At 44.8% G+C, this 144,179-nt stretch overlaps 1 protein-coding gene across 2 annotated transcripts; it reads left to right on the forward strand.

Moving 5' to 3' along the window:
* Positions 1 to 14,366: 14,366 nt before the first annotated feature.
* On the forward strand, positions 14,367 to 91,496 carry SLC35F2 (solute carrier family 35 member F2). Of its 2 annotated transcripts, none has more exons than XM_040426267.1 (8): positions 14,367 to 14,466; positions 66,911 to 67,086; positions 79,233 to 79,360; positions 80,514 to 80,673; positions 81,826 to 81,982; positions 85,331 to 85,383; positions 86,673 to 86,827; positions 89,720 to 91,496. In XM_040426267.1, exons 1-8 carry the CDS (start codon positions 14,426 to 14,428, stop codon positions 89,750 to 89,752), a joined length of 903 nt encoding a protein of 300 aa, XP_040282201.1. In that variant the 5' UTR covers positions 14,367 to 14,425; the 3' UTR covers positions 89,753 to 91,496. The 2 variants fall into 2 exon arrangements, with proteins under 2 accessions (XP_040282201.1, XP_040282200.1); XM_040426266.1 differs by lacking the exon at positions 14,367 to 14,466 and adding an exon at positions 61,537 to 61,781.
* The last annotated feature ends 52,683 nt before the right edge of the window (positions 91,497 to 144,179 follow it).

The following is a 144,179-nucleotide window of genomic DNA, read 5'->3' on the forward strand; positions in this document are numbered from 1 at the left end:
TATTTTGCCAGTGTAGGAGAGGTTGCTGTGTGGAGCAGGGACAGGCTGTTAGGGACACTAAACACTAGCTAATAGGGCCACAAAGTACTTTTAAGGACTTGTATAGGAGTGCTATTGATAGGTGTGATATATGTGGGGTGTGACATACTTATAATATACTTTCTAACATAGAAAGTATATTATAGTGCATTTGTATTGTGCAGCAGTGGTGAGCAGTTCTCCTGCGATACTGCAGCTACACAGAGTGCCAAACGCTGTTGGACAAATAATTTCTACTGGCGTGATATACCAGTTGCCACCCCAAAAAACTGATTGAAGCAGGGGTGTTATATACCAATAATATACTTTCTATATAGTGCATTTGGGTAGTGCAGCATTTGTTTGCGGTTTAGCTGCGCTTCTGCAGCTACAGATAAGGACAAACGACATTGGAACAAATAATTTCTACTGGTGTGATATACCAGTTGCCCCCCCCCCCCCCCCAAAAAAAAGTGAGTGAAGCAGGGGTGTTATATACCAATAATATACTTTCTATATAGTGCATTTAGGTAGTGAAGCATTGGTTTGCGGTTTTGCTGCGTTACCTCAGCTACAGATAGGGACAAACGACATTGGAACAAATAATTTCTACTGGTGTGATTAACCAGTTCCGCCCCCCCCCCCCCCCCCCCTAAAAGAAGTGATTGAAGCAGGGGTGTGATATACCTTCTTCCACTAATACTGCTCTTTTATAGGGACTTTTGGCACAGGGTCATTTCGAAAATGACAGGCAGAGGAAGAGGCAGGTCATTCAGTAGGGATGGTAGGGGTCGATCAGGTGCACCAGGCCGGAGCCTAAGTGGGAAGTTGCAGAAGGTGCATGCGATTACGTCAAAGGACACACCAGACTTAGTTGAGTGGCTCACTCAGCCTTCCGCTTCTGCACCCTCCTCATCCTCTCTATCTGCACCATCTTCATCCTCTCTATCTGCACCCTCTTCACTCTCTGCTTTGTGTGCCCCCAAAGACACCACTACCACCATACTCACTCCGCTCGAGTCAGAGGAATTATTTTCCCATCCATTACAAGACCTTACCGATGCGCAGCCAGACCAAGGAGGTTGGTCCTCTCTGTTGCTGCCTACTCCGAGGTCTCTAATGTCAGTGGTGGTGAAGAGGACGATAATGATGTGTCTATGGACGTCACGTGGGTGCCCACAAGAGAGGAAGAGGAGAGGAGTTCAGAGGGAGAGACGGAGCAGCAGATAGGGAGGAGAAGCAGGCATTACACACAGTGCACAGGAGGCAAAAAGCAGACTGCTAATGTATCTGGAACGAGCCATCCACCATGCACGGTCACATCTGGCGCTCCCAGGACGCCGGCACATGGCTCCACAGTGTTGGCTCATTTTAACGTGTCAGATGCTGACAATAGTGTTGCCATCTGCAGCCTGTGCTGTCAACGCATAAGTCACGGTAAGCCCAACACTCACCTAGGTACGATCGCCTTAAGAAGGACCCTGGCCTCCCATCACCGAGCCCAGTGGGAGCAACACGTCAGAACCCACAAAGACACACTCCTGGTGCTCCACGTCCTGCCTCTTCCCCTTCTCCTCTCTCCTCCAATTTGTCCTCCACTCCACCTTCCACCATGCCGTCGTCGCGTTCATCTGGCAAAAGGCAGCCTTCCGTGGCCCAAATGTTCGAGCGAAAAAAGATGATGACGCCGGATAACCCTCTTGCCCAACGGCTGACCGCCGGCTTGTCGGAACTGCTAGCCCGCCAACTACTGCCATATAAATTGGTGGACTCGGATGCCTTTAGAAAATTTGTGCCCATTTGCACACCGCAATGGAAGGTGCCCGGAAGGAAATATTTCTCCCAGAAGGACATCCCGGAGCTATATGGCTACGTTCAGCAGCAAGTAAATGTATCTCTGGCACACAGACACGTGGTCTTGCAAACACGGGCAGGGAAGGTACATAACTTTTACTGCGTCAAGCATGCATCCCGTGGCACCCATGTGGATTTGGTGTTACCGCCACGGATTGCATGCAGGCCTGCCTCTTCTTCTCCTACTCCATCCTCCATCTCCTCCTCGGCTGACTCATCCTTTTTCACTGCTACCGCCTCTTCCGCTGCACCCCCAAGAACCTATTCGACGTGCCAGGTGAGACGTTGCCATGCTGTACTGCGGCTGTTGTGCCTGGAAGCCAAGAGCCACACTGGTCCTGCACTCCTTTCAGCTCTGCAGTCACAGACTGATCAGTGACTAACCCCACTCAATTTGACAGTTGGTAAAGTGGTGTGGGAAAACGGTACCATTCTGCTGAGCGCACTGAAACAAGGCAAAATGGCACACGTCCTGAACTTAGTCGTGAAGCGATTAGATGCCAAATACCCCGGGGTCCAGGACGTCTTGCGGCAGGCCAGGAAAATCTCTGGCCATTTTAGAAGATCTTACACGGCCATGGCTCGCCTTGCTGACGTTCAACGGCGACACCACCTGCCTGTCAGATGTCTGATTTGTAACTGCCCGAAGCTATGGAACTCCACCTTGTATATGCTTGATAGGCTGCTCCAGCAGAAACGTGCAGTTAACGACTACCTGTACGACCTCTGCGGCTGGACAGGTTCTGGGAGCTTGGTTTCTGTTCACCGCGACAGTGGCTGCTCATGCACGACGCATGCAGACTTCTGCAACCATTTGATGAGATCACCAAACTGGTCAGTCGCAGCCAGGGCGCCATCAGTGACATCGTACCTTACACCTTCTTTCTGGAGCGTGCATTGCGACGTGTCATTGATGAAGCCATCGAGGAGCAGGAAGATGAGGAAGTCGCAATGCTGGATGAATTCCCAGGGGGGGCTACTCCATCTGAGACAACCAAACCAAAATAACCATAAACAAAGGCATATATATTATGTGTGGAACCATGCCAACTAACTATACCCACTAAATAGAACCACACATGTAATGTAGAAAAATATCTTTATTACACATAATAATGTCCACTAAATATTGCACAGAAAGTATACAATGTAAAATCAGCGGGTGAGAGCTATAAAGCAAGAATCACCCCCCACAAGTATAATGGGTCTATTATACATATACAGATGATAAATGCACATCAATGAATAACACATAATAAAGTGCTTAAACTATAAGATATAGTGCAATCATCTATGGCCGGTTCAGCAAACGAGCGTCCAATACTCATCTCACATGGCCAGGACACATCCAGGTTCCCCCGTAAAAATGGTCCAAACTCCGTGGCTCCAACTTAGGGAAATCCCAGTAAGTGTAACTAGCAGTCAGAGTGATATGGACAATCACTAGCCAATACAGACAGACAATATACTGACCCTGGTATCCGTGGGGAGGGAGAAGGGGGACGACTCCCTGATGTACGTTTCGCCTTAGCTTTATCCAAGGGATAAACACAAAATGGCTGACATGTTACCAGCATCACAGAGGGCTGTCAGAATGTAGCACTTCCAGGCCTTGCTTCGAGAAATGCTGCATTCTGCTTTTGCAGGCGCTGGCAGAGGAATTTCCACTCACAGAGAAACAGTTGCCGGTACCAATCCAACAGCGCATGCAAGAAGAGGGCGGTTTGAAGATGTGTTGGTCACTTTGGATATGAAATCATTCTTGCAGCCAAGCCATCGACAGCCGCCCTCCAGATCCAGCCTCAGGGAAGGCCTAGACTGACAGGTGTCCGACTTCATTGGGTTAACGGCCGATGTGGACGCTCTGAGAAGCGAGGAACCCCTGGACTACTGGGTGTGCAGGCTTGACCTGTGGCCAGAGCTGGCACAATTTGCCATGGAACTGTTGGCTTGCCCCTCGTCCAGTGTCCTGTCCGACAGGACGTTCAGCGCAGCAGGGGGGATCGTGACCGATAAGCGCACTCGCCTAGCTCACAACAGTGGGGACTACCTCACATTTCTAAAAATGAATGAGACATGGATCTCGGAGGAATTCAACACCTGTGATGACCACGTTTAATTGAATTTCCTCATGCCAGCCTACAAATATCCGCCACCACCCAGAACAAATATTGGTCCCTGTCTTAGGTAAATACAGCGTCATAAAAGGCCTTTTCTGTCCGTTGAATGCCTAATGTTTTGGGCCTTGGAGGAATTCAACACCAGTGACGACCACTTGTTTCAACTATTATCATTAGGGTTTTTTTTCAAGAGGGGGGATTTCATTAGCCATGTTTTTAATCCAATTTTATATTTTTAGTTCTTTGTATTTGACCTGTATTTGTAGTGGCCTTCAGTAAAATTGATATCCAATGACCATGTAATCTACCTTCAGCCACTTACTTGTTCTTTTATGTACGCTGAATGCATAATTTTTGGGACCTGTAATACATTGGCTGGCTGGAAAATTGATATCCAATGACCATGTAATCTACCTTCAACCACTTAATTACTTGATCTTTTATGTCCGCTGAATGCATAATTTTTGGGGCCTGTAATACATTGGCCGGCTGGAAAATTGATATCCAATGACCATGTAATCTACCTTCAGCCACTTACTTACTTGATCTTTTATGTCCGCTGATTGCATAATTTTTGGGGCCTGTAGTACATTGGCCTGCTGTAAAATTGATATCAAATGACTGTGTAATCTACCTCCAGCCACATACTTACTTGTTGTTTTATGTACGCTGAATGCATCATTTTTGCTGCCTGTAGTACACTGGCCTGCTGGAAAATTGATATCTGAGCGTGTAATCTACCTTCAGCCACTTACTTACTTGTCCTTTTATGTATGCTGAATGCATAATTTTTGGGGCCTGTAGTACACTGGCCTGCTGTAAAACTGATATCCAATGACCGTGTAATCTACCTCCAGCCACATACTTGTTCTTTTATGTACGCTGAATGAATAATTGTTGCGGCCTTGGAGGAATTCAACACCAGTGACGACCACGTGTTATCGAATTTTAGCTATTATAATTAGGTTTTTTTTCAAGAGGGGGGATTTCATTAGCCATGTTTTAAATCCAATTTTATATTTTTAGTTCTTTTAAACATATGGATTTGACCTGTATTTGTACTGGCCTGCAGTAAAATTGATATCCATTGACCGTGTAATATACCTCCGGCCACATAATCACTTGATCTTTTCTGTCATGTGAATGCCTAATGTTTGGGGCCTGTAGTCCAGTGGCCTACAGTAAAATGTTTATCCATTGACTGCATAATGTACCTCGAGCCACATAATCAGAATTTCTTTTATGTCAGGTGAATGCCTAATTTTTAAGGCCCGTACTCCCATGGCTTTAAAATAAAAAAATTCTAGGCTCCAACAGGGCACATTTCAGAGAATTTCCCTTTAAGACGCATAAAAATGTCCCCTGATTAAGATACATATTTTTTGTTAGAATTTTTGTCATTAATCCAACTCTTGTATGTCACTGTACATGTTGTGGGACTATTTGTACACTTCTACTAAGAATTTGGTGGCTGCAAATATAAGCTTTGGTTTTTCAGGTTCGCCTGCTATTAAAGTGAATGGGCCCGCCGCGAACTTGCGGTTCGCGAACATTTGATCGCGTTTGCGAACCGTCCCGACCGATGTTCGTCCATACCTGTTCTGATATCTCTGACTTTTTAGTCTAACCAGATTGTCTGTTACTCCGTAATTCCTCTAGCGCCGTTCTTTGGAAACAGTAGGTTTAAAGATCACACCAAATGCTTGAAATAACTTCTTTATTAACTTCAACTTTTCTTCATATATAACACTGCCGCCTCCACAGCAGATAGGCCATGTACATAACACGTGTTGAAAAGATATCGCAAAATGGCAGTATGCATAAGATGGTGGTTCAACTGTTCAATCTTGTCATTCAACATAAAATTGTGGATATATTTCTCTCTTCAGTATCTGTACTCTCATTTTAAGTTATTTAAGCACTTTATGATCTCTCTTAGAGATATATCTGAGGTCTAACTAATAGTTCTACTTGCTGAATTTGGTCGCAATTTGCAAGTTAGCAGTAACTATTTGCAGATTGGTTGAGTATGATCTGGTATGGTTGTATGCAATTTGGATTGTGAACTTTGTAGTTTGCAATTGAATTTGGTGGAACTGTAAGTAAATACGCATATAACTGGTTCAGTATACAGTTCTAATCACTATAATAACTGTTTTAAATACCTATTTTGGCCTCTGCTTCCATAAAACACAGCTCTTAGTGGAGTGAATGTCTGTTCAGTTTCTCTCTCTGGTGAATAATGATTCCAGCAGCTCCTGCTAGGGGAATTTCCCACACAGGCAGTGTGTGAGGCTGGCTGTGATTGGTCAAGACTCCTGCCCAGCAACAACAGTTTAACTCTATTCTTTCTGTTGTTTCTGCTGTGTCATTGAGCTTACCTTACATCATATAATGACTCTTAAAGGCATATTATCTTTTCTGCTTCTGTGAACACAATATATAACAGTTTTATGACATCCAAACATGAAATCACTGTAAATAACTCTGCTTTTGTCTTTAACACACAAACATAGGAACTGTATTAAGGTTATTGGCAGGTTTAGCTGTATACACATATAAGCTATGTTAGCAACCTAGGACAGGTCTTAGCTGGCTAGCTACAGGTACTCAAATTGTTCTTTCATTAATTTTGCCACATACTCAAATTGCTCATTGCTCGTGCAATTTCTTTTATGCGTCGGAATTGACCCACTGGTATGTTGAGGAGCCATCTGGGTAGATGGCAGATGCAGTATAAAATATACGTTTCTTGCTGTGGGTTTCTGATAGGGTTAGAAGACAGGTAAGCCACTATATTACTTTAATTCTATATATTAAAAATTTTCACCCAAATTTAGTTGTGCTCTCTGACTGCAGACCATGGACATCTGGAACCACGTAGAGAGCAAACGTTTAAAGGTGGATACCTTCACATTTGAGGCTGTAGAAACATCAGATGTTAACATAACAAAAGATAGAACAATGTCAGAGATCTTTAGAGCATTAGAAACACTCTTGCATAAACAATTGAAACAGAGGTGGGAGATAGGGTCTTTAAATCAATATGTAGAAAACGGTAAAATCCCAAAAGAGCTGCGATTATCCAAAATTCCAGCACAGGACCTTTGTGGCCCAGATTTTAACAAGGAATGGGATTCCTTCTTTATGACACAGTCTACAGCATTGGTCCGACTGATCATTAAAAGGAGGACACAAATTTTGGATGAAACAACAGACAAAATAAACCAGATGAAAAAGACAATAGAGATGCTCCCAAAGAACGAAGAATTTAATATTTGGCAAGAAAGATTATGTAATAGTCTAGACAAATTAGAACAGGAAATTATGGATAAAAAAATGTAAAAAATTCAAGAATAACTTGAAAAATGCACAACAGAGAAAAGAACAGAAAAATCAATACCATAATGCACGAGAAGATGTTAGACAAATGAAGGAAAGCATGCATGTCCTAGAGCTTTAAAATTCTTGTTCTCCGAATATATTGCTATATTGGAGGACTAGTGGCCTTTACTACTTGAACACATCTTTTACAAACATAAAAAAATCACTCCTATTCTACAAACATAAAGTACAGTATGTTCTTACGGCCTCAAATCCAGAATTGGCTTTAGAAATTGCAGCTGCCTTGTATAAAGGTATGGGTGTTTCTTGGGCCCACCATCCTCACTGCGGCCATGTGCAGAAGCCAGTTCCCTTCGAAATTGGTCCCTGCAAGATTGCCATCTGGTTTTGACTTTACGGACTGTGAAAATACAACAGAAAGAATACCCATAAATATTCCATACACATTTTATATTTGTTGGTATATAAAATTAGTGATTACATTTACCAGGCCAAAGTGTTTATGTGAATTTTAATGCAAAATCAAATCACTTTCAGATGTAGAGGTCACAAAATGGTTTATAGACATTTGTGTCCATGAGCCCACAATAGGCGTGACCCTGCCATATAAGATAATTCTGCTGTCCCCTGCACCCGTTTCACTCCAAATCCGGCGACGAAGGACACTGCATCTCCCTGTTGTGACTAAAACAACTTCCATACAGTGGGTTGTACAGGCTTTATTGCGCCACAAAAAAGCCTTGCATCGTGTGTGACATCAACAATTATGAAAGGCTGCTTTTTGCCCATGTGGTGTGATAATGGCTGTACATCCCCTTGTCTGGAAGTTTTTGTAGCCACAACAGGGCGATACAATGCCCTTCGTCGACGGATTATTATAGGACAGACACGGGTGCAGGGGACAGCAGAAGTATTTTATATGGCAGGGACATGCCCATTGTGGGCTCATAGACACAAATGGCTAATCCATATCACCATGTGTTGGCTATTATTCCCCTATAGCTATGCAAATGCAGACTGTGCACAAATACATTAAGTAAAACATATGTGGTAATGAATTCAAATGGTCTACAACAGAACTGCCTTACTTGACCATAGCAAACAATCCGATGAAAAACCTTTTAAGTTCAAACTGAGCTAACAACACATACATTTTTAGTTTGATTGTAAGCTAGGGGCAACTTTGCAAGTTTCTACTATACACATGTTTACATTATTAACACAGTAAAATATTGGTCATGGGAGGTCTTACCTAAATCTGCCCGCTTCTTGGAGTTCGCCTTCTCCCATTCTTGTGGCAGCATGGTATGTGCCGCCTCCTCCCAGGACCGCTCCTTTGCTACCCGGTCATGGTAGCTGTTGCACCTTGTGTCCCATATTTCTGGGTGTCCTTGGATGACGGTGATAAGCTTTCCTACATCCATGTCTGGCAGTGAATTAACTAACCAACTCACTTTAGTTAGGCTTGCACATGTGCTTGGCTAATGTTGATAAACACAGAGCACATAGCAAAAGTGGGTTGGGCATATACTTTGAAAATCGCGGATCCGCAAAAAAACTGATGACATACGAAAGCGGTCCATATGCCTTCTGTTTTTTTGCGGACCCATTGACTTGAATGGAGCCACGGAACGTGATTTGTGGACAATATTAGGACATGACTCAAAATGTTGCGGAATGGAAATATGGAAACGGAATGCACACGGAGTAACTTCCGTTGCTTTTGCGGACCCACTGAAATGAATGGTTCCGTATACGGAACGCAAAAAACGTTCGTGTGCATGAGCCCTAAGTCTGTTGAGCTGAAATTTACTGAGGAATTACTCTTATATTTTTGTTTTTTGGATTTCTTCTAAATAGACCTTGGTGTAAAAGGTTTACGGCCAATTATAAACCAAGCCGGTCTTGTAATCCTCCAAATCTCGTAAGAATTTGCTGCGTTTGATTTGACCCTTTATTTTGGTTAAAGTGTTTTTAATTTTCTGATCCAAATCCTCATAAAGATGTATATGATCAAAGACTCGTTTCTCTTCATTAACAATTAAAGTCATTAACTTAAAGGAGCATTCAGAGACAACACTGATTCCCATTGTTTCTTAAACTCATCAGTGTAAACTTCTGTCAGGAACTTTCCGTTTGTTTGTTTTAAAATAGTTTTTATTGTTTTTACGAAGCATAACAGAGAAAACACCAAAGCGCCCAAATATACCATAGGCTGATATTAGATGCAATAACAGATCCGGTATGTATGTATGAAAAGAATCTGATTTATTCATGGCTGAGAACATTTGAGATCTAATATACTTTTGCATCTGTGAGAGTATCTTCATATAAATAGAAACAAATTAAGAGAGAAAAGAAGATGAGAAAGGAGGGGGGGGGGGAGTCAGAGGGTAAAATGAGTAAGGGGAGGGAAGGAGTATTTTGCAGCTTAAATCATATTACTTCATGAGTAATCTCACCGAAACAGGATAATATTGTATAGAGTCTGACTGAATGTGTTAACCTGTCCTATAGGATAATGTTATCGAATGTAGCATACAGGAACTAACCCCGTCACTCTGATAACATTAGTACTAGGTTACTCTATACTAACAGTGTTAACTTAGCTATCTGAGAAATTCCTGAAGGTTTTCCAAGGCTTCCATATATCTTCGAACTGGAGAGGTGTTCGGGAGTCCCAATGTGTGGTATAGTTGATCACACCTTTGGATCCAATTTTGAACAGTAGGTGGATCTGGTTGTTTCCAACATACTGCTATCAGCAGACGCCAATAGGATGCTGCACAGCGTTCATGCATATTTGGGGCATTTGAGACTCCCGGTCATCCCAAAAAGGCACAGTTTCGAAGAGATGCAAACGTGAATCCTGCAAACCTTCTGCCAATAAGGAGTTATCTTAGGGCAGTTCCACCAGATGTGGCTATGTGTGCCTATTTCAGATCCACATCTTGTCGGGAACTTTCTAATACGTACCCCTAGTAGGGTCATGCAAAGAAGTAAGATCCCAACATGCACAAAGTTCCTGGTCCATAGGTTTTAACAAATGAGATACAGTATGCACATTAAAGTCAATTAAAGATTGTGCGTCAACAACCACATTGTTAAAAATATCAGCCGCTCTGGCAATTCTATCATTACAATTCCCAACTCCTCCTGTAATAGTAGAATTCGGTGCGGTACCTTGTGGATTAGAATCCCTCGTGGGATCCATATCTGGTCTCCAGGTGCATAGCTAAGTTCACAGCATACAGCCAGTGTGATTAGGAATAATGCAGATGTTTTTTAGTTCGATCACTTGATCATCTTTGATATTGCAGATATTTCCATTTTTAATATATATTTTTGCCTTGTGGGTATAACATGCCGTTATCTAAGGCGGCCACTAATAAAGAGGTTAAACACAGAAACGTAGTGGGATGTGCAATATAGATTAGAATAAGGGCTCATGCACACAAACGTTTTTTGTTTTTTTGCGGACTGTATGCGGAACCATTAATTTCAATGGGTCCGCAAAAAAGCATAAGTTACTCCGTGTGCATTCCGTTTCCGTATTTCCGTTCTGCCAAAAATTAGAACATGTCCTATTATTGTCCGCAATACGGTCAAGCATAGGACTGTTCTATTAAGGGCCAGCTGTTCCGTTCCGCAAAATATGGAATGCACACGGATGTCATCCGTATTTTTTGCGGACCGCAAAATACATACGGTCGTGTGCATGAGCCCTAAGTGTGCAACCACGACCACCGCTGCTGGATTGCAGATGATCATAACTCCTGGATACGAGCAGTGTATAATGTGATGGAAAAATGAATCCAGCCGGCAATGGAAGCAATATGGACAATCACAATACATTAGTAAGGGTCTGGTATTAACTTTCTCTACATGATAAATACCATTTGCTGAAGTGAGACAACCCCTAATGATGTATAATTATGCAAGTTGACTATGCTAAGTATTTAAAGCAGTTGATCCCCACTTTTATTACAGGGCTAGAGGCTCTGCTCTCTCTGCAACTGCCGCGCCCTCTGTACTTTCACAGGACCAGGCAGTGAAAACATGATCACACCTGGCCCTGTCAATCAAAGTGCAGAGGGTGCGGCAGTTGCAGAGAGAGCAGAGCCTCTAGGTGTAATGGCAACGCCCTCGTTGCTCCTAGAGGCTCATTTGCATATATTAAAACATATTTTTTCTCAGCAATGCGGGCACATATGAGCATGGGGCCAACACAGATGCCTTCAGCTGCTAAGCGCACATGTAACAGGTCAGACAGTTTCATCGGTACAAATCTGCTGACAAATGCCCTTTAAGGCCTCATGCACACGACCGTATTTTTTCACGGTCCGTGATCCGTGACCGTTTTTTCGTCCGTGGGTCTTCCTTGATTTTTGGAGGATCCACGGACATAAAAAAACAGTCGTTTTGGTGTCCGCCTGGCCGTGCGAAGCCAAACGGATCTGTCCTGAATTACAATGCAAGTCATTGGGGACGGATCCGTTTCCCTCCCCTGTAGTTAACTCATTGGTGGCCAGTGGGCCCCCCCTCCCTCCCCTGTAATTAACTCGTTGGTGGCCAGTGGGCCCTCCCCCTCCTAAATAAAATATCCCCCCCTATCATTAGTGGCAGCGGAGAGTACCGATCGGAGTCCCAGTTTAATCGCTGGGGCTCCGATCGGTAACCATGGCAACCAGGACGCTACTGCAGTCCCGGTTGCCATGGTTACTTAGCAATTTGTAGAAGCATTATACTTACCTGCGAGGCTGCGATGTCTGTGTCCGGCCGGGAGCTCCTCCTACTGGTAAGTGACAGGTCTGTGCGGCGCATTGCTTAATGATCTGTCACTTACCAGTAGGAGGAGCTCCCGGCCGGACACAGACAACGCAGTCTCGCAGGTAAGTATAATGCTTCTACAAATTGCTAAGTAACCATGGCAACCAGGACTGCAGTAGCGTCCTGGTTGCCATGGTTACCGATCGGAGCCCCAGCGATTAAACTGGGACTCCGATCGGTACTCTCCGCTGCCACCAATGATAGGGGGGGAGATTTTAATTAGGAGGGAGGGGGGAGGCCCCACTGGCCACCAACGAGTTAACTACAGGGGGGGGGGGCGGCCGCACTGGACAACAAAGAGTTAACTACAGGGGAGGGAGGGGGGCCCACTGGCCACCAACAAGTTAACTACAGGGGAGGGAGGGGGGGCCGGCCGCACTGGACAACAAAGAGTTAACTACAGGGGAGGGAGGGGGGGCCGGCCGCACTGGACAACAAAGAGTTAACTACAGGGGAGGGAGGAGGGCCCACTGGCCACCAATGAGTTAACTACAGGGGAGGGGGGGGCCTGCCCCCTGCTGCCAGGCAGCAGGGGGCAGTCATGTACACAGTTCTCAGTATATTCTAACTAGAAGCGTCCCCATCACTATGGGAACACCTCTGTGTTAGAATATACTGTCGGATTTGAGTTTTCACGAAGTGAAAACTCATCTCTGAAAAAGCTTTTATGCAGACGGATCTTCGGATCCGTTTGTATAAAAAGTAACCTACGGACGCGGATGCTAATCTTGTGTGCATCCGTGTTCTTTCACGGACCCATTGACTTGAATGGGTCCGTGAACCGTTGTCCGTCAAAAAAATAGGACAGGTCATATTTTTTTGACGGACAGGAAACACGGATGCGGCTGCAAAACGGTGCATTTTCCGATTTTTCCACGCACCCATTGAAAGTCAATAGGTCCGTGAAAAAAAAAGGAAAACGGCACAGCGGCCACGGATGCACACAACGGTAGTGTGCATTAGGCCTAAGCCTGAGAAAGGCTCGCACTGAGCTGAGACATTGCAGTGGGTACCATAAAGGATTTCACATAGAGTGCTGTCTGGATCATATACAGTATATTTAATGAACCACGTAGAGATGTATAGCATGCCAACTGCACCCAAGAAAAGACTGTAGAACAAGATACCAACCTACAATAACCTCAACCCCCCCTACAAAAAGGGAGCATAACTAATACATTCATTAATCCCCCTTGGGGTAACCAGAGCGGTAACTAGATTAAAAATCCATCTAACCTCCCTCTGGGCCAGTATTTTCCTCCAATTGCTTCTCCATATGGACAAAAGAATTTGATCAATGCCTCTGTACTTAGGCTACTTTCACACTAGCGTTAATATTTTCCGGTATTGAGATCCGTCATAGGGTCTCAATACCGGAGGGAAAAAAAGCTTCAGTTTTGTCCCCATTTATTGGCAATGAGGACAAAACTGAACAGAACGGAGTGCTCCAAAATGCATTCTGTTCCGTTTAGTTGCGTTCCTATACCAGAGAGCAAACCGCAACATGTTGTAGTTTGCTTTCTGTCCTGGGATGCGGAGAAAACGGATCCGTTCCCCATTGACTTTCAATGGAGTTCATGACGGATCCGTCTTGGCTATGTTACAGATAATACAACCGGATCCGTTCATAATGGATGCAGACGGTTGTATTATCAGTAACTGAAGCGTTTTTGCTGAACCCGCTAGTGTGAAAGTAGCCTTAGAGAGTTATCACTGTGTTATCTGTGGTGTTACATATGACTGTAGGTAAAACTTTCATGGCATATCTACCTGTGCATTCCTGCAGACAAATACTAAAACTTTGACCTATAATATAAACTACTGACTACAGCAAAGATAAAACAGATCTTTCATATAGATGTGGTGTCGTCTGACTAATCAGTGGATCTTAATTTAGTGACCGTCAGGAAACATTCCCTCGCCCTGTGCTGCGTGAAGCTATTGTTGTGGTACAAGTGTGAATAATTACACCATTATTTGCTAATGCTAACTAAAAAGACTTTCCTGTGGGAGTACCTAATCACATCTCATATCTTGGACTAGTTATATAACCTGCCTGAACCTTGTTAGGACAGTTAATGATTCAGCAGCTCACTATAAAGTTTACGTTCTGCTTCTCAGCACTTTTAGCCTTTGACACGTTGTTATACTGCATCCGTCCCTTCAGCCGCAACCTGCAAAGAAGATCTGACACCAGTATGGACGTAATAAGCACTCATGAGAGTTCTGTAGAGCTTCAGCCTAGGAGAAGCCGTTTCATGGAGGCTGTTGTAAAGGTTAAAGAGAAGGTTTTCAATTGGTATGTAGAATATTTACTTGTATGTAATATCTAATATGCAGAGTTAAGCTAAAGAAAATAATAGTACGCAGAAAATCAGAGACGTGGTCCACTGGGAAGAGGCAGAAATATTTTCTAATGGCCATCAACTATATGCATATGAAAAGCTGAATGCTGTTGTTGTAGAAGGCTTGGAGCTGATGGTTCAGAGGGCAACAAGAAGTTGGTCTTTTTATCCTTCAGGATTGGCTGGGTAATAACGTTAGAGAGATAGTCCAGTCCACAGACTATGCCATAACTATCTGATAGATGAAGGTCCTCTGACCCCGTCCCACCTAATGTAATGGCAGCTGCATCCAGGCGGGGAATGAAGAGATGGTTGCCTGTGCTGGACTCTCTCTGTTCTTTCTGGCGCAGAAACAGCCAACCAGGCTTGCTCAGTTACTCCCATAGAAGTGAAAGTTGAAATCTGTGCACATATGTGGCCACCTCTCCATTTATTCTCCACCTGGATGAGGTGGCTACCTCACCATGTGGGATGGAGGTCCGGAGATAGGTGCAGGTAGAGGTGGGATCCATGTCTTTTAGACTTTTATGGCATATCCTGGGTCGATGCCTTAAAAGTCTGCGATAGGAATAACCCTTTAATATCATATCATGCAGCCAAATGTAGAGGTATAAAGTAAGGACTTGTGCAGACTGAGGTCTCAATCACATTTCCATGAACATTTCACATCTATGGAAAATCCATCCGTGCTTCATCCGTTAAAATGCCCATGAAGGATCCGTGTTTGGTATTCCACGGACACTGCTCATCATCTCCTATCAGTGGTCAGTGAAAAAATGGGCCAAGCACGAATGCCATACATGTTGTGTAGCTGGTTTTTCACAAACTCATAGACTTCAGCGGGTGTTTGGTTTCCATCAGGGACCAAAGTAGTGAATGTCTCTATGACGGAAACTTTGTTTTCAGTCTTGCATAACGGGACCCAGACGGATCTGTTTTGATTCCCATAGACTTCTATTAGGACGGAGAGCAAATGGAATGCCTTTTAAAGGCTTCCGATTTGTATTCCGTCATAATACAAGTCTATGGGCAGAAGAATGGATCCGTCCTTCCGTCTTATGGATTTCGTTATTTTCCGTTATAACCATGTTATAACGGAAAGCCATAATGGAATCCCTAAGGCTAGTGTGAACCCACCCTAAGACAGTTTCATCACCACACAGTGCAGTTAATAATTTCAGTTCCAAATGAACTCTGCAACTACTCGTCCTAGCCCTCCTATGTAAAATATAATGTGGCCAGGGAGCTTTCATGGTGTTTCCAAATTTTTTCATATCTAATTTGCAAGTTACGTTCACTAATGTTAAATGAGTAATCCACAGGATATACCATAAATGTCTGATAGATGTGTACAACCTTTATTGGTCTGAGGGCCGCATTGTCACATCGCTCTATTTTAAGGGGCCGCAAATAAATAAAAAAATGTTGATTGTCGCTCACTTGCATTGCCCTATTACACAGGCCAATGTAAACTGACTGGGAAGGAATGATCGCTACCACAGTCATTCCTCCTTCATTTAGTTATATTGATTATTGCTAGTCCATCCCTGATTACACAGAGATGTGCTGCCGATTATTGTACATCTTTCATCCTGATAAAATATGCAACTCTGCCGACAAACGAGTGATTCCTTGTTTATCAGCTGATCGGTGGCACGATTATACAGGCCAGTTATCAGAAGTGAGCGTTTATATGAACTCTTGTTCCCAGTACACAGTGTATTAGGAGCTTAAAAGGATTTCCCAGTAAAAATGAATTTTTAACATGTTCCTGCCCCTGAAAGCAAAGAGTTAAACTTGCCTGCTCCCCACCGTTTCGGTCCTCCGCACTGCCCCCGCTGCCTCCATCTTCCAAGCCCCGCACTGTTTTCACCTGGCAGTGCATGGTCATGGTCACATGCACTTCTCAAGACAATGACTCAGCAGTAATGTGGCCACAAGCAGCATGTCACTGCTGAAGCCAGTCATTTGCTGAAGCGGTGTATGTGACCATGGCCATGCACTGCCAGGTGTAAACAGCGCAGGAACCAGAAGATGGAGGCAGAGCACCGCAAAGGACCAGGGCGGCATGGAGCAGGTAAGTATAAATCTTCTGTTTCAGGGGCTATGCTGCAGGAACTTGTTAAAAAAAATCATTTTTACAGGGAAAAAAACATCCTTCCATCCTGCCTCCTATTCTTAACCCCTTAAGGACTCAGCCCTATTTCACCTTATAGAGGACCTTTCACTGATCCTGACATTGTGAACTAAGTATCATGACATATACAGCGGCGCCCAGGGATTTCACTGCACTCACTATTATCCCTGGGCGCTGCTCCGTTCTCCCGTTATGTCCTCCAGTATGTTCGGGGACTTGGTTATAATAGGCGGAGTCTGCCCTTGTTCTGCTGGGCGTCTCCTTCTCCTAGGCTGTAGCGCTGGCCAATCGCATCGCAGAGCTCACAGCCTGGAAAAAAAAAACTCCCAGGCTGTGAGCTCTGCGCTGCGATTGGCCAGCGCTAAAGCCTAGGATAAGGAGACGCCCAGCAGAACAAGGGCAGACTCCGCCTACTATAACTAAGTCTCCGCCTACTATAACCAAGTCCCCGAACATACCGGAGGACATAACGGTAGAACGGAGCGGCGCCCAGGGATAATAGTAAGTGCAGTGAGATCCCTGGGCGCCACTGTATATGTCATGATACTTAGTTCACAATGTCGGGATCGGTGAAAGGTCCTCTTTAAACCCTTCAGATGCTGTGATCAAAAGTGTCCATGGCATCTGAGAGGGGAAAATGCGGGAGCAAATTGCGGTCCCAATGCACGGAATGGCCGAGTGAATGAGCCCTAAAACTGAGAGAGGGAGATTTTTTGCTGGCTAAAGGGTGACAGCTGCTATAATGTAGGAGACTGTTAAATTTGTTACTCTTCGGTAAACAAATGAGTGGAAAGGGTTTCCTGTTGATCTCCTATCATGATGACCTCAAGACATCAAATTGATTGTGTGTAAATCATACACGATGCAGAACTGTAGCTCTGGCCAAATGGTATTGAGAATCCATCTAAGGCCTCACGACACAACAGTATTTTTTCACGGTCCGCAAAACGGGGTTCCGTTGTTCCGTTTCCGTTTTTGTTTGCCTTGCAAATGATAGGAAAAAAACAGACGCTGATGACAATCTTGTGTGCCTCCGTGTTTTTTCACGGACCCAGTGACTTGAATGGGTCCGCGAACCGTTGTCCGTGAAAAAAATAGGACAGGTCATATATTTTTGACGGACTGGAAACACGGACGCGGATGACAAACGGTGCATTATCCGAGTTTTCAACGGACCCATTGAAAATCAATGGGTCCGCAGAAAATCATGGAAAACGGAACAACGGACACGGAACACAACAACGGTGGAGTGCATGAGGCCTAAAGCAATGTATTCAAATGAAGGCATCTTCATACAAAGAAGGGCATTAGACTGCATAGTAGTACCTAGTTTCAACCAAGGTATAAGGAGGGAATATGGATTTTAGAAGAGGAGTAAGACTCAGATTACTACACCTTTTCATAAGGATTAATGTCATTTACCTTTAAGAATTCATCTACAGTTGTATCATCGTTAGCGCTCCCTGCAGACTTGCATCAGCGCGTAACGATCACGAATTTCATTTGTAAACCCGAAGAGCTTGGTTGTGCAATTTTGATGAGTGAACACCAAATGGCGCTTGAAACTACCCGGGACCGCTTGGAACTACAGTACATGGGAGAGTAGGCTGTAAACTGCAGCAGCCAGCGCTGCCCTAATGCCTTAATTTTTCCCCTTTTCTGCAATAGAGGTACTAGAATATTACATTATATTGTGGCCACGGTCAGTAAGGTGACAGGAGGGGGCCCTAACAGTGGCTAGTGTGTGCCTGGAGCCACGGGACGTGGGCCTGCCTAAAAGAGGGCCAACCCTAGGGAGAGTAGAAAGAAAGGGGGGGGGGAGTGCGAGTCGGCGGGCGCGGTGAGGTGAGCTGGACGAGGGGGTTTAAGAAGGGGGACCTGGCCCCTCCCACAATTACAGGCTGCACGCAGCCTTAACTATTTGTGGCCGCGGCCACGGTCAGTAAGGTGACAGGAAGGGGCCCTAACAGTGGCTGGTGTGTGCCTGGAGCCACGGGACGTGGGCCTGCCTAAAAGAGAGCCAAAAGACACCGGGTAGGAGAAGTGCTGCTGTTTAATGCATGTAGGAACAGTATTACAAAACCAAGGAAAGGAATACCTGACGGGTTTCAGTCAGCGGATCCGGGATGTACCGGGAAAAACAGGCAGATCTCCACCTACCCATGTGACGAATGACGTGCGGAGGCGTCCCGTGCTTGGAAGCCGCTGAGGCAGCTCCGATGCGGAATGAATGTCCCGATATAGTTTTGGGGTCCACCCCCAACCCTGCGACCAGGGATCTGATGTGTGAGACGAACTGTGGCGTGGATAGGGGTTTCCCTTGGAATGGAAGCAAAGGAGACTCTGGATCTGGAGATGGTTGGAATCAAGGAGACGTTGGAGTACCACCACCGGACACCAGGCGTTTTCGGACTTGAAGAAGCAGATCTGTATGGGAGGACCGGTTTGGGACGTCTTGGTGGAAGGAAGGCTTAACACCAGATGATCCTGGCTCCAGGACAGCTGCTTCTTCTTCAGAAAGATCGTCTTCTGGGAAGAAACTGAGAATTCTCCTGGACGTAGGAAGCCGTAGAAGCTTAGATACATTGCGGCCTTGATGACCAGACTAACGGAAGGGCCAAAAGGATTGCCATCTAGGGATGCAGACAGCTGCCTGAATAGCTCGCCGGAGACCGGCCGACGGGACGGGTTTGAGTCTTTACTGCTTTTCTCAATGCCCCTGAGTGTGGCCTTGACGGCTTGGGATGTGAACGCCGAGCGAACCTCTGGATTCTGTAGGACTAAGAAATGTTGTGCCCCGGCTAGTTACAAACGGATGGTGCTGGGTGCCAGCTTGAGGTTGACATGGCAATGGGCCATGAAAGCCATGATGTAAGAAACGAAGGCCGTATCCTGCTGAGGATGGTCCCTGGAAAATTTTTGAAAGAGGTTCCAACCTGTGCTGTAATTGCGAGCCGTGTTGACAGAGAGGGATCGGTGCATGAGGTCCTTGGCGGTTGCCAGCAGAGACCTCAATCCAACATCAGGTCGCTGAAGCCGGGAATCCGGGCCCCGGTCCGGTCTGCTTCTGGACATGCCTGAAAGAAGGTTTGAAAATTGAATCTAGATAAGGCATCGGCCGCCGTGTTGCTGGCACCTGGAATATGGGAACATGAGAAATGAAAGTTATTGATCATGGCCAGCCAGACCAGTTTGCGCAAAAGGGACATGACCCTGGCAGACTTAACTCGGCCTTTGGAGATGATGTCCACCAGGTCCTGACTGTCAGAGATGAACATGACGCTGGAATTAGCCCAGAGGTGACCCCAGACGGATGCGGCCGCCACGATGGGATAACATTCCAGAAACGGTGACGAACTGAGGGACTGAGGGTCAGAGCTGACCTGAGGAGGCCATGGACCAGCTAACCACTGGGACCCGAAGATGGCAGCGAAACCCCGGGATGCCGCGGCATCGGAAAACACCCTGGTAGATGACTGGGACCATGAGGGGACGAACAGGCTGACCCCGTTCCAGGATAAAAGAAAGCTGTCCCACATGCGCAAGTCTGCCATGGCAGCCCTGTCCAAGTGGACAATGCTGCTGGGTTCGGAGGCTGTAGGAAGGAGCGAGAGCAGGCGGGAAATGAAGGCCCTGCCCTGGGGCATCACCCTCAAGGCAAAGTTCAGCCGACCCAGGATGGACTGTAGCTCGACCTTGGTCACCTGGGAAGAGGTGATGGCCCCGGCCACGACTTCCCGGATTTGGGACAGCTTTGCCTCTGGAAGCCTGGCCTCCATCCTGTCTGAGTCCAGGACAATACCCAGGAAGGTGATGGAAGTGACCGGCCCCGAGGTCTTCCCCTGCGATATTGGGATGTAAAGGGCGGCAAAGAGCTCCAGGAGGGAGTGCAGCCCGGATGGCTGACATAGCGGAGGTTCTATGAGGAGAAAGTCGTCCAGGTAGTGGATGACCGCTGGGGCGCTGCCGTGGCGGATCAGGATCCAGTGTAGAGCCTGCCCCAGTTGGTCGAATAACCACGGGCTGCTTTTAGAGCCTAAAGTCAACCTGTTGGCAAAATAGAACCTGCCCTCCCACCGGATACCATAGAACTGCCATAGGTGAGGGGCGATAGGCAGCAGTTTGAAGGCGTCCGCTATGTCAGTTTTAGACAACCAGGCGCCTTTCCCGGCGCTAAGGATGAGGGCAATGGCTTCGTCGATGGATGCATACTTCATGGCAAATTCTTCGGAAGGATTGAGTGAATTGATGCTGGGGATGACGGAATCATGGGGGGCGGAGAGATCGTAAATCAAACGTTTTTTATTTGAATCTTTTTTGGACACTATTCCTATGGGGCTGATCCGCCAGCGAGAGAAAGGAACCTGGTTGAAAGGGCCCAGGAGGAACCCTTTCTCCACCTCCGAATTCAGGAGTTCCTGCACAGTGGCGGAATCTGACCTGGCTGACTGCAGATTGTCGCACTCCCAGTTGGAATGGGGGAGTGCCACCAACCCTGTGTCAAAGCCGAAGCAGAGGCCAGCGATCAGGAAGTCCACGAATCCCGGAACCGGATGTTCCCGTAACAGGAGGGCCAGGAGGTCAATGTCGCAATCGGCCAGTCATAGGCGCTTGGACGCCTTCTTGGGACATGTGGACCTGGGGTGAGCCCTGAAGCAGATGGAGCAGATGTGCAGGGCCCTGCAACCGCTGAAGAGACAGGAACCAAAGTTAAAGTTGTTGCATACTTGGCTGTTGCCAAGGTAAACAATGGGTCTGCCCAACTTATCAGTGGAGGAGGGACTGCGGGGGACCCCGGAGGGGCCTGGAATGACCTTGTCTGGTTGGGCCGTGGCAGTTTGAGGACACCACTCTGTGGAATGAAAAATCGACTGACAAGTCGAACAAGTGGGGGCCCGGAGACCGGCGAAATGCCGGCAGAACAACTCCATGTCCAGCGTAGCCCAGTTGACGGAGAACTTAAACTGGGTCAGCGCGGCGGCGGCCTTGGCTGAAAAGGAGCGGTGGTAATCGTAAAAAGCCGTGCCGCCGTACTTGTGCCCAAGATCAGTAACCCTGTGTAGATACGTGTCCAGCTCCTCCCGGCGAGCCGGATAGGCGGAGCAGATCACGTCTCTATACAGGCCAAAGGCCAAAACAAACTCAGGTACAGAGAGCTTGCGATTGAGACGGCCATCCTTGGCCCGAAGGACCACCGAGATTTCTCCGCAGTCAAAGGTCTTATTATCTGCGGCATCGTGGGACGCAATCAGGATGGACGCGAGATTCACGTCCTTGCCCGCCAAGATGTCCCTCCTGATGTTGTCCGGCACAAAGTGCGCAGGAGCCACCACGGGAGCAGTCAGGGACGTACCTGGAGCCGGAAGCTGATATAGAGGGGGATCGGTGATGGGGACCACCGCCTGGGATGACGGCGGTGTTCTGGACTCCAAGTCCACCACCCTGGTCCTGATGTCGGCAACGGATGAGATGAGTGAATCCAAGGAGGCCTGTAACTGTACCAAGGACTGCTGGATGGCTGGGGGTGGATCTTCTCTTTCAGGAGGGCTGGGTTCGGTCATCAATAGCCTGTATAGCTCGGCCTTTCTGGCTGACGCTGGGTGCCTGATACCCCTTCTGCCCAACTCCGCAATGAGCCTTGGCACGGTCCATCTTCGGAGGGCTACTGGGCCGCCTTGGCCGGAGACTGAAGTACCCGGGAGGGACAATGCGTCGTCGACGTCTGATACCTGCGACATGGCTCCGAAGATAGCAGAGACCTTGCGAGACCTGGAATTAGAGACAACAATATGGCAGCTGGAGAGGTGATAGGGACGTGTACCATGACTACTGAGGTCGTGGGCGAACGTATTTGAGGACGTACCTGAGAGCGTGGAATAAACACCCTTGCCTTACCGTCTGAGGATCGACGGGAACGACCCGGCTGGCCCTGAGGACTGGAAAAGTTAGGAGCGACGTGAGAAAATTGCAGCGCGGGACCTGAAAACCAATGCTGATGCGTGCGGCTACTAGCGGAAACAGGGAGGCGTGGATGAAACATGAAACCAGGAAGAAGGGGTATCTGGGGAGCCAGGAGGCGGAGTCGAAGGACTGCGGTAAGAAGGAGGCCTGGAAGTTCCAGGACGAGCGGCGAGGAGTGACCTGAACGTTTCAGGTTGGGGACGTGAGCAGGGTTGCCTGGGTGCCGCAAGATACGTAGGAACTGGGAGACACCTGACGCACCGGCTGACTACCGTAAAGGTGGCTGCATCCGTGAGCTAAAGAGACCAGGAACGACCCTGATGCTACAGGCAACAGTGGACGGGGGAGACACCTGAACGCTTCAGGGTACCCGGCAGGGAAGACACCTGAACGTCTCAGGCTAAGATAGACAGAGGAGACACCTGAACGCTTCAGGGTGCTTGGACAGAGAAGACACCTGAACGCCTCAGGCTAAGATGGACAGAGAAGACACCTGAACGCTTCAGGGTACCTGGACAGAGAAGACACCTGAACGCCTCAGGCCAAGATGGACAGAGAAGACACCTGAACGCTTCAGGGTACCTGGACAGAGAAGACACCTGAACGCCTCAGGCCAAGATGGACAGAGAAGACACCTGAACGCTTCAGGGTACCTGGACAGAGAAGACACCTGACTGTCTCAGGCCGAGATGTACAGAGAAGACACCTGAACGCTTCAGGGTACCTGGACAGAGAAGACACCTGACTGTCTTAGGCCGAGATGGACAGAGAAAACACCTGAACGCTTCAGGGTACCTGGGCAGAGAAGACACCAGAACGCCTCAGGCTAAGAAGGACAGAGAAGACACCTGAACGTCTCAGGTTAAGTGAGAGAGAAAACATCCTTTGCGTGCCTCCGGGGAGGCAACCCGGGATGTAGGTAAGAGGAACTGCGGGGAGCAGCCCAGAATTACCTACCTGAAAACCCTCAAGCTTGAGAATTCCCGCGAGTGGTCGGCAGCGACCTTCTGCAGGACCTAAACCTGACGTCAGGAAGTCGAGACAAGACACGTCGGGGACCACGAACGCCACTGGCACCTGGGAAAGGAACACACATGTGAAAATTGGGAGCAACAAGGGCCGGAGCCCCTGTGGGCCAGGCTGGAAGGCCGTGGGTTGGCAGGGGCGTGAGCGGGCCTGGAGGGCCATGGGTCCAACCTGAGTGGGCGTGGAGGAGCCTGTGGCACGTGCCATGCTGGCAGGAGCGGGTGACCTGGAGGTAGAAACACAGGAGCCAGGAACGGGCGAACTGGATGGAGCAAGGTGAGACGTGAAGGGGTGCGGACCATTAATTACCCATCAGTGCTTCTATACGTGATGGGTAATTAATGCATTCCTGATTTCACTGACCGCCCAAATGTGGTGGTCATATCCTCAATATGCTACCTCTGCTATGCCCTTGCTCTGTTTACACCTTATGGTCGTGACCTAGCCTTCTTGCACCAATGCAGGCTGGCCACCATAATATCCATGGGCTGGTTGAGACGGCACGGGTGGCAGCTGACAAAATGCACACTTAGGATAAGCATTCAGCTATGTTATATCAGACCCACCAGAGTGTGGTTTAGCACCTGGATGTTCTGGTTTGGCCTGTACTCTGGGGGCACGGAAGTGTGGCAAGCTGGGAACTGCCCTGACAAGAGCGTGGGAGGCGGGAGCGGCCGTGGTGTGCGGCCCGGCCGTGGCAGAGGGACGGAGGCAGTGAGCGGGGCTCCCCCTCTGTTCCCCCCCCTTACGGCCAGCGCTCAATGCGGCAGCTGGGACCGGTGGCCGGCTGTGCATGCGCCCGACCTCTCGCGAGAGGACGGACGCGACAGGACGGTGGTGGAGGGAGCTCGCGGTGGCCGGAAGCGGTGAGGGGGAGCGGGCCAGCGGCCGACCTCGGTCCTGATGTCGGACGGACCGGAGACACAAGGCGGGAGGCGTGCGGCGATACTTACCCGGGGAGGCGTGCTTACCGGAAGTGCGAGTCGGCGGGCGCGGTGAGGTGAGCTGGACGAGGGGGTTTAAGAAGGGGGACCTGGCCCCTCCCACAATTACAGTCTGCACGCAGCCTTAACTATTTATCGTAGTTAATGGCTGTTCATGTACAACCAACAACTACAATATCATTATCTACAGTACTTGCGGCTGCTTTAGAAGTACTTGAATATAACCCAGAAGGCTGGAATTATCCTATAAATAAATATCCTTCATAGAAAAGACTAATTCTATAGGAGAAATGCTGGGAGTAGAGTGCATGCACCTATTAGTTGGTAAAGAAACAAAGGACGCTATCTCAGCAGCGCTGTGAATAAGAGAACCCGACAGCATAGCTCCACAGCAGCACGGATTTGAGAAAGTTGAAATCGCAATGCGATTAATTCAAGTTCTATGAATCGCATTGCGATTTCAACTTAGAGCTTCTGCCGACTTCCGTGCTCATGGAGCGTCCCCATCACCATGGGAACGGCTCCATGCTAGAATGTACTGTCGGATTTGAGAAAGTTGAAATCGCAATGCGATTAATTCGAGTTCTATGAATCGCATTGTGATTTCAACTTAGTCCTAGGCGCAACATCGTGAGCCGGAGCTACTGTACAGTACTGCTCCATGCTAGATCTGTACTGTATATTAGATTGAATTTGCTGCCATGCAGCTATATTATTGGTTTGATGTTTTCACCGGTGAATAAATAAAATAAAATAAAATAGTATAGTGTACAGAGACCAACAAGGCAGACAATAGGGTGATTGGGACGCAGATTTTTTGGTGGTGAAGTGTTAGATAATAGTGATGTTGCAGTAAATCTTATATGATGCCGCATATAGAGAACTTGTGCTTGAAATATCACTTACAGGGGCATATAATTACGTCTGAAGGATATAGAATGTCTGGTAGGTTATTAGCCTAGTGTTTTTTTTTGTTTTTTTTTACTAAGGGTACAGGGATGTTTGTGTTTTTATACACGGTATATTATTTTTAAAAATAAATAGATCGGTATTTTATATACAGAGACGGCAATTGATCATATATTTTACTATAGCAGCTACTGCAGGCTTTCTTAGAGGCAGAACTATTTTTTAGTGTTGATGTAGCCTTACTGTATGATGACTTTTGATTTTTGTTCAGTGCATAACTTTAATTTTATTTTATGTGTCAGTATGATTACGATGACACTAAATATGCATAGTTTTTTTTATGACTATGACCCAGGGACAGGACCTCCTATAGTGCCAGGTGCTGGGCCTCACTGTACAGGTCCGGGGGCATGGCAGGGCAGCGGGGGCCCAGGGGCAAGTCATTCAGACACTGGGACAAGTTCGCGATAGCTGTCTGAGCTAATGACTCAGACATGTGGTATCGGAGGAGGATTGCGCATAGTGTAGTGTGTTTATGTAGTTTAGGTTAACACTGCCATCTACTGGCCGTGTTGTGTATTGCTTTAACAGTTTATTCGTGAAAGACTAGAAGTCGCGACTCGCTAGTAATGATATGCAAAATAAGGGAGCGTAGCGATGACACATCTGTAAGCCTTTTTTTTTTTAAACTGTCCACTGTTCCTGCTGTGACCACATCCTGAGGGACTATTCCACAGATTCACAGTACTGACAGTAAAAAAGCCTTTATGCCTCTGATGCTTTAATGGAGGCAGCGTCTCTTGTCTTTTGAGGGGATTTTTTATGGAACATCATTTTACCATATTTTTTGTATGGCCGATTTGTATATTTGTATTGGTTAAAGGGGTTGTCCGAGTTATGAAAAAAATATATATAGCACTGAAAATATGATGGGCAGCAATATATAACTAAGCTAAGCAAGTTTTATGCAAAAAAATATATATATATTTCCCTGGTTATTTTCTGGCCCTTTGTTTACATGCAATAAAAACAATCTCTGCCCCTCCCCCTGCTCTGCTAAGGGAGTGGCTACAAGTGCTGCCCTGAGTGACATGTCTGCCTGCTGGGAGACTCAGCAGCGTGTTGTATGTGTAGAACTACAAGTCCTACCTGTATAATGACACTGCTAAGGGAGTGGCTACAAGAGCTGCCCTGAGTGACATGTCTGCCTGCTGGGAGACTCTGCAGCGTGTTGTATGTGTAGAACTACAAGTCCTACCTGTATAATGACACTGATAATACACACAGGATCTTCCCCCTACCTTCTTGTGCAATGCTCTCTCTAGTCCTTCAGCTCCTGTGCCCAGAATTGTGTGTGCAGCTGAAGGGGTTAAGAATCCTAGGAGAGAGGCAGTGAAGGGGGGTGTGGCCAGCACAGTGACGTCTCGTTTACAGGCTTGTAAACTAACTTTATCAGAGCGGGAGAGAAGCTGACACTGGAGATAAAGTGAGTTAATTGGAAAGCTGTTATATTTTCCTAGTTAGGAACACAGAAAGAACAAAAAAATAACTCGGACAACCCCTTTAATCATGTCACACCTTAGATGTTTCTTCTCCAGACAAAATAAGTTTAAGTCACCTCATAGCCAAGACCCTCCATGCCCCTTATTTTAGTCACTCTCCTCTGTACTTTTTCCAGCTCCAGGGCATCCTTTCTATGGACTAGTGCCCAGAACTGAATTGCATATTCCAGATGAGGCGCACCAACACTTTGGAAAGTGGTAATATTACAACCCTGCCCCACGAGTGCATGCCTCGTTTAATGCATGACAATATCCTGGTGGTGTCACACACACAGGGGGTGGGGTATTGACCACTGAACTCCACCCGTACTCCTGTCCCTGCCTACTTGCCTCGCAAGTCCTAGCGACAAGAGACAACTGGTCGACAAACCCTTAGCTAGCATAGTGCAGGGAAGACAAACAACACAAGTAACAGAAAAAGTCAAACAAGCCGCGTCAAATACCAAGAGAGCAGAAAGGTACCGGAGGAGCAGGCAGAGAAACGTCAGGACAAGCCGAAGTCAAAACCAGGAGGGAACGCCAAGACCAAAGGATGAGACGGACGGGAAATCGGAAGCCAAGCAGAAACAACAAACCAGGTGAGTATCTCGCAGGAAGGACCTAAATAACAGGCAATCTGTGGCCAGCAGACTGCCTGTTTAAATAGGGCGCTGGTGGAGTCATGTGACGTGGCCAGCATCACATGACTCCTGAGTTCTAATGCGGCCGAGTGAGCCGCTCAGCGCTCAGGCCTATTGTGGTTACCATGGGAGCGGGCGACGCCTGGCACACTGATGATGCGAGCGCGCCCCGGCCGTCCCCGCTTCCGCATAGAGCGCATTGTGACAGGTGGCCTTAGAAGCAGCTGATTGACATTGTATGCTGATATTTAGTCTATGATCCACAAGGACACCCAAATCCTTCTGTACAAGTGACTCTCTCAGTGCTACATCACCTAGGACATATGATGCATGGAGATTATTACTACCAAGATGCATAACTTTACATTTATCCACATTGAACCTCATTTTCCAAGTTGATGCCCAATCACTCAAGTCACCCTGTAGTACATGGACATCTTCCATAGACTGTACAGTACCACATAGCTTGGTGTCATCTGCAAAAATAGAAATGGTGCTATTAATCCTGTCCTCAATGTCATTAATAAATAGGATGAAGCTTAGAGAGCGTCAGGGGGCTGCGCTTGCCATGCTCACTAATTGCGCCAGGATGCTTGAGCCGTATGGTGGTTGGCAGGGCCAGTTGCACATTCCAGCTTCTGGGGTGAGAATAAAATGAGGTCCAGAGCCCAAGGGGGCAGGGAAGACAGGAGGCCAAAGAGGTGGTGAATGATGGACAAGGGGGCGGGTTGGAAATATAATAAGAGTACAATGTACATGAGTTGGGATGAAGGGTTGGGATCTAGGGGAGGGGAGTGCTCTCCAAAGGCCAAGGCATGAAGGCCGTAAAAAGGAGAGGGGACAGGGAAGAGTGTAAAATAATGTGGTCATATAGGTGAGCAATATAAAAAAATAAAAACATATACATAAGCATACAGATGATCTAGATCATAAACCACAATGATAGAAACTTTTAAATACATAAAGGGAATCAACAAGGTAAAAGAGGAGAGAATATTTAAAAGAAGAAAAACTGCTACAAGAGGACATAGTTTTGCGATGATCGGATGGATGTTCGGTATGAGAGATCTCCCTGTCCGCTGAGCATGTGCACTGGCCCATAACGCTGCTGAGGCTCCAGACGCATGCGCAGTGTCCTGCTGAGTAGTACGGCGCAAGTGCACTGCTTCTCTACAAATCTGCTATGAAATGTCCCTACCCCGTCGTTGTGCGCCTGCGCAGCGTGGCACACCTCCTTCCGAAGCTGGTAACGTCATGTCCGATACGGCTGGAAGTGACGAGGGTAAGGAGATTTTATGTGTAAGGAAACACCGGATCCGGCACTAATGCAAGTCAATGGGAATTAATGCCGGTTTCGGCATTAGGGCGACTGATCAGGCATTTTGGACAGACATAATACCGCAGCACGGAACGGAAGGCATACTGATGCAAACTGAACGGATTTCTATCCATTCAGAATGCATTGGGATATGCCTGATCAGTTATTTTCTGGCATAGAGCCCTTTTGACAGAACTCTATGCCGGAAAAGAATAACGCAATTGTGAAAGTACCCTTAGATACAGATATTGGTTCGATAAATAAATAGCTTAGATACAGATATACGTACGTCTTATAGATTTAGCTATAGCCATATCTAAGCTATATCCATATCTAAGCTGTATCCATATTCAAGCTATATCTGAATAATATAGATATTGCTTCGATACAGATATTGGTTAGATATAGGAATAGCTTAGATACCTCTATAGCTTAGATACAGATATATGTCCGTCTTATAGATATAGCTATATCTAAGCTATATCTGTATCTAAGCTATATCCGTATCTAAGCTGTATCCATATTCAAGCTATATCTGAATAATATAGATATTGCTTAGATACAGATATTGGTTAGATATAGGAATAGCTTAGATACAGCTATAGCTTAGATAGATATATGTCCGTCTTATAGATATAGCTATATCTAAGCTATATCTGTATCTAAGCTTGAACTGTATCTAAGCTATACCTCTATCTAAGCTCTATCTGTATCTAAGCAGTATCCATATTCAAGCTATATCTGAATAATATATATACAGCTTAGATACAGATATAGCTTAGATACACATATTGTTCAGATATTGATATTGATTATAAACAGATATAGCTTAGATACATATATAGATTGGATACAGATAATAAATATATATATTTTTTTTATATACACTGCTCAAAAAAATAAAGGGAACACTTAAACAACACAATGTAACTCCAAGTCAATCACACTTCTGTGAAATCAAACTGTCCACTTAGGAAGCAACACTGAGTGACAATCAATTTCGCATGCTGTTGTGCAAATGGGATAGACAACAGGTGGAAATTATAGGCAATTAGCAAGACACCCCCAATAAAGGAGTGGTTCTGCAGGTGGTAACCACTTCTCAGTTCCTATGCTTCCTGGCTGATGTTTTGGTCACTTTTGAATGCTGGCGGTGCTTTCACTCTAGTGGTAGCATGAGACTGAGTCTACAACCCACACAAGTGGCTCAGGTAGTGCAGATTATCCAGGATGGCACATCAATGGGAGCTGTGGCAAGAAGGTTTGCTGTGTCTGTCAGCGTAGTGTCCAGAGCATGGAGGCGCTACCAGGAGGAAGGCCAGTACATCAGGAGACGTGGAGGAGGTCTTAGGAGGGCAACAACCCAGCAGCAGGACCGCTACCTCCGCCTTTGTGCAAGGATGAACAGGAGGAGCACTGCCAGAGCCCTGCAAAATGACCTCCAGCAGGCCACAAATGTGCATGTGTCTGCTCAAACGGTCAGAAACAGACTCTATGAGGGTGATATGAGGGCCCGACGTCCACAGGTGGGGGTTGTGCTTACAGCCCAACACCGTGCAGGACGTTTGGCATTTGCCAGAGAACACCAAGATTGGCAAATTCGCCACTGGCGCCCTGTGCTCTTCACAGATGAAAGCAGGTTCACACTGAGCACATGTGACAGACGTGACAGAGTCTGGAGACGCCGTGGAGAACGTTCTGCTGCCTGCAATATCTTTCAGCATGACCGGTTTGGCATTGGGTCAGTAATGGTGTGGGGTGGCATTTCTTTGGAGGGCCGCACAGCCCTCCATGTGCTCGCCAGAGGTAGCCTGACTGCCATTAGGTACCGAGATGAGATCCTCAGACCCCTTGTGAGACCATATGCTGGTGCGGTTGGCCCTGGGTTCCTCCTAATGCAAGACAATGCTAGACCTCATGTGGCTGGAGTGTGTCAGCAGTTCCTGCAAGACGAAGGCATTGATGCTATGGACTGGCCCGCCCGTTCCCCAGATCTGAATCCAATTGAGCACATATGGGACATCATGTCTCGCTCTGTCCACCAACGTCACATTGCACCACATACTGTCCAGGAGTTGGCAGATGCTTTAGTCCAGGTCTGGGAGGAGATCCCTCAGAAGACCGTCCGCCACCTCATCAGGAGCATGCACAGGCGTTGTAGGGAGGTCATACAGGCACGTGGAGGCCACACACACTACTGAGCTTCATTTTGACTTGTTTTAAGGACATTACATCAAAGTTGGATCAGCCTGTAGTGTGTTTTTCCACTTTAATTTTGAGGGTGACTCCAAATCCAGACCTCCATGGGTTGAAAAATTTGATTTCCATTTTTTTATTTTTGTGTGATTTTGTTGTCAGCACATTCAACTATGTAAAGAACAAAGTATTTCAGAAGAATATTTAATTAACTCAGATCTAGGATGTGTTATTTTTGTGTTCCCTTTATTTTTTTGAGCAGTGTATATATACACATGATTATGTAATATTTATTTTCAAGGAAAAATGGCTAATTGCATTGTGCGAGGATGCACTTCAAAGTACCGTAAAAAAGACCAGTCGGTGATCATGCATTTGTTTCCTGTCCAAAAAGAGCATATAAGAACCTAGCTTATTCAAACTGGGAAATTTCATGACAATTTGGACTCCATGGTGGAAAAAGTTAATCTTGGAAAATGATATGATACATACCGGCTCTGTTCACTTCATTTTGAAGCAGATGCATATAGATTTGACGAAAATCGTCGGATACTAAAACATGATGCAGTCCCCACAATTTTTCCGTCCAGTGTAGTAGTCCAGGCAGTCAGAAGCCAAACTGATTTACCAACTACCATGTCTACATTTGGAAATGCTTCATGGTCTCCAATGGTACATTCAGTGTGTGGCACAACAACAAGTTTGAACTATGCTCCTGCTCTGTCATGTAGTACAGTGTCCGTGTCATCACTGTCATCTACTATCTGTTCTGTTCTTCCATCCACTAGCTGTACATCCAGCACTATGAGTAGCAGTGGAAGTGACTCATTTGTTCAAAAAACTAAAAGAATCACATCATAAAAGAGTCTCGGAAGAGGATGAACCATCCGAAGCATCGTGTAGTTCTATATCACTTACCATGGGATCAAATACAAAAAAATCCAAGTCTGACATCATAGGTGTTGTTACTACACCTGTATCTAAGTCTCCGTTACAAGTACAGGGTTTTGCTGTGCAAACAGAGCATTTGTTTTTGCAACGTAACGTTGCTACACAAACAGGGGCGTCGGTAAAGGCTCATGGGCCCTGGTGCAAGAGTTCAGCTTGGGCCCCCTACTTTGTGGCAAGGGACAGTGAAACACATAGCCTTCGTGCCACCTGAGGCAAAAATTGAAACAGCAACCTCCCCCCCTCAATCCAAATTCCTAACCTAACCCCTTCCCTTCAGCCAGAGGTGTAACTTGACCAGCATGTACTTTCTACGTATAATACCAGTGTCCTCTTATATGGCACAAGGGACTTTGGGCCCCCTCAGGCTCCTGGGCCCGGTAGCGACTGCTACCTCTGCACCCCCTATAGCTACGCCCCTGTACACAAACCAAATGGAAAAAAATTCATAAGAAGATTATGTGCCGACTTATTGAGAGACCAGCCTCTGAATCGGATTTAGGCCTCATGCACACGACTGTTGTGTGCACCCGTGGCCGTTGTGCCGTTTTCCATTTTTTTTCGCGGACCCATTGACTTTCAATGGGTCAGTGGAAAAATCGGAAAATGCATCCGTGATCCGTGTTTCCTGGCCGTGAAAAAAATAGGACCTGTCCTATTTTTTTCACGGCCAACGGTTCACGGACCCATTCAAGTCAATGGGTCCGTGAAAGAACACGGATGCACACAAGATTGGCATCCGTGTCCGTGATCCGTGGCCGTAGGTTAGTTTTTATAGAGACGGATCCGAAGATCCGTCTGCATAAAAGCTTTTTCAGAGCTGAGTTTTCACTTCGTGAAAACTCAGAACCGACAGTATATTCTAACACAGAGGCGTTCCCATGGTGATGGGGACGCTTCAGGTTAGAATATACTAACAGAACTGTGTACATGACTGCCCCCTGCTGCCTGGAAGGTGCTGCCAGGCAGCAGGGGTCACCCCCCCCCCCCCTGTAGTTAACTCATTGGTGGCCAGTACGGCTGGCCCCCCCTCCCCTGTAGTTAACTCATTGGTGGCCAGTGGGACCCCCCTCCCCTGTAGTTAACTCATTGGTGGCCAGTGCGGCCGGCCCCCCTCCCTCCCCTGTAGTTAACTCGTTGGTGGCCAGTGGGCCTTCTCCCCTCCCTCCCCCTCCTAATTAAAATCTCCCCCCTATCATTGGTGGCAGCGGAGTGTACCGATCGGAGTCCCAGTTTAATCGCTGGGGCTCCTATCGGTAACCATGGCAACCAGGACGCTACTGCAGTCCCGGTTGCCATGGTTACTTAGCAATTTGTAGAACCATTATACTTACCTGCGATCTCTGCGTCCGGTCGGGCGCTCCTCCTACTGGTAAGTGACAGGTCCGGCTGGGAGCTCCTCCTACTGGTAAGTGACAGGTCATGTCACTTACCAGTAGGAGGAGCTCCCGGCCGGACCTGTCACTTACCAGTAGGAGGAGCTCCCGGCCGGACGCAGAGATCGCAGCTCGCAGGTAAGTATAATGGTTCTACAAATTGCTAAGTAACCATGGCAACCGGGACTGCAGTAGCGTCCTGGTTGCCATGGTTACCAATCGGAGCCCCAGCGATTAAACTGGGACTCCGATCGGTACACTCCGCTGCCACCAATGATAGGGGGGAGATTTTAATTAGGAGGGGGAGGGAGGGGAGAAGGCCCACTGGCCACCAACGAGTTAACTACAGGGGAGGGGGGGGCCCACTGGCCACCAACGAGTTACCTACAGGGGAGGGGGGGGGCCCACTGGCCACCAATGAGTTAACTACAGGGGAGGGGGGGCGGCCGCACTGGCCACCAATGAGTTAACTACAGTGGGGGGCCGGCCACACTGGCCACCAATGTGTTAACTACAGGGGGGGGGGGGGCTGCCCCCTGCTGCCTGGCAGCACCTGCCAGGCAGCAGGGGGAAGTCATGTACACAGTTCTTTTAGTATAGTCTAACCTGAAGCGTCCCCATCACCATGGGAATGCCTCTGTGTTAGAATATACTGTCGGATTTGAGTTTCACGATGTAACTCAAATCCGACAGTATATTCTAACATAGAGGAGTTCCCATGGTGATGGGGACGCTTCAAGTTAAAATATACCATCAGATTGGAGAAAACTCCGATCCGATGGTATATTAACTCCTGACTTTACATTGAAAGTCAATGGGGGACGGATCCGTTTGAAATTGCACCATATTGTGTCACCGTCAAACGGATCCGTCCCCATTGACTTGCATTGTAATTCAGGACGGATCCGTTTGGCTCCGCACGGCCAGGCGGACACCAAAACGACTTTTTTTTCATGTCCGTGGATCCTCCAAAAATCAAGGAAGACCCACGGACGAAAAAACGGTCACGGAAAAACGGAACCCCGTTTTGCGGACCGCAAAAAAATACGGTCGTGTGCATGAGGCCTTAGAAGGAACAATTTCACTTTTAAACCCTGAAGATTTTCTTTTTATTTCTCCTGCCCATTCCGGCGATGTTGAAGAAGAAAGATCAACTGATGAGGCGAATTCAGAAGTGGCCATAGTATCACATACGATGAATATAGACAAATACATTATGGATATGGAAGCCCAAGCCGAAATCACTTCTACAGGTATAACACCTTCTACACCCATAAAAAATAAGTATTTGTCTACACAACGAAAAATTGAAATCACGCAAAGAATAAATAGTAATGTAGAATTAGATATTTTTCAAGAGGATGAAGACGCACTATCCACAATCCAAGAAGTTACTAAAACATTATCAGAGGAAGAAAACGCAGGACAAATTCAACAATTGGCATCAACTGACAAGACCACAACGCTAACTGATAGTTTCCAATCATCTTCAGCACAGGAGGATCCAGATGACAACACTTTCTATTTGTCTGATAGCGATGAAGAAATTGAAGAAAGTTTCCTCGTCTCTAGCGACACTGAGGATGAAGATACAGATGAATTTGAATTGTTAGACAGTCCTAACAAGGATCATGCCTGCGAAGAAAAATACTTAGTTTTTGAATCATGTCTCCGGCAACTAATACTGTTGATACCGTGCCCGGCTAAAAAGCCTTGCAATGCTCAATTGGAATCCTTCAGAAAAACATTTAATGGCAGCCTCGTCTCTATTGAAGTTCGCTGCACCAGAGGTCATGCTAAAAAAAATCTGGGAAAGCCAGCCCCGACATGGGCGATTATCTTTGGGAAATGTTATGCTTGCAGATGCTGTCTTGCTCAGCGTATCTAGCTTTCTCAAAATTCAACACTGCATGAAAATACTCAAAGTGAGATTCATTGGAAAATCAGCCTACTACACCAACCAGACTAATTATCAATTTCCGGCAGTAGATTTTAAATGGAAGTTTGATCAAGAAAATATAATCGCAGAAATGAAAAAAAGACCGGAATCTGTTACAGGCGATGGACAATCTGACAGTCCAGGCTTTTGTGCTAAATACTGTGTTTATTCCTTCATGGACATGGATTCGAAAAAAATATGTGCATTCAATATACAACAGGTTAATCCACCAATTTCGGCAGTAGCATTGGAAAAAATTGCTTTTGAAAAAAATTTGCGGAAAAGGTGTGGATGTACAACTAATAGCCACTGATCGCCATGTTGGGATAGGAAAATTGGTACGTGAACATTATAAAGAAATAAATCATCAATTTGATGTATGGCATCTTGCTAAATCAATTGGCACAAAGTTGCTAACTGCCTCAAAGACTAGAGACGGTGTAGGACTAAGTCCATTGATTCCCCCTATCAAAAACCACCTATGGTGGGCAGCAAGAACCTGCAGAAATGACAGTGATGAACTACACTGAACAAAAATATAAACGCAACACTTTCGGTTTTGCTCCCATTTTGCATGAGCTGAACTCAAAGATCTGAAACATTTTCTACATACACAAAAGACCCATTACTCTCAAATATTGTTCACAAATCTGTCTAAATCTGTGTTAGTGAGCACTTGTCACGACCATGGTCATGATCGTGACTCTTGGACCCGCATGCAGTTGCCTGCGGTTTGGTTTTATTGTCAACCACATGGTGAGGGCTGCTGGTATGTTACCTCACGTGTGGTTGCCGCTGGCAACATAATTTGGTACTTGGCAGTATAGCAGCCTGAGCTGTTGCTAGGCAGCTTGCTGTCAAGTGCATGCGGTTACACCTGGTTGGGTGTGTGTGTATGTATGCACTTTGTATGTCTGGTGTGCACTGTGACACTTCCCTTAACTGGGGCTGCCCGTGGCAACGTTTGGTATTGTGTACATGTGGTGGCAGTGTCTCGGCCTTCTGGCTGACTCCCAGGACATGGTTGCCACGCATGTCGTTGCCTGCGGTAACAGCTGCAGTGTGATGTTTATTTGGACACTTCCCCTTTAAGTGGCTTTTTCCCTTGCCTGGTGTAGGAAGGGTTAACTCCCTTCTTAGTTTGTGAACACTGGGTGTGTGTGTGGGTGTGGCCACTTGGGGCTATTTAGCTCCTGCTGGATGCCAGACTCTGAGGGGGACTTCAGCCATGGTTAGCTGAAGTCATCCTCCTGGCTGATACCATCTGTCAGTGAGGGCCACCCTTGTGGTCATAAATTACATTACATGGTGTTATGAAGGTGTGTGTGTGGTCTCATTTTTATTGCAGCTTATGGTCCTGGGTTCCTGTGTGATGTGTGGTGTCTTCGTTTGTGTTCTGGACAGCAGCACTTGCACATGGGTTCCAGGCTTTGTTGTCTGTGGCAGGTGAGTGTGGTGTTTGTTGCATTTACCTGCCGTTGCCATAAGTTGTTTCTGTTCCCTTTGTAGTTTGGCCAGTTTAGACTCCTGTTTCTCCGCGTCCAGAGGAACGGGCTGTCTACCCAGCTCCTAGTTCAGGGATCCGACGGAGGGTCAGTAGGGATCCGAGGTTCCTGAGCATGAGCCCTCCTACCTTCAAGGGCGGCTCATGCAGCTAGGAGTCAGGGTCAGATTAGGGAAGCTCTAGGAGGTGACCTGCTCCCTAATATTGTGGTTCTGGCCAAGTAGCGACCTTTCCATCTTCTGGCATCGCACGGCTGAGGGTTTTCCCCATCCTCAGCCGTGACAGCACTTCTCCTTTGCTGAGATAATCCATCCCACCTCACAGGTGTGGCATATCAAGGTGCTGATTAGACAGCATGAATATTGCATAGGTGTGCCTTAGACTGCCCACAATAAAAGGCCACTCTGAAATGTGCAGTTTAATCACACAGCACAATGCGTCATATGTTGCAACGTTTAAAGGAGCGTGCACTTGGCATGCTGACTGCAGGAATGTCTACCAGAGCTATTGCCCGTTTAATGAATGTTTATTTCTCTATCATAAGCCGTCTCCAAAGGCGTTTCAGAGAATTTGGCTGTACATCCAACCGGCCTCACAACTGCAGACCACATGTAACCACACCAGCCCAGGACCTCCACATCCAGCATGTTCACCTCCATGATCGTCTGAGACCAGCCACCCGGACAGCTGCAGCAACAATCGGTTTGCATAACCAAAGAATTTCTGCACAAACTGTCAGAAACCGTCTCAGGGAAGCTCATCTTCATGCTCGTCGTCCTCATCGTGGTCTGGACCTGACTGCATTTGTCGTCGTAACCGACTTGAGTGGGCAAATGCTCACATTCGATGGCGTCTGGCACGTTGGAGAGGTGTTCTGTTCACGGAGGAGTCCCGGTTTCACTGTTCAGGGCAGATGGCAGACAGCATGTGTAGCGTCGCATGGGTGAGCGGTTTGCTGACGTCAACGTTGTGGATCGAGTGGCCCATGGTGGCGGTGGGTTTATGGTATGGGCAACAAACACAGGTGCATTTTATTGATGGCATTTTGAATGCACAGAGATACCGTGATGAGATCCTGGGGCCCATTGTTGTGCCATTCATCCACGACCATCACTTTATGTTGCAGCATGATAATGCACGGCCCCATATTGCAAGGATCTGTACACAATTCCTGGAAGCTGAAAACATCCCAGTTCTTGCATGGCCAGCATACTCACCGGACATGTCACCCATTGAGCGTTTTTGGGATGCTCTGGATCAGTGTATACGACAGCGTGTTCCAGTTCCTGCCAATATTCTGCAACTTCGCACAGCTATTGAAGAGGAGTGGACCAACATTCCACAGGCCACAATCAGCAACCTGATCAACTCTATGCGACGGAGATGTGTTGCGTGAGGCAAATGGTGGCCACACCAGATACTGACTGGTTTTCTGACGCCCCCCCCATCTCCATCCCAAATTTTGGAGCTAATTATTGCGAGCAAAACATTACTTTGTGACATAAAGCAAATCACACACTTTTGCCATACTGGTGAATTACTGTAGAAATATATCACAGTGTATGTTTGAAATATCGTCCGAAACCAATCCATTACTTTATGGATGCTATGGTTGCTAGAAGCCAGCTAGCAGCCATGGATTATAACCATAATGTCAATCGAGTGCGAGCTACTGTGAAACACCAAACTAACAACAGTGATTCAATTGATAGTTTATGTCACCGCGTCGAGTTCTCTAAAGGACTTAAGGCTTGGGTTCTGAAAGCATTATATGAACCAACTTCAATCGCCTTCACCAGCGACATAATGATCGATTATATTGAGGTTTGCAAAGAAAGAACTAACATCGGATTGGAGTTCTCAAAGAAGCGAATTCCCAAAAAACATAGCACCAATTCCCAAACCGAACAAGCAAGACTTGATAAGAGAACATCAATCACGTTTTCAGATCTGATATTTATCATTATTAAAACCAGAATTTGGTTTGTAGTATTTATTTGTGAATGCTTACCGTGAAATGGCAATTTTTTTCAAATACTTGATTGTGCCTTTTTAAGACTGTGCAAGTAGTGTTCATAATACATTGTTCTGTGGAGGCACTACTTTGCTCTTACAGTCACAAACTTATAACCTGTAGATTTTCTAGTTAAATTTATGGTTGTGTGAAATCTATACTTTGTTATTTAAATGGTTTCTTGCAATAAATAAATAGTTATGTAGCATGCTGACATTAGCGATGTGATAATGTCAGCTGACTATAACTGTATGACTTATATCTCCTTGCCTGCCGCCGTTACCGGTAAATAATGACTTTTGTAATATTGAATGATCCTCTTGGTGCTGGTGGTGCATTGCTGCATTACCTAGAGGCTCCGTCATGCCCTTGTAAAGGTTATTGACGAAACTCGGTCTCCTCCGTGCCCAGCAAATCCTGCGCTGTCCCGTAGTATTCAGTGCAGGCCCTTTGACTGAAGGATGATCGCCAAATACTACAATGAATGGTTCAGGTGCGGGATTTCATCAATGTGTGAACTAGTGGGGGTACTACACTCGGCCTCACCACAGATAGGTGTATGGAAGAGAAGTCGCGTGCCAACTCATATCCATTGTTTACCTGCTAGCCGTTGCATCTGCAGCGGTGAGCAGGTGTAATTACAACTAAGCGTCCACATTCATTTCCATGGGACGGATCGTTACTATACAATTGTAAATCAGCGAGCCGTCACATGGAAGAGAATTGTCGCTGATTTGCATGGGGTTGTTGGACTCCCGCCGATGTGTTATCGATTACCTATCCTGAGGATAGTTAATAAAAAAAAAAATTATTGTACAACACCTCTAATTTTTTTGTAAATGATTAACATTTTAAAGTCACACAGTAAATTTTGATAAAAAGTATTTATTGAAACAAAATTTTTAAAAAAATTGCAAACGTTAGCTAGACTAAACACACAGTAAATACAAAATGTATTATTATGGTTGATTTTATTGAAATTAATAATTATATCAGAAGTTTAAATGGGTAGCTAGTCTGCCAGATGCATGTACAGTGTATTGACCTCTTTGATCTCTTATTTTGTTGACAACACATGATGGTATAGGGATCAGATGTCCTTTGCCAAGGAATCCATATGCTGTACTAGAAAACTTGCGATATGCGGCTAGTCGTAAGCACCTAGAGAAACCGAATACAAAACAATATATTCGAAATTTGATTATTTTTACAAACCGTCGTAAAGTTTAACTTTCTAATTTTACAATAGCAACCAATCACATTTTCTATTTATTATTTTCATTTTCATTTAGAAGACGATTGCTTGAATTTTTGGTTATTCTATGTGCAACTTAGACAGTTATACTATTGTACACTACCTATTTTCTTTTCGCTCAAATTGTCTCTGGGTTAGTTGCGAGCTTTGTGTAAGTAGTTCAATGAGTCTTTCCCGTGACAAAATTGTTGCATCGACAAATTCATTTTCTAGGACACAGCAATGACCACCTTTAAATGTGTTCACTATCGCAATTTCCTTACAACATATGCTGTCTTCCAAGCTTGGCATTAGTTTGCACTTTCCACATTTACACCAATTTGTGTTGACTATTCGACCTTCAGTATCTATTAGTGGAATGAGACGTTCCTCGTCCGGTCCCCACTGTGGATCATTTGTAAAACATTAGCCGATTCTCCTCCATCAGTGCGTTCTTGTAAGCGCTGCAATAGTGCCTGTAACTCCTAGATGATTAAAAATAATATCAACTAAATCCTATTCAAAATAGACTATTTTTTTTTTCAAATGGACAACCAAAATAGTCAGAAAAAGGGATTGTTTTTCTGTTGGAGACCACTTTATAAATTACACTAACCATTTATATAGTATTTTCAAATGTTGTCCTTGTTTAATTTTTTTTTTAAACTACCCTCTCCAATAGTCATCAATATCAGATTGGTGGGATTTCAATACCCTGCACCCCCATTGTTCTGCTGTCCATAGACAGGGCGACATGTGGCAGCACAGCATTCCTTTCATTGTAATCTGGCAGCGGTGAGCAGTTTTAAATGCAGTAAATAATAAATTGAATAATGGGAAACCTTAAAACATACTTTTATTAGTACCGTTTAAAATAATAGGCCCAAAAAAGTTTTTTGTATAGCATAAACCTCACTAGGAGGTAACGCTCAACTGCCAACCAAAGTGAACTGGTAGGGAGTTAATTAAGCAGCCAGGAGGTGTGTTCACTGGCTCACTCAGAGGGTGAGTTAGGAAAAAACAGGGATAGACTATAAGAGGGAGACAGATGCTGGGTCTCTTCCCCTAAAAATGTCCCTGTGTCCTAACTGTTACAATAGAACCCCTCTCTGACTGTCCCTAGATGGCCCTCAGGACTATACAATGACTGCCCAGCTTCGTCGGAAACAACATAGACCAGTCACATACTAGGGCAGACAGACCAATATATAGCAAAGAATGTCCCTACGCGTTTCACTGGCTGTACGCCAGATCATCAGGGGACCAACCAAAACCAGGACCACAATCAAAAAAACAAACAATATGTGCCTGTTTCAGCCTAAATTATCGGCTGTAGCAATTAGCAAACAATTCTGTAGGTGTATATTTTAAATAATATGCTTACATACAGGAATTGGTTTCAGTGCTAGTGATGGTTCTTAACCAGAAAGCAAGTCCAAAAATTGGCATGTTTCGATGAAAATGTAAGCGTCTATGTACATGGCGGTATAGTTTATGCAGATTGGCCACATGGTTTATCCGCACTACAATCTGGATGTGTTACTTGCAGATTGTGTTACAGATTTTCGGAGGATTTGTCCCAGATCTCCGGATTTCAAAATCTGCACCACGGGTCACCACCTCAAATGTAAGGGCTCATGCACACTACCATTGTTGTTTGGTAGTCTGCAAATTGGGGATCCGCAAAAAATGGATACCGGCCATGTGCGTTCCGCATTTTGCGGAAAGGAATGGCCGGCCCATAATAGAACAGTTCTATCCTTTTCTGTAATGTGGACAACAATAGGACATGTTCTATTTTTGTTTTGCAGAACAGACATGCAGACACTGAACGTACACTCTTTTACATTTTTTTGCGACCCCATTGACGTGAACGGTTCCGAATATGGGCAGTGAAAAAAACGGAACTGTCAAGGACAAAAAAATATGTTTACTTGCAGGAGCCCTAATTGAAATAACAATATAGCGTCAGCTAAAAGAAAAATCAGCTTGTTCTCATTGGGAAAAGGAGCATCTAGTGATGGCACTCACTTTTTCTGCTTGGAATAACTGCATTTGTTTTCACATGTAGGTTGTATTGTCCAGAAGAATAATTGGTTAGACCGGCACGCTCACACTCTGGTTTAACCAGTAATGGATGCTGAAGGTGGCGGCTATTTGTTGTGTATATTAGGACCTCCCTATGTTAGGCTACTTTCACACCTGGGGCAGAGTGATCCGGCAAGCAGTTCCGTCGCTGAAACTGCCTGCCGGATCAGGCAAGCTGCATGCAAACAGACAGCATTTGTAGACGGATCCTGATGCGGATCAATCTCACAAATGCATTGCAAGAACGGATCCGTCTCTCCGGATGTCAGACGGACAAACGGATCTGTTTCTATTTTTTTTTTTATCCGCCCGCACCGCAAAAAAATAGAACATATTCTCTCCGCAGCTGATAAATTGATAAACATGTTTTTATATACATTAATATAATTGATTTTGGAGTGTTTTTTTTTTTTTCTTCTTTAACCCCTTAAGGACTCAGCCCTATTTCACCTTTAACCACCTCCGGACCGCTGTACGCACAGACGCGTCCTGGAGGTGGTTGTTTAATTCCTCCTGGACGCGCCGGCGCGTCCTCTCGCGAGACGCGAGATTTCGGTCACAGCCGGCCCGCGCATGCGCATCGCGGGCCGGCAAAAGTTAAAGGACTATTGCATCAGCAACCTGCCAGCCAATGATCGTCGCTGGCAGGTTGCTGATTTTTAAAAAATCGAATCACAAGCCAGATAACAGATCATATTAGTAAATATGATCTGTTATATGGCTTCTCTGCTCCTCTGCTGGTCCTTTTCGTCGGTTGGTTCCAGCAGAGAAGCAGACATCACTGTGAGTACACACCAAACACTGCCCTTAGCCCCTGATCACCATCCATCATCCAAATTAACCCCTTGATCGCCCCCTGTCAATCACTTAGTGAAAGACAAAAAGTGATCAGTGTAAACTGACACTTTTTTTTTTCACTAGTATTGGCTGTTAGGTTTTAGGGATAGTTTAGGCCCCTTGGTTAAGTAGTTAGCGTCAGTTAGCGCCCAGCCCACCGCACCGCAGTCACTTTTATTTGCTGTTTAGCGTATCGCTAATCAGCATTTGTACTTTTATAGTATCTGTAAGTGATCAAAACTGATCACGGTCAGATCTATAATAGTATTAGTGTCACTTTAGTTCGCCCTCCACCCAAAACGCAGTGTTTGCCCGATCGGTCGCCCACACGTGCGTTCACCCACGCCCGCCCCACCGCAGTGACAAAAAATTATTTTTTTTTGATCACTGCACATTCACTTTACACGCTCTGCGGCGATAAAAAAATCAGTTTTGATATTTTTTATCAACCGCAGCGGCCTCCGGTACTTCGCTAGCCTCCCCTTTGTAAGACAGGCTTGCTTTTTTTCTTGGGTAGTCTCAGGGAATACCCCTAAATTTAGTAGTCCAAATGTCAAACAGGGGGTATTCTTCTGAAGAGGCCTACAGGATTCTGACCCAGTCGGATGAGGAGTGGGAACCCTCATCTGACGAATCTAGCGGGTCAGAATATGAACCTGTAGAAAGCAGTGGCTCTCTGACCCAAAGTTCGGACGAGGAGGTTGAGGTCCCTGGCAGCACCAGGCGTACCCGGCCCCATGTCGCTAGACCACAGGTTATGCAGGATCCGCTTCAAGAGCAGCAGAGTGGGGCTGTCGCTGCCGGATCACGTGGTGAGGCATACACCAGCAGCGCAGCCCTTCCTGGACCTAGTACCAGCACTGCCGTACAACATGGTGAAGTAGCGAGCACCAGAAGGGCAGTTGAAGCTGGTACGGTGGCACGTGCAGTAGTTACCCCGTCGCAGCCACCACACAGACAGGCCCGTAGAGCCCCTAGAATCCCTGAGGTGCTGGCAAACCCTGATTGGCAGTCACCAACTTCAGCCGCACCAGTAGTTCCCCCTTTCACCGCCCAGTCTGGAGTTCGGGTTGAGACGGCTCAGATCAGTACGGCCCTGGGATTTTTTGAGCTGTTCTTGACTGCGGAGCTCTTGGACTTAGACGTGGCAGAGACCAACCAATATGCCACACAATTTATAACCGCAAACCCGGGAAGCTTTTATGCCCAGCCTTTCCGGTGGAAACCAGTCCAAGTTTCCGAACTTAAAATTTTTCTGGGCCTTCTCCTCAACATGGGCCTGACAAAAAAGCATGAATTGCGGTCATATTGGTCAACGCACCCAATTCATCACATGCCCATGTTCTCTGCTGCTATGTCCAGGACACGATTTGAGGCCATCCTGCGTTTCCTGCACTTTAGCGACAACACCACCTCCCGTCCCAGAGGCCACCCAGCTTTTGACCGGCTCCACAAAATTCGGCCCCTCATAGACCATTTCAACCAGAAATTTGCAGATTTGTATACCCCTGAGCAAAACATCTGCGTAGACGAGTCCCTAATACATTTTACCGGGCGCCTTGGCTTCAAACAATACATCCCAAGCAAGCGTGCCCGGTATGGGGTCAAATTGTATAAGCTCTGTGAAAGAGCCACAGGCTATACCCACAAATTTCGGATCTATGAGGGAAAAGATCAGACCCTGGAGCCGGTCGGTTGCCCTGACTACCTGGGGAGCAGTGGGAAGACAGTCTGGGACTTGGTGTCACCCTTATTCGGCAAGGGGTACCATCTTTATGTGGACAATTTTTACACAAGTGTGGCCCTCTTTAGGCATTTGTTTCTAGAACGGATTTGCGCCTGTGGCACCGCGCGAACTAGTCGCGTGGGCTTCCCCCAACGGCTTGTAACCACCCGTCTTGCAAGGGGGGAGAGGGCTGCCTTGTGTAACGAAGAACTGCTCGCGGTGAAATGGAGAGACAAGCGTGACGTTTACATGCTCTCCTCCATTCACGCAGACACGACAATACAAATTCAAAGGGCAACCCGTGTCATTGAAAAGCCCCTCTCAGTCCACGACTATAATTTGCTCATGGGAGGGGTGGACTTCAATGACCAGATGTTGGCTCCCTATTTAGTTTCCCGCAGAACCAGACGCTGGTATAAGAAGGTGTCTGTATATTTAATTCAATTGGCGCTCTACAATAGTTTTGTTCTCTACAGTAAGGCTGGGAGAACACGATCCTTCCTCAAATTCCAGGAAGAGGTCATCGAGAACCTCCTTTACCCAGGAGGTTCCGTGGCCCCATCCACCAGTGTAGTTAGCCGTCTACACGAGCGACATTTCCCCAGTGTCGTTGCTGGTACCTCAACCCAACCGCCACCCCGAAAAAAATGTCGTGTCTGTAGCAGGAGTGGAATAAGGCGTGACACCCGCTATTTCTGTCCTGACTGTCCGGACCACCCTGCCCTATGCTTAGGAGAGTGTTTCCGGAAGTACCACACACAGGTACACCTAGCATAGGGATCACATCTCACCAGGACAGGCACACAGGGCTATTAGGGCCCTTTCTCTCACAGCTGCTGCAAACCTCTCCTTTCACCTGGGATCAAGTGCATAACGTACTTCGCCACATCTTTGGGCGATTTGCGCTTTGCACATTGTCCCATGGGGAAGGAGAGGTTTGTTCTATAAAGGTAAAAAAAACAAAACCAAAAAAAAATTACCGGTAAGTAAAAAAGTTAAAAAAGTTTAAAAAAGTTAATATGTTCTGTTCTAAAGTTAATAAAGTTATTGCTTTGCGGCCTAGTTTTTTTTTTTTTTTTTTTTTTTTTTTTACCTTCCAGGTGGACCAACCGATCGACTAGCTGCAGCACTGATGTGCATTCGGACAGAAGCATTGCGCTGCTGTCAGATTACACGCAAGTCGGTGTATGTGGCGCTGCAAGACGAGATTTCTCCTCTGCAGTAAAAGATATGTTTGCCGAGGCATATGAGCTGAGGAGGTGGCGGTGTTCATATACTTTGGCAAACACTTTGTATATATAAAAAAAAAAATCCCGGCAATGATTTATTCATCCACATCGATTGATGTGAATGGAGAAATCTGGTTTGCCAGGGCATACGAGCTGAAGTGGGTATGGATGTTGGGCGGAGCTCCTATGTCCTGGCAGACGCCTTTCCCCTCCTTTTTCTTTTTTTGGCAGAGATTTTTTCATCCACATTGATCGATGCGAATGAAGAAATCTGTGCCGTTCATTTTTTTCTTTCAGCCCAGAGGCTGAACGGAAAAAAAAAATCTCATTACCCGTATGCTCAATATAAGGAGAATAGCAGAAACTCCTAATGCTGGCCATACATGTAATGATTGCGGAGACCCTCAAATGCCAGGGCAGTACAAACACCCCACAAATAACACCATTTTGGAAAGAAGACACCCCAAGGTATTCGCTGAGGGGCATATTGAGTCCATGAAAGAAATTTTTGTCCCAAGTTAGCGGAAAGGGAGACTTTGTGAGAACAAAATCAAAAAAATCAATTTCCGCTAACTTGTGCCAAAAATTTTTTTTTTCAATGAACTCGCCATGCCCCTCATTGAATACCTTGGGGTGTCTTCTTTCCAAAATGGGGTCACATGTGGGGTATTTATACTAACCTGGCATTTTAGGGGCCCCAAAGCGTGAGAAGAAGTCTGGTATCCAAATGTCTAAAAATGCCCTCCTAAAAGGAATTTGGGCCCCTTTGCCCACCTAGGCTGCAAAAAAGTGTCACACATCTGGTATCTCCGTACTCAGGAGAAGTTGAGAAATGTGTTTTGGGGTGTCTTTTTACATATACCCATGCTGGGTGAGATAAATATCTTGGTCAAATGCCAACTTTGTATAAAAAAATGGGAAAAGTTGTCTTTTGCCAAGATATTTCTCTCACCCAGCATGGGTATATGTAAAATGACACCACAAAACACATTCCCCACCTTCTCCTGAGTACGGAGATACCAGAGGTGTGACACTTTTTTGCAGCCTAGGTGGGCAAAGGGGCCCACATTCCAAAGAGCACCTTTCGGATTTCACAGGTCATTTACCTACTTACCACACATTAGGGCCCCTGGAAAATGCCAGGGCAGTATAACTACCCCACAAGTGACCCCATTTTGGAAAGAAGACACCCCAAGGTATTCCGTGAGGGGCATGGCAAGTTCCTAGAATTTTTAATTTTTAGTCACAAGTTTTTTTTTTTTTCATACAAAGTCTCATATTCCACTAACTTGTGACAAAAAATAAAAACTTCCATGAACTCACTATGCCCATCAGCGAATACCTTGGGGTCTCTTCTTTCCAAAATGGGGTCACTTGTGGGGTAGTTATACTGCCCTGGCATTCTAGGGGCCCAAATGTGTGGTAAGGAGTTTGAAATCAAATTCTGTAAAAAATGACCTGTGAAATCCGAAAGGTGCTCTTTGTAATATGGGCCCCTTTGCCCACCTAGGCTGCAAAAAAGTGTCACACATCTGGTATCTCCGTACTCAGGAGAAGGTGGGGAATGTGTTTTGGGGTGTCATTTTATATATACCCATGCTGGGTGAGAGAAATATCTTGGCAAAAGACAACTTTTCCCATTTTTTTATACAAAGTTGGCATTTGACCAAGATATTTATCTCACCCAGCATGGGTATATGTAAAAAGACACCCCAAAACACATTCCTCAACTTCTCCTGAATACAGAGATACCAGATGTGTGACACTTTTTTGCAGCCTAGGTGGGCAAAGGGGCCCATATTCCAAAGAGCACCTTTCGGATTTCACAGGTCATTTTTTACTGAATTTGATTTCAAACTCCTTACCACACATTTGGGCCCCTAGAATGCCAGGGCAGTATAACTACCCCACAAGTGACCCCATTTTGGAAAGAAGAGACCCCAAGGTATTCGCTGATGGGCATAGTGAGTTCATGGAAGTTTTTATTTTTTGTCACAAGTTAGTGGAATATGAGACTTTGTATGAAAAAAAAATAAAAAATAAAATCATCATTTTCCACTAACTTATGACAAAAAATAAAAAATTCTAGGAACTCGCCATGCCCCTCACGGAATATCTTGGGGTTTCTTCTTTCCAAAATGGGGTCACTTGTGGGGTAGTTATACTGCCCTGGCATTCTAGGGGCCCAAATGTGTGGTAAGGAGTTTGAAATCAAATTCTGTAAAAAATGACCTGTGAAATCCGAAAGGTGCTCTTTGGAATATGGGCCCCTTTGCCCACCTAGGCTGCAAAAAAGTGTCACACATCTGGTATCTCTGTATTCAGGAGAAGTTGAGGAATGTGTTTTGGGGTGTCTTTTTACATATACCCATGCTGGGTGAGATAAATATCTTGGTCAAATGCCAACTTTGTATAAAAAAATGGGAAAAGTTGTCTTTTGCCAAGATATTTCTCTCACCCAGCATGGGTATATATAAAATGACACCCCAAAACACATTCCCCACCTTCTCCTGAGTACGGAGATACCAGATGTGTGACACTTTTTTGCAGCCTAGGTGGGCAAAGGGGCCCATATTCCAAAAAGCACCTTTCGGATTTCACAGGTCATTTTTTACAGAATTTGATTTCAAACTCCTTACCACACATTTGGGCCCCTAGAATGCCAGGGCAGTATAACTACCCCACAAGTGACCCCATTTTGGAAAGAAGAGACCCCAAGGTATTCGCTGATGGGCATAGTGAGTTCATAGAACTTTTTATTTTTTGTCACAAGTTAGTGGAATATGAGACTTTGTAAGAAAAAAAAAAATCATCATTTTCCGCTAACTTGTGACAAAAAATAAAAAGTTCTATGAACTCACTATGCCCATCAGCGAATACCTTAGGGTGTGTACTTTCCGAAATGGGGTCATTTGTGGGGTGTTTGTACTGTCTGGGCATTGTAGAACCTCAGGAAACATGACAGGTGCTCAGAAAGTCAGAGCTGCTTCAAAAAGCGGAAATTCACATTTTTGTACCATAGTTTGTAAACGCTATAACTTTTACCCAAACCATTTTTTTTTTTACCCAAACATTTTTTTTTTTATCAAAGACATGTAGAACAATAAATTTAGAGCAAAATTTATATATGGATCTCGTTTTTTTTGCAAAATTTTACAACTGAAAGTGAAAAATGTCATTTTTTTGCAAAAAAATCGTTAAATTTCGATTAATAACAAAAAAAGTAAAAATGTCAGCAGCAAAGAAATACCACCAAATGAAAGCTCTATTAGTGAGAAGAAAAGGAGGTAAAATTCATTTGGGTGGTAAGTTGCATGACCGAGCAATAAACGGTGAAAGTAGTGTAGGTCAGAAGTGTAAAAAGTGGCCTGGTCTTTCAGGGTGTTTAAGCACTGGGGGCTGAGGTGGTTAAAGACCCAGCCATTTTTTGCAAATCTGACCAGTGTCACTTTAAGTGGTGATAACTTTAAAACGCTTTGACTTATCCAGGCCATTCTGAGATTGTTTTTTCGTCACATATTGTACTTCATGACACTGGTAAAAGGAAGTAAAAAAAAAATAATTTTATTTATAAAAAAATTGCAAATTTCCAAGTTTCAATTTCTCTACTTCTATAATACATAGTAATACCTACAAAAATAGTTATTACTTTACATTCCCCGTGTGTCTACTTCATGTTTGGATCATTTTGGGAATGATATTTTATTTTTTGGGGATGTTACAAGGCTTAGAAGTTTAGAAGCAAATCTTCTTCACCCCATATGTGGTCGTAAACCGCTGTACGGGCACACGGCAGGGCGCAGAAGGAAAGGAATGCCATTCGGTTTTTGGAAGGCAGGTTTTGCTGGACTGTTTTTTTTTACACCATGTCCCATTTGAAGCCCCCCTGATGCACCCCTAGAGTAGAAAATCCAAAAAGGTGGCCCCATTTTAGAAACTACGGGATAGGGTGGCAGTATTGTTGGTACTAGTTTAGGGTACATATGATTTTTGGTTGCTCTATATTACACTTTTTGTGAGGCAAGGTAACAAGAAATAGCTGTTTCGGCACTGTTTTTATTTTTTATTTACAACATTCATCTGACAGGTTAGATCATGTGATATTTTTATAGACCAGGTTGTCACGGACGCTGTGATACCTAATATGTATACTTTTTTTTTTATTTATGTAAGTTTTACACAATGATTTCTTTTTAGAAGCCAAAAAAATCATGTTTTAGGCCTATTGCACACGGACGTTTTTTTTTCCCGTTTACTGGACGTTTTTTGCGTTCCGTATACGGAACCATTCATTTCAATGGTTCCGCAAAAAAAAAGGAATGTACTCCATATGCATTCCGTTTCCGTATTTCCGTTCCGTTTTAACATAGAACATGTCCTATTATTGCCCGCAAATCACAGTCCGTGGCTCCATTCAAGTCAATGGGTCCGCAAAAAAACGGAACTCATACGGAAATGCATCCGTATGTCTTCCGTTTCCGTTCCGTTTTTTGCTGAACCATCTATTGAAAATGTTATGGCCAGCCCAATTTTATCTATGTAATTACTGTATACTGTATATGCCATACGGAAAAACGGAACGGAAAAACGGAACAGAAACGGAAACACAACGGAAACAAAAAACGGAACAACGGATCCGTGAAAAACGGATCGCAAAACACTGAAAAAGCCATACGGTCGTGTGCAATAGGCCTTAGTCTTTCCATAGTCTGAGAGCCCTAATTTTTTCAGTTTTTGGGCGATTGTCTCAGGTAGGGGCTCATTTTTTGCGGGATGAGGTGACGGTTAGATTGGTAATGTTTTGGTGGGCAAACGCCTTTTTGATCGCTTGCTGTTGTACTTTTTGTGATGTAAGGTGACAAAAAAATGGTTTATTTAGCACAGTTTTTATTTTTTATTTTTTACGGTGTTCATCTGAGGGGTTAGGTCATGTAATATGTTTATAGAGCCGGTCGATACGGACGCGGCGATACCTAATATGTATACTTTTTTTTCCCCCCTATTTTTTACCAATTTTTTTTAACTTTATTTGGGGAAAATGACGTTTTTGTTTATTTTTACTTGAAACCTTTAATTTTTGGGGGAAAAACTTTATTTTTTCATTTTTCTTTTTTTCACTTTATTTTTTGTCCCACTTTGGAACTTGAACTTTTGGGGGTCTATTCCTTTACAATGCATTCCAATACTTAACATAACAGGGGGCTGGATCTCACAGACTCGTCACCGGAAGGCATCGCGCTGCCTTCCATGCCATCGGGTCCCCCCTACAGCAGCATGGGGACCCGATGGCACTGCCACACGCCGCCGCAAACCGCAGGTAAAGCCGCAAACCGCAGGTCACGGGACCCCCCGCGCATTTAGCCAAGGTGCCTGGGCGGCGGTGATCGGAAATACACATGACGTACCGGTACGTCATGGGTCCTTAAGGACTCGGGAACCATGCCGTAACGGTACGTCCTAAGTCCATAAGGGGTTAACTGACCCTGTATTTGACTTTTGGCCATAGCAACCAATCAGATTCCACCTTTCATTTTTCACAGCTCATTTGAAAAATAAAAGGAATCTGATTGGGTGACTAAACCAGTTCTACTTTACACCAGTTTGATAAATGACCGTATATATATATATAAGATAGTAGACCAGTGTGGCACACTTGGTGATGGAGCATGGAGTCGGGTTCCCACCCCGTATAATTGATAAAGTAAACTCCAGCGAGATTAGCTTGGTTGTTGTTGGTATTTTATTGTATTGCGGCAAATAACACTTTGTGTGACGTTTCGGCACAAATGCCTTTTTCAAACACACGCCGCTGACGAGGAAGGAGCCAGGTAATGCTGCGCTGAGAAGAGGGTATGGCATGCAACTGCATATAGTACCCTGTTGGACTGGTGTGCTGACTAATTGGCTACTAGGAGATCACTTCTGGCTCTCAGTTTTTTGGAAGGCGAAGTGACTAAAATCTGATATTGGGGATATTTTTTTATTCACCATGTGGGTTAAATCCCAGGATAATTTAATAGAGCAGGTCGTTACGGACATGTTTTTAAAAATCAGTCATGTAAACTGGCCCAAACTGTTTGTAAGGCTGAAAAAAGACAAGTCCATCTAGTTCAGCCTGTGCGGGGGCATACAGTATAACGGAAAAATGTAGAAGCATGGCATGAAATGCATTTTATTTTAAAAATTACACGAAAAATGTAAAAAAATAAATGCCACAAACTTCAGTATAAGGGACCATTCAGACTGCCGTAGTGCTTTGCGGACCGCACGTGGCCGCAACCATAATAGAAAATGCCTATTCTTGTCCGCGATTGCAGACAAGAATAGGATATGTTCTATCCTTTCTGCAGAGCCATGGAACGGAACCACAGATGTGGACAGAACACTGTGTTGAAATTAATGGGTCCGCACCCATTCCGCAAAATTGCGGAACGGATGTGGACTCATTCATATGGCCCTCTGAATGAGCCCTAAAGAAACAACTGGTATTGAATAACGCACCTAACTCTTTTGCCCGAGTCCAGCTTGGGCAGTGGGAAAAGTTAACTGTTCTGCCAGAGCTGAGCTCGGGCAGAAGTGGAGGGGGAGGGCTGCTTTAGCTGCTGATATCCCATGGATGATAGCATCTAGAAACATGCAACTGGTCTTGTTTGAAAGCTGGCATTGTTTGAAATGACAGCTAAAGTCCAAGCAACAGAGGAGAAATCACTTAAAAATCGAGTCCGGAATAATCGTCGGTAAAGCCTGCTTTTACTTTCACTTTCAGCTTCATTCACTGCAACCCGATTTTCTAAAGGCCCCTTTCACACAGGCGAGTTTTCCGCGCGGGTGTAATGCGTGAGGTGAACGCATTCAACCCGCACTGAATCCGGACCCATTCATTTCATGCTGTGCACATGAGCTGTGATTTTCACGCATCACTTGTGCGTTGCGTGAAAATCGCAGCAAGCTCTATATTGTGCGTTTTTCACGCAACGCAGGTCCCATGGAAGTGAATGGGGCTGCGTGAAAATCGCAAACATCCACAAGCAAGTGCATATACGGTGCGATTTTCACGCATGGTTGCTAGGTGACGATCGGGATGGGGACCAGATCTTTATTATTTTCCCTTATAACATGGTTATAAGGGAAAATAATAGCATTCTTAATACAGAATGCATAGTAAATTAGGAATGGAGGGGTTAAAAATTAAACTCACCTCATCCACTTGTTCGCGCAGCCCAGCTCGTCTTCTTTCTTCTTCTTTGATGACCTGGAAGAACAGGACCTTTGGTGACGTCACTGTGCTCATCACATGATCCATCATGTGATGGACCATGTGATGAGCGCAGTGACGTCACCAAAGGTCCTTTTCCCCCAGGTCATCAAAGAAGAAGAAAGAAGACGAGCTGGGCTGCGCGAACAAGTGGATGAGGTGAGTTTAATTATTTTATTTTTAACCCCTCCATCCTTAATTTACTTTGCATTCTGTATTCAGAATAGGGTGTCTTCTTTCCAAAATGGGGTCACTTGTGGGGTAGTTATACTGCCCTGGCATTCTAGGGGCCCAAATGTGTGGTAAGTAGTTTGAAATCAAATTCTGTAAAAAATGACCTGTGAAATCCGAAAGGTGCTCTTTGGAATGTGGGCCCCTTTGCCCACCTAGGCTGCAAAAAAGTGCCACACATGTGGTATTGCCGTACTCAGGAGAAGTTGGGGAATGTGTTTTGGGGTGTCATTTTACATATACCCATGCTGGGTGAGATAAATATCTTGGTCAAATGCCAACTTTGTATAAAAAAAATAGGAAAAGTTGTCTTTTGCCAAGATATTTCTCTCACCCAGCATGGGTATATGTAAAATGACACCCCAAAACACATTACCCAACTTCTCCTGAGTACGGAGATACCACATGTGTGACACTTTTTTGCAGCCTAGGGGGGCAAAGGGGCCCATATTCCAAAGAGCACCTTTCGGATTTCACCGGTCATTTTTTACACATTTTGATTTCAAACTTCTTACCACACATTTGGGCCCCTAGAATGCCAGGGCAGTATAACTACCCCACAAGTGACCCCATTTTGGAAAGAAGACACCCCAAGGTATTTCGTGATGGGCATAGTGAGTTCATGGAAGTTTTTATTTTTTGTCACAAGTTAGTGGAATATGAGACTTTGTAAGGAAAAAAATAAATAAAAAATAAATCATCATTTTCCGCTAACTTGTGACAAAAAATAAAAAATTCTAGGAACTCGCCATGCCCCTCACGGAATACCTTGGGGTGTCTTCTTTCCAAAATGGGGTCACTTGTGGGGTAGTTATACTGCCCTGGCATTTTCCAGGGGCCCTAATGTGTGGTAAGTAGGTAAATGACCTGTGAAATCCTAAAGGTGCTCTTTGGAATGTGGGCCCCTTTGCCCACCTAGGCTGCAACAAAGTGTCACACATGTGGTATCGCCGTATTCAGGAGAAGTTGGGCAATGTGTTTTGGGGTGTCTTTTTACATATACTCATGCTGGGTGAGAGAAATATCTCGGCAAAAGACAACTTTTCCCATTTTTTTATACAAAGTTGGCATTTGACCAAGATATTTATCTCACCCAGCATGGGTATATGTAAAATGACACCCAAAACACATTGCCCAACTTCTCCTGAGTACGGCGATACCAGATGTGTGACACTTTTTTGCAGCCTAGATGCGCAAAGGGGCCCACATTCCTTTTATGAGGGCATTTTTAGACATTTGGATCCCAGACTTCTTCTCACGCTTTAGGGCCCCTAAAATGCCAGCGCAGTATAAATACCCCACATGTGACCCCATTTTGGAAAGATGACACCCCAAGGTATTCAATGAGAGGCATGGCGAGTTCATGGAAATTTATTTTTTTTGGCACAAGTTAGCGGAAATTGATTTTATTTATTTTTTTCTCACAAAGTCTCCCTTTCCGCTAACTTGGGACAAAAATTTCAATCTTTCATGGACTCAATATGCCCCTCACGGAATACCTGGGGGTGTCTTTTTTCCGAAATGGGGTCACATGTGGGGTATTTATACTGCCCTGGCCTTCTAGGGGCCCTAAAGCGTGAGAAGTCTGGAATATAAATGTCTAAAAATTTTTACGCATTTGGATTCCGTGAGGGGTATGGTGAGTTCATGTGAGATTTAATTTTTTGACACAAGTTAGTGGAATATGAGACTTTGTAAGAAAAAAATAATAATTTCCGCTAACTTGGGCCAAAAAAAATGTCTGAATGCAGCCTTACAGGGGGGTGATCAATGACAGGGGGGTGATCAATGACAGGGGGGTGATCAGGGAGTCTATATGGGGTGATCACCCCCCTGTCATTGATCACCCCCCTATAAGGCTCCATTCAGATGTCCGTATGTGTTTTGCGGATCCGATCCATGTATCCGTGGATCCGTAAAAATCATACGGACATCTGAATGCAGCCTGACAGGGGGGGTGATCAATGACAGGGGGGTGATCAGGGAGTCTATATGGGGTGATCACCCCCCCTGGAAGGCTCCAGGGAGACGCCTGTATGTGTTTTGCGGATCCGATCCATCTATCAGTGGATCCGTAAAAATCATGCGGACGTCTGAATGGAGCTTTACAGGGGGGTGATCAATGACAGGGGGGTAATCAATGACAGGGGGGTGATCAGGGAGTCTATATGGGGTGATCACCACAGTCATTGATCACGCCCCTGTAAGGCTCCATTCAGACGTTCGTATGCGTTTTGCGGATCCGATCCATCTATCAGTGGATCCGTAAAAATCATGCGGACATCTGAATGGAGCTTTACAGGGGGGTGATCAATGACAGGGGGGTGATCAGGGAGTCTATATGGGGTGAATAAGGGGTTAATAAGTGACAGGGGGGGGGGGTGTAGTGTAGTGGTGCTTGGTGCAACATATTACTGAGCTACCTGTGTCCTCTGGTGGTCGATCCAAACAAAGGGGACCACCAGAGGACCAGGTAGCAGGTATATTAGACGCTGTTATCAAAACAGCGTCTAATATACCTGTTAGGGGTTAAAAAAATCACATCTCCAGCCTGCCAGCGAACGATCGCCGCTGGCAGGCTGGAGATCCACTCTCTTACCTTCCGTTCCTGTGCGCGCGTTCACAGGAAATCTCGGCTCACGCGAGATGACGCGTATATGCGTCGCTGAGCGCAGGGCTGCCACCTCCGGAACGCGAATCTGCGTTAGGCGGTCCGGAGGTGGTTAAACTAGGGCAATCCTCTGTAGTAGTACAACTCACTATGAAAGCGGCAGGCAGGGCGGCAGCGTAACCTTGCGATGCTCACTCATTCATGAAGGAAGTGGGAGGAGCGTGAATGAGTGAGCATCGCGAGGTTACGATGCCGCCCTGCCTGCCGCTTTCATAGTGAGTTGTACTACTACAGAGGATTGCCCTAGTTTAAAGCAGAGACACTGCTTGAAGATTATAGACTTTACATATGAAAACTGCTTCATTACAATCTGCTTTCTTCTATACCTGTACTCACTATGAAAGCAGCGGTCCAGCCGGCGCGTGACGTCACTCACTCGGTCATGCTCCTCCCACTTCATTAATGAAGCTGGCAGGAGCGTGACGGACTGAGTGAGTGACGTCACGTGCTGGCCGGACTGCTGCTTTTATAGTGAGTACAGGTATAGAATAAAGCAGAGCCATTAAAAGATTTTACATATAAAGTCTACTGTGTGCCCTGTGGTGTAATGGGGGTCACTATTCACACAGGGACAATATACTGTGACACATATGATACTGTGACCAGCATAAGATGATCTTATGCTGGTCACAGTATCATATGTGTCACAGTACACTGCGTGCAGAATTATTAGGCAAATGAGTATTTTGACCACATCATCCTCTTTATGCATGTTGTCTTACTCCAAGCTGTATAGGCTCGAAAGCCTACTACCAATTAAGCATATTAGGTGATGTGCATCTCTGTAATGAGAAGGGGTGTGGTCTAATGACATCAACACCCTATATTAGGTGTGCATAATTATTAGGCAACTTCCTTTCCTTTGGCAAAATGGGTCAAAAGAAGGACTTGACAGGCTCAGAAAAGTCAAAAATAGTGAGATATCTTGCAGAGGGATGCAGCACTCTTAAAATTGCAAAGCTTCTGAAGCGTGATCATCGAACAATCAAGCGTTTCATTCAAAATAGTCAACAGGGTCGCAAGAAGCGTGTGGAAAAACCAAGGCGCAAAATAACTGCCCATGAACTGAGAAAAGTCAAGCGTGCAGCTGCCAAGATGCCACTTGCCACCAGTTTGGCCATATTTCAGAGCTGCAACATCACTGGAGTGCCCAAAAGCACAAGGTGTGCAATACTCAGAGACATGGCCAAGGTAAGAAAGGCTGAAAGACGACCACCACTGAACAAGACACACAAGCTGAAACGTCAAGACTGGGCCAAGAAATATCTCAAGACTGATTTTTCTAAGGTTTTATGGACTGATGAAATGAGAGTGAGTCTTGATGGGCCAGATGGATGGGCCCGTGGCTGGATTGGTAAAGGGCAGAGAGCTCCAGTCCGACTCAGACGCCAGCAAGGTGGAGGTGGAGTACTGGTTTGGGCTGGTATCATCAAAGATGAGCTTGTGGGGCCTTTTCGGGTTGAGGATGGAGTCAAGCTCAACTCCCAGTCCTACTGCCAGTTTCTGGAAGACACCTTCTTCAAGCAGTGGTACAGGAAGAAGTCTGCATCCTTCAAGAAAAACATGATTTTCATGCAGGACAATGCTCCATCACACGCGTCCAAGTACTCCACAGCGTGGCTGGCAAGAAAGGGTATAAAAGAAGAAAATCTAATGACATGGCCTCCTTGTTCACCTGATCTGAACCCCATTGAGAACCTGTGGTCCATCATCAAATGTGAGATTTACAAGGAGGGAAAACAGTACACCTCTCTGAACAGTGTCTGGGAGGCTGTGGTTGCTGCTGCACGCAATGTTGATGGTGAACAGATCAAAACACTGACAGAATCCATGGATGGCAGGCTTTTGAGTGTCCTTGCAAAGAAAGGTGGCTATATTGGTCACTGATTTGTTTTTGTTTTGTTTTTGAATGTCAGAAATGTATATTTGTGAATGTTGAGATGTTATTTTGGTTTCACTGGTAAAAATAAATAATTGAAATGGGTATATATTTGTTTTTTGTTAAGTTGCCTAATAATTATGCACATTAATAGTCACCTGCACACACAGATATCCCCCTAAAATAGCTAAAACTAAAAACAAACTAAAAACTACTTCCAAAAATATTCAGCTTTGATATTAATGAGTTTTTTGGGTTCATTGAGAACATGGTTGTTGTTCAATAATAAAATTAATCCTCAAAAATACAACTTGCCTAATAATTCTGCACTCCCTGTATATTGTCCCTGTGTGAATAGTGACCCCATTACATAAGATGCTATATATGATGCTACATCCCCCGTAGTAGTGTATCATCCACACATCCCCCTCATAACAGTGCGTCATCCACAGATCCCCCATAACAGTGCGTCATCCACAGATCCCCCATAACAGTGCGTCATCCACAGATCCCCCATAACAGTGCGTCATCCACAGATCCCCATAACAGTGTGTCATCCACAGGTCCCTCCATAACAGTGTCATCCACAGGTCCCCCATAACAGTGTCATCCACAGGTCCCCCCATAACAATGTCATCCACAGGTCCCCCCATAAGTGTCATCCACAGGTCCCCCCATAACAGTGTCATCCACAGGTCCCCCCATAACAGTGTCATCCACAGGTCCCCCCATAACAGTGCGTCATCCACAGGTCCCCCCATAACAGTGCCTCATCCACAGACCACCATTAGTTCAAAACCCAGCAAAAGCACACCTTTTGGTTCAAATTATTTTTTTTTTATTTTCCTCCTCAAAAATCTAGGTGCGTCTTATCATCAGGTGCGTCTTATAAAGCGAAAAATACGGTATATCCCAAAATGGTTCCTAGAAAACCTACAACTAATCCCACAAAATAAAAAGGAACACAGAGGGGGAAATATTATTGGTCCTTAAAGCTAAAATTAAAGGAGTTGTTCGGGTTCAGAGCTGAACCCGGACATACCTCCATTTTCAACCAGGCAGCCCCGCTGACTTGAGCATCGGAGCAGTTCATGCTCTGATGCTCTCCTTTGCCCTGCGCTAGATGGCACAGGGCAAAGGCATTTCCAAGAGTTCCAGTGACGTAACGGGTGCTACAGGGCTGCCAGGAAGACCGGTGACGTCACTGGCACTGATGGGTGGGTGACGTCGCCAACACACTCCCGGGCGGAAGCTTCCGCCCACCAGTGTGTTATTGTAAACAAAAGAGCCCGTGCCCTGCGCGATTTAACGAAGGGCAAAGGAGAGCATCGGAGCATGAGATGCTCCGATGCCAACATCAGGGGTGCTGCCTGGATGAAAATAAGGGTATGTCTGGGTTCAGCTCTGAACCCGGACAACCCCTTTAATGATGTCACTAATGGGTTAAATAGGGTCCCCTGAGTTGTGCGCCAACAAGATTTACTGCAGACACACATTAAAAATTTACAAGTGATATTTTTTGGAGGGTTTTTCCAATTTTAACGTTACTATTAGGAGGTTAAAGGGGTTGTCTCACCCAGGGGAGCACCCAGGAATTTTGTCTAGTGGGGGTCCGAAATGGCTGTAGTGTGTTGCGCTGATTCTTTTACTTGGCCATTTCTAGAAACTCTGCAGGAATGGAACAATGCCATTTTTTAGCCCCACCCCTTATTAAAAGCCCCTCCTACATATAATAGGCCATGCCCAACAAACACTGTACAGCTGACATTCTATAGTTGCGGCCTGTCTACATATCATACGGAGAGAGGGGGAGGTCTGTCCTGCCTGCACTGCCTGCTTATATAACAAGCTACAGCCAGGAAGCTTCTCCGCTCTCCTCCCTCCCCAGATCCTGCTCAAGGCCTGTGGTTCCCCCCACCATCTGCCACCCACCCGTGGCCTGCTGCCCCCTTTGGCCGTCCTCAACCAGCTCTGAATCCTCCTTCTGCAAATGGCAGGGGGAGAAGCCGGAGCATCTCCTCTCCTACATAGCGCCCCCTACCTCTTACATCCAGTGATGTCACCTTTTTTGTAGACGTTCTCTTTCTTTATCTTCTCCATTCAGACCAGACCGCCATGATGATTTTTCAGCCATCTCCCGTCTCTGCAGAGATTAACAAACAGACATTAGTTTCCCACATTTCCATCATCTTCTGAACACCCTTTCCTGCCACCCCCAATACTATACTGCAGAGAAAGTCCCCCTGGAAATACTACTACCGCACAGATAGTGCCCCCTTCAACAATTATTGGCACACAGTGCTCTAAAAAATAACTGCGCCCAGACACTAATAGTATAAAGATAATGTCCCCCCAAAAATTATTGTGCTAAGCTGATACTGTGCCAGGGTGCCCCCCAAAGTAACAGTGCTCCCCAAAATCCCACCAATAGAAATAATTCTCTGCCAGAGCACACTTAGTAGTAATAATGCCCCTATAGTGCCCATACTAGTAATCATGTTCCTCATAGACCCCCAGTAGTAGTAAAGCTAATACCCCTAGTAGTAATAATTCTCCCTATACATGAAATACCCCCGCTTAGTGCCCGCAGTTGAGCTAATGTCCCCATAATGTATGCCAGTATAAAATACCCCTATATAGTGCCCCAGTAAATGCCCTCATAGTGCTCCTCTTCCCCTTTCCCATAGTGCCCCCCATAATATGCCAGTAAAAAATGCCCCTTCTAAGTGCCACCATATGCCCCAACAGTGCTCCACTTCCCCATAGTGCCCCCAAATAATGCCCCATAGTGCCGCTCTCCCCTATAGTGCCAGTAAAAAATGCCCCTTTAGTGCAACCAGATGCCATAATGCCCCCCATAATGTGCCAATAAGAAAAAAGTCCCCTTTAGACCCCCAACTTCCCCATAGTGCCCCCAAATAATGCCCCTATAGTGCCACCAGATGCCCCATAGTGCCGTTTTCTCCTATAGTGCCTCCCATAATGTGTCAATAAAAAAAAAGCCCCTCTAGAGCCCCCAGATGCCCCCCATAGTGCTCCTCTCCCCCATGGTGCCCCCCCCCCCCCCCATAATGTGCCAGTAAGAAATGCCCCCAGAGTGCCACCCCCCAAAAAAATCGGGCTGTAAGAATTGTCAGATGCCCCCATAAAGTTTCTCATTACATTTTATGGAACAGCCCTCACAGGTGGACAGGATAAAGTTACATGACTACCAAAGATGTAGCTGTAGTGCTGCAAGTAAAACGTGCCTGCATTTCCTTAACCCCGCGCCATGTATATTACATATAACGCATCAGGGAATTATTTTCCAGTCAGCGCCCTAGGCGGAAGTCCCTCATACGCATGCGCGGTAGGCGCTGTGCGGAACGATGATTCGAACTGCGCTAAAGCAGGCTGGCCATGTGTCTTTGAATTCTAGGATCGACACATAATGTCTGTCCATCACTCCCCCTTATGATGGTGCTGTGAAACCCGATCCACATGGTTGTGCCTGTGTGCCGCGCCGCTGACTCTCAGTGCAGGGCAGCGCCGCTCCTCTGCTGACCTCCATCCCTCAGTATGGACGATGGAGAAGCCTCTCAGCCGTCACTAGGTCATCCACCTGCAGCACACAGCGCGCGGCTCTGCGATCGGCTGGCCCTGCTGCCCAGGAAGATCTTTACCTGGTAACTACCTGTAGTCCTGCCATACTGGGTGCACATGGTATACATTGTACTGTATAGTGTAGTATGTGTATGTATAGTATGTATGAATAGTGTAGTATATGTATGTATGAATAGTGTAGTATATGTATGTATGAATAGTGTAGTATATGTATGTATGAATAGTGTAGTATATGTATGTATGAATAGTGTAGTATATGTATGTATGAATAGTGTAGTATATGTATGTATGTATAGTGTAGTATGTGTGTGTATAGTGTAGTATGTATGTGTGTGTATAGTGTAGTATGTGTGTGTGTGTATAGTGTAGTGTGTGTGTGTGTATAGTGTAGTGTGTGTGTGTGTGTGTATAGTGTAGTATGTGTGTGTGTGTATAGTGTAGTGTGTGTGTGTGTATAGTGTAGTGTGTGTATAGTGTAGTGTGTGTGTGTATAGTGTAGTATGTGTGTGTGTGTGTATAGTGTAGTGTGTGTGTGTGTATAGTGTAGTGTGTGTATAGTGTAGTATGTGTGTGTGTGTGTGTGTGTGTGTGTATAGTGTAGTGTGTGTGTATAGTGTAGTATGTGTGTGTATAGTGTAGTGTGTGTGTGTGTGTAGTGTAGTATGTGTGTGTATACCACGCTGGCGTGGCGTACATCGTTCACCGCTTCCTGGTCCTCCTTGTACTAATGAAGCGCTTCCATAATGGAGGCACTTCATTAGTACTGCGTTAAAGACTGCCCTGATCGCCGCGGCCCGGCAAACCATCTTCCAGGGCTCAATCCTGGGCTGCGGCCCGGCGGTTGGGGACCGCTGGTGCAGCATCTGTATGTATAGTGTATGGTCTGTATGTATAGTGTATGGTCTGTATGTATAGTGTATGGTCTGTGGTATATTGTTGCTTTTTCTAATCTTCTTTCATTTTTCTGGAACTGTATCATTATATGTTCTGTACACCTGACAGCCTTATCTCTGCCCCCCAAAAAAAACATCTATAGTATGTAGCTGGGGAATGCCAGAGCTGGATAAATCGCTGGATACTGGCTCCTGGTACCCGGCTTCTTATTTTTCTGTTGATATCAGCGGCAGTTATTTTTGCCGAGCTACTAAGATCAGGCTCCGAAAGTTTATACTAACTTGTCCTCCCCTGGTGTAATGAGTGCTCCTGCACAGGTGGTAGGGGTTAATGTAGTCTGGCCATGCGTAGGTTTTCTTCTGCATTTTAGTGGCTTTTTTATTGTTTGAGGTAATATTGGAAATATGAAACTTTTTTTTGTTGTTGTTTTGTTGTGTTTCATGGTTATTTAAAAAAAAGCATCATGCTGGATCAGACGAACAGAAAGACAAGAAAAAAAATGGATCCTGTGTTTTAAGCATCCATTATGCTCATCTCAGGGACAGGACTCATCTCAGCTTAATTTGCATATGTATCAAATATTTTTTACACAATAAAAGCACACAGAGCTATGGGGACTGGGTATTGCGGATGTGCTAGCGGCCATCTAGCAGCCCATGTCCTCAGCTCTATACACAAAATCCCGGTGACAGGTTCCCTTTAAAACTGAAGTTTTAGAACAAATCGCCTTTGGATCTATGATCAGAAACTTGATTCGCTCAGGCCTACTTCTGTCGGAACAACGGAAAAATATGCAGTTATGTGAACCCTGCCTAAGGCGACCTGTGAACATTGCAGATAACACGCGTTTTTGGTTGTGTGTTTTTTTTTTTTAAAGCGGATTCTCACACAGCATAATGCAGTACCAGCAAAGTGTATGACATTAGACAGATTTCATTTACACTTTGCTTTTTCGTTCTGTGTGGAAACTGACCTGCTGCGTGGATTTTGAAATCCATGTGAACCACGTCGTACCAAATTTAAAGGGGTTCTGCCGTTTTTTTAAACTGATTATCTATCCTCTGGATCAGCATCTGATCGGCAGAGCTCAGCCCCGCCCAGGCCATTGATACTAGTCGTGACGTCACTGGGCTTCGGTAAACAGCGAGAAGGCCGCGGCACTACTGCCAGCGCCTCTGCCTTCTCAAACAGCTGATCGGTAGGGGTCCCGGGTGTCGGACCTCCGCTGATCAGATGCTGATGATCTATCCAGAGGATGGATCATCAGTTTAAAAAAACTGCAGAACCCCTTTAAGTATTAAACATTTAGCAGTTTTGGCTTCTGCAGCATCTGTGTATCACAGTCCATTCCAAACCGCAGGATGCCGCTCGCAGTCAGGCGATCTCTCTGGCGCTTCATTTTCTGTAGAGATCCTCTAAGCTCAATTCTGATCAAATCAAAATTAAAGGGGTTTCCGAGGATTTTCATATGCATGTCCTATCCTCGGGTCAGTCCCGTTTAAGTGCACAGCCACTCTCAAATGGACTGGTGAGCGCCGCAGGTGTGCCAGGAGTCGGAGATCTGCTAATCTCATTGATGACCCATCCTGAGGAAACAAATGTGCAGGAACAGCACACAGCGGTCCGTCCTTCTTACAGGAAGATGCAACAGCCCCGCACCAGCCGTGGATCCAGTGTAGACATCAAACCGCAGTGGCAGCATCTCCCATCACTTCATCTTTATTGAGGACTTCACCGCATACAAGCATGCTTGACAAAGGCTGTTGCACAGCCGGAACGTTGCTCAGTTTTTGTATGCTGTGAAGTGATGGGAGATACGGCCACTGCTGTTTGATTTCTACACCATCCTGAGGAAAGTCTGTTAACATGTAAAATACCCTTTAAAGGGCATCTGTCAGTAGATTTGTGCACTTGGCAGCTGAAGGCATCTGTGTTGGTCCCATGTTCATATGTGGCCTCATCGCTGAGAAAGATGAAAGCCTCTAGGAGCAACAGAGAAGTTGCTATTACACCTAGAGGCTCTGCTCTCTCTGCAACTGCCGCCCCCTCTGCACTTTGATAGGGTCAGGCAGTGTAAACGTCATCACACCTGGCCCCGTCAAGCAAAGTGCAGAGAGAGCAGAGCCTCTAGGTGTAATGGTAACGCCCCCGTTGCTCCTAGAGGCTCATTTGCATATAATAAAACACCATTTTTTTTTTAGCAATATATGAACATGGGACCAACACAGATGCCTTCAGCTGCCAAGCGCACATGTAACAGGACAGCCAGAGTCATAGGGACAAAACTGCTGACAGATGCTCTTTATTCAGCTTTGATCTGGTCAGACTTGAGCTCAGATGATCGTTCAGAATACGAGGCTGGATTTAGTCTGAACCATTAGAGGGCTCATCTGCTAGAATTACCAGTGAGCTGCTCTCTGCAGCTTGCTATGTACTGTATGGTCTTCAGCCAATAATACATGCGTTTCAGTGTAAAAAAAAAAAAAGCTCCGGTGGTCTCCATAGACTTGATTGACCTATGTGCAAGAAAGCGACAAACGACCTTGGAAAAATCCCTATAAATTAGACGTGGTCTGACTTTATTTTTTATTTTGCAACATTCTTAAGATTCCTTCTCCCCCAAACGATGAAGTCTGGCAATAACTTCACTTTGTCCTAGAACTGCAGACTTTTAGAATTCAGGTTTTTTTCCTGTTCGGAAATACAAAGGATACGCTCCTCTGCGCTGTGCACGTCCTGCACCGACATCACCTGTGGAGCTCCGGATTGTTTTCCATTGATCGGCCTGAAACAGGAAATCCTTTTATTCTGTTTAGTTTATGGGCGGCTTCAGCTCTCCCTGTGTACTGAGTAACGGAAGCGTTTACTGTTATATTATTACTTTTCATATTTGCACATGGTTTTATGTGGTCATGTCTTCCAGCAGATGTTGGATTAGGTGCCCATGTGCTGTATTATAACTACATGAGGGGACATCTTTGAGGGCCTCTTCTGACCTGTTTTAGCAACTACTTGCATTCCCCATGTAATAAGCGTTCACGCACGCGACCGCCCTCGGTCCAGGAAACGCGGCTCGTGTTTCGGCCGCATCTCCCAGACTGACATGAGCTCCTTTGACCTGAACTCGATACATCATAGTAATTTATGATGCAGTGAGTTCCTATCTGACCACGGGCCATTGTACTGTACTCCTCATCATGTGAGTACAGGACAATACATCCACTGCCAGATAGGAACTCATCTTAAATTACTATGATGCAGTGATTTCATGTTAGGCTACTTTTACATTTGCGCTTTCCCTTTCTGCTATTGAGATCCGTCATAGGGGGGGGGGGGGAACTCTTCCGTTTTGTCCCTGTTCATTGTCAATGGGGGACAAAACGGGATGCACCAGAATGCGTTCTGTTTGGTTGCATCCCCATCTCGGACAGAATAACGCTGCAAGCATTGTTTTTCTGTCCGCGATATGGTGCGGAGCAAGACTGATCCGTCCTGGCACACAATGTAAGTCAATGGGTAACAGAAGCGTTTTTGCTGATCCATGACGGATCCAGCTAAAACGCTTGTGTGAAAGTAGCCTTAGACGAGCCCCCAACTCTCTGGGAAGTGCAGCCAGATCCCTGATCGAGCACGGTCGTGTGCATGAGCCCTAACAATTCTGGAGCATCTATCCTTTATGAGCATGCTTTGTGTTGTGTCTCTATTGTTCTCTCAAAAAATTGTGATTGAATTGCTAGCAGTTTGCAATGCAGGTCCAGATGGGGGTTACCAGTTGAGGGTGTGTCTCTGCACAATCTGACATTATGTAATCAGTGCTGCCAGTGTCCGACTGTGCAGGGATACATCCCCAACTGGTAACACCCATATGGACCTTCATTGCAAACTTGTAGCAATTCATTCAGAACTCTTAGTAGGAATAATTGGGGAACAATAAAACACAGACTCATAAGAATAGATGCTCCAGAATTGTCATTACATGGGGAAGGCACGTAATTAGTAAAACACGTCATGAGGAATGACAGCCAAGTCCTCTTTAAATGTGCAAAAAAATGTATAGGTCACGTGCACCTCCGACAGTAGGCTTATATGTAATATCAGCACTCTGCTGTGTTATTTATTCTGGCTTCTTAGAGGGTCTCTGTCACCAGTTTGTGATGCCCTCAGCGCGGCATAAAACTGCTGACAGATTCTATTCTTTGTTCCAGGTTATATGTGGATCACGGCTAGAATTTTGTTTCATCTCCACATCCCCCACCCAATTCCATGTCGGCTCATTCAGTACCTCTCTTACATTCAGGTACGTCTTGAAGACGGTCATCCTGGGTCAGTTGCTGTCTCTGTTCATCTGTGGGACGGCAGTGACGAGTCAGTTCCTTGCGGAGAATTATAAGGTGGACACACCAATGTTCCAGAGCTTCATCAATTACTGCCTGCTCTTCCTGGTTTACACCGTCTGGTTGGCGTTCCGATCAGGTATGTCGGCCATTTATCCTCTGCTTTAGGACTTGCATGTTCTATATTTTGAAGAAACGGCCGTTCCATCAATCAAAGAAATGTATCCTGGAACGGCATTATTACCGCTTATATTTATATTTTAAAGGGGTTGTGTCAAAAATTTTAATTATCCCCTATCTACAGATAGCGAAGTACAGCACTCTGTTGTTTCCTGCCATGGAGAATGGACGCATGCTCGACCTGCCGCTCTGTTAGGGCGGGAACATAGGACCCTGCTCTCGGGATCTGTGGGGTCCCAGCAGTCAGACCTTACCAATAAATTACTTATCTCCTATTCTGTGGATAGGGGATAGCTTTCATTCTTGTTACAAGCCCTTTTAATATAGACAGTACTTAAAGGGGTGTTCCGATCTGGGACGTTTGTGGCATATTGATATGGGATAAGGAATAAGCATGTGATTGGTGTGGGTTCGAACGCTGGGACTCTGCCGATCACTAGCTTGTACACAACGACCTCTGGCAGCCCCATTGGGGTGAACGGAGCACCGGAAATGGATGTGTATCTGCAGTTCCATTCAAACGTGGAGAACGTTGGTCCCCGTTCTAGTAATCAGCGGGGGCCCCAGAGATCGGACCTCTGGATAGGGCGATAACTTGTTGTCATGGGAGTCAGCAGGTTTCATGTTCTGTCAAAGTGGTGGAAGAGGAGCAAGTGACCGCGCCAGATTTTAACATGCCCAATATTTTTTCCCCACGAATCCTAAGCTGCTGCCGGAGGGCCTTTGTTCCTTTCTCCCCAGTGAAATAAATTTGCACCCTCGGCATATAGGCCTCCTTCACATCTCCGTCAAGCAGATCCGGTGCAAATGCCAGCTGTCGGCCGGGCAAAAAAAAAAAAACGTTGCATGCAATGGTTTCTGTCTGTCCGAAACCCATTATTTCTGCAGGGCAGCGGCTGGATCACCACTGGGACACATTCCAGTCAATGGGGATCCGGCTGTGAACTAGAGAATCCAGCAATGCCGGATCTGCTTGACGGAGATGTGAGCGAGGCCTTATCAATCCAGGACCAAATGTTTTAGGGATTGGGGGAAAAGAAAAAATGGGTGTTCCCTATTCATGATGATATAAGACCCTGAAAATAGACCCGCTATTTCTAAAGCCTTCAAACGTAAATATCCATTTGCAGATTCAGAATGTGAAGCATGGGGAAAAAAAACTAGGATTGATGCCCCTGTAGCTAGAATTTCAAAAAAAATTCTCCCTCCCCTTTGAAGACATGGGGTTACTGAAGGACCCCATGGACAAAAAATGTGAAGGGCTCCTTAAAAAAATCTTGGGAGGCAGGGTTGGCCATGTTTAGACCTGCTATTGCTGCCACCTGCACAGCTAGGTCCCTTTCTGTGTGGATCAACCAGCTGGAAAACCATTTAGCAGCCGGTTTCATCTAAAAGGAATAATTGTGGTCCCCTATCTGGACGACCCTTTGATCGACGCAGATTCCTATTCATGTCTTCGACCATCTCAGGATTGTAAAAGAAACCCTTGGTTCTTTAGGGTGGGTCATCAACCAGGAGAAGTCAAGTCTAATTCCAAGCCAGAAGAAGTTATTTTTGGGGGTACTTCTGGACACCCACAATCTGTCTTCCTTTTTGCCCCAAGAAAAATCAATCTAGTATCCCTGGTAAGAATGTTATGTACCAAAAGGATAGCATCGATAAGAGATCATGCACTTGGGGCTTTTAACGTTGACAATATCCTCAGTGAATTGGGCTCAGGCCCACACCAGGATCCTGCAGTCTTTCCTTCTTTCATCTTGGGACAAGAGACAGAGTTCCTTAGAAAAGAAAAGAAAAATTCCACACCAAGTAAGAAAACCACTAAGTTGGTAGACTGTGGAAAAACATCTACAAACAGGGGTGCAGTGGCGGCTGAAGGACCAAGTTACAGTGACCACCGACGCAAGCGGCAAGGGTTGGGGAGCCCATGCTCTGCAAGAAATGGTACAGGGGACATAGAGTCTCCAGATGTCTTTAGCATCCTCAAATCTGAGGGAGTTGACAGCAGTTTTCCGAGCCTTCCTAAGCTTGAAACCAACTATCCAACACCACCATGTCAAGGTACTTTCAGACAATGCGACCACTGTGGCATATCTAAATCGTCAAGGGGGGACGAGGAGCAAGTCCTTGACGGCTGTCTCAAAAATGATATTCGAATGAGGAGAGGAAAACCTAAAGTCCATCTCAGCGGTTCGTTTAAAAGGAGAAGAAAATATTTTAGCAGATTTTCTCAGGAGACAATCTCTTAGAGAGGGGGAATGGTCTTTGAATCAAGAAATCTTCAGACAATCCTCAGAGAGGTGGTGTCTTCCGGTCTTGGATCTGTTCGCTTTGAGATAGAATATATATTTTTTTTTTTACCTTCCTGTTCTATTCCATCTGCCCCCAGGAGGACCTAAATCAACTAGACACTCTCTCGTTAACATGGCCCAAGGGCCTTCTCTACGCGTTTCCACCATTCTCTCTGATTTCAAGGACTCTGAAGATAAGGGAAGAGGCGGCAGAGGTCATAATTATTGCTCCTTATTGGCCAAAAAGGTCTTGGTTCCCCCTGCTTCAAAATCTCCCGGCAGGGGAACCCTGGACTCTGCCTCAGATTCTGGACCTCCTCCATCCCAACATTCAACATCCTACATTTAGCAGCTTGGAAGTTGTATGGGGCTTGTTAACTCCTTAACCACTTCAGCCCCCAGTGCTTAAACACCCTGAAAGACCAGGCCACTTTTTACACTTCTGACCTACACTACTTTCACCATTTATTGCTCGGTCATGCAACTTACCACCCAAATGAATTTTACCTCCTTTTCTTCTCACTAATAGAGCTTTCATTTGGTGGTATTTCTTTGCTGCTGACATTTTTACTTTTTTTGTTATTAATCGAAATTTAACGATTTTTTTGCAAAAAAATGACATTTTTCACTTTCAGTTGTCAAATTTTGCAAAAAAAACTACATCCATATATCAATTTTGCTCTAAATTTATTGTTCTACATGTCTTTGATAAAAAAAAAATGTTTGGGTAAAAAAAAAATGGTTTGGGTAAAAGTTATAGCGTTTACAAACTATGGTACAAAAATGTGAATTTCCGCTTTTTGAAGCAGCTCTGACTTTCTGAGCACCTGTCATGTTTCCTGAGGTTCTACAATGCCCAGACAGTACAAACACCCCACAAATGACCCCATTTCGGAAAGTACACACCCTAAGGTATTCGCTGATGGGCATAGTGAGTTCATAGAACTTTTTATTTTTTGTCACAAGTTAGCGGAAAATGATGATTTATTTATTTTTTTTTATTTTTTTTTTTCTTACAAAGTCTCATATTCCACTAACTTGTGACAAAAAATAAAAAGTTCTATGAACTCACTATGCCCATCAGCGAATACCTTGGGGTCTCTTCTTTCCAAAATGGGGTCACTTGTGGGGTAGTTATACTGCCCTGGCATTCTAGGGGCCCAAATGTGTGGTAAGGAGTTTGAAATCAAATTCAGTAAAAAATGACCTGTGAAATCCGAAAGGTGCTCTTTGGAATGTGGGCCCCTTTGCCCACCTAGGCTGCAAAAAAGTGTCACACATCTGGTATCCCCGTACTCAGGAGAAGTTGAGGAATGTGTTTTGGGGTGTCATTTTACATATACCCATGCTGGGTGAGATAAATATCTTGGTCAAATGCCAACTTTGTATAAAAAAATGGGAAAAGTTGTCTTTTGCCAAGATATTTCTCTCACCCAGCATGGGTATATATAAAATGACACCCCAAAACACATTCCCCACCTTCTCCTGAGTACGGAGATACCAGATGTGTGACGCTTTTTTGCAGCCTAGGTGGGCAAAGGGGCCCATATTCCAAAGAGCACCTTTCGGATTTCACAGGTCATTTTTTACAGAATTTGATTTCAAACTCCTTACCACACATTTGGGCCCCTAGAATGCCAGGGCAGTATAACTACCCCACAAGTGACCCCATTTTGGAAAGAAGAGACCCCAAGGTATTCGCTGATGGGCATAGTGAGTTCATGGAAATTTTTATTTTTTGTCACAAGTTAGTGGAATATGAGACTTTGTATGAAAAAATAAAAATAAAAAAATCATCATTTTCCACTAACTTGTGACAAAAAATAAAAAATTCGAGGAACTTGCCATGCCCCTCACGGAATACCTTGGGGTGTCTTCTTTCCAAAATGGGGTCACTTGTGGGGTAGTTATACTGCCCTGGCATTTTCCAGGGGCCCTAATGTCTGGTAAGTAGGTAAATGACCTGTGAAATCCGAAAGGTGCTCTTTGGAATGTGGGCCCCTTTGCCCACCTAGGCTGCAAAAAAGTGTCACACATCTGGTATCTTCGTACTCAGGAGAAGGTGGGGAATGTGTTTTGGGGTGTCATTTTACATATACCCATGCTGGGTGAGAGAAATATCTTGGCAAAAGACAACTTTTCCCATTTTTTTTATACTAAGTTGGCATTTGACCAAGATATTTATCTCACCCAGCATGGGTATATGTAAAATGACACCCCAAAACATATTCCCCAACTTCTGCTGAATACGGAGATACCACATGTGTGACACTTTTTTGCAGCCTAGGTGGGCAAAGGTGCCCAAATTCCTTTTAGGAGGGCATTTTTAGACATTTGGATACCAGACTTCTTCTCACGCTTTGGGGCCCCTAAAATGCCAGGGCAGTATAAATACCCCACATGTGACCCCATTTTGGAAAGAAGACACCCCAAGGTATTCAATGAGGGGCATGGCGAGTTCATTGAAAAAAAATAATTTTGGCACAAGTTAGCGGAAATTGATTTTTTTGATTTTGTTCTCACAAAGTCTCCCTTTCCGCTAACTTGGGACAAAAATTTCAATCTTTCATGGACTCAATATGCCCCTCAGCGAATACCTTGGGGTGTCTTCTTTCCAAAATGGTGTTATTTGTGGGGTGTTTGTACTGCCCTGGCATTTGAGGGTCTCCGCAATCATTACATGTATGCCCAGCATTAGGAGTTTCTGCTATTCTCCTTATATTGAGCATACGGGTAATGAGATTTTTTTTTTTCCGTTCAGCCTCTGGGCTGAAAGAAAAAAATGAACGGCAAAGATTTCTTCATTCGCATCGATCAATGTGGATGAAAAAATCTCTGCCAAAAAAAGAAAAAGGAGGGGAAAGGCGTCTGCCAGGACATAGGAGCTCCGCCCAACATCCATACCCACTTCAGCTCGTATGCCCTGGCAAACCAGATTTCTCCATTCACATCAATCGATGTGGATGAATAAATCATTGCCGGGATTTTTTTTTTTATATATACAAAGTGTTTGCCAAAGTATATGAACACCGCCACCTCCTCGGCTCATATGCCTCGGCAAACGTATCTTTTACTGCAGAGGAGAAATCTCGTCTTGCAGCGCCGCATACACCGACTTGCGTGTAATCTGACAGCAGCGCAATGCTTCTGTCCGAATGCACATCAGTGCTGCAGCTGGTCGATCGGATGGTCCACCTGAAAGGTAAAAAAAACAAAACAAAAAAGAAAAAACCAGGCCGCAAAGCAATAACTTTATTAACTGTTGAACAGAACATAGAAACTTTTTTTAAACTTTTTTAACTGAACGTTTAACTTTTTTACTTACCGGTATTTTTTTTTTTGTTTAGTTTTTTTTACCTTTATAGAACAAACCTCTCCTTCCCCATGGGACAATGTGCAAAGCGCAAATCGCCCAAAGATGTGGCGAAGTACGTTATGCACTTTATCCCAGGTGAAAGGAGAGGTTTGCAGCAGCTGTGAGTGAATGGGCCCTAATAGCCCTGTGTGCCTGTCCTGGTGAGATGTGATCCCTATGCTAGGTGTACCTGTGTGTGGTACTTCCGGAAACACTCTCCATAGCATAGGGCAGGGTGGTCAGCACAGTCAGGACAGAAATAGCGGGTGTCACGCCTTATTCCACTCCTGCTACAGACACGACATCTTTTTCGGGGTGACGGTTGGGTTGAGGTACCAGGAACGACACTGGGGAAATGTCGCTCGTGTAGACGGCTAACTACACTGGTGGATGGGGCCACGGAACCTCCTGGGTAAAGGAGGTTCTCGATGATCTCTTCCTGGAATTTGAGGAAGGATCCTGTTCTCCCAGCCTTACTGTAGAGAACAAAACTATTGTACAGCGCCAATTGAATCAAATATACAGACACCTTCTTATACCAGCGTCTGGTTCTGCGGGAAACTAAATACGGAGACAACATCTGGTCATTGAAGTCCACCCCTCCCATGAGCGCATTATAGTCGTGGACACAGAGGGGCTTTTCAATGACACGGGTTGCTCGCTCAATTTGGATTGTCGTGTCTGCGTGAATGGAGGAGAGCATGTAAACGTCACGCTTGTCTCTCCATTTCACCGCGAGCAGTTCTTCGTTACACAAGGCAGCCCTCTGCCCCCTTGCAAGACGGGTGGTTACAAGCCGTTGGGGAAGCCCACGCGACTAGTTCGCGCGGTGCCACAGGCGCAAATCCGTTCTAGAAACAAATGCCTAAAGAGGGCCACACTTGTGTAGAAATTGTCCACATAAAGATGGTACCCCTTGCCGAATAAGGGTGACACCAAGTCCCAGACTGTCTTCCCACTGCTCCCCAGGTAGTCAGGGCAACCGACCGGCTCCAGGGCCTGATCTTTTCCCTCATAGATCCGAAATTTGTGGGTATAGCCTGTGGCCCTTTCACAGAGCTTATACAATTTGACCCCATACCGGGCACGCTTGCTTGGGATGTATTGTTTGAAGCCAAGGCGCCCGGTAAAATGTATTAGGGACTCGTCTACGCAGATGTTTTGCTCAGGGGTATACAAATCTGCAAATTTCAGGTTGAAATGGTCTGAGGGGCCGAATTTTGTGGAGCCGGTCAAAAGCAGGGTGGCCTCTGGGACGGGAGGTGGTGTTGTCGCTAAAGTGCAGGAAACGCAGGATGGTCTCAAATCGTGTCCTGGACATAGCAGCAGAGAACATGGGCATGTGATGAATTGGGTGCGTTGACCAATATGACCGCAATTCATGCTTTTTTGTCAGGCCCATGTTGAGGAGAAGGCCCAAAAAAATTTTAAGTTCGGAAACTTGGACTGGTTTCCACCGGAAAGGCTGGGCATAATAGCTTCCCGGGTTAGCGGTTATAAATTGTGTGGCATACTGGTTGGTCTCTGCCACGACTAAGTCCAAGAGCTCCGCAGTCAAGAACAGCTCAAAAAATCCCAGGGCCGAACCGATTTGAGCCGTCTCAACCCGAACTCCAGACTGGGCGGTGAAAGGGGGAACTACTGGTGCGGCTGAAGTTGGTGACTGCCAATCAGGATTTGCCAGCACCTCAGGGACTCTAGGGGCTCTACGGGCCTGTCTGTGCGGTGGCTGCGACGGGGTAACTATTGCACGTGCCACCGTACCAGCTTCAACTGCCCTTCTGGTGCTCGCTACTTCACCATGTTGTACGGCAGTGCTGGTACTAGGTCCAGGAAGGGCTGCGCTGCTGGTGTATGCCTCACCACGTGATCCGGCAGCGACAGCCCCACTCTGCTGCTCTTGAAGCGGATCCTGCATAACCTGTGGTCTAGCGACACGGGGCCGGGTACGCCTGGTGCTGTCAGGGACCTCAACCTCCTCGTCCGAACTTTGGGTCAGAGAGCCACTGCTTTCCACAGGTTCATATTCTGACCCGCTAGATTCGTCAGATGAGGGTTCCCACTCCTCATCCGACTGGGTCAGAATCCTGTAGGCCTCTTCAGAAGAATACCCCCTGTTTGACATTTTGGACTACTAAATTTAGGGGTATTCCCTGAGACTACCCAAGAAAAAAAGCAAACCTGTCTTACAAAGGGGAGGCTAGCGAAGTACCGGAGGCTGCTGCGGTTGATAAAAAATATCAAAACTGATTTTTTTATCGCCGCAGTACGTGTAAAATGAATGTGCAGTGATCAAAAAATATATATTTTTTGTCACTGCGGTGGGGCGGGCGTGGGTGAACGCACGTGTGGGCGACCGATCAGGCCTGATCGGGCAAACACTGCGTTTTGGGTGGAGGGCGAACTAAAATGACACTAATACTATTATAGATCTGACCGTGATCAGTTTTGATCACTTACAGATACTATAAAAGTACAAATGCTGATTAGCGATACGCTAAACAGCGAATAAAAGTGACTGCGGTGCGGTGCGGTGGGGTGGGCGCTAACTGACGCTAACTACCTAACCAAGGGGCCTAAACTATCCCTAAAACCTAACAGCCAATACCAGTGAAAAAAAAAAAGTGACAGTTTACACTGATCACTTTTTTTCCTTTCACTAGTGATTGACAGGGGCGATCAAAGGGGTGATCAAAGGGTTAATTGGGGTGCAGGTGGGTGATCAGGGGCTACAGTGAAGTGTTTGGTGTACTCACAGTGATGTCTGCTTCTCTGCTGGATCCAACCGACGAAAAGGACCAGCAGAGGAGCAGAGAAGCCATATAACAGATCATATTTACTAATATGATCTGTTATATGACTTTGGATTGGATTTTTTGAAAATCGCCAGCCTGCCAGCCAATGATCGTTGCTGGCAGGCTGGTGACGAAATACTTCTTTTAATTTTGCCGGCCCGCGATGCGCATGCGCGGGCCGGCTTTGAGCGAAATCTCGCGTCTCGCGAGATGACGCGTATATGCGTGACTGCGCAGCGCTGCCACCTCCGGAACGCAATCCTGCGTTAGGCGGTCCGGAGGTGGTTAAGGGACGGGCCATTTTTTTTGCAAATCTGACATGTCACTTTATGTGGTGATGACTTTAAAATGCTTTTACTTATCCAAGCCATTCTGAGATTGTTTTCTCATCACATATTGTACTTCATGACAGTGGAAAATTTGAATCGAAATATTAAATTTTTATTTATAAAAAAAATACCAAATTTGCCCAAAATTTTGAAAAATTTGCAAATTTCTCTACTTCTATAATACATATTAATACCTACAAAAATAGTTATTACTTTACATTTCCCATATGTCTACTTCATGTTAGGATCATTTTGGGAATGACATTTTATTTTTGGGGGACGTTACAAGGCTTAGAAGTTTAGAAGTAAATCTTGAAATTTTCAGAAACCAACTTTTTAAGGACCAGTTCAGGTCTGAAGTCACTTTGTGAGGCTTACATAATAGAAACCACCCCATTCTAGAAACTACACCCCTCAAGGTATTCAAAACTGATTTTTACAAAGGTCGTTAACCCTTTAGGTGTTCCACAAGAATTAATGGAAAATAGAGAGAATTTCAAAATTTAAATTTTTTGGCAGATTTTCCATTTTAATATTTTTTTTCCAGTTACAAAGCAAGGGTTAACAGCCAAACAAAACTCAATATTTATGGCCCTGATTCTGTAGTTTACAGAAACACCCCATATGTGGTCGTAAACTGCTGTAGAGGTAGTCAAGGTAACAAAAAACTAGCTGTTTTGGCACTGTCTTTATTTTTTGTTATTTACCATGTTCATCTGACAGGTTAGATCATGTGGTATTTTTATAGAGCAGGTTGTTACGGACGCGACAATACCAAATATGACTTTTTGGGTGTTTGTTTTACATAATAAAGCATTTTTAAAAAAAAAAATTTTTGGGGTGTTTCCATATTCTGAAAGCCATAGTTTTATTTTTTGGGCAACTGTCTTATGTAGGGGCTAATTTTTTTCAGTATGCGATGACTGTTTGGTACTATTTTAGGTTTCATATAACTTTTTGATCACTTGGTATTACACTTTTTGTGATGTAAGGTGACAAAAAAATTGCTTTTTTGACACTGTGTTTTTATATATATATATATATATATATATATATATATTTTTTTTTTTTTTGGTCTCTATCGAACTGGGTGGATCATGTGATATATTTAAAGAGCCGGTCGTTAGTGACACGGCGATACCTAATATGTATGGGGGGGGGGGGGGGGGGGGGGGGGTTCTATTAATTTTATTATAAAATCAGGGAAAAGGGGTGTTTTGTTTTTTTTTTACTTTAATTTTTTTACGTTTATTTCTGTCACACTCTGGGACTTCAACTTTTGGGGGTCTGATCCCCTCTGAAATGCATTACAATACATCTGTATTGTAATGCATTGCCTGTTAGTGGATTACACTGAGTACTAGCAGGTTGCCTAGGAGACGCAGCCTGAGGCTGGATCTCCTTGGCACCCATAGAAGGTAGGTCACGATGCCGTGTAAGGCATTGGGCAGCCCTGTCACACATCGGTTCCCCGTTACAGCAGCACGGGGACCCGATGCGCTCCTTCACCCGCCGCAAACCACTTCTATGTCGTGGCCAGCGCTGACCATGGCATAGGAGGGGTTAATCTGCCGGCATCGCTGTAAACAGCGATGTCGGCGGATACAGCAGGGGCCCGGCTACCAGGGACTGCCAGACCCCTGCAGTGATCGGGTGGGCGCAGCTCCTGCACCCGCCCGATCAGCCCGCCGTGCATGTACGGTGGAATGCGTTCTGGCACGGCTTCCCCCGCCGTACATGCACAGCATTTTTCGTTAATGGGTTAAAAAAGAAGGGGTTTTCTGAGGCATATCTACCTAACTACATAGTAGAAAGCAGATCACTTCAAAGATTTATCTGCGGACATGGAATGCTTTTTTGTTATTTGCGGGTAGCTGTTGGGATCTGCAGAGTAGTTTAGATGTAGGCTTGATTTTAGAGTTTCTGCAATCAGGATTTGATAAGAGTCTTAGAACCAGTACCTTGAAAGTTCAGGTTTCTGCTCTTAGTGCCTTTCTGGATGTCAAAGTGGCAGAAATTCCCCTGGTCTGTAGATTCCTTAAAGGTGTACAAGCAGGTTACGTCCTTCTTTTTTTTGTGAAAGTTCTCCCTTGGGATCCAAACATTGTCCTCTCTGCTCTCACGTCTGTGCCCTCTGAGCCTCTTTCAGAATTATCCCTAAAATTCTTGACTCTGAAGACCACCTTTCTTATTGCTATAACTACAGCCAGGAGGGTGGGGGAGATCCAGGCCTTTTCCTGTAAACAACCATACCTCACTGTTCTGGGTGATTCTTAGACACTCCCCAGCATTTCTGCCTAAGGTTTTCTCTTAAGTTTCACTGTCAGCAGGAAATAGCTTTACCATCCTTTTTGTGCATCTTCAGATCAGGAAAAAAATGTTTCACCATCTAGACGTGAGAAGATGTCTTCTAGCGTACCTTAAGGCCACAGAAAAAATAAGGGTCTAAGAGCCACTTAAGCTTCAATAGCCTGGTGGATATAACTGACGACCATCCTTTGTTACAAAAAAATAAAAGAATGTTTCTCCTCCCCTGGGGTTGAAGGCCCATTCCACGAGAACTTTGTCCACCTCTTGGGCTGAAAGAGGGGCTGCCTCTGTGGATCAGATATGAAAGGCAGCCACATGGTCTAACCCCATGACCTTTTTTAGGCATTATAAACTTGATGTTATGGCTCGCCAGGAATCTGGCATTTGGATGTAAAGTCCTTTTGGCTGTGGTCACTTCCTAGAAAAATTCTACTCTGAAAATCTCCTATCTGTGCTGGGGTGGAGGCGTTCGGGAAAAATGACAATTACTCTTACCGATAATTTGATTTCCCGTAGCCTCCACATATATATAGTGTGTTTGTCCTAAGTCACAGATTGTGTTGTTCACATGTTATGTTTATGAAATATCTTCGGTTCTCTGCTATTAACTAGAGTAGGTAGGAGGCGGTGTCTTTTTTTTTTATTTGGGCTTCTGTTGTTTCCTGTCCCTGGGAGGCGGGATCAAGCTCGTATCTGTGCCGTTGTGGAGGCTACGGGAAATCAAATTACTGGTAAGAGTAATTGTGATCTTTACTTGTATAGATTTTCACACATGAATAAATCCAGTGTATCCGAGCCGCTCTGATGTCCGGTCTGAACCTTGAGTTCCCTGTTACTTTATTCTTATCTGTCGGCCTCTCCGAGACTCTGACATCTTGAGAACTGTGCACCCTTATCAAGGCCCTGTGTTCCAAAACAAGAGCCACCCGGATGTACAGAGCGCTCCGGCTGACCGATGCAAAAAATAAAACAACTGAAGAGATAAGACTGGGGAGGTCTGACCGGCATTGTCTTCTTTCTGACAGGGGAGAACGGGCTGCTACATATTCTGAGGAAGAAGTGGTGGAAGTACCTCCTCTTGGGTATCGTGGATGTCGAAGCAAATTACTCGATCGTCAAAGCCTATCAGTTTACAACCATCACTAGTGTCCAGGTAAGAAGACATGGCTGTGTACTTGTCCTCTTCTCCATGCCAGATCAGGCTGCGGGTTCCCTACCATGGAGGCAGACCATACCACTGTTGTGGGGCCCGGGGAGGCGCTAGACATTTCTATCCCTGACAAATTCACATCATTTTCTGGCAGCTGCCAAAAGGTGTGTGTGTGTGTGTGTGTGTGGGCATAGAGATTTTTACAGCTTGCATTAAAGGGGTTGTCCCCCTGACTTGAGCATCGGAGCAGTTCATGCTCTCCCTTGCCCTGCCCAGGGCTCTTTTATTTACTATAACACACTGCTGGGCGATGGCTTCCGCCCAGCAGTGTGTTTGGTGACGTCACCAACTCTGATGGGCGGGCTTTTTTACAGGCTAGGGCAGATCTAAAGCCCGCCCATCAGTGCCAGTGACATCACCGGGCTCACTGGTGGGCGGAAGCCTCTGCCTGGCAGCCCTATGGAGAGCCCGGTACGTCACTAGAACTGCACAAAATGCCTTTGCCCTGCGCGATTCAGCGCAGAGCAAAGGAGAGCATCTGAGCATGAACTGCTCCGATGTCCAAGTCAGGGGGGCTGCGTGGGTGAAAATGGGGGATATGTCCGGGTTCAGCCCCTTTAAGTTTAGTGGTAACTGCATAAATCCCTGTGTGGTACCCCCTCTAGTGGTGGCTGCAGGCAACCATTTTTTTGCTTACTGAAGAGAATCGGATTTGTCAGTGTAATCATACATTTTAAGAGGAATGGCAGAGGAATGATGCAACACAGTTATGGCAAATATTTCTCCCGAATTATGTTCCAGGCAGTACAATTATTTACTACAACAGACCTAATCAGAAGAGCTGACAGGTTTATCTAACAGACAGCATTAATCACCTATGCTCAGTAGTTCAGGGACATCCCACGATCCCAAACGGAGGACTAACAGGCACACTATCGCCATTTGGACAGGGCATTCACAGACCCCCATTCTTAGGGAAGTGGGGGGTGTTCTGGTCTTCATCGTTCTAACATTTATCACCTATGGTTAGAGGATTAAATGCTCTTCTTGGAACAACCCCTTTACCCGAGAATGTGACCACATAATATTTCTCCCAAATTTCTTGATCAGATTTGAGTCTGTCGTTCAGACCATTTCTCTCCTTTCTTTCTTCCAGCTTTTGGACTGCGTTGGGATCCCGGTTCTGATGGCTCTGTCTTGGTTTATTCTTCACTCGCGATACAGAGTGATCCATTTTATTGCTGTTGTGGTCTGTTTGTTGGGTGTCGGGACCATGGTTGGTGCAGATTTTCTGTCCGGAAGAGAAGAAGGCAAAGGTTTGATGAGTGCTAATACATTGGTTCTTTTGGCTTTCAGTGTCCATGAACAAGTAGCCCATGTTAGAATCTTACTGGGAAGGACTTTGTCATCTTCAGCCTCAGAAATACAATTGCAGATATTGTATAATAAACATAAAGAATAACATGTTTAAAAGCATATTCACTACAATGTACAATGCATCTCATTAAAGAGGTTTTCCCCCCCAAAAAATTCTACTGATGATCCTGTCCGTATCTGATCAGTGGGGGTCCGACACCTGCTTCCCTGCCAATCAGCTTTTTGAAATGCCCCCCGGCGCTTTTTTCCGTTTTCCCTAGACCTTATGACGTCCTGATCATGGGTTACGTGGCCTAAGCACAGTTCAGTCCTATTCGAGTAAATGCGGCTGAGCTGCAATACCAAGCACAGCCACTATACAATGTACAGCGCTGTGTGGGACATCTATTCTCATGGCTCTATGTTGTGCTATTACTTTATTTCTACTAGAAGTTATGAATGAATTGCCAGCAGTCTGCAGTAAGGGTACAGAGGGGAGGTAACCAGTTGGGGGGGTGTACCTGCACAGTCTGAAAATGGCAGCACTGATTGGATAGTGTCAGACTGTGCAGGTACACACCCCCAACTGGTTACCGCCCCTCTGTACCCTTACTGCAGACTGCTAGCAAGTCATTCATAACTTCTAGTAGAAATAATAAAGGAATGTAACAACATAGAGCCATAAGAATAGATGTTCCAGAATTGTCATTACATGGGGAATGCATGAAGCTATGAAACCGGCATGTCAGGAGTGGTGAGAGGTCCTCTTTTTAAAAGGGGTTTGTCCCAGAATGATCACCTACTGAATTGGTGATAAGTGTCTGATCAGTACAAGTCTGACCATTAGGACTCCCACCAATTACGAGAATAGGTGCTTCCCCTGTATGATTGGAGCTGCAGCTGAGTACCCGGTTATCACCAGCAGTCCCATCGAGATTTAGTAGAAGAGCACATGGTCCGCCATTCAGTTCATAGGAGGGGACAGAGGACTCCCATTCTCGTGATCAGACACTTGGGGAAAGATATGTTGTCATTCTGGGACGACCCCTTTAATATACTGTAATCCTGGGATGGCTGCTGCCACACTCATTTGATTCCTGTTCTCTTTCCAGCTACTGACATGCTGATCGGTGATGTGCTGGTGATCCTAGGTGCCTGCTTGTACGCCATCTCCAATGTATCTGAAGAATACATCGTGAAAAACCTCACCCGTGAGGAGTTCCTGGGGATGCTGGGCCTGTTTGGCACTTTTATCAGCGGTATACAACTGTAAGGGCCTGTATAGTTATGTGATGCTTAGTTTGATGATTTTATTTTTTGCTTTTTTAAAGTGCCACAGTCAGCATGATCCACCCTATTACGCCAGGCATACAGACAGGTAGGGGTGATCATGGTGATAAAAACGATACCATTATTATTATCACCATAGCTAAGAAACTGCTGTTAATATCCTAATTGGAGCACCAAGGTGCCTGCCAAAGGCCTCGGAGCACCAGTTTGTTACCCCCCCCCCTCTTCAACTTCAGTCCTTTACCTTGATTGACAGCGGTAGACATCAGGTATAGCCATGTGTTCTTGTAACTGCTCTCAGCGCTTGATCAGTGTATCTCCTGCTGCACTGACCAGGAGATTTTGCGCAGCACAGATGATGGGTCTCAGCGCTTGCTCAGTGCAGCAGGAGGTAAACTGATCAAGCAGTGAGTCCAGGAACAACAAAACATGGCTTTACCTAAGCTAGCGCATTCCACGCTTTATCCCGCCCAGGTCCCCTGTTCTGTCCGCCCCTCTCCTCTTGATTGATGGCACGGTCCACTGGATCGTTGATGAAATCCCGCGCCAGCGCCGTTCACTTCTGTCTTCGGCGCAGTGAGTGAAGGCCGCTCTCCTGATGCTGGCTTCCTTACTGTGACGTAGTTGGCGCAGGCGCAGTGAGGAATCCGGTACCAGGAGCGCATCATTCACTGACTGCGCCGAAGACAGAAGTGAACGCAGGCGCGGGATTTCATCAACGATGGGGTGGACCGTGGCATCAATCAAGAGAAGCGGGGCGGGCAGAACAGGGGACCTGGGCGGGATAAAGCGTGAGTAGACGGAGCCTCTAGGTGATGATTTTACGCCCACATAGCACCTAGAGGCTCATTAGCATATTATAAAAGTGGTTATTTTACAAAAAAGGCTGCAGGGACAAATGTCAGAAACATACTGTTATGTAGTGCTGACATTAGCGCATCGCTATATCAGTCAGCTACATAACGGTATTTCTGGTGGTAGAAGCCCTTTAATTTATTCTATTTCCTGAGCATGATTATGGGGGCGGTCATCTTTCCTGAGCTGTTCTTAACAGCATTAAGAAAATTGACTTACGGCAGCCCTATGATCCATAGACACAATGGTCAGGAGGGGACCTCATTGACTTCTATGGGACAGTCTTCTAGGCTGCCCTCTGACCTGTGCAGAGGTCATTCTATGAGGAAAGAATAGATAAGATGTGACAATCGCCTATTGTAAATAGTGGATCGTGTTTTATCTATACACAGAGGTGATATCATTACAGGCAGGATTAGAATGACAGATAAGCAGATAACTGCAGTAAAGTGATCTTTACAGACCAAGAAGTGGCGCCTATTATTAGGATTAGTGGCCAGTGCAAAATCTGCAGGGTTTTATGATTTTTGTGGGGGATTGAGTCAGCACAACCTGTATGTAGGTGCACATCTACTTTTAAAGTCAGTATAAAGCGGAGTCTGCTTATATAGAACCTACCAGTAGCCATTTGGCTCCAGGAGAAGTATATGGTGGGCTCAGCGTGCATGTTTGTACTTGCATCCCTGGATCCGATGAAAGCTGTAATGGCACCGGACGGGGTTAAAAGCAGAGTGTGCTTGGCGTGCATGCTGACCTGCATTCCCTGGACTTTGTGTGGCTGTCATGGCCCATAAACAGGTAGGAACTAGTGTTAGGGACCACTCATAGAGGCGACCTTGACGTGGTGAGTGACTTATTACTCTTTGGCCAAAATGTACACCAATGCCTCATCCAGCATAGAGGCAGGGCAGAACGCTGGTTGCAGAGTGCTATTGCATTTGTATTTTACGTTTTATGATTTTTGTTTAAATATATATGTTTTTATGTTTAACATTTTTAAAGAATTTTTGATATTTTTAAATGGCAATATCTATATTTAAAAATAACGTAATTTAAACAATAGGTCATTTTCTGATGACACTTTTCCATCTAGCCATATTTCATTCAGGAGTCTGAGAGAGACCACTGTAAATCTACTATGTAATTTGATTATTTTATGGGAATAACACTTTATAGTAAGTCCTGGCTGCGGTTACCCAAGATGAGAGAGCGAGGCTGTGCTGAAGCAAGGGTGCTGTTGATCGAGAAAGAGGAGCAAGGGTGCACGGAGTAGCTCAGACCCGCCCTCGCTGCACTTAACTGCTCATTTGAATATGGATTAAAAGTAATTTTTCTCTTGATTGAAGCAGCAGATCCTTAAAGGGAACCTGTCACCGGGATTTTGTGTATAGAGCTGAGGACATGGGTTGCTAGATGGCCGCTAGCACATCCGCAATATCCAGTCCTCATAGCTCTGTGTGCTTTTATTGTGTAAAAAAAAACGATTTGATACATATGCAAATTAACCTGAGATGAGTCCTGTCCCTGACTCATCTCACGTACAGGACTCATCTCACGTACAGGACTCATCTCACGTACAGGACTCATCTCACGTACAGGACTCATCTCACGTACAGGACTCATCTCACGTACAGGACTCATCTCACGTACAGGACTCATCTCACGTACAGGACTCATCTCACGTACAGGACTCATCTCACGTACAGGACTCATCTCACGTACAGGACTCATCTCACGTACAGGACTCATCTCACGTACAGGACTCATCTCACGTACAGGACTCATCTCACGTACAGGACTCATCTCACGTACAGGACTCATCTCACGTACAGGACTCATCTCACGTACAGGACTCATCTCACGTACAGGACTCATCTCACGTACAGGACTCATCGCAGGTTAATTTGCATATGAATCAAATCTGGTTTTTTACACAATAAAAGCACACAGAGCTATGGGGACTGGGTATTGCGGATGTGCTAGCGGCCATCTAGCAACCAATGTCCTCAGCTCTATACACAAAATCCCGGTGACAGGTTCCCTTTAAGTGAAAACTTATAGGAAAAAATGCTCCAGAATTGTTGGTTATTTATGACGGCCAGCAGATCCCTTTAAAGGGGTTCTCCGGGCTTTTAATATCGATGACCTATCCTCATCATAGATCATGAGCTGTATGAAAGGAAGGCGTGCGCAGTGTGTGTGTTCCCGCTCCTTTCTCTCTTCCTGCTCATTGCTGCTATGTCTATGGTGAACAGGAAGAGAGAACGGAGAGACGGCATGGCGCGCGCCTTCTCTTCATACATCTGATATTGATGACCTATGCTGAGGATAGGTCATCAGTATGAAAACACCCGGAGAACCCCTTTAATTGACTACTTGCTCATCATTGTAGACTGTAAACGTGCATTCTAAGTTCTCAGTTTCAGTGTGTTGCCTGTATATGTCTGACGTCTTTCCCCTTCTCTTCTGAAGGATGGCTTTGGAATACCATGCTATTGGCAGCATTAAGTGGGACTGGAGAATAGGTAAGTGCTGTGCTCTCTGCCTCATCCAACCATTATGTTTAGATCAAAGCGTTATGGGCGCCGCTGACTTATAGTGTGAAAAGAGTGACTTGTTCCTAATACAAAGGGTCTGCCCTTCTGGACGACCCCTCCTCTGAGGGTAGTGCCTCACATCATGTGGTACCACAGCACCCCAATCACGGCAGGTGAAACCCCAGGCAATCGGTTGTTAAAGGGTTTGGTCAATTTATACATACATTGTAAAAATATATTAATGCAACCATAAATGACTTTGTATTCTATCCCCGCAATGAAGGTGAAGCCCCTCTCCTGCCCCACATATGCAATGTTAACAAAGAAAGCTGCCGTCCCCAACATTCATAGGATGCAAGACTTGTCCAGCCTGTTCCTGGCCTCCATCACTCCGGCGCATGCGCTGAACGGTAACTGGACGAGTCCAGTGTTGTCACAAATACAGGGGTTTCTGCTGCCTGTATCTGCGCAGGGGCTGAATGCATCCAGTCACCGTTCTGCGCCATAGTGCAGGGAGCCAGGAACAGCCTCGTCAGAGACCTCCGGCACTCCAGGTGTTGTGAAACTACATCTCCCAGCATGCACATTTGCTTGGCTGTTCACTGAACTCCCACAGAAGCGAACAGAGCATGCTGGGAGTTGTAGTTTCACAACAGCTGGAGTGCTGAAGGTTGTTGATCCCTGCATTGCACTCATTCAGTTTGAATAATGACACTGAATCCCAGAAAGGGAGACCCCTGTGACATCCATCTTACATTTACACCGGCGCTGGATACGCCGAAGTTATGTAGAGGCCGACACTTCTTCATAACTTCGGTGGATCCACCGCCATCAGTGTTTTAGATCGAATACATAATGGAACCCACATTTGCGGAGTCTGGAAATGAAGAAGAATGGCAGACGAAGGGTTCCACGTCTGTGGTGGCATGTAGGTACATCAGAGAAGCGTTGGCATCGCATGCGCCAATCCTGTGTACATGGAGGGGCCGCCTGCACCGCAATAACGGAATGTAGTCTTGCTTTTTAATGGGATATGGACTCCTGCAGTCATCAGTGTATGAGTGATGATTGCAGAAAAGCCCCCATTTAGGAAAATTGGCTTTCTTGGAAATGCTTTTCCTAAAAAGTCAATCCTGTTGCATGTGAATCCAGAGCTCAGACACGGGGCCCAACAAGCAAGCATGTTAGTTGTTTATAGGGACTAGCATCCTCTCTATATGAAGGTTTTTTAGTTTTTATATGAAGTCATAACGTCTATGTATTTGCTTGTGTTACAGGACTGCTGTTTGCCGCTTTTGCTCTTTGCATGTTCGGGCTGTACAATGTGATGCCCCTTGTGATAAGAGTCACCAGTGCCACCTCTGTTAACCTGGGGATCCTGACTGCCGACCTTTACAGCCTCTTCTTTGGCCTCTTCTTATTTGGATACAGTGTAAGGAATAGTCTGGTATTTTATGTTCGTGTCGGGCTGGAAAACCTTTCCTGTCTTCCCATTGAAACGTAATATGTTGTGATCTTAGGTAGTGCGATAAGATCTATTCACAAGGTGTGTGTACAGCTTGGCAGCTGTAATGTGAAGGTGGCCATAGACTTTTAGACCCTCATACACATTAGAGCAGGGTTCAGCTGCTGTGAGACTACATGCACACGTGATCGGCCGGGCTTGTAACTCCAAGAGAAGTGAATACAAGATCTTGGGAGTTGTAGTTTTGGAACTGCTAGAATGGCGGCGGTTGCTGATCCCTGCATTACAGTATTTGATGAACTCCCGATGTTGAACTTCATTGCTTGGTCCCTTTGTTCACCTAGAAGATAAGCCGTGAGGTTCCTCAAACTGCTTTCTCCTCTCTTCCCAATGAAAACGTATAGATGTTCGGCCATGCTGAGTTGGCATGTGTGTCGGGGAAGACAGCCATGAGCTCACTGAAGTGTTGGCCGACAGCTATTGAAAGTGTATGGACCCCTAGACAGCTGTTCCTCCTGCTCGACACACGTTAGAGGGTCAGCCGGTCCTGCCGAATTTGGTGGGTTCAGTTGACCTTTATCTATTGTTTATTGCCACTAAAAGGGGCTATAGACACTACATTATCGGTCTAATACCTGAGGCCTTCATGAATCACAGGGATCTACCCAGGGGCATACTGAGAACTTAGTGGCCCCATCTTGTAGGTGGGTCCAAACTGACAGAAGGTGGGGCCAGCAATACTGTAGTGCAGAACCAGATACCACGTCCTGAGGATGGCCACTGGCCAGGTGCATAAGTACCTAATGATCCTACATTAATTAATGCTGACAGAATAAGATCTTTATGTACCTGGCTGGAGGTCATAGGCGGCCCCCGGGATTCAGCCCACCGGGAAGTTTCTCTGTATGGTCATTGGCCAGTCCACCCGTGGATCTACCAAAAATTGATTATTTCTGAGCAGCCCTTTGTGCTTTTTCTATAGAAACATGCCTGTGGGGTTGTCAGGGTGAGGACCTTTCTTTTTGTGTATCAGAGGAACAACCTAAGAACTCCAATAGATGGAAATGTATGATAATCCAGATTTAAATGCTTCTAAATACAGTGACTGTAGTGACTACAGAGTGTCTCTCATTCTTGAGGACCTGCGACGTGTCCAAGGACTACTGCCCATTGACTTCTGGATTTTTTTGCGACTTGTGTTGTGATCCTCTTCATTTCTATGGGATCACTGCTAGCTCGCAATCCTGGCAGCGACAGCTGTCCTCTGACCAGTGTAATCCTAGACTCAGTCCAGTCCATAAACACGAGATGTTGATTGACCATAATGCAGCCGATCGGTCATCCATATGTGGCCAAACCTGATTTAATAAATTTACGGCAGACAGTGTTGCAAGCGATTGTTCGTATTAACTTTTTTAAACAATAATATTAAAAAAAAGGCCAGAATTCACCATGTCATCCGTCTTCTAAATTGTGTAGGGCCTGTTTTTCTTCCAAGTACCTTCCCAGATTGCAGCTGAGGGCTTAGACCATGGGACACAATGGAGCAGATTCACTGTTGCAGAGGTGTCAGAATTCTGGTGCACCTGCCCTTACACCGCATTTCTATCGGTGTTATCCTGGAATTTATATTGATGGCCTATCAGGATAGGTCATCAATATCCGATGGCCAGGGGTTTGACTCTGGACACCTCTGCCGATCATCTGTTTGAAGGAGCTCTGGTGAGCAGCTTGCCTAAGCATGCACAGAGCGCTAATGGCCATTTCAAACAGCTGATCAGCGGGGATCCGAGAGTCGGGCCCCTGCTATTCTGCAGATAGGGTATTTGATATAGATGACCTTTTTTAATTTTTTTTTTTTTTTTACACCCCTTTTCTGCCATGCTCAACAGGCTTAGCGGAAAGTGGGTGTGGCTATGAGAGTAAGGGTGCTGGAGTTAAAGAGGTATTCCCATCACAGACAATGGAGGCATATCGCTAGGAGGCGGGACCCGCACCTACAACTAGAACCGAGCGCGGAGAGCTTGTCTGGAGGACCCCGGATTTCGGGGGTCGCTCCACCACCAAGCACTGCTCCCCGCTGCTCCCATAGAAGTGAATAGGAGCGCACCGTGCACGCGCGGCCCCTGCTCCCATTCTTTCTATGGGGCAGACGGAAATAGATGAGCTGTGCATGCGCAGTTGTGCCCTCCATTCATTTCCCTGCTCCGTTCTCATTGTGTCAGACAATGGGGCATATCCTAGCGATACACCCCCATTGTCTGTGATGGGAATACCCCTTTAAGGTGTGGCACCGTGCGCCAGAATCTTGGCTTAGTTTTGTTAGCGTAGATGGGCTAAAGCTATGTGCACACGGTGCGTATTACAGGCAGACCTTTATGCATAAAATCTGCAGCCTAATACAGTACCATCCAAGTAGAAAAGATTTTCTAAATCTGATGTACGTGGTGCAGACATTTTCATGGAAATATACGTATTCTGCGGATTTTGAAATCTGCTGCATGCTAATTGCTTGTGAAGACTTCCCCCTATGCAATGCCAATCCAGGTCAGTATCCACAAGTAACACTTGGATTTTGGTGCGAAATCTGCATGAAAATCTGTGCGCACAATAGACTAAAGATGGTGGAGGATAAATCTGGGTGCAACCTTTAGTCCCAAGTTTGCCACTGTCTAAAATAAACAATATTCAAAAATCTGACCCCAATTCGATCACTTATTTTCCAGAGACCCTTCTAACAAGTAGGGATTGTCCAGGGCCCTTCAACATTTTTAATATAGAAAATGAAAGGTGTCGAAATGCTGCAGATACTAAAGTTACAAGGAATCTAAAAATGCATGGTCTTCTTTTGTCTTGCAGTTCTCTTTCTCTACATCCTGGCGTTTGTGGTGATTATGGTGGGCTTCATCATGTACCTGCAGCACAGCAACTTACCAAAGAGAGCCCTACGCCAGCGCGACTAGTGGAGGATAGAGTATAGCGCCATGAAGGATGAGGAGACGCCACAGGAGCCTGCCACTCCTCTGCAGTACATGCCCGAGGAGCTCAACAGAGCAGGCTTGGATTGAACACAACCACCACATTGCCTTTGCCATTTTTATATGAAATGAAGAAACTACATTTTACCCAATTTTTTTAAAAAAATAGTTTTTAGACCTTTTTATTTTTGACCAAGTTTAAAGTGTCCTATAATGTTTTCATTTTTAGTTCCATTTCAGGCTAGTTTTACTCTTGCCACGTTCTTAGTCCTACCAGCGAGCTTTTTGCCTTGGACAGATTGTCGTAAAGAACTGCTGTGCGGACGCAGTAACACTAAACACAGAACCTGTCAAGATCTGTTTTAGTTTTCAGTGACTTAATATTTAATTATACATTTTTTTTATTGTTGCACTAGAGTTTTTGGAGATAAAAGCATTTTTATAATTAATATTGCAGTGGCAACCTTAACCCAGCTTGGCTATGTATGTCCATATATATGGTTAGAAATTTAGAACCTGAGTGGCTGGTAAGAACATTTATTCTATTACTTTTCATTTTTTGCTAGTTTTTAGTGATGTTTCTTCTTTTTTTTTTTTTTTTTTTTTACATTTAAAAATTGAATATCAGCTTCCAGAAATGTGACTTTTCTTACAGGGATTGTCCGGTTTTAGAAAAGTCTTTGTCAAGTAACCGATTTGTTAAGTTAATATATGAGAATTCCTCTTTTACAACCCTTATTTGGGAGTCAGAGCAGGGAATGGCTAGAGTTTCTCTCAGAAGGACCTGGCATGTTCATCTTTCAGTGAGTGGTGTAATTCTTCACTTCCCCTGTGGAGGCACTGCTGGGCAATTTACCAATTTGCTACCTGATTCCCAAGCAGATTACAGCTGATCGCCAGGGCCCTATTGGATGGATTGCCCATGGTTAGCTTATTTTAGGGTTGACCTTTTTATGACAAGGGAATTGTCAAAGGCAATATTGCCAGGATATGCTACCAATGTCAGACAGGTAAATAAAGGTGCGAGCACGGCCACCCTCCATTTGTTGCTATGGAGGGCACCAGCACGGCTATTTCCTTAACTCACATAGAAGTGAATGGAGAGGTGGCTGCACCTTCCCGGTGCGCTCTCCATTTACTGCTGTAAGAGAAATGGCCAAAATGCATGCTCGCGTGGAACTCCAGTAGAAGTGAATGGAGAGCGCGCCTCAGTTCTAGAGATAGGTGTGGCTCCTACTACTGGACAGTACCTATTTGACTTTGGTGAGGTATCGTAGTGATAGGTCACCATTGTGTGAGATGGTCCAACCCTTTTAATGAAAGTGCTTTTTTTTTTTTGTTTGTTTTTTAATTAAAAATGTATACTGTATATATTGAAAATGACGGCATTACCCATTACCTAAAGCAGCCGAGCAGACTGAGAAAAGAAAAGGGATATTTTTGGTTTCCATTTTAAATGGTCATCTTGTGCCCCGTGTTAATTTTTACTGTATTTATTCAGATAGTCAATGTACTGTAATTTAGTTATATCATGATCTATACAATTTTTTTTTTTTTTTTTAAAAACCTCAAGTAGGTATATGTAAAAAGAACAAGTAATCATTATTGGTATTTATTAGAAGATCCAAATTGCCTTGTAAAACTATTAAATAACTTTAAAGGGGTTTACTGAAATTTTAATATGATGACCTATCCTCAGGATAGTAATCAACCGAAAGTATCAAGCTTGATAAAGGCTACCATGTAGCCGAAACGTTGCTGTCTGGCTTTTTGTTTACACACTCTTTGAAGGACGATCACTAAAGAAAGCACTGGAGATGCCTGCCGCCACCTTTTGTTGATTGTCATTGATCTGATGGGCTGCTGAGGATCTGCGGTTTTGGCTTGGCTGATGCATTCTGGTGTGGTCGATAAGGTCCGTGAGTGCTGCGCTGCAATTTGTGTTTGTACTATCCACAGGATAGGGCAATCGGAATCCAAATTGGTGGGGGTCCGACACCCGGGACCCCCCGCCGATCAGCTGTTTGAGAAGGCAGCAGCACTCGCAGTAGCGCTGCGGCCTTCTCTCAGCTTTTCCCAGGCCATGTGATGTCACGTTCCATTGGTCACATGGTCTCGGAGCAGCTCCAGTCCCATGGATTTGAATGAGGTTTGAGCGCTATACAATGTACAGCGCTGTGCTTGGTAAGCACGGAGAAGCCACGATGCCCACAAGAGCGCCAGTGCCTTCTCAAACAGCTGATCGGCGGGGTCCTGGCTGTCGGACACCGACCGATCAGATACTGAGGATAAGTCATCCGTTTTAAAATCCCAGAAAACCCTTTTAAAACTTTGTTTTTTGTAGAGAACTTGTTCTGAATATGTGTTAAAATAACGGCTTCCGATGAGAGGTGCCTTATGTCTAGAGATTCTACTACTGGTTGAAGGGTATGTACAGTGCCTTGCAAAAGTATTCACCCCCTTACTTTTTTTTGCGTTTTGGAATTAACATGGATTGTTTGAGGATTTGCATCATTTAATTTACAGAAACATGCCCACAACTTTGAAGATGTGTTTTTATTTTTATTTTTTTTATTGTGAAGCAAACAACAAATAGGACTAAATAACCGAAAAAAGTCAAATGTGCTTAAATATTCACCCCCTGAAGTCATTACTTTTGTCCCTCTTGCAAAACTGCTCCAGCTCCTTCAGGTTGGATGTTTGCACTTGTGAACAGCGATCTTTAAGTCTGACCCACAGATTTTCTATTGGATTGAGATCTGGGCTTTGACTCGGCCATTCCAACACGTTACATGTTTTCCCGTAAACCACCCAAGTGTTGCTTTAGCCGTAATGTGTTTGGGGTCATATGTCCTGCTGGAAGGTCAACCTCCGTCCTAGCCTCAAATCACGCACAGAGTGGGAAAGGTTTTGCTCAAGAATATCCCTGTATTCACCACCATCCATCTTTCCCTCACTCTGACCCAGTTTCCCAGTCCATCCCCCCAGCATGATGCTGCCACCACCATGTTTCACTGTGGGGATGTGTTCTTTGGGTGATGTGATGTGTTGGGTTTGCACCAGACATAGCGTTTTCTTTGATGGCCCGAAAAGTTCAATTTTAGTCTCATCAGACCAGAGTCCTTCCTCCATACATTTTGGGAGTCTCCCACATTCCTTTCCACAAAACTTGTTTCTAGCTGAAAGTATTGGCTTTCTTCTGGCCACTCTGCCATAAAGCCCAACTCTATGGAGCGTACGGCTTATTGTCGTCCTATGTACAGATACTCCAGTCTCTGCTGTGGAACTCTGCAGCTCCTCCAGGGTTACCTTAGGTCTCTGTGCTGCCTCTGTGATTAATGCCCCTCCTTGCCCAGTCCGTGAGTTTTGGTGTGGCGGCGTTTCTCTTGGCAGGTTTGTTGTTATGCCATGTTCTTTCCATTTGGTTATGATAGATTTGATGGTGCTCCTGGGGATCATCAAAGATTTGGATATTTTTTTATAAACCTAACCCTGTCTTGTACCTTCTCAACAACATTGTCCCTTAGCTACTTTCACACCTGCGTTATGTGCGGATCCGTCTGGTATCTGCACAGACGGATCCGCACCTATAATGCAAACGCTTGTATCTGTTCAGAACGGTCCGTTTGCATTACCATGATAATGACAACGGATCAGTTTTGACTTACACTAAAAGTCAATGGGAAGCGGATCCGTTTTTCAATTGCACCATATTGTGTTCAGTGAAAAACTGTTCCGTCCCTATTGACTTATATTGTAAGTCGGGACGGATCCGTTTGGCTCAGTTTCGTCAGATGGACATCAAAACGCTGCAAGCAGCGTTTTGGTGTCCACCTCCAGAGCGGAATGGAGGCTGGAACGGAGCCAAACTGATGCATTCTGAATGGATCCGCATCCATTCAGAATGCATTGGGGCTAAAATGATCAGTTTTGGGCCGCTTGGAGAGCCCTTGAAACGGATCTCACAAGCGGACCCAGAAACCGCCAATGTGAAAGTAGCCTTACTTGTTTGGAGAGTTTCCTTAGTCTTCATGGCAGTGTTTGGTTAGTGATGCCTCTTGCTTAGGTGTTGCAGCCTGTGGGGCCTTTAAAAAAAGGTGTGTATATGTAATAACAGATCATGTGACTTCTGAAGGTAATTGGTTGCACCAGAGCTTTTTATAGGCTTCCTAAACAAAGGGGGTGAATACATGCGCACATGGCAATTTTCTGTTTTCTTTTCTAAATATTAGTTTTATTTATATTTTTTTCTTATTCACTTCGCCAACTTAGACTATTGAGTTCTGATCCATCACATAAATTCAGATTAACAAAACACGAAAAAAAGTCAAGGGGGGGGTGAATACTTTTGCACAGGCACTGTATACTTTTGAAACCATTGTTATTGCACCAGTGCAATCTAAAACAAAATAACTGATAAAAATAAACAGACTTCTGTGTCTCCATGGTTACAGACTACAAATCTTCTTTTGTGTAGTCTGATCCTGTAGTCACTTTTTACTCTTTCATCTGCCATATTTTCTTGAGAACTTGTGCAAAGTAAGATAGGAGACAGAAGGAGTGGAACAACACATGACTGCAGGATTAGACCAATCGGCGCTGACTTGTAAAATGTAACCAATTAGGTCTTTATAGGTGACAGGAGGTTTCGATCAGACTGTTATAGATACCATTGTGCAATAAAAATTTACAAAAGTGGACGGGATCCTTTAAAGGGGGGTATAAACATGGTTATTTGACTTTATATAGTCTTTTGAAGAACCCGTGCTGACCAGCCTTTGAGCACTGTACAATTCAACCAGTCAAAACTCGCAGGTTGGAGAGCGAATTTGACAATTATATTTTTACTTGCAAATACTTGTCTATTTGGTGTTGCTTGCTCTCACTTCCCCAGGAAATCTCCAAGTCCTTGTCATCAGGCGCTAGAACAACCAATTGCAATGCCAACAAGAAGACATCTCGCACTAACCGCTAATATGTGCTTTGGCGGGTGAAACCATACCAGTGTGTGACATACTTTATATTCGACAGCTTATGAATTTTTTTTTATATATATATATATATATATATATATATATATATATATTATATATATATATATATAAATATTATAAAAAGAAAAAACACAAGGCGGCACCACCTAACGTACAAGGTGGGTGCAAAGTCCAAGCACGGCAGCAGGTGCTTACCCAATCGTAGAATCGAAAAAATTGGACTGCACTCCAAGCGTATCTTCAAACAGTGTGTGTTTATTCACCCATATGTGGCATAGCGACGTTTCGGCTCCAACTGAGCCTTTCTCAAGCATTGGTGAACAGTTAGTGACAAGTATATAAAGGTGTATCACAAATACAATCAATGAAATTACATAATTGATACTTTACAGATAATACCTGTAAGCGATATACAAATGTGCAATAAAACAGGACTTTCATATTACATAAGTGACTAGTGCTTACGCTGTTACAAAATATTGTATAGTGTCATATTGTACATAAAACACCGAAAGATACATAATTAATTGCACCTGCAGCTTATCACCATCTCATTTATATATAGATGAGTGATAACCATGTGCAAAACATAAAACAGGCTGATGAATAACAACCTGATAGAAGGATGTAGCCCACGTGTACTGTAGCGCCGATCGGCGCGTTCTGTGTAATCCAGTGCGCATGTCCCAGCCTACCAACGTCATCCACAGGAGACACATGCGAACATCAATCCGGTGTCGCCCGTCGATGACTGCCGGCGAGCATCGCCTACGCAATATTGTTGTCGCCAACTAGCGGCCATGTTGCTTAAGGGAATCCTCTATGGGCAATTTTTTATTATTTGTTTTTTATTTACTACGATGACCGGGAAACGTTCTATGAAGAAGGTTGCTATGGTTGCTACCAATCTAGTACAGGGGGGCTGTGTCACCATCCTTTTCGAGACGGTAGACCGCAGCACCAATGTTCCCACAGACACCCTCGGCATGTCCGTGCCGTCGGCCCTATGGGATCTTACCCCTGCGTCATTTTGCAGCCGTGAGGGAAACTCCTCATATAATAGAACGATGTCCAATTAGTGACAATACCGGACCACGGTAGAAAAATATCTAGGTCGCTATCCCTTAAATTATAGCTTGATGGGACATACGTCTGGACTCCACAGATAAAAAATAAATAATTCGACAGAATAGTTTTTCCTCGGGCTCATCATCCACTCACAGGTTCATCCATCTTCCAAAGTATCGTCGGCATGAATATGGCTAAAGAACAATAGAAAAGTGTTAATTAAAGTGACTTACAAAAATGTGCAAGGATACATTTCTTATTTTTCGTTTTTTTCTTTCTTTATATATAAAAACCAATGAATCAGTCCTACACAGAAAGATAGTGAAGAGCGCACACTCAATGTCATTAGAGGGCAAACTAACAACCTCACATTATACCACCGTATCTATAATCAATATTTAAGCCCTTTGGATGAAGGCTTTTTAAGGTTTTGGATCCATTGCATTTCTTTTTTCTTTAATAAAGCTATCCGATCCCCCCCCTCTCCGTGGCATCGGAACATGATCTATGATCCAGCACCGAAGGTCTTTTTCTTTGTGTTTAAGTAGCGAAAAATGTCTTGGGACTGGTAAGTCCTTGCGCCCTTTTCTAATTGTATGGCGATGGTTGTTTAACCTAGTTTTCAAATCTGTAGAAGTTTCGCCTACATACAATATTTCGCAGGGACAAGATAATACATAGATTACAAAAGAGGAGTCACAGGTGAGATGGAATTTTATGGGAAATACTTGACCAGTTTCAGGGTGTGTAATATTTTAGATCTACGAATCAGGCCACAATTAACACAATGAAGACACGGGTAACAACCCGTGCCCGATGGTGCCAATGTGGTCTGTATCCTCCTTGATTTGGGCCATGTTGGGCCCAAATCAAGGAGGATACAGACCACATTGGCACATCGGGCACGGGTTGTTACCCGTGTCTTCATTGTGTTAATTGTGGCCTGATTCGTTGATCTAAAATATTTACACACCCTGAAACTGGTCAAGTATTTCCCATAAAATTCCATCTCACCTGTGACTCCTCTTTTGTAATCTATGTATTATCTTGTCCCTGCGAAATATTGTATGTAGGCGAAACTTCTACAGATTTGAAAACTAGGTTAAACAACCATCGCCATACAATTAGAAAAGGGCGCAAGGACTTACCAGTCCCAAGACATTTTTCGCTACTTAAACACAAAGAAAAAGACCTTCGGTGCTGGATCATAGATCATGTTCCGATGCCACGGAGAGGGGGGGATCGGATAGCTTTATTAAAGAAAAAAGAAATGCAATGGATCCAAACCTTAAAAAGCCTTCATCCAAAGGGCTTAAATATTGATTATAGATACGGTGGTATAATGTGAGGTTGTTAGTTTGCCCTCTAATGACATTGATGTGCGCTCTTCACTATCTTCTGTGTAGGACTGATTCATTGGTTTTATATATAAAAAAGAAAAAACGAAAAATAAGAAATGTATCCATGCACATTTTTGTAAGTCACTTTAATTAACACTTTTCTATTGTTCTTTTAGCCATATTCATGCCGACGATACTTTGGAAGATGGATGAACCTGTGAGTGGATGATGAGCCCGAGGAAAACTATTCTGTCGAATTATTTAGATTTTTTTATCTGTGGAGTCCAGACGTATGTCCCATCAAGCTATAATTTAAGGGATAGCGACCTAGATATTTTTCTACGTGGTCCGGTATTGTCACTAATGGACATCGTTCTATTATAATGAGGAGTTCCCTCACGGCTGCAAAATGACGCAGGGTAAGATCCCATAGGGCCGACGGCACGGACATGCCGAGGGTGTCTGTGGGAACATTGGTGCTGCGTCTACCGTCTCGAAAAGGATGGTGACACAGCCCCCCTGTACTAGATTGGTAAGCAACCATAGCAACCTTCTTCATAGAACGTTTCCCGGCATCGTAGTAAATAAAAACAAATAATAAAAAATTGCCCATAGAGGATTCCCTTAAGCAACATGGCCGCTAGTTGGCGACAACAATATTGCGTAGGCGATGCTCGCTGCAGTCATCGACGGGCGACACCGGATTGATGTTCGCATGTGTCTCCTGTGGATGACGTTGGTAGGCTGGGACATGCGCACTGGATTACACAGAACGCGCCGATCGGCGCTACAGTACACGTGGGCTACATCCTTCTATCAGGTTTTTATTCATCAGCTTTTTATGTTTTGCACATGGTTATCACTCAAATCTATATATAAATGAGATGGTGATAAGCTGCAGGTGCAATTAATTATGTATCTTTCGGTTGTTTATGTACAATATGACACTATACAATATTTTGTTAACAGCGTAAGCACTAGTCACTTTATGTAATATGAAAGTCCTGTTTTATTGCACATTTGTATATCGCTTACAGGTATTATCTGTAAAGTATCAATTATGTAATTTCATTGATTGTATTTGTGATACACCTTTATATACTTGTCACTAACTGTTCACCAATGCTTGAGAAAGGCTCAGTTGGAGCCGAAACGTCGCTATGCCACATATGGGTGAATAAACACACACTGTTTGAAGATACGCTTGGAGTGCAGTCCAATTTTTTCGATTCTCTCTATATATATATATATATAATATATATATATATATATATATATATATATATATATATATATATATATATATATATATTATTTTTATTTTTTTTTGTGAGCTACATTTCTTTCTGCTCAACAGTAACATAGTACATAAGGCCGAAAAAAGACATTTGTCCATCCAGTTCGGCCTGTTATCCTGCAAGTTGATCCAGAGGAAGGCAAAAAAATAACCCTGTGAGGTAGAAGCCAATTTTCCTCACTTTAGGGGAATAAAAAATTCCTTCCCGACTCCAATCAGGCAATCAGAATAACTCCCTGGATCAACGACCCCTCTCTAGTAGCTATAGCCTGTAATATTATTACACTCCAGAAATACATCCAGGCCCCTCTTGAATTCCTTTATTGTACTCACCATCACCACCTCCTCAGGCAGAGAGTTCCAGGTGTTGAAAATATGGGCTGTAAAGCATCTCCATCATCTATAGCCATAGAAAATGTTTCCTTTTAAAATTATAAATTTTATTTAATATCCTTATAAACAGTAATATAAAGGATCCACCAATATATCCTACGTCTGGATGTACAGACATGTCATAAAGTACAATTCATAATCATGCTGAAGTGCTACAGTAACGCATCTAACGGTACAAAGAATATGTCTGCAATCAGTCAAATCCGTATATATTGGTAGCATAGAAATAAATATAAACATCATACCTGTAATACATATCTCAGCAACCAGAAAATGTTTATAGTTCCCATTCATAGTCAGATAAGCCTATCACTTCTAGGGTCAGATTCCACTTGCTGCGCTAGTAACAATGTATACTAAACAGGGAAACTATCGGTAATTAAGGGTTAGGTCACATAGGGTATTTAAATGACATGCTTGAAACCTCATTCTCTACAGGCAATACTTGTCCTATGCTGTCAAGGTATGACGGTAAAAACTTCCCATAAATCAAATGCATGTAGCTCACCGTCAGATGAAGGGATATATGTCCAGTCACCGCCACTTATTTCACGTAAGCTTCTTTAGGAGGTGAAGGGCAAGAGACAATGGTACCTCTAACCAATCCTGTTGGTCCCATCTATCACATGTATAGAATATGGTGGAGTACTTTTGGCACATGCTCAGTGTCATACTCCCTGCATGTTCCTTACTAACCATCGGATGTCAATTAGTGATGACATCCACAGCTGTAAGAAAAGATGGGAAAGGATCAGAAGAGTTAAAGGCTATGTAAACATTCAGAGGCTGTTTTCTTTATTTTTCATGATTGAATGTTACTAATTTTTTGGCTAAAAATCTTTTTTTTTACAATTGGCCTTTATTAAAAATATTGAGCTGTCAAAAAGGGTTAACAGTTTTTCTAGCTGTGTGACTGGTACTTTCACTTTCACTTTGTGCCAGCCATCTAATAAACCTTATCCCTAAACTACTACTACTAAAAGGTCATAAACGCTTATTTAAGCCACATTCGTATCGGTAAGATAGAACTGAGCTATGAGTGTTTATAATGTCAGAGAGCAGAGATAAGGAGCCTGTCAGCTCCTGGTCTGGTGGAAAAGACAGAAAAGAAGGGTGCTACTAGAGCATGTCAGCTCTGTACAGAAAAAAAGCTCCATATTTTTAATACCAACAAAAAAAAATTTTTTAGCGCAAAATGAGTAAGAACCGATGCCTTTTACATTTTGGACTTTTTTTTAATACTATACAGTGGTATCACAATATGCTTTGGAAATCTCTTCTTCCTATATTCCCTAGTTCCTCACAATTTGTTCATATTGACTATTTATTTATTTTTAACTACTTCACATCCGCCCATAGGATGTAAACGTCCTATGGGTGGATGTTTATCTCTGGACGTTCTGGAACGTCCATTCAGAGATGGCAGCTGCATGCTAATCGTGCAGCTGCTGAGCATGGGGGGGGCCCCTGTCAGTGACAGCAGGGCACCCCAGAGAGAAGGCAGGGAACGTTCCCAGGTGTCCCTGCCTTCTAGATCGCTGTATACACAGCGCTCAGCGAGCGCTGTGTATACAGTTCAGGAAGCGCTATGCGACTGCCAGGGCCGGTAGAGTGCAGGAGCTGTCGAGCAGCCCTGCACTGAGGCTGTACAGCGCTGTATTCTGCTGTACAGCCTCTCTGGGGGGTGTATTTCCCCTGTAACTGGGGCTACTATGTCAGCCCCAGTTACAACAGAAATCAATAGTGAAGAAAAAAAAAAAAGTTAAATGTCCTCCAGAGGTTTTGTATGACCTTATGGGGGAAGCCAAGTGTAAAATGAAAAAATTTTGTTTAAAAAAATAAATTTTTTTCATAAGGTTTCACATGTAAAAAATTTTTTAAAAAATGTCCTCAATGAAGTCATTTAAAAAAATGTTAAATTGATTTTTTTTAAAATAAAATAGACATATTTGGTACTGCCATGTCCGTAACGACCGGCTCTATAAATATATCACATGATCCACCCGGTAAACACCATAAAAAAAAGCAATTTTTGTCAGCTTACATCACAAAAAGTGCAACTCCAAGTGATTAAAAAGGCATATGGTACCAATCAAACTGTCACCTCATACCACAAAAATGAGCCCGTACAAAACAAAATTGCTTAAAAAAATATATATATATATATATATAGCTCTCAGAACATGGAGACATTAAAACATCATATTTTTTTTATTTTTTTTTAAATGCTATTATTGTGTTAAAGTGAAATAAATAAAAAAAGTATACATATTAGGTATCGCCGCATCCGTACCAACCAGCTCTATAAAAATATCACATGACCTAACCCATCAGGTGAACACCGTACAAAAATAAATAAAAGTGCCAAAACACCATGCGATCAAAAAGGCATATGCCCCCAAAATAGTACCAATCAAACCGTCACCTCATCCCTCAAAAAATTAGACCCTACCTAAGACAATTGGTCAAAAAATAAAAAAACAATGACTCTAGGACAATGGCAACACTAAAAAAAAAATTTTGTGGTTTTTTTTTGCTTGAAAACTGCTATTATTGTGTTAAAGTGAAAAAAAAAAAAAGTAGACCTATTGGGTATCACCGCATCTGTAACATCCAGTTCTATAAAAATATCACATGACCTAACCCCTCAGATGAACACCGTAAATAAAATCAAAACTGTGCCAAAAAGCCATTTTTTTGGTCACCTAACATCACATACAGTGCAACACCAAGCGATCAAAAAGGCTTATGCTGCCCAATATGGTACCAATCAAACCGTCACCTCATCCTGCAAAAAATGAGACCCTACCTAAGGCTACTTTCACACTCTCGTTTGGTGCGGATCCGTTTTGCATTGTCAGTCAAAATGGATCCGTCCCCATTGACTTACATTGTGTGTCAGGACGGATCCATTTGCTCCCGCATAGTCAGGCAGACACCAAAACGCTGCAAGCAGCCTCCAGAGCGCAATAGAGGCGGAACGGAGGCAAAGTGATTTATTCTGAACGGATCCTTATCCATTCAGAATGCATTAGGGCAAAACTGATCCGTTTTGGACCACTTATGAGAGCCCTGAACGGAAACCAAAACGCCAGTGTGAAAGTAGCCTAAGACAATCTGTCAAAAAAAAAAAAAAGCTATGGCTCTCAGATTATGGAGACACTAAAACATCTTTTTTTTTTGTTTCAAAAATGCTATTATTGTGTAAAACTTAAATAAATAAGAAAAAGTATACATACGTATTGCCACGTCCGTAACAATCTGCGCCATAAAAATGTCACATGACCTAACCCCTTAGGTGAACGCTGTAAAAAAAAATAAAAACTGCTAAAACAACCAATTTTTTGGGTCACCTTGCCCCATAAAGTGTAATGATTAATGATCAAAAAATCATATGTACCCAAAAATTGTACCAATTAAAACGTCAACTCTTCCTGCAAAAAAACAAGCCCCTGCACAAGACTATCGGCAGGAAAAAATAAATAAAAATATAGCTTTTTTATGTAAAACTGTAACTAAGAAAGTAGACCTATTTGATATCATTGCGTCCATAACAACCTGCTGTATAAAAATAGCACATGATCTAACCTGTCAGATGAATGTTGTAAAAAAAATAAAAACTGCCGAAACAGACATCTTTTGGTTACCTTGCCTCACAAAAAATGTAATAGAGCAATCAAAAATCATATGTACCCCAAAATAGTACCAATAAAACTGGCACCTTATCCCCTAGTTTCCAAAATGGGGTCACTTTTTAGTAGTCTCTACAGTAGGGGTGCATCAGGGGGGCTTCAAATGGGACATGGTGTCATAAAACCAGTCCAGCAAAATCTGCCTTCCAAAAACCATATTGTGTTCCTTTCTTTCTGTGCCCTTACAGCAGTTTACAACCACATGTTGGGGTGTTTCTGTAAACTGCAGAATCAGGGTAATAAATATTGAGTTTTATATGGCTGTTAACCCTCGACGTGTTAAAGAAAATGGATTAAAATGAAAAATCTGCCAAAAAAGGGAAATTTAGAAATGTCATCTCCATTTTCCTTTAATTCTTGTGGAACACTTAAAGGGTTAACAAAGTTTGTAAAATCAGTTTTGAGTAACTTGAGGGGTGTAGTTTCTGAAATGGGGTCATTTATGGGGTGTTTCCACTATGTAGGCCCCACAAAGTGACTTCAGACCTGAACTGGTCCTTAAAAAATGGGCTTTGGAAATTTTCTTAAATTTGCTTCTAAAATTCTAAGCCTTCTAACGTCCTAAAAAAAAAAAAAATGACATTTACAAAATGATGCCAACATAAAGAAGACATATGGGGAATGTTAAGTAATAAATATTTTATAAGGTATCACTTTGTTTTAAAAGCAGAGAAATGTAAATTTAGAAAATTGCTAATTTTTCAACATTTTTGGTAAATTTTTGATTATTTTCTAAATAAAGGCGAAATATATAGACTCAAATTTACCACTGTCACGAAGTACAATGTGTCACGAGAAAACAGTCTCAGAATGGCTTGGATAAGTAAAAGAGTTCCAAAGTTGTTACCACATAAAGTGACACATGTCAGATTTGCAAAATTAGGCTCTGTCAGGAAGGGGGTAAATGGCTCAGATGTCAAGTGGTTAAAGATGATCCCTTTTTTTTTTTTTTTTTTTTTTTTTTTTTTTTTAATTTCAATTTTCATATACATTTTGTGCATCCTACTTGGTATGGTAATAGTATGCACCCTAAATTCACCAGTATATTGAAGCACTTCAGGATGATTACTAAGTATAATTTATGATGTTTTTGGTGGATCCTTTTGATTATTGTTTTTAAGGCTATTTAATAAAAATTATGATTTTAAAATAAACAGTTTTTTTTCTATGGATATGGAAGTCTTGAGAGTTTGTTCTCGGTTATGGTTTCAGTTATGTATAGGAATAACTGTATGAAGTATCTTCATCATCTTGCTAAGCTTTATTACAAAAACAATTTTATGGGTGGAATCAGTACTCATGGCGGTACAATAAAAATAAAAAAAAGCCTGTGGCCATCATAATGTTATATTCCCATCAAATACCTGGTTGCATTTTCTTGAACATTGGTACATCTCAGAAAATATACTCTTTCTATATTCTGTGTACACTTGAGGGCATTCTCTCCAATTTTTGGAAAAGGTTTAATGTTTTTAACAGTTGCGTAATACTGTATAAAGTGACCAAATGTATTTAATATATCTGGAAAATAAATTTCATATGTTTTGTAAAATGAATTTGAATGATTTTTGTCTGTATGATGTAATATGAAAAATGTAGATGTGCAGGTCTTCTAGATAGAAGTGCATTGGGTGAGACTTTCCAGGAATCACTGGGTAAATTATTGTTTTTCCTATAGTGTTGGTTTCAGTCCTAGCCAGGAAAGGTAACCCAACCCAACTCCTTTGTAGGTCAGTAAAATAGGGACTGATAATCTATAATTGTAAACCCAGGCACGGCTGCTAGCATCTCTTTGTTTTATTTACATTTTTAAGACACTTTGGTCGAATAGGCATGTGCCAATTTCCCATCTAGGTGATCAACCTCATTTTAAAGGCCTGTGCATACTTGCCACTTATCGTCCCAATTAGCTATTTTCTTAGTGGTCATAATAATTTTACTAGCATGAATGAAGTAGATAACAATATAATTGAGTAAAAATAATTGCTATTGGTGGCACGATATTTAATTGCCACTCATAGCGACATTTAGACAAGACCTTGCTGACCTGATCACTGCCCCTGCAAAAGCCTCGAGGTCAGCCATGTACAGAAAAATAATCGGTCACGGAGTACTCCCTTCTCTTGTCACACAAGTAGATGATCACTATATTGTCTTTCAGTCTGAGAGATTCCTGAAAGCAACCTTCCGGTTTAAGAAAAAAAAATCACATGAACGGAACACTTACCTGTTGCCCTTTTTTCATCTGTTTAGTTTAAAGGCATCTGTCAGCAGATTTGTACCTACGAAACTGGCTGACCTTTAGCATGTGCACTTGGCAGCTGAAGGCATCGGTGTTGGTCCCATGTTCTTATTATTTTTTTCTGCAATGCAATGTTTTAACCCCTTAAGGACGCAGGGCGTATCGGTAATCCCTATTTCCCGAGTCCTTAAGGACTCAGGGCGTACCGGTACGTCCTAACTTAAAAATCGGTATTCCGGCGCCCCAGGGGTTAATCGGAACGGGATTTCGGCTGAAATTATTCAGCCGGCATCCCGTAACAATGCAAGGGGGGGGGTCATTTGACCCCCCCGTATCGGCGATCGCAGAAAACTGCAGGTCAATTCAGACCTGCGGTTTGCTGCGCTTTCTGCAGTTTCTGATCGGACCGCGGGGATCAGAAACTTTAGTATCCCTAAAATATGGATTTTACACCCCCCCGCACCACCCGCCGGCAAAAAATCATGCAGGGGGGGGTGTAAAATGGGTGGGGGCGGTGCGGCAGGCGGGATCGCGATCCCCCGCCCGCCTCCCCTTGAATAATCGTTGGCTTCTAGTGGGTATACCAGGGTGCCAGCACATTGCTGGCACCCTGGTATAAACGGCTGACATCGATGATGCGATGTCAGCCGTTTAACCCTTTCCATACCGCGGTCCGTACGGACCGCTGTATGGAAAAAGTTAACAGTAAGAGGGAGCTCCCTCTGCCATCGGGGGGGGGGGGGCTGCAGTGCCTTTGCAGTCCCCCGATGGAGAGGGAGACAGCCCCCCGACAGCCCCGTCCTTACCCTTCCCCGTCTGCGCAGTACTGAGCAGACGGGGAAGGTTACCATGGCAACAGGACGCCTCTCAGGCATCCTGCTGTTTATGGTGCTGAACAGATCTGTGCTAATAGGCATAGATCTGTTCAGACAAAGTGTAAAATACAGTACAATATATACTGTACTGTATTATACAGACATCAGACCCACTGGATCTTCAAGAACCAAGTGGGTCTGGGTCAAAAAAAAAGTGAAAATAAAGTAAAAATCAAAAAACACTTATCACTGATTAAAAATGAAAAAAATAAAATTCCCTACACATGTTTGGTATCGCCGCGTCCGTAACGACCTGATCTATAAAACGGTCATGTTACTTTACCCGAACGGTGAACGCCATTAAAAAAAAAAAAAAAAAAACTATGATGAAATTGAAATTTTGCCCACCTTACTTCCCAAAAAAGGTAATAAAAGTGATAAAAAAAGTCGTATGTACGCCAAAATTGTAACAATCAAACCGTCATCTCATCCCGCAAAAATCATACCCTACCCAAGATAATCGCCCAAAAACTGAAAAAACTATGGCTCTTAGACAATGGAAAAACTAAAACATGATTTTTTTTGTTTCAAAAATGAAATCATTGTGTAAAACTTAAATAAATAAAAAAAAGTATACATGTTAGGTATTGCCGCGTCCGTATCGACCGGCTCTATAAAAATATCACATGACCTAACCCCTCAGGTGACCACCGTAAAAAAAAAAAACATAAAAACTGTGTAAAAAAAGCAATTTATTGTCATCTTACGTCACAAAAAGGTATTTTGGCACCCCAAAATAGTGCCAATCAAACCGTCATCTCATCCCGCAAAAAATGAGACCCTACTTAAGATAATCGCCCAAAAAATGAAAAAATTATGGCTCTTAGACTATGGAGACACTAAAACATTTTTTTTTGTTTTAAAAATGAAATCATTGTGTAAAACTTACATAAATAAAAAAAAATTGTATACATATTAGGTATCGCCGCGTCCGTGACAACCTGCTCTATAAAATTACCACATGATCTAACCTGTCAGATGAATGTTGTAAATAACAAAAAAAAAAACGTGCCAAAAAATCTTTGTTACCTTGCCGCACAAAAAAGTGTAATATAGAGCAACCAAAAATCATATGTACCCTAAGCTAGTACCAACAAAACTGCCACCCCATCCTGTAGTTTCTAAAATGGGGTCACTTTTTTGGAGTTTCTACTCTAGGGGTGCATCAGGGGGGCTTCAAATGGGACATGGTGTCAAAAAAACCAGTCCAGCAAAATCTGCCTTCCAAAAACCGTATGGCATTCCTTTCCTTCTGCGCCCTGCCGTGTGCCCGTACAGCGGTTTACGACCACATATGGGGTGTTTCTGTAAACTACAGAATCAGCGCCATAAATAATGAGTTTTGTTTGGCTGTTAACCCTTGCTTTGTAACTGGAAAAAAAATATTAAAATGGAAAAATCAGCCAAAAAAGTGAAATTTTGAAATTTTATCTCTATTTTCCATTAAATCTTGTGCAACACCTAAAGGGTTAACAAAGTTAGTAAAATCAGTTTTGAATACCTTGAGGGGTGTAGTTAGATGGGGTCACCTTCTACTCTAAGGGTGCATCAGGGGGGCTTCAAATGAGACATGGTGTCAAAAAACCAGTCCAGCAAAATCTGGCTTACAAAAACCATACGGCGCACCTTTCCCTCTACGCCCTACTGTGTGCCCGTACAGTAGTTTACGGCCACATATGGGGTGTTTCTGTAAACGGCAGAGTCAGGGCAATAAAGATACAGTCTTGTTTGGCTGTTAACCCTTGCTTTGTTAGTGGAAAAAATGGGTTAAAATGGAAAATTAGGCAAAAAAATGATTCTCAAATTTCATCCCCATTTGCCAATAACTCTTGTGCAACACCTAAAGGGTTAACGAAGTTTGTAAAATCAGTTTTGAATACCTTGAGGGGTGTAGTTTATAGAATGGGGTCATTTTTGGGCGGTTTCTATTATGTAAGCCTCGCAAAGTGACTTCAGACCTGTAGTGGTCCCTAAAAATTGGGTTTTTGTAAATTTCTGAAAAATTTCAAGATTTGCTTCTAAACTTCTAAGCCTTGTAACATCCCCAAAAAATAAAATATCATTCCCAAAATGCTACAAACATGAAGTAGACATATGGGGAATGTAAAGTCATCACAATTTTTGGGGGTATTACTATGTATTACAGAAGTAGAGAAACTGAAACTTTGAAATTTGCTAATTTTTCAAAATGTTTGGTAAATATGGTATATTTTTATGCAAAAAAATTAACTTTTTTGACCCAATTTTAGCAGTGTCATGAAGTACAATATGTGACGAAAAAACAATCTCAGAACGGCCTGGATAAGTCAATGCGTTTTAAAGTTATCAGCACTTAAAGTGACACGTGTCAGATTTGCAAAAAATGGCCAAGTCCTTAAGGTGAAATAGGTCTGAGTCCTTAAGGGGTTAATATAGGCAAATGAACCTCTAGGAGCAACAAAGGCGTTACTGTTACACCTAGAGGCTCTGCTCTTACTGCAACTGTTGCAGCCTCTCCACTTTAATTGACAGTGCCAGGCAGTGTAAACCTGATCACACCTGGCCCTGGCAATCAAAGTGCAGACAAGGCGGAGTAATGGCAACGCTCCCGTTGCTCCTAGAGGCTCATTTGCATATATTAAAGCTTCATTTTTCTCAGCAATGCGGGTACACATGAACATGGGACCAACACAGATTCCTTCAGCTGTCAAGCGCACATGGAACAGGTCAGCCAGTGTCCTAGGTACAAACCTCCTGACAGATGCCCTTTTAAGATCCTCTAATTCCCAGGCTCCTCTCCTGTCATCGAAGATGGTGGCACCTCTACTCAAGCAATCTGGTGCACACTGTGCATGAGTAGCTAAAGATACTTCCTACTTGGGGCAAAAGGGGAGCCTGGGAATTAGCGAATCTGCAGCTAACAAGATGAAAAAAAGGTAACTATTTTTATTTTTTATTGTTTTTATTTTTTTCCCCCAAATGTGAATTATTATTTTTTCTTGAACTGGAGGGCTGCCCCTCGTGTGAAGTCACCCGTGACACAAGGGGAGTGGGTCACTGTCGGGGACAGATATTGTGATCTGCACAACAGGGAGATGCAGCTACTACGGCCATGGAGGAATCCAGGAGGTCATAGGGGTCGGGGACCAGGTAAGTATTGTCTATAAAATAAAGGGCCCGGGCATTATGGGTGTGGGGGGGGGGGGGGGGGGGTTACAGCTTTGGATAACCCCCTTTAAGTGGTGAGTGAGTAAACTATATTTTACAGTTTATCCTTTGTGACGACACCACTGGAGGTTGTTCTCTTTTGACTTTCTTGGGCCAGGAAACAGGTTAAAAGGTCCCTCCCACCACTCTCCAGTGTCTTTCTGTCCCTAAAGAAGACATACGCAGAGAGGTTCTCTTTGCTACAAAAGCCTCAAGGTCTTCTAAGGCTGGTACCGGATTAGACCCTAGTCCAGCGAATGGATATACAGTCTCAAATAGGGTTAATAAACATAAATCCAACTCCAGCAATTAATCTAACCCTTAAAACATAAATATTTTAATTATACACTTTAAAATGTGGAATAGTAGACACACACAGAACACCAATCACTGAGAATGAACTCCGATAATACCACGGCAGGCAGCTATACTGGTATCAAAAAGGGTGGGGGACTATCCCTATGAACTCACCCTGGTCTAGTACTCAGCCCAAGGACGACCCCTGATGGTGGGGACTCCCTGTCCTCGAACCTGGGCTAATAGAGTCCTACAATAGCCCTAATATCATGGTAAGGATTAAATAGGTGCCTGCAGGGGGAAGGTACAAAAAAGACAAACGTTACATACACATACTCCTATAAAGATCGGGTCAGTTGATGGACTATGTATACAACCCTAATGCTGTAATATGACAGCCAGAAGGTACATAGTGCATCAAGGTGTACAGAATTGAATACACCCATAAAACGATATACACGAAAAGAATAACCCAACGCTTTTCTCCCAAATATGTGGGATCATCAGGGGGTTAACAAGCTCATAGATGCCGAATATCAATAATGATGTATCGATACCCGTAACTTGGGTGCGGACCACCAGTAATGATATATTAGTGTCCGTAATACATTAACGATGATGAGGGAGCCATTCAATGATGGTAGGAGGAGATCAAAGAATCATTAGGACCTAATGCAGACCATATCAAAGATGACTGGTCCGAAATCGATATCCACTGACATTACACTTCCACATGGAGGCATCTGTGGAGGAGAAAAAAAATGTGGTATAGAACAAGAGTCTAAATCCTCCACCTCCACCGGTGACCACCTCTATTGAAGCCAGAACTCACAGTCTCTACAATCAACACGAAGGTCCAACGAATGCTAGATGGCATCCATATACTTAGATGACCTAAATCAGGAAAGTACATGTTCGATTTCAACCAGACATAGTAGGAATGATAGAGACTAATGGGGACTGTGTATCCCTACTTACGGTTAATCGTCAATCTCTAAAGTGGAGCGTCCTGCTCCTCCAAAGGCCCGCTACTATATGCGCACCATGCTCCCCTATTTAAAAGCCCTCCTCATATTCAAAGATTCCCGCCCCCAATCACCGATGTGTCCGCGTCGCCCGTCAGTTAACGTCACTTCCGGTCTCTGGGATAGCTCATTTCCAGCCAATGGAACGCAAGTAGGTTCTCGGTCCGTACGCGCATATCCGGTCACGTGTTTCCAGTAAATGGAACACAGTGGACCGCAAGTGCAGTTCCGGTCACGTGCTTTCTGAGAATGCGATACAGTAGACCGCAGATCTAAACAGAAGAATACTTATTCTAGACTGTAAGGGTCCCTTCACCACATTGAAACCTAAGAGCAAAAGGATGCCACCCCCCTCAAACTATGAGTGTGTGGACATCTTCCTCCAGATGGTCATCACCGACTGGGCAAAATCGATCCTAGGACCTTTAATCTCTCTTTTGCTGAAATGCAGGCATTAAGGTCCCTGGAGAAAGATGATTCCATCATCATCAAACCGTCCGGTAAAGGCGGCAATCTGGTCATTCTTAACCAGGATGCCTATCTGCGTATGTGTCTTGACCTCTTGAAGGATAAGGATGGATACAGGATACTATCCTCAAATCCTACTCCGTACTTTCTGGAGGACTTAAAATTGATACTTCTGGTGGGTCTTAACAATAACGTTATTAGCCTATCTGAATATGAGTTTCTCTATCCTGCAAACCCCTATATAGCGACTTTCTATGGATTGCCTAAGATACACAAAGGTGCCACACCACTCAGGGGTCGCCCGATTGTCTCTGGGGTTAATTTCCTGACACAAAACTGTGGTATTTACCTTGACCAGATTCTGAGGCAGTTTGTTGTGTCCCTACCCGCTTACACGAGGGACACAATGGACTTCCTCAATAAGATCGAAACACTCAACCTGGGCCCTGACTGTGTACTAGCGAGCATCGATGTAGAGTTGCTTTACAGCTCCATCCCACACCATTATGGACTTATAGCCGTTGAATACTTTTTGAGGACAAGAGGCACACACTGTAGTTTACACAATGTATTTACGCTTAAGCATAATTTTTTTCTCTTTAATGCATGTTTCTACCACCAGCTCAGGGGGACGGCAATGGGTAGCCCCTGTGCCCCCTCTTATGCAAACCTCCTCCTGGGCTGGTGGGAGGACACTTGTGTGTTCCCTGACCAGACTGCCTGGTGGGCTGACAATATTGTATTTTGGACACGCTACATTGACGACATCTTGGTGTGGAAAGGTGGATCAGGGGACTTTAAAAGGTTTATTGATGACCTTAATATCAACGAGATTGGCCTCCAATTTACCTATGAACTCGATTCTAACACTATCACCTTTTTAGATGTGCGGGTGACTAAAGAGGGGGACAGACTTGAGACAAGTATACACAGGAAAGCCACGGCCACTAATTCCCTGCTCCACTGGAATAGCCATCATCCGGTTTCCCTTAAACGGGGCATACCCAGGGGTCAATATCTCCGGGTCAGGAGGAACTGCTCTGAGGGCGAATCCTTCTTCAGTGAAGCAAGAGGACTTCAGGACAAATTCAGGGCTAGGGGATACCCACAGACAGTTTTGAATGAGGCCTTTAAACACGCCCAGGGGAAGAGTCGTACTGACCTGTTGGTCCCAAGACATAGAGCCCTTGATAGACCTCAACCGCTGCGAATTATCTCCACTTTTGACGTAGCCAATCAAGAGGTGATTAATGTCCTGAAAAAATACTGGCCCATTTTGCGGATGGATTCCGATCTATCCGATGTTGTCACTGAGCACCCCTCTGTCACATATCGGCGTGGTAAAAGCATAAAAGATCGCCTGGTGCACAGCCACTTCACACCTCCGGTAAAAAGTGGTACATGGTTGGATCGTAAACCTATCGGTGTGTTTAAATGTGGTTTTTGTAAGGCGTGTGAATTTCTCTCAACATCCAAGACTATTACGTGCTCTGTGACCAGTCAGCCCTTTCAGGTTAGGGATTTCATTAATTGTAGGAGCAAAGGGGCAATTTACATCTGCCAATGTACGTGTCCAATGGACTATATAGGGAAAACAGTGAGAGAGCTGAGAAGAAGGATCCTTGAACATGTGAATGACATAAAGAAGAAGAATGCAACACCGGTGGCATTACATGTAAATGATCACCATGGGGGAGACCCGAGATGTCTAAGATTCTCGGTTCTTGAATTGGTTCCTCCTTCCCCCCGGGGGGGTGACTGGGACAGGAAGATCCTGCAGAAGGAATGCGAATGGATACATAGGTTCCGGTCCCAGTCTCCCCGCGGGATTAATGAGAGACTGACTTTCTCCTGTTTTCTCTGACTGTTATTAATAAAACAGCTAGTGCCCTGCCCTGGTTGACTCTGTCTAACATGGCCGGGCCCTAGAGTTGAGCGAACACCTGGATGTTCGGGTTCGAGAAGTTCGGCCGAACTTCACTGAAATGTTCAATGGGGACCCGAACTTTTGGGCACTAAAAAGGCTGTAAAACAGCCCAGGAAAGAGCTAGAGGGCTGCAAAAGGCAGCAACATGTAGGTAAATCCCCTGCAAACAAATGTGGATAGGGAAATGAATTAAAATAAAAATTAAAAAAATAAAAATGACCCAATATCAATTGGACAGAGGTCCCATAGCAGAGAATCTGTCTCTTCATGCCATAGCAAAGAATCTGGCTTCATGTCAGCACAGAATCAGTCTTCATGTCATAGCAGAGAATCAGGCTTCACGTCACCCACCACTGGAACAGGCCACTGTCACACATTTAGGCCCAGGCACCCAGACAGAGGAGAGAGGTCCTGTAACAGAGAATCTGGCCTTATGTCAGCACAGAATCTGTCTTCATGTCATAGCAGAGAATCAGGCATCACGTCACCCACCACTGGAACAGGCCACTGTCACACATTTAGGCCCAGGCAGAGGAGAGAGGTCCCGTAACAGAGAATCTGGCCTTATGTCAGCGCAGAATCAGTCTTCATGTCATAGCAGAGAATCAGGCTTCACGTCACCCACCACTGGAACAGGCCACTGTCACATATTTAGGCCCAGGCACCCAAGCAGAGGAGAGAGGTCGCGTAACAGAGAATCTGGCTTCATGTCAGCACAAAATAAGTCTTCATGTCATAGCAGAGAATCAGGCATCACGTCACCCACCACTAGAACAGGCCACTGTCACACATTTAGGCCCCGGCACCCAGACAGAGGAGAGGTTCATTCAACTTTGGGTTGCCCCGCAATATAATGGTAAAATGAAATTAAAAATAGTATTGAATGAGGAAGTGCCCTGGAGTAGAATAATATATTGTTAAGGGGAGGTAGTTAATATCTAATCTGCACAAGGGATGGACAGGTCCTGTGGGATCCATGCCTGGTTCATTTTTATGAACGTCAGCTTGTCCACATTGGCTGTAGACAGGCGGCTGCGTTTGTCTGTAATGACGCCCCCTGCCGTGCTGAATACACGTTCAGACAAAACGCTGGCCGCCGGGCAGGCCAGCACCTCCAAGGCATAAAAGGCTAGCTCTGGCCACGTGGACAATTTGGAGACCCAGAAGTTGAATGGGGCTGAACCATCAGTCAGTACGTGGAGGGGTGTGCACAGGTACTGTTCCACCATGTTAGTGAAATGTTGCCTCCTGCTAACACGTTCCGTATCAGGTGGTGGTGCACTTAGCTGTGGCGTGTTGACAAAACTTTTCCACATCTCTGCCATGCTAACCCTGCCCTCAGAGGAGCTGGGCGTGACACAGCTGCGTTGGCGCCCTCTTGCTCCTCCTCTGCCTTCGCCTTGGGCTTCCACTGGTTCACCTGTGACATTTGGGAATGCTCTCAGTAGCGCGTCTACCAACGTGCGCTTGTACTCGCGCATCTTCCTATCACGCTCCAGTGTAGGAAGTAAGGTGGGCACATTGTCTTTGTACCGGGGATCCAGCAGGGTGGCAACCCAGTAGTCCGCACACGTTAAAATGTGGGCAACTCTGCTGTCGTTGCGCAGGCACTGCAGCATGTAGTCGCTCATGTGTGCCAGGCTGCCCAGAGGTAAGGACAAGCTGTCCTCTGTGGGAGGCGTATCGTCATCGTCCTGTGTTTCCCCCCAGCCACGCACCAGTGATGGGCCCGAGCTGCTTTGGGTGCCACCCCGCTGTGAACATGCTTCATCCTCATCCTCCTCATCCTCGTCCTCCAGTAGTGGGCCCTGTCTGGCCACATTTGTACCTGGCCTCTGGTGTTGCAAAAAACCTCCCTCTGAGTCACTTCGAAGAGACTGGCCTGAAAGTGCTAAAAATGACCCCTCTTCCTCCTGGGCCACCTCCTCTTCCATCATCGCCCTAACTGTTTTCTCAAGGAGACATAGAAGTGGTATTGTAACGCTGATAACGGCGTCATCGCCACTGGCCATGTTGGTGGAGTACTCGAAACAGCGCAACAGGGCACACAGGTCTCGCATGGAGGCCCAGTCATTGGTGGGGAAGTGTGTCTGATCCACAGTGCGACTGACCCGTGCGTGCTGCAGCTGAAACTCCACTATGGCCTGCTGCTGCTCGCACAGTCTGTCCAGCATATGCAAGGTGGAGTTCCACCTGGTGGGTACGTCGCATATGAGGCGGTGAGCGGGAAGGCCGAAGTTATGCTGTAGCGCAGACAGGCGAGCAGCGGCAGGGTGTGAACGCCGGAAGCGCGAACAGACGGCCCGCACTTTATGCAGCAGCTCTGACATGTTGGGGTAGTTGCGAATGAACTTCTGCACCACCAAATTCAGCACATGCGCCAGGCAAGGGATGTGCGTCAAACCGGCTAGTCCCAGAGCTGCAACGAGATTTCGCCCATTATCGCACACCACCAGGCCGGGCTTGAGGCTCACTGGCAGCAACCACTCGTCGGTCTGTTGTTCTATACCCCGCCACAACTCCTGTGCGGTGTGGGGCCTGTCCCCCAAACATATGAGTTTCAGAATGGCTTGCTGACGTTTACCCCGTGCTGTGCTGAAGTTGGTGGTGAAGGTGTGTGGCTGACTGGATGAGCAGGTGGAAGAAGAGGAGGAGGAGGAGACAGGAGGCAAAGAATGTTGCCCTGCGATCCTTGGCGGCGGAAGGACGTGCGCCAAACAGCTCTCCGCCTGGGGCCCAGCCGCCACTACATTTACCCAGTGTGCAGTTAGGGAGATATAGCGTCCCTGGCCGTGCTTACTGGTCCACGTATCTGTGGTTAGGTGGACCTTGCCACAGATGGCGTTGCGCAGTGCACACTTGATTTTATCAGACACTTGTTTGTGCAGGGAAGGCACGGCTCTCTTGGAGAAGTAATGGCGGCTGGGAACAACATACTGTGGGACAGCAAGTGACATGAGCTGTTTGAAGCTGTGTGTGTCCACCAGCCTAAATGACAGCATTTCATAGGCCAGTAGTTTAGAAATGCTGGCATTCAGGGCCAGGAATCGAGGGTGGCTAGGTGGGAATTTACGCTTTCTCTCAAATGTTTGTGAAATGGAGAGCTGAACGCTGCCGTGTGACATGGTTGAGATGCTTGGTGACGCAGGTGGTGGTGTTGGTGGTACATCCCATGTTTGCTGGGCGGCAGGTGCCAACGTTCCTCCAGAGGCAGAGGAAGAGGCCGAGGCGGCGGCAGCAGCAGCAGAAGAGGCCGAGGCGGCGGCAGCAGCAGAAGAGGCAGCAGCAGCAGAAGAGGCAGCAGGAGGAGCCTGAGTGACTTCCTTGTTTTTAAGGTGTTTACTCCACTGCAGTTCATGCTTTGCATGCAGGTGCCTGGTCATGCAGGTTGTGCTAAGGTTCAGAACGTTAATGCCTCGCTTCAGGCTCTGATGGCACAGCGTGCAAACCACTCGGGTTTTGTCGTCAGCACATTGTTTGAAGAAGTGCTATGCCAGGGAACTCCTTGAAGCTGCCTTTGGGGTGCTCGGTCCCAGATGGCGGCGGTAAGTAGCAGGCGGAGTCTCTTGGCGGCGGGTGTTCTGATTTTGCCCTCTGCTCCCTCTTTTGCTACGCTGTTGGCTCGGTCTCACCACTGCCTCTTCCTCCGAACTCTGAAAGTCAGTGGCACGACCTTCATTCCATGTGGGGTCTAGGACCTCATCGTCTTCCACCCAGTCTTGACCCCTGACCTCCTGTTCAGTCTGCACACTGCAGAAAGACGCAGCAGTTGGCACCTGTGTTTCGTCATCATCAGAGACGTGCTGAGGTGGTATTCCCATGTCCTCATCATCAGGAAACATAAGTGGTTGTACGTTAGTGCATTCTATCTCTTCCACCCCTGGGGAAGGGCTAGGTGGATGCCCTTGGGAAACCCTGGCAGCAGAGTCTTCAAACAGCATAAGAGACTGCTGCATAACTTGAGGCTCAGACAGTTTCCCTGATATGCATGGGGGTGATGTGACAGACTGATGGGCTTGGTTTTCATGCGCCATCTGTGCGCTTTCTGCAGAAGACTGGGTGGGAGATAATGTGAACGTGCTGGATGCACTGTCGGCCACCCAATTGACTAATGCCTGTACCTGCTCAGGCCTTACCATCCTTAGAACGGCATTGGGCCCCACCAAATATCCCTGTAAATTCTGGCGGCTACTGGGACCTGAGGTAGTTGGTACACTAGGACGTGTGGCTGTGGCAGAACGGCCACGTCCTCTCCCAGCACCAGAGGGTCCACTAACACCACCACGACCATGTCCGCGTCCCTTATTAGATGTTTTCCTCATTGTTCCCGTTCACCACAATTTTGAGAATGGCAAATTTGGGAATAGTTTTTCAACCCAGAAAAAAAAATTTGCTTTTACGGTCACTACAAATAACTTGACCAGCTAAAACAGTACAGATTTGCTTGAATAGAAATGTGAGACCTGTTTTTTTTTGCACTGTGTGACAGGTTAAGGTTTAATCTCAGAATCAGACTTCTATCTGCACGGTAGCGTGTGTCTTAGGTTTTTCTGAATGACACTATCAGTACCTTCAATGTAAGATATCCTTTTTGGGATAGATTTCAAGTAGGCCTCATATACCAGAAACTAGTTATTTTGAGAATGGCAAATTTGGGAATAGTTTTTCAACCCAGAACAAAAAGTGTGCTTTTACGGTCACTACAAATAACTTGACCAGCTAAAACAGTACAGATTTGGTTGAATAGAAATGTCAGGTCTATTTTTTAGGCGCTGGGTGACAGGCTCAACTTGCCCCTGATGTAGTATATGGCCAAAAAATAACCACACTGTTGATGGTTAAATGCACTTGGGTGACACAGGCTCAGCCTGCACCAGATGTAGTATATGGCCAAAAAATAATCAGACTGTTGATGGTTAAATGCACTTCGGTGACACAGGCTCAGCCTGCAGCTGATGTAGGATATAGCACAAAATAACCACACTATTGATGGTTAAATACACTTGGTGATAGCTTGTGCTGGCGCACCACAAGTCACAAAATGGCCGCCGATCACCCCAGAAAAAAAGTGATCTAAAAACGCTCTGGGCAGCCTCAAAAAAGTGAGCAAGTCAATATTAGCACTTCAATGATCCACAGCTGCAGATCGATCACAGAATGAAGTCTTTTGGAGGAGTTAATCACTGCCTAATCTCGCCCTAACGTCGCAGCTGCAACCTCTCCCTATGCTTCAATCAGCAGAGTGACGTGCAGCGCAACGTGACCCAAGCTTATATAGAGGCTGGGTCACATGCTGCACTGGCCAATCACAGCCATGCCAATAGTAGGCAAGGCTGTGATGGCCTCTTGGGGCAAGTAGTATGACGCTTGTTGATTGGCTGCTTTGCAGCCTTTCAAAAAGCGCCAAGAAAGCGCCGAACACCGAACCCGAACCCAGACTTTTACGAAAATGTTCGGGTTCGGGTCCGTGTCACGGACACCCCAAAATTCAGTACGAACCCGAACTATACAGTTCGGGTTCGCTCATCCCTACCGGGCCCATGGTAAAATTTAGTATCCCCTTACTGGCCAGATGCGGGAAGCATCTTATAATTGAATAATATCTAGCTCAATGAATTTTACCTATTCATTGTCATATGTGACACCCTCTATAATTGAAGGAAGGTGTCCCTGGATAGTATCAGACCATGGTTCTATAAATCACTGCACCTCATAACCTTTTTGAAATTTCCCTCCCCCATATAGATTCCGCATGGATTGGTCATTTCTGACCTGGATATCCCCATCAGGGTATACAGTGCCTCAGTGTTGTCCCTGCGCCGGCAATAGCTTCTATTTATATATATTTTTTATGATAAGGACACTCTTATTTGCCAGTATGTACCTCTACTGTCTAGAATAAGTTTTCTGCGGTCCACTGTATCGCATTCTCAGAAAGCACGTGACCGGAACTGCACTTGCGGTCCACTGTGTTCCATTTACCAGAAACAAGTGACCGGATATGCGCGTACGGACCGAGAACCTACTTGCGTTCCATTGGCCGGAAATTACCTATCCTAGAGACCAGAAGTGACGTTAACTGACGGGCGACGCGGACACATCGGTGATTGCGGGCGGGAATCTTTGAATATGAGGAGGGCTTTTAAATAGGGGAGCATGGTGCGCATATAGTAGCAGGTCTTTGGAGGAGCAGGACGCTCCACTTTAGAGATTGACGATTAACCGTAAGTAGGGATACACAGTCCCCATTAGTCTCTATCATTCCTACTATGTCTGGTTGAAATTGAACATGTACTTTCCTGATTTAGGTCATCTAAGTATATGGATGCCATCTAGCATTCGTTGGACCTTCGTGTTGATTGTAGAGACTGTGAGTTCTGGCTTCAATAGAGGTGGTCACCGGTGGAGGTGGAGGTTTTAGACACTTGTTCTATACCACATTTTTTTCTCCTCCACAGATGCCTCCATGTGGAAGTGTAATGTCAGTGGATATCGATTTCGGACCAGTCATCTTTGATATGGTCTGCATTGGGTCCTAATGATTCTTTGATCTCCTCCTACCATCATTGAATGGCTCCCTCATCATCGTTAATGTATTACGGACACTAATATATAATTACTGGTGGTCCGCACCCAAGTTACGGTTATCGATACATCATTATCTATATTTGGCATCTATGAGCTTGTTAACCCCCTGATGATCCCACATAGTGGGGGAAACGCGTTGGGGTATTCTTTTCGTGTATATCGATTTATGGGTGTATTCAATTACGTACACCTTGATGCACTATGTACCTTCTGGCTGTCATATTACAGCATTAGGGTTGTATACATAGTCCATCAACTGACCCTATCTTTATAGGAGTATGTGTATGTAACGTTTGTCTTTTTTGTACCTTCCACCTGCAGGAACCTATTTAATCCTTACCATGATATTAGGGCTATTGTAGGACTCTATTAGCCCAGGTTCGAGGACAGGGAGTCCCCACCATCAGGGGTCGTCCCTGGGCTGAGTACTAGACCAGGGTGAGTTCATAGGGATAGTCCCCCACCCTTTTTGATACCAGTATAGCTGCCTGCCGTGGTATTATCTGAGTTCATTCTCAGTGATTGGTGTTCTGTGTGTATACTATTCCACATTTTAAAGTGTATAATTAAAATATTTATGTTTTAAGGGTTAGATTAATTGCTGGAGTTGGTACCGGATTAGGCTACTTTCACACTAGCGCTTGATCGGATCCGTTCTGAACGGATCCGATCATATTAATGCAGACGGAGGCTCCGTTCAGTACGGATCCGTCTGCATTAATAACTTAGAAAAATTTAGAAAGTTGTCTGAGCGGATCCGTTCAAACTTTCAATGTAAAGTCAATGGGGGACGGATCCGCTTGAAGATTGAGCCATATGGTGTCATCTTCAAGCGGATCCGTTCCCATTGACTTACATTGTAAGTCTGGACGGATCCGCACGCCTCCGCACGGCCAGGCGGACACCCGAACGCTGCAAGCAGCGTTCAGCTGTCCGCCTGGCCATGCGGAGGCGAGCGGAGCGGAGGCTGAACGCCGCCAGACTGATGCAGTCTGAGCGGATCCGCATCCATTCAGACTGCATCAGGGCTGGACGGAAGCGTTCTGCTCCGCTCGTGAGCCCCTTCAAACGGAGCTCACGAGCGGATAGCAGAACGCTAGTGTGAAAGTAGCCTTAGAGGTTCTGCTTTTCCTTCCAGTTCCTGACTAGACTTGCTAGTACCTCTTAAGGTAGAGGTCCCCTAGCAGCCCCCAGAAGCCACCTGGCTAGCTGCCGCTGCTGAACCTATAGATAGGTTCTCTTTCGGCCCGGGTTCGATTGGGGGAGGGGGATCATCCCAAACCCGGATTAGTTATAGAATACAATAATGCTGGTGCTGCTACTCACAGTATCGGTGGAGGCAATACATTTTAACAGAGACAGGGATTGAATAGGAGTTATGTAGATGAACGAACCTTATGAAATCAGTAATGCAACTTGTGGTTACCTCACTATAGGTGGCTGTATGTTCATGCAGCTCAGATCCATTGTTCTTCAGGTGAGGCTCTCAGCAGGATCACATCCAGTGCGCTAGAAGCAGTCAGCAGCTCGGTTTCTTTATGGTGTTACACTATTATTATAAGTCTTTACATCTGACTCTGCTTATGCTTGCTAGAAAAACAATAGCTAACTTCCTTCTTTTTGAACAGTAGTCTGTAGTGTCCCCACAACCCGTCTGCAGCTTCATAGCCTATAGGTGAAGTCTCTCTATGTGGGTACAATCACTGGAGTTTATCCCTTCCTACCATAGGGGACATGCCAGCACCTTCCTGATTGGAGGTTCCCTGGTTTGCACCTAACAGTTTTTTGTTTGTTGTTTTTTTTCTCTCCAAGTAGTACAACCGCAATTCTCTAAATTTTGTTAGCTGTGGGTTCATTGAGTACTGGTGAGCTGCTCCTCTAGATTCAGGAGGATCTTTCAACCACTTCTTGGTTTTACTTTTAGCACGATTTTCAGTATGCAGCCTCGTAGGTGAAGTAATCGGCTTCATTAAGTAGTTCTAATTGTGGTAACATAGATGATACATAGGATATAGGTCTGCTAGATCTTTTTGTTTTGCTGTTCTGAAGCAGATGTAGGATTACGCTTTCTTTTTTTTTTTTTTGCTACCCTCTAGATGTTTGGAAATGGTCTCCATTCCTTTTTCTCTAGTTATTATTATTTAAACCAGCTTGAGGAACTGTGACAACTAGAGATGAGCGAATTTCATATTTTGAAATTCGTTCACGCTTTTTTTGGTGGTAAAAGCAGAATTGCGTTATGGATTTCATTACGACGGACCATAACGCAATTCTATGACAGAATGCCTTTAGAGGCATTCCGTTATTCATTTCGTCATAATAGAAGTCTATGGGCTGCAAAACGGATCTGTCCCGTTTCTGTTATTCAGGGGAGTCCTCTCCTGCATAACGGAAATGGGACAGATCCGTTTTGCAGCCCATAGACTTCTATTATGACGAAATGAATAACGGAATGCAGCTAAAGGCATTTCGTTATGCATTCCGTCGTAGAATTGCGTTATCGTCCGTGGTAACGGAATCCATAACGCAATTCTGCTTTTACCACCAAACAAAGTGTGAACAAATTTCATAACATGAAATTCGCTCATCTCTAGTGACAACCTTATTCTCCTTGGATCATCCTTCCTACTCAATAGCAGATACAGTCGGTCTGCCTGTTTAAAGGGTAAAAAGTAGTCACTGTGCTGTTTGCTATCATGGGTGTACCACATCGAACAAGGACTAAAGAAAGCTAAGGAGAGAGCTGTCTCAGGAAACTAGAAAGAAAATTATAAACAAACATGGTAAAGGCTATAAGACCATCTCCAAACAGCTTGATGTTCCTGTTACTGCAGTTGCACATATTAATAAGAGGTTTAAGGTCTAATAGACTGTAGCCAACCTTCCTGGATATGGTCGCGAGAGGAAAATTGATGACAAATTGAAGAGACTGATAATACAAATGGTAACCAAAGAGCCCAGAACAACTACAAAGACACTAGAAGTGAACTCCAACGTCAAGGTACATCAGTGTCAGATTGTTCCATCATTCTCAACTCATATCAACTCTATGTTCACAGAAGCATACAAAGAGAAGAACATTGTATCTACTGTGAAACACGGGGGAGGCTTTGTTATGTTTTGGGGTTGCTTTGTTGCAACTGGCACAAGGTGTCTTTAATCTGTGCAGGGTACAGTAAAATCTGAACACTATCAAGCCATTCTGGAGTGAGATGTGCTGCCCTGTGTCAGAAAGAGTGGTCTGTCACAGGTAATGGGTCCTCCAACGTGACCCAAAACACACAGCTAGAAAAACATACAGGAATGGCTAAGAGCAAAGCACTGGACTATTCTGAAATGGTCTTCTATGAGCCCTGATCTAAATCCTATTGACCATCTGTGGAAGGAGCTGAAACATGCAGTCTGGAGAAGGCACCCTTCAAACCTGAGACAGCTGGAGCAGTTTGCAGTTGGGCCAAAATACCTGTGGACAGTCTTCACATGAGTGCGACGGCTACAAATGGCAATTTTACAGTAATCTAGGTGGAATACAATAAGGGCATGTATATTGTATATACAGTATATTGGTTGAGTATTGCAGATCCTTTATAAACCATCTGTATATGAAAAGTGACAACCATGTCTACTACCACACTGAATGTCCTTGTTGTATAAGCTTCATGTACAGCAACAGATCTGGTAGACAAGTTTGTAAAAAGCTGCACTATTTGCTAGTTGGCAAGGGGCAATGTGCCAGACCCCAGCTGATCAGATATTGATGGCCTTTTGCCATATAGAAGTCGATAACCCCTTTAATTCATAGTGTGGAGATGTAGTCCTATATACGGAATTGCATATTGTCTCGAAGACCTGATGCCACGTTTGTTTGACAGAGCCTGTGCCTTTAACACAAACACATAGCAGCAGAGCCGGCTTGTATTTAGCTGCAAGTCCTTGGCATTTCTGCAGACACAAGCAAAATTCTTCCTGGCATCATCTCCTTGCATCCATTCACCCATAACCCACATTTTGTAAACATAACTATTTTTTATGTGGATCATGCCATTTGCACAAGACAAATTATAGCTGAGGGACAAACATTATTTTGGCTGGGACTCTGTAAGAGGTCTAATATTTGCTGCGGTAGGCACTTTTATGGTCATTTGCGTATGTTGGATTTATATATAAAATGTCTCTGCTTATTAAAGTTATAAAAAAATATATAATTGTACTCATATGGAAAGAACACCTGTAATCATTTCATGACTGAGGGTATTATGGTCTTAAATAATCAGGCCTAGTTTGTCTTATTTTCTCCAAGTGACTTTTTGCAAATTGCAGTATTACTAGCACCGTAAAATTGTAGGTTCACTTAAGGGGTTGTCTCAGGATAGGTCATCAAAATCTGATTGGTCGGGGGGCCAACTCCACCCCAATCAGCTGTTTTGAAGAAGCAGAGGAGCTCTGCTCTCCTCGCATCTTATCGAGCACAAGGCCATAATTGTATAGTGGTTGTGCTTGGTATTGCAGTTCAGGTCCATTTATTTGTGACCAATGAACATGTCACTGACTGATCAGCAGGGGTACCTGGAGTCGGACCCCCAGTGTTCAGGTATTGATTGCCTGTCCTGAGAATAGGCTATCAATATCAAAATCCCTCAAAACCCTTTAGAAGGGAACATGTTGTGGGGTGTGGCCTTACTATGGCGGTTTGAGGGCACAAGATTGTGGAGCTCCCGCCATGAGGCTAAGAAATTGTATGCCAGCTCTCTTCCTGGCTCCATAAAGGCACCTATGGTGCGGACAAAAAAAGGGGTCCCTAGCACGCACTCCCTCTGTGGGGTTAACAGGCGAGCAGGGCCGCCTGCATCGATATTTTACATCTGGAGCGTCCACAGAGGACTCAGAAGCGGGCCGCAATCCGGGAGCCACGCCATTTCGTCCGGCTCAACAGCATGCTTCATCTCTGAATACAGGGGAGCTGACGGCCAAACCGGAGGTACCTCTCACAACGCAGAGGTGCACGACCAGAGAGTGTCGCTCGCCGAGCACACGGAACCCTCTGCCGCAGCGCAACCCCACGAGGTGGCCACCATCTTGGGACGCAGAACAGACCTCCAGTTCTTGTCCAGGTACCGCTCGGACCCCAGACAACACAAACATGGCAGAAGGGGGAAGCCCAAATGTACAATGGGACTGGAGAGAGCATATGAAGCTATTACCCACTAAGCAAGAAATGGAGAAGTTTGTGGAAAGGCTGGAAAACTCATACAAACAGGAGTTATCCATAATTAAGGCCAATGTACAAGCAATAGAGGAGAAAGTGGAAGAGGTGGCATCTATGCATGACCACACGGCAGCCAAGGTAGAAGAGTTGGTGACACAAGGGGAACATAGGGATTGCAATATAAGCCATCTCTACTGCATACATGATGATATAGAAAACCGTAACAGGAGAAACAATATAAGAATACGCGGGTTCCCTGAATCCACCAAAACGGACAACTTGATTCCCACTTTGCAGGATTTATTTAGCACTATTTTAGGAAAACCAATCTCAGAACGGCTAGAGCTAGACAGAGTTCAGAGAGCCTTAGCCCCCGACAACCCAGACCCTTCCAAACCAAGGGATGTGATATGTCGTCTCCATCACTATGCAGTAAAGGAGGAGATTATGAAGAAAGCTCGCAACTTCTCAACCAAGGATTTTGACAGAGCTGCCTTGACAATTTTACAAGATCTATCATGAGCTACCCTGACCCAGAGAAGAGCCCTCAAACCACTACTAGACCTTCTCAGAGAAAAAGACATCCCCTACTCTTGGGGGTTCCCATTTGAACTAATAGTCAGGAAGAACGGACATCATATAGAACTGCGAGACCCTGAAGACCTCGACATGTTCCTTTCAGCACTTGACCTACCACCAATTCAGCTACCTGACTGGCAAAGCACGCTTCCTCTTCCTTCGCGCGCAACAATTAGAAGACCTAGGAGCATTACCCAAAAGCTAAGCAGAACGGTTCATCCCACCTGAACTTTCTACAGATCTTGGGAAATGAAGGCAAATATTTTGGACTCTAGATCCTTTCTAGACAGGATGAGTCGAACTAAATAATGTTCAATATGAATATAATAGGTCCTTCTGCGTCTACTTGTGCTATTTAGTAGAGCTATATGTTTCCTCGGGTCATACCTTCTAATTAAGGTTAATTAACCAGAGCAATATTACCCAGTTCAATAATGTACCACTAATCTGATGGTCTTGACCTGAAAGAGTTCATATTAGTTTACAGCTATGCAGAGATTCAGTTAAGCTTCTCAGCCTCGGGGAGGTTTCCTTGTTCTGTCGTTGGAAGTCCGTTTCCCACTATCTCCATTTTTCTAGTGACGAGACGCCCTTCTCTACCAAATTTTTATTTTTTTTTATCTGCTATTTTATTTCTCGTTTCTCTCTTTTTCCATTTTCCTTCCCCTTTCCCTTTTTTTTCCTTTTCCCGTCTCTCCCTGGTCAAACCCTTCCTGGCTAGCTCTCTGGCTTGGAGGTCCTTAGTCCATTGCATGAAAACCACAAGGGTCCATAGCACTTGTCTAAGTTCCAGTAAACCTACTCTGAACATCCTTTTTTTTCTCTCCTCCACTTCCCTTTCCTTGGCTTACTCGGGGTTAGGATATTTGTGGAAAAAACGGAATACTGTGTACCATTTATCATTCTGCCCTTTGCTTCCTACTCAGACAAGACACACTAACACTTTATCTGCGCAAGATACCTCAGGTAATAAGTCCACCAAGATTAACATTGCCTCATTAAATGTCAGGGGTTTTAATACTCCTGAAAAACGATCTGGGGTCCTCTACGGCAGTGGTCCCCAACCTTTTTTGCACCAAGGACCGGTTTCATGCAAGACAATTTTCCCGGGGGCTGGATCTAGTCGGCACTGACTGATTTCATGCGCATAACAAAACACAAGGTGCATATTAAAATATATAACACTATGTATGAGGCGGCTGGGGCCAAGGTGGCATTATACTGTATGGGGCCACAAGGCGTCATATTGCATGGGGCCACAAAGACATTATACTGTACGAGGTGGCTGGGGACAAGGTGACATTATGCTGCATGGGGTGGGCAAAATGGTGACATTATGCTGCATGGGGTGGGCAAAATGGTGACATTATGCTGCATGGGGCAACAATTCCCCCATACACCTACCTCAGGCAGTAACAGTGACAACCCCATGACAGCAGCTCGGGCCCACACAGGGTCATGCACTGCAGATAGTCACCAGCCCCAGTAATGTACAGCAAGCCACACTACCCTGAAAACACTACACTTCCGACTGCGCTAAGCCCCGCCCCCAATTAATTTATAGCCAATCAGCATTTTTCTTACCACTAACCAATCAGCGGGCCTGTTATAGCTCATCTCGCATCAGGTGTACATGAAAGAAGCAAATTCCAGCAAAAAACAAAAAGACCCTTTAAAATGAATACACTTTATTATGCCTTGCTAAAAATCAATTCCCCAGAATATAACTCAAGTGACGGTCAAAAGTCCATCTTTCATATAGTAAGCTAGCATATACATATATACTCCAAGTCGTGATTAGTGATGTTTAGGGTACGTTTTGAGGTGTAGGGTAGGGAATTCTTTCCTTAAAGGGAACCTGTCACCAGGATTTTGTGTATAGAGCTGGGGACATGGGCTGCTAGATGGCCGCTAGCACATCCGCAATACCCAGTCCCCATAGCTCTGTGTGCTTTTATTGTGTTAAAAAAACAGTTTTGATCAATATGCAAATGACCTGATATGAGTCCTCTATCCGGAGATGAGTCCAGCGGAAAGGAGCCCAGCACCGCCCCGCGTCCTCCGAATCTCCTCCTTGCTGGCTGACGTCACAGAGCTGGAGCGCCGAAATCTCGCGATGCGCAAGCTAGCGCATGCGTAGTTCGTTCCCTGTGCTGATGCCAGCACAGGGAATAAACATGATGCCGACACTGCGCATGCGCTAGCTCGCGCATCGCGAGATTTCGGCGCTCCAGCTCTGTGACGTCAGCCAGCAAGGAGGAGATTCGGAGGACGCGGGGCGGTGCTGGGCTCCTTTCCGCTGGACTCATCTCCGGACACAGGACTCATATCAGGTTCATTTGCATATGGATCCAAACGGTTTTTTAACACAAAAAAAGCGCACAGAGCTATGGGGACTGGGTATTGCGGATGTGCTGACGGCCATCTAGCAGCCCATGTCCCTAGCTCTATGCACAAAATCCCGGTGACAGGTTCCCTTTAAGATCACCCTATAATATAGCTCAGCCCAGAGACGGCCCCTAATGGTGGGGACTGTTACCTGGGCTATCACACCCTAAATGGCCCTACCGGCTCCTCATACCCCATCACACCCTAAATGGCCCTGAACGGGTCCTCAGACCCCAACCCGTTTCCCCCAGACAATGGGTTCCTCAGGGGGTCAGTATAATGGGTAAATCACTACTCAAACAAAATATAATAATGAAGAAGTAGTACATATAGATACATAAACATATAGATATAAAGATACGACCGTATGTATTTTGCGATTTGCAAAACACGGATCCACAAAAAAACAGATGACATCTGTGACATCCGTGTTGCATTTATTTTTTTCTTGTGGATCCATTGTAACAATGCTTGTCCTTGTCCGCAAAACGAAAAAGAATAGGACATGTATAATTTTTTTTTGTTTTGAGGAACGGACAAGCGGAAATACGGACTTGGAATGCACACGGACTCATTTCAGTTTTCTTTTTTTTTTCAAACCCCATTGAAATGAATGGTTCCGCATACGGACCTATAAAAAAAAAACGGAAGGAAAATACGCTTGTGTGCATGAGCCGTTACAGAGAACACTAAGGGTTTATGTCCTCTGGATTTTGAGCTGACGTTTCTTACCCTAGGTGTTTGCAGGGATCAGCAACCTCGGGCACTCCAGCTGTTCTGAAACTACAACTCCCAGAATCCTCCTTTCACTTTTATGAGAGTTTCAAGAACAGCCAAGTAAGTTTGCATGCTGGGAGTTGTAGTTTCACAGCAGCGGGAGTGCCAAAGGTTGCTGATTCCTGTGTTACAGTTTGTAATGTGTTCCGCCACTAGAGGGTGCTGTAGGATAAAAAAAAAAATCATTCGTTATACTAGGATTTTCTCACATTTTTGTCAAATATTTTTTTTATCATGTTGAAATATTTTTGCGTCATCCAGACACAGTTTATATCCTTCATGACCCAAGGTTCATTACAAAAATATGATGTAATGAAACAGTGTTCTCTGTGGATGGAGGTTTAGTACCTGAAAGATCAAATAATTTCAAGAACTTTTCTGCATAAAATTGATTTATTGTTAATCTTATCAGAAATACAGACAGTGGTGAATATAACTGTCATAGTAACACTCCAGCTGCTTTTTACACTCCCCTGCCAGAGTGGAAAAACGTACCTTTCTCCACCTCTTTCTATCATATTAATTAGATGTATTCATATTTAAAGGGGTTTTCTCGCTTCACTAAATGATATTTATCATGTAGAGGAAGTTAATACAAGACACTTACTAATGTATTGTGATTGTCCATATTGCCTCCTTTGCTGGCTGGATTCATTTTTCCATCACATTATACATTACTCATGTCCAGTGGTTTACGACCACCCTGTAGTCCCGCAGCGGTGGTCGTGCTTGCATCCTATAGAAAAAAGGGCTGACTTATGCGCACTCCCGCAGTCTGAGCCATCAGAGAGGCCGGTGCTTTTTCCTCTAGTGTGCAAGCACTGCCATAGCTGATGGATTGGGGATAAGTGTCTGCAGTATCGGACTGGAATGCCTAGGGCCCAGTGCAAAGCTACATGTAAATATTACCTGTATTATTATAGGGCCACTGCAGTGACTTTTATAGGGCCGGTCCCTGGAAAAAGAGGATACTGGCCGGCCAGCCAGACTTTGCAATGATCTTTGTGAGTAAAAACCATGTTAATGGTATATGATTTTGTCACTGTGTGGATAGAGAGGAGGAATATATTATTGGTTTTAATCACAGGTGGGTGGATGAAAAGAGGATCCACTATATTGGTGTAATTTTCACTTCATTTACATGTTTAATTGGGACATGTGACTTACTGGGAGGGATTGAATGGGTATATATGTCTGTTACTATTCACTCTGTATGTTGCTTGAGAAAGACCTTTACGGTCGAAACGTCGCATTTTTTTTGCTGGTGAAATAAATTCCACTGAATTGAAGACAGGAGAGTGCTGCGGTTTCTTCTATATGACGCATACTGGCCGGCCTGCTATTGTGCCTAGTAGTCATCTCAGCCATCTGATGCATCTGTAATAACAGAGTAGGTACTTTGTTAAAGGGGTTCTTCTGCCTTTTAATATTGATGACCTATCCTCAGGATAGGTCATAAATATCAGATCAGCGGGGGCCTGGTGTCCTCAGCTGTATGAGTGTCCTCAGCTGCAGTGCGCATGTGCCATCTTTCTTCCTGCTCACCGTTGCTTTGCCTTAGACAGCAGCAGTGAGCAAGAAGAGAGATGGGATGCGGCACGTACAGACTGCGCGCGCCGTCTCCCCATACAGATGATTGGCGGGGGTGCCAGGTGTCGGACCCCCGCCCATCTGATATTGATGACCTATCCTGAGGATAGGTCATCAATATGAAAAGCCCGGAGAACCACTTTAAATAATCTACCTGGTTTGTCATATGAGTATACAGTCGTGGCCAAAAGTTTTGAGAATTACATAAATATTGGAAATTGGAAAAGTTGCTGCTTAAGTTTTTATAATAGCAATTTGCATATACTCCAGAATGTTATGAAGAGTGATCAGATGAATTGCATAGTCCTTCTTTGCCATGAAAATGAACTTAATCCCAAAAAAACCTTTCCACTGCATTCCATTGCTGTCATTAAAGGACCTGCTGAGATCATTTCAGTAATCGTCTTGTTAACTCAGGTGAGAATGTTGACGACCACAAGGCTGGAGATCATTATGTCAGGCTGATTGGGTTAAAATGGCAGACTTGACATGTTAAAAGGAAGGTGATGCTTGAAATCATTGTTCTTCCATTGTTAACCATGGTGACCTGCAAAGAAACGCGTGCAGCCATCATTGCGTTGCATAAAAATGGCTTCACAGGCAAGGATATTGTGGCTACTAAGATTGCACCTCAATCAACAATTTATAGGATCATCAAGAACTTCAAGGAAAGAGGTTCAATTCTTGTTAAGAAGGCTCCAGGGCATCCAAGAAAGTCCAGCAAGCGCCAGGATCGTCTCCTAAAGAGGATTCAGTTGCGGGATCGGAGTGCCACCAGTGCAGAGCTTGCTCAGGAATGGCAGCAGGCAGGTGTGAGCGCATCTGCACGCACAGTGAGGCGAAGACTTTTGGAAGATGACCTGGTGTCAAGAAGGGCAGCAAAGAAGCCACTTCTCTCCAAAAAAAACATCAGGGACAGATTGATCTTCTGCAGAAAGTATGGTGAATGGACTGCTGAGGACTGGGGCAAAGTCATATTCTCAGATGAAGCCTCTTTCCGATTGTTTGGGGCATCTGGAAAAAGGCTTGTCCGGAGAAGAAAAGGTGAGCGGTACCATCAGTCCTGTGTCATGCCAACAGTAAAGCATCCTGAGACCATTCATGTGTGGGGTTGCTTCTCATCCAAGGGAGTGGGCTCACTCACAATTTTGCCCAAAAACACAGCCATGAATAAAGAATGGTACCAAAACACCCTCCAACAGCAACTTCTTCCAACAATCCAACAACAGTTTGGTGAAGAACAATGCATTTTCCAGCACGATGGAGCACCGTGCCATAAGGCAAAAGTGATAACTAAGTGGCTCGGGGACCAAAACGTTGACATTTTGGGTCCATGGTCTGGAAACTCCCCAGATTTTTATCCCATTGAGAACTTGTGGTCAATCCTCAAGAGGCGGATGGACAAACAAAAACCCACTAATTCTGACAAACTGCAAGAAGTGATTATGAAAGAATGGGTTGCTATCAGTCAGGAATTGGCCCAGAAGTTGATTGAGAGCATGCCCAGTCGAATTGCAGAGGTCCTGAAAAAGAAGGGCCAACACTGCAAATACTGACTCTTTGCATAAATGTCATGTAATTGTCGATAAAAGCCTTTGAAACTTATGAAGTGCGTGTAATTATATTTCACTACATCACAGAAACAACTGAAACAAAGATCTAAAAGCAGTTTAGCAGCAAAACTTTGTGAAAACTAATTTGTGTCATGCTCGAAACTTTTGGCCACGACTGTACACTGCGTGAGATGCTGTATCTGCTCATCTCTATGTAGTGCACTCAATGCCATGTGCCACTTGTGCAGAGGTTGGGGGCCCACCTGTGGGCCAGTCTGAGCTTGAGTGTCCAACCGCTGGCGGTTCTGGAGTCCCCATTAAGAATGAAGCAGTGGCACGAGTACATGACCGCCACTTCGAGCACTTAGGCTCCCACCAATCAGTCACTCGTCTCCCATCCTGATGTTTCATCAGATACTGTATAATGAGAGAGAATACATATGTAATACGTTGTCATATGGTTACACCATATGGCAGCACAAGGAGCGCCTATGGCAGGGATCAGCAACCTTCGCCACTCCAGCTGCTATAAAACTACAACTCCAGCATGCAAACATACTTGGCTGTTCTTCTAACTCCCATAGAACTGAATGGAGCATTCTGGGAATTGTAGTTTCCTGATGTTGCTGATCCCTGGCCTATGGCTTTGTGTTATTGAAGTTTCGGGTCTTGATATGATGTCTACCGATGAGCTTTCAGCCTTACACATTCTGGGGATAACGAAATGCTAACTTTTTTTCGTAGTAAACCCCTTAGGGGGTCATTTACGAACAGATATACGCCACTTTTATTGCGTATATCTGACGCAGATTTTCGGATACCATTTTGCAGCAGAATCTGCAACTTCTTCCCCGCTCACGCCAGGTCTAAAAAAGGGGGCTTGGCGGGGAAGGGGTTTAGCTGTTAAAAATGTAAGACAGGTAGGAATCTGTCTTAAATTTAGAATCTGCAGTGGATACGTTGAAGTTATGTAGAGGCCAGTGCTTCTACATAACTTCAGCGATCCAGTGCAGGTCCTAATAATTGTCCCCCATATTGTCTAAAAGTCAATCTTTACTTCAATTCTGTTATGTTCTGCACCATATCGTTAAAACCACCCACTTAAAATTGTGTACTGTAGGTCTACCTCATATCACCAAAATGGCTCTGGACTTCATCAGTACACTAAACAAAAATATAAACGCAACACTTTTGGTTTTGCTCCCATTTTGCATGAGCTGAAATCAAAGATCTGAAACATTTTCTACATACACAAAAGACCCATTACTCTCAAATATTGTTTGCAAATCTGTCTAAATCTGTGTTAATGAGCACCTGTCTTTTGCCGAGATAATCCATCCCACCTCACAGGTGTGGCATATCAAGGTGCTGATTAGACAGCATGAATATTGCACAGATGTGCTTTAGACTGCCCACAATAAAAGGACACTCTGAAATGTGCACAGTTTTGCCTTACTGGGGGGTATCTTGTGTGGCCACCATTTGCCTCATGCAGTGCAACACATCTCCGTCACATAGAGTTGATCAGGTTGTTCATTGTGGCCTGTGGAATATTGGTCCACTCTTCAATAGCTGTGCGAAGTTGCAGAATATTGGCAGGACCTGGAACACGCTGTCGTATACGCCAATCCAGAGCATCCCAAACATGCTCAATGGGTGACATGTCCGGTGAGTATGCTGGCCATGCAAGAACTGGGATGTTTTCAGCTTCCAGAAATTGTGTACAGTTCCTTGCAATATGGGGACGTGAATTATCATGCTGCAACATGAGGTGATGGTCGTGGATAAATGGCACAACAATGGGCCTCAGGATCTCGTCACGGTATCTCTGTGTATTCAAAATGCCATCAAGAAAATGCACCTGTGTTCGTTGTCTATAACATACGCCTGCCCATACCAACACCACCGCCACCATGGGCCTCTCGATCCACAACGTTGACGTCAGCAAACCGCTCACCCACACGACGCCACACGCTTTCTGCCATCTGCCCTGAACAGTGAAAACCGGGACTCATCCGTGAACAGGACGCCTCTCCAACGTGCCAGACACCATCGAGTGTGAGCATTTACCCACTCAAGTCGGTTATGACGACGAACTGCAGTCAGGTCCAGACCCCGATGAGGACAACGAGCATGCAGATGAGATTCCCTGAGACGGTTTCTGACAGTTTGTGCAGAAATTCTTTGGTTATGCAAACCGATTGTTGCTGCAGCTGTCCGGGTGGCTGGTCTCAGACGATCATGGAGGTGAACATGCTGGATGTGGAGGTCCTGGGCTGGTGTGGTTACACGTGGTCTGCGGTTGTGAGGCCGGTTGGATGTACAGCCAAATTCTCTGAAACGGCTTTGGAGTCGGCTTACGGTAGAGAAATGAACATTCATTGCACGGGCAACAGCTCTGGTAGACATTCCTGCAGTCAGCATGCCAATCGCACGGTCCCTCAAACGTTGCAACATATGTGGCATTGTGTTGTGTGATCAAACTGCACATTCCAGAGTGGCCTTTTATTGTGGGCAGTCTAAGGCACACCTGTGCAATATTCATGCTGTCTAATCAGCACCTTGATATGCCACACCTGTGAGGTGGGATGGATTATCTCGGCAAAGGAGAAGTGCTCACTAACACAGATTTAGACAGATTTGTGAACAATATTTGAGAGTAATGGGTCTTTTGTGTATGTAGAAAATGTTTCAGATCTTTGATTTCAGCTCATGCAAAATGGGAGCAAAACCGAAAGTGTTGCGTTTATATTTTTGTTCAGTGTACATAGATGCTCAATCGGATTGAGATCTGGGGAATTTGCAGATCACTACCTTTTAGGGAATACTGCTGCCATGAAGGGGAATACTTGTCTGTACAATGGTTAGGTAAGTGGTTAAAGGCTATGTACACCTTTGGGGGCAATTTTTTTTATTATTATTGCACTGTACTTATTTTCAGCTATAAATTATTTTTTCAATTGGAATCCTTTTTCCTGTATAGGGCTAAGATGCTCTAGATCGTCATCTGCGGAGCTGACAGGCTCCTTATCTCTGCCCTCTCACATTATAAACACTCATTGTAGCTCACTTTTTATCTTACTGATAAGAATGTGACTTAAAGGGAACCTGTCACCGGCATTTTGTGTATAGAGCTGAGGACATGGTTTGCTAGATGGCCGCTAGCACATCTGCAATATCCAGTCCCCATAGCTCTGTGTGCTTTTATTGTGTAAAAAAAAAACTATTTGATACATATGCAAATTAACCTGAGATGAGTCCTGTCCCTGACTCATCTCAGGGACAGGACTCATCTCAGGTTAATTTGCATATGTATCAAATAGTTTTTTTTTTACACAATAAAAGCACACAGAGCTATGGGGACTGGATATTGCAGATGTGCTAGCGGCCATCTTGTAACCCATGTCCTCAGCTCTATACACAAAATCCCGGTGACAGGTTCCCTTAAAATAAGTCTTTCTGACCTCTTAGAAGTTTAGAGCTAAGGGTTATTAGATGGCACAAAGTGAAAGTATCAGTAACACAGACAGAACGGCTCAGTATTTTTCATAAAGGCCAATTGATTACATTACTCATTTTTGGCTAAAAATAATTTTATCATAAACAAAAATTGCCTCTGAAGGTGTAGTTAGCCTTTAATGTCACAGTAACATCCACATGAATGCCAAGATCCAAGGTTTTCCAGCAGAATACTGCCAAGAAGATACCACTGTCTCTACAACTTATCTTCTTATAGTGCATCCTGGTTCCATCCCTTCTCAAGGTACAGGTGCCCATAGACAATGAAGTCTGGCTACGGGATCCACATGCAGATAACCGCTAATTTCCACACCTGTTCCTGCTATTTGAAATTATGGAAGTGCATGTGCGGCCCAGCAATAAGCGGCAATCAGAATGGAGATCCTGGAGATAGACCGTACCACATATGGGCATCCTTAGTGTCATGGATAAAAACTAGAAGAAGCAGCTGCTCCAATCTAAAATATATAATTTTTGGTTAAAGGGGTTATCCAATCCTAAAAAAGCCCCCCATATGCCGGGCCACCCACGCTGAATATTCTTATCCGGGTCCCTGCTCCCTGTGCCGCTGCTGCTTTTTCCTGTGCCAAGATGAGAACATCCGGTGTCGGGGGGGGGGGGGGGTTTGGGGGGGGGAGCCTCCCACGATGCTAGGGAGGCTCGTCCCCGCATGCCATTGGGCCCCCCCCCCCCCACCCCCAAGACCGGATGTTTTCATTCGTACACGGTGAGAAGCAGCAGCGCGGTGCGGGGACCAGGACCGGCGCGGGGCATTGGGGGCTTTTAGGATGGGATAACCTCTTTAAGGCGAGCAGTTACAAATAAGAACACATGTCACCTTGAATGTACATAGAAGACAGCCACAATTGTATCAGATAGCGTTTTATATAGCATTGGACTGAACATTTGTCCCACCACATTGCATCTTGAGTTCAGAATCAGGCAATCCAGGAGAGGTCAAATTGTAGACCTCAGTGTCATATATTTTTAGTTATTTCCTTGATTCAGAACTCACTTGGTCTCTTGGTGGTCTTGAAAGAGTCTTTGTCTCTACTTAAAGGAATTGTCCAACCAAAAATAAATTTTAGTATGTGCCAGGAAAGTGTGGAAACGAAACCAAAAAATAAAAATGCACTCACCTATTGAATGCCTCCCTGGTTCAGCACCAAGGCTGCAGTCCCCAGTGGACCAGAAGTGTGACGTCCCATCCATGGTCACGTGAGATGCTTCAGTCATTGATGGTAATGATTTATTCCCAAGACAAAATGGAAGACTGGTCAAGATGGTGGAATTGATTTCTTTCACATAAGCAACATACATGAACCCATACACATGAGAAAAACTTTCATTGCTTAGCATAGTTCAGATACTCTGGTGCCATTTGTAAGCGCTTTTGGTGGTGGACGGGGATGAGCACGGGCACTCTGACCGGTCTGCAACTTCACAGCCCCATACCCAACACTCTGACACCTTGCTATCATAGGCAGCAGTAACTTTTTCCATGATTTGTTCTACAGTAGTTGTTCTGTGGGATTAGAACTAGACTTGCTAGCTTTTGCTCCTCACATGCATCAGTGAGCCTTAGGTGCCAAAAACCCTGTTGCCAGTTCGCTGGATGTCCTTTTTGGAGATGCTCCGACCCAGTCATCTTAGAGGGGTTGTTCATCCTTTTATCAGTGATGGGCTATCCTCAGGATAGACCATCACCAGCTGGTTGGTTGGGGTCTGACACCTCGCATCCCGGCCGATTATCTGTTTTGTGTACCTTTGTCTGAATGGCGGTCATTCACATTGGGGTCTGAGCTGAAGTTCCATTGGGGGTCTTATTAACATTGGGATCTGAGCTGAGGTCTGATTGAGGGTCTTATTAACATTGGGGTCTGAGCTGAGGTCTGATTGAGGGTCTTATTAACATTGGGGGTCTGATCTGAGATCTAATGAAAAATATTTTTTATGGTGACCATTTTTTTCTTATTCTTCTCTAAAACCTAGGTGCGTCTTATAGGGTGAACAATACGGCTTGTGTGTGTATATATATTTATATATATACAGTACAGACCAAAAGTTTGGACACACCTTCTCATTCAAAGAGTTTTCTTTATTTTCATGACTATGAAGGCATCAAAACTATGAATTAACACATGTAGAATTATATACATAACAAACAAGTGTAAAACAACTGAAAATATGTAATATTCTAAGTTCTTCAAAGTAGCCACCTTTTGCTTTGATTACTGCTTTGCACACTCTTGGCATTCTCTTGATGAGCTTCAAGAGGTAGTCCCCGAAATGGTCTTCCAACAGTCTTGAAAGAGTTCCCAGAGATGCTTAGCACTTGTTGGCCCTTTTGCCTTCACTCTGCGGTCCAGCTCACCTCAAACCATCTCGATTGGGTTTAGGTCTGGTGACTGTGGAGGCCAGGTCAACTGGCGCAGCACCCCATCACTCTCCTTCATGGTCAAATAGCCCTTACTTTCAAAGTTTTCCCAATTTTTCGGCTGACTGACTGACCTTCATTTCTTAAAGTAATGATGGCCACTCGGTTTTCTTTACTTAGCTGCTTTTTTCTTGCCATAATACAAATTCTAACAGTCTATTCAGTAGGACTATCAGCTGTGTATCCATCTGACTTCTCCTCAACGCAACTGATAGTCCCAACCCCATTTATAAGGCAAGAAATCCCACTTATTAAACCTGACAGGGCACACCTGTGAAGTGAAAACCATTTCAGGGGACTACCTCTTGAAGCTCATCAAGAGAATGCCAAGAGTGTGCAAAGCAGTAATCAAAGCAAAAGGTGGCTACTTTGAAGAACCTAGAATATGACATATTTTCAGTTGTTTCACACTTGTTTGTTATGTATATAAATCCACATGTGTTAATTCATAGTTTTGATGCCTTTAGTGTGAATCTACAATTTTCATAGTCATGAAAATAAAGAAAACTCTTTGAATGAGAAGGTGTGTCCAAACTTTTGGTCTGTACTGTATATCCTTATCCTTTGGGCCGTGCACCCTTCTACTGATTGAACCCCTTGTGCTGCCTCATTTTCTATATCTATCTATCTATCTATCTATATATATATAAATCTGTATATATTATGCCCAAGCTGTCCCACCAGCACTGTGCACAGGGAGAAATCTCTCAATAGGCGGTTTGCGGGTAGGGAAAGCACGTATATCCTGAATATGTTGGCCTCTATCAGTACAGCATTGGCCCTGTATTCTGTGGATTAATGAGTTTGACCCAAGAACACCATAATCATACATAATACACTGTTCATACCAGCACACCTGGCACTACTGTACGCTACTCTGAGATACAGCTGACAGGTTCCCTTTAAGTTAACTGGTGACCAGATCACTGCTGTGAATAGGAGGTTTATTTCACAGGGCTCAGAGGACAGGAGATAAAAGCTTTTCCTCAAGCAGAAAATGCAGCAATAATTGAATGAACCATTTAATATTACAGGGAATAGAAGATAAGCCATTAGCTTTTCGCTATTTTAAGAAACCTGACCTTTTCTCATACTCTGAGCAGTGTGGGGTAAGCAGAAAGCGCGCTGGAGCTTCTGACCACAGAGACCTCCTCCCAGCAACCAACCATGGAAGATCCCAGGGTACAGCAGTGCTTTACTAAAATTCCCCAGAAGTATATATGGTATAGTCAAAGCCTCATACACAATCCACATCAATTGTCAATTCTGTCATGTCTGAACATGGCCTTATTTAAAATGAAGCTGGCCATATCTAAAACTATCCTATGTGTATGGAGGTCTCCTGACTTTGCACCAACAGCAGGGGGAATATTTCAGCAGTTCCGACCTCCCTGACAGCTGCATCCAAGCCAGATAAGGTTGGTTAGGGGTTGAGGGGATGAGTATGGAGATCTCAGTAACCCTTTAGAGTGCATTCACACATGTTAATTATTGTTGCAGAAAGTTCTATGATTGAAAATCAGTTCCATTGATATAAAAGGGATTTTTCGTTTTTTTTAAATAAATTGATGTCCTATCCTCAGGAAAATCGCGGACAACCAACATTTTTTATGGACAAATTGGAAAACCATAATAAGTGATAAAGATTATAAGTAGGGATGAGTGAACCCGATCTTTACGGGTTCAGCGTTCAGGCAGTGGAGGAATCCCATTATGGATTCTGTTATAACGGATCCGTCTGGTTTCGGTTATTCAGGACTTTGTTTTCAGTCCTGCATAATGGAAACCAGACGGATCCGTTATACTTGGCCATAGACTTCTTTTATGACGGATCAAAACAGAATGCCTCTTAAAGGCTTCCGTTTTGCATTCCATCATAGAATTCCGTTATAACAGAATCCATAATGGGATTCCTCCACTGCGCGAACTTGTAAAGTTCGGGTTCTGTCATCCCTAATTATAAGTAATCCATGTCTATAGCTCAGTATTCTGATAAGAACCCATTACCAGCATTTACTGTGAGCTGTAAAATGATAATAATTACTATTAAAATAATCTAGTCAAGTAACACCAGCCTAAAAAAAAAAAAAATCACAGACACAAGAAAAAAGTCCCCTCTTTTTACAGACTGTCCAGAAATTTCAATAACTTGATATAACTCGTGATCATTACAAGATCAGTAAAGCCGTATTTGTGCAGTTTTACTTAGTTTACACCTTGCAGATAATTCCTCAGACTAGTGGACTGCTTCAGAGCTGTTTGGAGCAATTCCAATAAGAATATTATGATCGAGAAATGACTATTAAAGGCGTTCCCTAAAATAGCTGCAAATTGTAATATAAAGAGTCCTCCTAGCCTGACGTTCCATCGGTGATCCAGCGGACAGAAGGTGGCAGCAAAGTTTAGAATCTCCAGCTTAGCTCTCCGTGTGCCTCTTTCACACTTGCGTTGTCCGGATCCGGCGTGTACTCCACTTGCCGGAATTACACTCCGGATCCGGAAAAACGCAAGTGTACTGAAAGCATTTGAAGACGGAACCGTCTTCCAAATGCTTTCAGTGTTACTATGGCACCCAGGACGCTATTAAAGTCCTGGTTGCCATAGTAGGAGCGGGGAGCGGGGGAGCGGTATACTTACAGTCCGTGCGGCTCCCGGGGCGCTCCAGAGTGACGTCAGAGCGCCCCATGCGCATGGATGACGTGATCCATGTGATCACATGATCCATGCGCTTGGGGCGCCCTGACGTCACTCTGGAGCGCCCGGGGAGCCGCACGGACGGTAAGTACACTGCTCCCCCGCTCCCCGCTACACTTACCATGGCTGTCAGGACTTTAGCGTCCCGGCAGCCATGGTAACCACTCTGAAAAAGCTAAATGTCGGCTCCGGCAATGCGCCGAAACGACGTTTAGCTTAAGGCCGGATCCGGATCAATGCCTTCCAATGGGCATTAATTCCGGATCCGGCCTTGCGGCAAGTGTTCCGGATTTTTGGCCGGAGCAAAAAGCGCAGCATGCTGCGGTATTTTCTCCGGCCAACAAACGTTCCGTACCGGAACTGAAGACATCCTGATGCATCCTGAACGGATTACTCTCCATTCAGAATGCATTAGGATAAAACTGATCAGGATTCTTCCGGCATAGAGCCCCGACGACGGAACTCTATGCCGGAAGACAATAACGCAGGTGTGAAAGAGCCCATGTATCATGTCCACCTATCAGCCAGAACATTAAAACCAGTGACCAGTGGTTACACTGTCAAGGGGTGAGATATATTATGCAGCAACTAAACAGTCACTTCTTTAAGTAAGGGTCCATTCACACATCCGTGTGTGTTTTGCGGATCCGCAAAACACGGACAGTGGCAGTGTGCGTTCCGCATTTTGTGGACCGCACATTGCCGGCACTAATAGAATATGCCTATTCTAGTCCGCAAATGCGGACAAGAATAGGACATGTTTTATTTTTTTTCGGGAACGGAATTGCGGACCCGAAAGTGCGGGTCCGCAATTCCGTATCCGGGCAGCACATTGTGCTGTCCATAGAAATGAATGGGTCCGCAATTCCGTTCTGCAAAATGCGGAACGAAATTGCGGACGTTTGAATGGACCCTTAGGGTACTTTCACACTCCCGTTGTTTGGATCCAGCAGGCAGTTCTGGCAACGGAACTGCCTGCCGGATTCGGCAAACCGTATGCAAACGGAAATATGTTTTTGACGGCTCCAGTGATATACCGGATCCGTCTCATCTGGTATCATCCGAAATAACGGAACCGGTATTACATTTTTTTCAAAGATCAAAAGCAAAAATAGCTCCTCCTATGTCCCGGCGCAGCCCGTAAAACCGGATCTGGCAACAGGGCAATTTCTGGAACACTTGATACCGGATCCGGCATTAATACATCTCTATGGAAATTAATGCCGGCAAGTGCGGTAGTGTTCCGGGATTTTGGCTGGAAAAAATACCGTAGCAAGCTGCAGTATTTTGTCCGGTCAAATACCGTACAAGGGACGGAATGGAAGACATCCTGATGCATACTGAACGGATTGCTTTCCATTCAGAATGCATTAGGACAAAACGGATGTTTTTTTTTTTCCTATATTGAGACCCTTTCCTGGATATTAATACCGGAAAAGGATAACGCTAGTGTGAAAGTACCCTTAAAGAAGTATTCCAGTTTTAATGGTTACAGTTATTTGTTTAGAGAATAGCCAATAATACAATTTTATAATATACATGTTTCTAAAATTTTGCGCTCAGACTTTTATTATATGTATATATTGCACTTCATCTAACATTGCTCTCCTTGTCTCCCCTGTATGTGTTGTGTTTGTCGTTTTTTTTAAATCAGTTAACTTTATTAACATGACAACATCGCCTAGAGACAGGCAGCCACGTAAACACACATACACACACAGTGAAGCAGTTGTAATAGCCACAATGTTTTTCCACCATTGGTCCTATGTAGTAATCCCATGGACGTGTCCTGTGCGCCTTCGCAGCACATGTATGTCATGTAACACTGTTGCTTACTGAAGGTTAGTGGGTTGTCACATGACTGACGCCATGTTTTAGTTAGGCCATGGATGCATTACCCAGGAGGACTGACTAATTCACGGGTTAGACCAGGGATGCCCAACCTGCGGCCCTCCAGCTGTTGCAAAACTACAACTTCCAGCATGCCTGGACAGCCTACAGCAGGGCATGGTGAGAGTTGTAGTTTTACAACAGCTGGAGGGCCACAGGTTGAGCATCCCTGGGTTATACCATTCTGCTGTGCACATAGGAATAAACAACCTGAGCAAAATTTCAAATACCGTACATGTATATTTGAAAATTGTGTAATTTCCTATTATAGCTAAAAAAAAACAAAAAACTGAATACCCATTTAATGTATTGGAAGCAGGAAAAATTTGCAAGCATAAGGCTTGTTTACAACTTTGACGAGGACCAAACTGTGACGGCTAGATAACTGGGTCAGTGCATCCACACCGGCTGGTCTTGTGTCGTGCTCCCAGTATGCAGGGGGTTATTACCAACCAAAGGAGGCCAAAAGAAAGGACAACTGGTGGACCACCAAAAGGGTCATGGGCACGCAAGGCGCATTTATGTTGGAGGGTGAAAGCTAGCCTGTTTGGTCCAATTCCACAGCGGACCTACTACAGCACAAATTGCTAAAATGTTAATGCTGGCTATGATAGAAGGCGTCAGAGCATACAGGGCATCACAATTTGCTGTATATAGGGCTGCATAGCCACAGACCGGCAAGAGTGCCCATTAAGCCCCTTTCACGCCAACGATACGGATTGGCTCCGAGTGTTCAGTGAAACTCCGCACCATTTTGCAAGTAAGTTCAGTCAGTTTTGTCTGCGATTGCGTTCAGTTTTTTCCGTGCGGGTGCAATGCGTTTTGATGCGTTTTTCACTTGTGTGATAAAAAACTGAAGGTTTACAAACAACATCTCCTAGCAGCCATCAGTGGAAAACGCATTGCATCCGGACCTGCTTGCGGATGCGATGCGCTTTTCACTTCTATGGGGCCAGGGCAGCGTGAAAAACGCAGAATATAGAACACGCTGGGATTTTCAAGCAACGCAGAACTGATGCGTGAAAACAAAAGCTCATGTGCACAGACCCATTGAAATGAATGGGTCAGGATTCAGTGCGGGTGCTATGCGTTCACGTCACGCATTGCACCCGCGCTGAAAACTCGCTCGTGTGAAAGGGGCCTTATGGATATAAAACAGAACGGACACCCAGCCATCCTACTTCTGTGCTACCCCTGACTTAGGAGGGGACGTGCCTCTCACCGCTCTCCAAAGGCTTCATTAAAAGTTCTCCATATAGAAATGAGCATCCTTTTATAATTTGATTATCCTCTCATAAACAAGGCTGTCTGCATTGAGCCTCACTCAAACCCCTTACTGCTCCATGACATAGAGCCATAGGCAGTCTGTGAGCCTCCATATGGCATCATATTATGGAGGTATCCTTTCCTAGAGGCCCAACACCCAGGATATGTCATAAATGTGTGATAGGTGGTGGTGTCACCTCTGGCACCTTCAACTTTCTCCAGAATGGGGGTCCTTAGACCCAACTATTGAGGTGGTCACCAGCTAACACATCTAGGAGGAAAATGGAAAGATGGTCGCACCTTGATACAGCTCTCTCGACTCACTGCTGTGATCAGGGTACTACCGTCCTGGCTGGTGGGACCTACACCTAGCTTTTATATATGGCATATCCACAGTACATGCCAATAATGTGTTGTATGGGAATACCGATCTAAATTATTTTTATGATACAATATAGCCGTTTTGGCATATCCACATGTAGAATAAATAATCCTAGAACAGTTTACGTTTTGCTCGGAAATCTAGAATACATGTCTTCTCCAGTCCGATAACACATTCACTCAGTTGGGTCAGTAGCAGCTGCGGAGGAGCTGTAATATAAACCATGCCATTTTAGTATGTAGGGCACATTCCAGTTTGACCTGATTGATTCTACGTGCAAGAAGTGGTGGGTCAAACTGCACATCAGTCACCAAGGTCCATATGTTGACATACAGACACCCCTGATGTATAGGTCAGTCCATAAATATCTTCCAAGCATTTAAATGAAGGAAGTAAAATGCCGTACTTATTTTCCGCTGAGCTAATGTGCTGAAAACTAATGTAAAACACCTATATGTATAGCACTCAATATTGGGCCCACCAGGGGAGATTATTCTGAGGGACATCCTCTATCTATGTGGAACATGTGCACGGCGAGTTTTACGCCATCGTGACTGTTATTACTGTGCACATAGGTCATAGGGCAAGAGGGTTGAAAAACAGCCTCAATCCCTCGTACAAGAAAGCATATCCTTCTCGGTGTTATGTTGGTCTAGGTTTCCGTTGAC

The sequence above is a fragment of the Bufo bufo genome, chromosome 3 (genome assembly GCF_905171765.1).
Source record: "Bufo bufo chromosome 3, aBufBuf1.1, whole genome shotgun sequence".
In the NCBI taxonomy this organism is placed as follows: Eukaryota; Metazoa; Chordata; class Amphibia; order Anura; family Bufonidae; genus Bufo; species Bufo bufo.

Coding starts and splice junctions, on each gene's coding strand:
- SLC35F2 (XM_040426266.1), top strand. CDS start 61,675: ATGGACGATGGAGAAGCCTCTCAGCCGTCACTAGGTCATCCACCTGCA. Junction 61,782..66,910: donor CCCAGGAAGATCTTTACCTG/GTAACTACCTGT, acceptor TCTTACATTCAG/GTACGTCTTGAAGACGGTCA. Junction 85,384..86,672: donor TAAGTGGGACTGGAGAATAG/GTAAGTGCTGTG, acceptor CTTGTGTTACAG/GACTGCTGTTTGCCGCTTTT.